Source organism: Lepidochelys kempii, chromosome 3, assembly GCF_965140285.1.
Source record: "Lepidochelys kempii isolate rLepKem1 chromosome 3, rLepKem1.hap1, whole genome shotgun sequence".
Lineage (NCBI taxonomy): Eukaryota > Metazoa > Chordata > Testudines > Cheloniidae > Lepidochelys > Lepidochelys kempii.
In genome coordinates, this window is record NC_136382.1 from 96739758 (window position 1) to 96883936 (window position 144179).

General features: G+C 42.4%; 2 protein-coding genes across 9 annotated transcripts; one reads left to right on the forward strand and one right to left on the reverse strand.

Annotated features, from left to right (window-relative positions):
- Positions 1-493: 493 nt before the first annotated feature.
- On the forward strand, positions 494-86318 carry TPD52L1 (TPD52 like 1). Of its 7 annotated transcripts, XM_073337210.2 has the most exons (9): positions 494-673; positions 26643-26758; positions 36889-37037; positions 37646-37696; positions 64658-64759; positions 73763-73777; positions 76466-76504; positions 78990-79050; positions 84845-86318. In XM_073337210.2, the coding sequence occupies exons 1-9, from the start codon at positions 565-567 to the stop codon at positions 84977-84979; spliced, it is 777 nt and encodes a 258-aa protein (XP_073193311.2). In that variant the 5' UTR covers positions 494-564; the 3' UTR covers positions 84980-86318. The 7 variants fall into 7 exon arrangements, with proteins under 7 accessions (XP_073193311.2, XP_073193312.2, XP_073193313.2 ...); XM_073337211.2 differs by lacking the exon at positions 73763-73777 and having other exon boundaries at positions 84845-86317; XM_073337212.2 differs by lacking the exon at positions 37646-37696 and having other exon boundaries at positions 84845-86315.
- On the reverse strand, positions 30525-105310 carry HDDC2 (HD domain containing 2). Of its 2 annotated transcripts, XM_073337218.2 has the most exons (8): positions 104916-105310; positions 101711-101832; positions 97119-97221; positions 95125-95193; positions 91028-91166; positions 89338-89418; positions 33871-34032; positions 30525-32901 (listed from the first exon to the last, which is right to left on the reverse strand). In XM_073337218.2, exons 1-7 carry the CDS (start codon positions 104985-104987, stop codon positions 34004-34006), a joined length of 615 nt encoding a protein of 204 aa, XP_073193319.1. In that variant the 5' UTR covers positions 104988-105310; the 3' UTR covers positions 30525-32901; positions 33871-34003. The 2 variants fall into 2 exon arrangements, with proteins under 2 accessions (XP_073193319.1, XP_073193320.1); XM_073337219.2 differs by lacking the exons at positions 30525-32901; positions 33871-34032 and having other exon boundaries at positions 86600-89418; positions 104916-105308.
- Positions 105311-144179: the final 38869 nt, after the last annotated feature.

Genomic DNA, 144179 nt, shown 5'->3' on the forward strand with positions numbered 1-144179 from the left:
CAGCCATTTTAGGTGTTGCGTGTAACAATAATAAATAGATAGAAATCCTACCGGAGTGATTTATAAATTGATAATATCTCTTTAGCACAGCCAGTGTCATTAAACAAAGACATGTCCTTTACGTGTCTTAAAATAGATTGAGAAAGCAGCTGAAACGCCAGCTCTTACTCCCTGCACAGGTCCCTTGTCAGCAGATTTGCTCTGTAAGAGGACATCGGGGTGGTTTCCCGATAGCAGACTTCTGTCCAGGAACTCGCTGTTCATCTTGTGCTGCTGGTGGTTTTTTAATCCCAGCCTGGGGATTCCGTGGCTTCCCGGCTGTTTCCACTCAAGGCCGGAGTGACACCCGCATGGTGCAAGCACCTGTGGGGAGCGGACGGCGGAGAGGCCGATCGGCCGGCGCCAGGTGAGCAGCATGAGTGTAGCGCGCCGCCCCCGGCCGGCTCTGGCCGCTAGGGGGCGTGGGGCTGCGGCTTCCGGACTCCAGGGCGGTCGGGCGGGGGAAGCGGTAACCAGGGGCCACTTGCGGCGGTGACCGCAGCCGCGCTGCGCCTTTTCCTCTGGATGCCGGGCGGCGCGGGTGGGTGCCAGGCGGCGGCTCCTTCTCAACCTCGACCCCGACCCCGACCCGGCCTTACCGTCCCCTGGACAATGGAGGCGCAGCAGGCACAAGGTTGGTCCCTGGGAGGGCGGCGGAGTCCGCGGGAGGCTGGAGCTTTGGGGGTTGTTCTTGGGAGTCGCTTTGTATTTTGCTCTCTTCGCTTTTCCCTTCTGGTGCAGCAGGTCCCGGCTCCAGAGGGGGGAAATTTCATTCCCTTGGCCCCAGGGACGTGCAGCTCCGCCTTGGGGGCTCTTTTTGAGCAAGCGATGCTCCTTAAACTACGGAGATGATGCAGCCTCTCTGTCCCCACCCCTGCAAACAAACCCCCTTCCTGCAAGTAAATCAACTTTGGGTGAGCACCTGAGGGCTAGGAGAGGTTATTTCTGGTGTGTTTGTTTCTCCCTTTTCTTGGGGGAGAGGGTCCTCGTCGTGCCCCCCCTTAGCCCAATGCTACAGGTTAGATGAAGAAATAGATTTGGGTTGGTTTAAAACCGAATTGGAGAGAGTTAGGAAACCAGGGAAATGAGACTCTCCTAAAGCACTGGCTCTGCTCCCTCTCTTCACAGTGTTAAAGACCTTTCTGTACAAGAAATGTTTTTTGTTTGTTCTTCCTTTCTGGCTATAGTTTGCTGGGGTCTGCATTAACCTATACTGTACTAAATATATCAGAACATGCTATTTACCTTGCTCTGCAGCTTCCAGACCATTGTGTGGCTTCCTTTATTCCTTCCCCCAATCCATTTCACAAATCATTTGTACTTCAGTCTGTCTTTTATTAATCTGTTCACTGGAACTTTAAAGGTAAATAAAAGCCTATTGGTTACAATACAAAGCACACCCCCATTTTCTATGTTTGGGGGATGGTGAATGAAGCCCATTTTGTTGAATAACTAAAGACTTTATTTACCTCTTAGAGTTTAAACAGTTCTCAAAGTAAATTGTGGGCTTTTGTGTCACTAATGACATGCTTGTCTGCCTTGTTTACAAGTGGGGGGAGGGGGGATATTGTATTCTCTCTCAAAGGTTTTGTAGGGATTGCTGTGTAACAGGATCCAAAATGTAGAGGGTGTCCTGATAGCTCCTTGAAAAAAATCTCCCTCCCCGTCTTCATGTGTCCTGATTCCAGATCTGTTTCTTCTGGGATCACCATTTTACAGCCTTGCCACTCTAATTTCTGCTTTTCCTCTCACTTCTTCTATGCATCACCCATAGCTACAGTAAATGTAGTACAGCAACATATTAACAGAGACCTTTTTTAAAAAGCAAAGCACTATGTTTATTTAAAACATTATATATAAAAAATACTCAGTTTAAACTAGAGCCTTCTGGTTCAGTGTTCACTTCTTTTTGAGCTTTCTTCACATAGAGGAATTATAATCCTGGTCTTGTGATACTGCCAATGCGTGTGAGAGTTGCACACAATAGGCCAGATCATGCGACCAGTTTTTAAACCGATCTCAATTGAGGTCAGTGGGGAGTTCTGTTTAAAAACTGATTGCATAATATGTCCCAAGATATTTTTGTTAGGTTTTTCTTTACACAGTTTTAGTTAATGTTAGTTACAATACTACCAGTAAGATTATTTATTATTTATTTTTTAATTATCTCAGGGTCCAGTTATAGAAAGTATAATTTACACTGGATGAAATTCACCACTGTGAAGAAAGCCAGTTTATTTTGAAGGCTTATGCAGGATTTAAAAGGTGCCTGGGGTCAGCATAAGGCCTTCTTCACAGGGATACATTTCACTAATCTTTCTAAAAAGAAAAGGAGTACTTGTGGCATAATTAAGGTGGGCCATTTCCAGCACAAATCCAGGTTCTCTCACATCCCCCCCACCCCCATACACACACAAACTCACTCTCCTGCTGGTAATAGCTCATCCAAACTGACCACTCTGAGAGTTTGGATGAGCTATTACCAGCAGGAGAGTGAGTTTGTGTATGTATGGGGGTGGGGGGATGTGAGAGAACCTGGATTTGTGCTGGAAATGGCCCACCTTAATTATGCACATTGTAGGGAGAATGGTCACTTTGGATGAGCTATTACCAGCAGGATAGTGAGTTTGTGTGTGTGGTTTTTGGGAGGGGGGTGAGAGAACCTGGATTTGTGCAGGAAATGGCCCAACTTGATTATCATGCACATTGTGTAGAGAGTTGTCACTTTGGATGGGCTATCACCAGCAGGAGAGTGAATTTGTGTGGAGGGTGAGAAAACCTGGATTTGTGCTGGAAATGGCCCACCTGATGATCACTTTAGATAAGCTATTACCAGCAGGACAGTGGGGTGGGAGGAGGTATTTTTTCATATTCTCTGTGTATAAATAAAGTCTGCTGCAGTTTCCACGGCATGCATCCGATGAAGTGAGCTGTAGCTCACGAAAGCTCATGCTCAAATAAATTGGTTAGTCTCTAAGGTGCCACAAGTACTCCTTTTCTTTTTGCGAATACAGACTAACACGGTTGTTACTCTGAAACTAATCTTTCTAACTCCCATTGGCTTTTATGGGAGTTGTGGAATCTCAGCATGTGGCGGGACAGGGCTCTTAAAACACAAGGGGGAGTATTATCGTTCCACTGAGGGTGGCATGTTTAGAAAACACAATTTAATGGGGATGGACAGAGAAATGGAAGGCTGAAATTTACTGAAGTAAATATAGGCCGCATTCATACTTACCAGAATTGTGTTAAACAGGTGCCCCAAAGGAAGGCAAAATGTTGGTTGTGAACCGGATTGTATGTATTTTCTTGGAGTAACACAATGGGGAATTTGGCCTTTGTTTAGTTTTTAAAGAAAAAGGTAAAATGTCATTGTCGTTAGACGTTCAGTGCCTGCTGAGGAGCAGGGATTCTGAAGTAAAAGCATGTTCTGTAGGCTGCTATTACAGAAGCTATTGACAAAATTAATGGATTTATATAGCTCAGCTCCTGGACTTTTCTAATGCTCTACATTGAGGCTGCAGTGTAATGTGGTTTATTTTGGATCCCTGTTTCCTAAATTTATCTTTTCAAATGCCATGATAGGTGATCCTGTTCTTCAAAGAGTTTGATATGACAACATTGCTTAGTCTTTTTCTGCTTTGTAGGATTTGTGTAAACTGTCATGTTCCAATTTGTCACTTACAAATATTTTCTCTGTAATTAATAAGACTATGTTAATGGGACAGTTCAAAAAGTCAGTGCAATAATATGTATTGCTAAAGTATATTTCACTTAGCAGCTCTTCATAGCATTCCCCCTGCTGCCATTGCTGCCCCAGAAGAGACTGTCCTTGTCAAACTGGTCTTTTACTATGCCTTAGTAGTGTGTGTTGGGTACAGAGATTAAATTAAGCCACTTCATGTTGCTTAGTTTTGTTCTGTTCATGATTCGTTTTTAGCCCTGAGGTTGTCTGGGTCTTAGTGCCCAGATAAATTTTATATTCTGGTTATGAAAAAGGTACTGCAGTTAATCAGAAAACAAACAGGTGTGGGATGCCCCAAGGTTTCACCCATTTCTTTTTAGGTTACGTTTTCCCACTGTTTTCTCATTTGTATCTTGTGTCTCATTCTCCCTCAGGACAGTGTTCACGGTGTAGAGGGAAAAAAAAATCTTCCAGTGATGTTAACGTGCAAATAGATCCCATGCTAAATCTTCATGGCACTTTTATATCTGTAAATCTTTTATTCTGAGACCTCTGACTGACCTAACTTTTAACCCTTATTACTGCAGTTATAGTCTTCAGTCTAATCAGCAGCAGAGCGTACTGAACCTCCATGCTTTTAGCACAGTGGGATTCAATTAAAGACACTTAAATACTGAAAACTGAATATTTTTTGTCATATTATCTTCTGCAGTTTTTCAGAACATTGCTACTACTTTGTTACCTGCTATAGCTGTTTACTTTGAAAAATCCATTGAGTTCAAAGTATCTGATTAATCAGATCAACATGCACTGCTGGTGGGGACTGCATTCCCACTGAAAGGAAGGTAAATGCTAAAAATTTGCAAGCACTCACAAATGCCCCATTATTTAACAACTTTCAGGAAATTAAATGACTTTTTGCCTGTTTCAAAAATGTCTTTCTACACAATCTAGTTCTTTGTGCCGTTTTATGTTGCCACAGTGTGGAGTGACATAAATCAGTAAAATGTGCAATAAGTCAAGAAATACATACATGCCCCCCTGACACACACATGTATATTAAAATAAAATGTAGCAGAGAAAAGGGAGTTGGCCACCATCTTCAGTCTATCTGCAAATCGGCATGTGCTATGATTTGTAGACTCTCTGAATTAAATCAGACTTTTGATGGGCTCTGTGAATTTTCATGAAACTTCAAAAAGCCCTTTTATTAATTATTTGCATTGTGGTAGTTCCTGGTGGCCTCAGCTAAGCTCAGGACTCCATTTCGTTAGGCACTGTATGAACACATACATCAGTAAGAGACCGTCTGTGCCCCAAAGACCTTACAAACTAAATCCCTAATCCCATGTTTATCTTTAAGCACTAGAGAAGTACCATTGACTTAACTTTAAGCACATGAGTAATCTCATTTAAGCGCACAAAAGCATTTGCAAGGCCAAGACAAGATAATGGGAGGGAGGGATGGGAGAAATTATTATTAAAATACATAATTAGATCCTTACTTTCAATTTAAGGAATATTAATTAATAAGAGCCCATATAAAATTAGAAAGGGATGCAGGTTTATTCAAATAATAAACATCATGAAATACAAACCGTTCTTCTCCCAATCTTTGAGCCTCTGTCTGCTTTAATCTTTCATCACTGGCAGTCTGAATAAGCATAGGGCTGATGCTGGGAACCTCCCATTCAGTAATGGCAATGCTAAGTGCTGAAAATACCGTAGAATGCTTAATACCTATTTTCCAAATAGTCTGGCTTCAGAAATAAGCATATTTTCAGAGATCGAGGCGTCTGAGGAGAGGGACTTGTGTCTGGAGGGTCAGGCCTGCTTAGCCATCTACAGTTCCCATCATACAACACGAATCTTATTGTTTTGTTCCGACCCAGTTCACCTTCCCATCCTAAATCTCCTGAAATTACATTGTCCCATGAATCCCTTCTGTCCCTTTCCTAAACTGAGCAGCCTACTTTGCCTTCTGTCCTACCTTCTAACATGGCTTGTGCATAGCCTTCTACCTCTACCGTCCTCTTTTGATTTCTTCTCTAATGGGACTTTGTTTCTAGTTCAGCTGTCTGCAATTTGATGCCTTCTGGCATTGCATATGCCCCAGAATCTTTTGCACAGGCTGCTGTTGCACTTCCATGTAACCACCTTGGCAACTGATGCAAAAGATTTTGGGGTACATAGAGATACTAGACAGGAAACAAGAAAGCTCCTTCATAACACAAGCTGGATAAGAGCAAGGAAAAATGGCACTAACTACAGTGAGGTGCTACCAACACTTTAAAGAGGGTTTTCCTTTAATATTTGCCAACTCAGCTGGTGGTACGTGTGACATCCCCTGGGCAGAAGACTCCTCTACCCCAGTTGTTCTCTGTGTTCTCCCCACAACACACACACACATCAATTCCATTCTCTCCCCACCCACATCCCATCAATCCAGTATTCTTTTCCCACCCTCAAATGCATTGGTCCTTCCACCCTACCTCTCTAGGCCCATCATGCTTCTTGTCCACCCTAACATCTCATGGAGGTTCTAGGTGGCTCCCCTGACCTGGCATCTCTCTTCCTTACAGCAGTGGTGGTGTCCTGTAGCCTCTGGTAGGCAAGGCAGCCGTCTCTCAGCTCCCGCCTGTGGGGTGGGTATGCAATGAAGAGTGGGTCCCATTTGGTGGTGGTTTTGAATGTCTATTCAAAAATGTTCTCTTTAGTTCCTGAGGTGGATGGGATTCCTGGTCAGTGGAGTGGCAGGTTGGCTTGCCGCCTCCTTCCTCCACCTCACATCTGGAGTGACTGACAGGAAAAAAGGTGAGGACTAACTACATTGTCTCACTGCTGTACTCCTAGCAGTGATGGTGGGCTTTTGAAGGGAGTACCTCTTGCAGAGCTGTTGTGGCTTCAACACTAGTAGGTACACCCTGGCTATGGCTATGAGGGGTCTAAGCCAGCTGCTGTTCCTGTTTCCTAAAGGGGGCTGGAAACTTTAACAAGCAGAGTTGGCCTTAGCATTTTTAAGTGGCCTGCAAAAGTTTTTTGCTGCCCCAAATATAATCTACCTTGTGGACCATGACCACCCTATTAGGAACAGGGCCTGCCTGAGGAGCATGAGAGGGCTAGTGAAATCCATCTTTGAGAGACACCCCAACCTTTACAGATGTGTGTTATATAAAGTGTGTGTAGTGCGTGAGAGAGAGAGGATAGTGTAGAGTATCTAGCTTCCCCACCCAGCCTCCTGATGCAGAAGGGCAGCCACCAGTTACTTGTTCCTTTTAACCTGAGTGAGTGGCATACATTCCTGAGGCTACTTTCATAAGGAAGAAGGCTAGGTATACAGGGGTTTTTGTCTGGTTTTAATGAATGCTGAGATTTCTCTTTATGGGGCTCAGAAGTCAGCTCTGTTAACCTTGGGCATGCATGACCTACTGTGAGCTCTCTCCAGCTTCTCATTGCCTAGGCAGGGAAGAAAGCAGGAGAGGGGGAACTGCAAAAGGTCCTCCAGATGGTGGGAGAATTAGCATATTTTCCCCTAAAACTGGATGTCTTGGCTGCTGTATTAATAACATCACATGAAGATGGGGTGAGGTGAAATCGGTGGGGCTGTGATTTATAAGAATTGAATTTAAAATATTTATCAAGGTGGCCTAGAGCCTGAGAGAGCTGTTCTTTTATCTTTTAACCTTTTTGTACAACTCAGAAGAAAAAATAGAACTAGAACAAAATACCAGTGATTATCCTTGGATTTTAAGCAAATAAACGTCAATAAACCAAATGCAGTACTTTTCTTGCAAGCTTTTGAACCTGTGCAGCTTTTCAGCATGGCTAAGGTACTTGTCACAGAAGTAAGTCCAATTGTCTGAGGCTGAAGAAATTTGAGTGGGGTAATGCTAATCCTGGGCAATGAGAATATAATCTGGTTGGATACCAGATATAAACAGACTTCCCCCATCTTAAATAGATTGCCAGTTATACAAGACTTTGCAACTTTGCCAATTTTATAAACAAAGATGATGATGGAGAGAAACAGAATGTGCTCATAAATGCTGGCTGTAATTGTTCTCTGCTATTTTATTATTACTTTACATTGGAAATACTTTTCATAAGAGCTCTTTCTGGGGAGGCAGTGCAAATATGGGTGCTCAATGTAGTTTAGTAGGGTATCAAGAAAGGTTTCTATTAATGTGCCTCCCAAATCAATAAAGTATAGAAATGTTAGCACTTGGTGTTCTGAGGAATTTTGTTTCAGGCCACCTCCTGCTTAAAGGTTGATTACAACAGAGCAGGCTTGGTACTAGAATGCAAAGCAGTAGAAATATGTGGCTATGTTGTAGATGGTAGTATTTAGGAATTTGGATGCTTGTTGTTTAGCAGCATTCTTGAAGGTAGAGTATTCTAGGAATCTTGGTTTAGAAAGAGCATATTCAATTTTCTATTTCAAAAAGTGCCTGAATGGAAAATTAGATCTTTCTGATTTAACAGATATACTCTATGCAGTAATATAGTAAAGGGACTTGATCTGGGTAAGCTAGTTTTATTTGACTTTATTTAAATGTCACAGTGAAAAAACCCAGTACAGTATACATGTAACAGATTAAATTAAAAGTAAATATTTCTTTTGTTACACTGTGCCTCTCTAAAAGTGGGCTCTTTGTTCAAAGAACTTTTTAATGTATCTGGCACTGGAATGGGAGCCAAAAGGCCTGGGTTTTAATAGTAGATCAGTTACTGACCTTAGATATGACTGCAGGCAAGTCATTTTGATACTTAATCATCTTCATAAAGCCATTTGAGTTCTATGGGTGAAAAGCAGAACATAGTGATGAAGTATTATTATTGCAATTACATTTTTATATCCAAGATACAGTTACATGTCACTGGGGATGTGACCAAGGTGTGACAGTCTCTGTCTCAGATCCAAAATCTTTCTCATTTTCTCCTTGTCTTTCTTGTATGTTAGAAGAACATTAGTACCCTCCCCCCCACACACACACCAAGCTTCTATACTGATCAAAAGTAAGTATTGAGCCCCACTGCTTCCAAACTCCCATACCAGCAAGTTCAGCACGTAGGCAAGGTACGAGAGAGCATGGTTTTAAGTGTGGTGATCATCATGATAAGCTCTTAGGATCAGATTTGCCTGCACCCCTGCTTGTCACCTTTGCATATACACATAGTGCTCCTAGAAATCAATTTTTGAAGGTTACTTTCGTATACTTTTGTTTTTTTATATAAAATGTGGTTGTTCCAGTAAAAGGGAGTGATGTCTATCATGTATTCTTTTTTATTTGTAATATGACAGAATTAAGGAACCCCAGTCATGGACCAGGACCCCACTGTGCTAGGCACTGTACAAACGTAAAACAAAAAGATGGCCCTTGCAGCAAAGAGCTTACACAGATTTTACCTAGATTGTATGTTCTTTAGTTAGTTAAGAAAAACCTCAGATTTCTTTCACTGTACAAAAAAGGCAAACTTTAGTGAAGGAGTGCCTACTCTCTTTCACATCTCTCAGAGGACCAGGAGTAGCATTATTAACTTTAGCCAGGGCGCTGGGTTCAAGAAGTGGAGGTAACACTGCCGTGGATCAAGTTGACTGTTCTGAAGGAAAGAAGACTGATATGAAAAATAACTTGAGCTTATTTATTTTTAATAAGCTTGTCTTACTACCACCCCTGACATGTTTTGTTATGCCAATATTTTTGTTGTCCACCAAATAATCATCAGTGTTCATACAGGTAAACACTGCCCATACATATTGTATTGGCTGTCTACTAGAAAGCGATCTCCAGTTGAATCACCACGAAATTGGTCAAAAGTATGATTTTGAATTTGGGTTTCGGTAGTCACTTATGAGTGGTGGGTGAAGCGACTTACCCCTCTGTTTCTACCACAGATGCTTCCACGTTCATTCTGTCAGGAAAAGCTAGTGACATTTCCATCTTTGGATCCTCAATGGAATTGTCCTGTAAGTTGTAAGAGGACTAGAAGTCACCTCAGGCTAGAGTGGCCTCTGTTTCAGCATGACTGCTTCGCCCTTAATGACTGCTCACACCTCCAACAGGTATCTCCATGCTTTGATATACTCCTGTATAACTTCCTTGGAATAATTACTGTAATCTTTTACTGGATGAATTTGGTAATAATTGGCCATGCTGTCGTTGAGGCAAATACTGTAAGTACTTGTTTCATTCCTGATTCATGTTTCACACATTGTATTCACCTTTCTTAACTCCTTCTCACTGACCTAAACCAAGACACTCTGCAAAAGGCCTGTCAGTTGTAGCCATCCCCAGGAGCTCTGCACTATTTAATTGGCATTTATAGGCTATTTTCTGGTAGTTTCAAAACTCTTTGTGCGTGTTCTTTCTGTACATGGTGGATAAGTGCAAAAATTTCATTAAAGGGTGATCAGGGTAATTTGGGAATTTTCAACAAATTGTATAAATATCTGTCTCATAGGCCTCTGAGACGAATATTATCTGTATATTTTGTGTTCAGAGGGGCAATCACAGCAGGCTCTCAGTGCTTTGAGCAGAAAACATAGTGTATGTCTACACTTTAATGCAAGGTGTGATTGCAGCTCGGGTAGACCTACCCATGCTAGCTTTGTTCACACTAGCATGACTAAAAATATCAGTGCAGGTGTAGTGGCATGAGCTTCAGCGCGGGCTGTACAGGCATGCCGGGAACCAAGAGTGTCTACTGGCATTGCTGAAGCCTGTGCTACTACAACTACTGTTATTTTTAGGTATGTTTATCTGAGTTGAAAACATACCTTGGATTGCACTATAGGCAGATGGTAGAAGTTATGGTAGCAGGGAAGAATCAAAGGCATAACCAGGAGGACTGGTATGCCATGTAATGAAACTACCAAATTGTTGCTTTGTGCTGTGCATGATGGATGTTAGTATTTGTGATTGAGGGCACATAGAAAAAGTGAAACATCTGGCATAGTGGAGTAAATGCAGATGATGAAGGAAGGGAACTTAAGCAGAGAAAAAGAAAGGTGATAGTGAAGGACTTGTTTCTTAGAAATATACACTTGCTAGCGTGAGAGGTGATCTTAACTATCAATATAATGCAACTTTTCTACATAGTCTACATTTTTTCTTTTTACTGAATTTCAAAACAATTTGCAGGGTTAAATAACACCATTGCAGAGTTAGGTAATAAATTGTATCAGCTGGGAACTGAAATTAAGAGGTTATAGACAAAGGAGAAAAATCACATTTTTTTTACCTGAGTTTTGAAATGACTTAAGAGCATAAGAATGGCCATACGGGGTCAGAGCAATGTTCCATCTAGCCCAGTATCCTGTCTTCTGACAGCGGCCAATACCAGGTGCTTCAGAGGGAATAAACAGAACCGGTGGTCATAGTGATCCATCCTGTTGTCGACTCCCAGCTTCTGGCTAACAGGCTAGTGACACTCGGAGCATAGGGTTGCATCCCTAACCATTCTGGCTAATAGCCATTGATGAACCTATCCTCCATTAACCTATCTAGTTCTTTTTTTTTTTTATCCCTGTTATAGTTTTGACTTTCACAACATCCCCTGACAATGAGTGAGTTCTACAGGTTAACTGCATGTTGTGTGAAGAAGTACTTCCTTTTGTTTCTTTTAACCCTGCTGCCTATTAATTTCATTGGGTGACCCCCGCCCCCCCCCCCGTCCTTGTGTTATCTGAAGGAGTATATAACATTTTCTTATTCACTTTCTCTGCACCAGATTTTATAGACCTCTATTGTATCCCCTCTTAGTCATCTCTTTTCCAAGTTGAAAAGTGCCAGTATTTTTAATCTCTCATACCGAAACTGTTCCATATCTCTAATCACCTTTGTTGTACTTCTCTGTACCTTTATCAATTCTAATGTATTTTTTTTGAGATGGGGCAACCAGATCTGCATGCAGTATTCAAAATGTGGGTGTACCAGGGATTTATATAGTGGCCTTATATTTTCTGTCGTCTTATCTATCTCTTTCCTGATGGTTCCTAACATTCTGATAGCTTTTTTGACTGACTGCTGCTGCACACTGAGCAAATGTTTTCAGAGAAATATCCACAATTACTCCAAGATCTTTCTTGAGCGGTAACAGCTAATTCAGACCCCATCATTTTATTTGAAGAGTTGGGATTATGTTTTCCCATGTGCATTACTTTGAATTTTATCAACATTGAATTTCATCTGGCATTTTGTTGCCCAGTCACCAGTTTTGTGTTTTTTTTGAGATCCCTTTGTAGCTCTTTGCAGTCTGCTTTGGACTTAACTATCTTGTGTAGTTTAGTATCACTTGAAAATGTTACCACTTTACTGTTTATCCCTTTTTCCAGATCATTTATAAATATGTTGAATAGGAGTTGTCCAAAAAAAAAAAAAAAAAAAGCTGATTTGCAGAGAGCAAATCAATCTTGTAGCAAAATGACACCTATTTTCTCATCTCCCATCATTCAGCCAGGACTCTGTTTTTTCTCTGTTACTGGCTATAGAAAAGAAAATGCCCCTTCCATTTGTGACACATTTTTTCTTTCCATGACCCCTTAGGAAGTTGTGAAGAATGATTAATAAATAGCAAAATGAATGGTACAATACTGTTATTACTTTCACTATTGATATAATGGAAAGAAACCTCTGCTGGCTTTGAACTGTTACATTTCACAATTGTATTATCATATCTACAACTTAAAAATCAAAGCCATCTTTGTTCCCTCAGGCAGCCAAGAGTATTCTACTGTGCAGAGAGAGCTAGACGTGATTGCGTAAGATGTTAACGGCCATACATGACTAATATGTACACTGGATATTTCAGAAAATGATTTTGGTTGGAGGGTTAGATCTTGTGTTGAAGTCTGGTAATTGTTTTTCATTGGTAATATGTGCTCTTTACAGCAGCTGGAATTGTGCTACTTTTACCCACTGAACTGTCGCTTGATTTATCTGTGGCAAGACGGGAAAACTCTTTCAGAGTGCATATCACATCTTAGCATAGAGGTCATGTCATGGAGTATGTTCTGTCATTGGTTGTTGCACAAGCTACCTTCTATTAGGGATGGAATAACAGCCCTCTGGCATCTGCAGCAATTCCTTCTACAGGAAAACAATATTAGGAAAGTATTTTAATGTATTTTTAGCTTCTTTTAATGTGACTTTGTAGCTGAAAACAAAGACCAGTGCTTACATACTGTGACCAGCAAGTTGGCCAGGGACTACAAACAAGTGTTCCACAAACCGTAATTTGAGAATCGCTAAACAATGATATTTCTAAGGCTATTTCCAAATTAGGGCTAGATTGTGCTGCTTAGGAACAGCCTAGATAAGGGGCTGTAAAGAGTACTAGGAGGCATGTTCTGCCTTGAGAAGATAGAATGCCTCCTGGAGCACTGAGCGCACAGAGGCTATGCTCCCAATACTAGCCCCTATGCAACTAGCCAGTGCAAGGAAGAAATTAAAGCACTGGTCCCACCCAACCCCCACCAGTCCCTGCCTTCCTCAGAAGGCTGAAGCTCTAATTCTGCTTGGTCCTTGCAAGGAGTGAAGAAAAGGCTTCTTGTATATTTTCTCCTATGTGCACCCATGTACAAGCCAGGAGGAACCTGGCTTTTGATTTTTCATCCCCTACACTTGCCTCCACCTCTGCCTTCTTTCTTCCTTCAGTTCTGTAAGCAGGTCTAGCCAAGCCACAAAACAGCATTGGCTTCAAGCTTGGAGGAGGTGAGGAAAAATAAGGCAGTACTATCCACAGGAGAAGGGACAAGTTCTAGGATGTTCTTCAGAATCAAGCATCCTAGGTCCATATGGTTAGGACCATGCACAGAAGGGAAGTCAGTCTGTGTGTGTGTGTGTGTGTGTCTGTGTCTCTCACAGAAATTGTGTGGTCCACATGGACTAGAATGAGCAATGACTCTCTTCCTGCTTGGATCCTCCTGGTGTAATTTAAGGAATGAAAAAATAAGAGCAGTGGTAATTGCTGCAATTTGAACTGGATTTTATGACCACTTTTTAATTTTTATTGCAAGCATTTCAGATGTCCCTTTCCTGGCATTGTGTGTTGATGATGAGAAAAAGAATATGAATGACACTAATGCAGTATTATAATCTGGACAGCTCCAGTGTTCTTAATTACAGTTCCTGAAATCTGAATGCTTAATTAGTCTTTTCCCCCTGCTTAGTTTCCTAACAGAAAAAGAAATATAAATGTTTGCCTTTTAGACATTAGGTGTGGTGTAGTGTCTCTTTCATTAAAGTGCTCAGGGAAACAGAAGATGTAGCTAATCAATATTTGATGCTGTTGTCTCTGTTTTTTATCTTTAAAATGTAACTGAGTTTGAACAATTTGAAGGTAAAACTTGACTGGAAACGTATTTTGGCTGATAATTCCAGCATGTATACTTGCAATTATAACATTTAACCTGACCATTCCCATTCGGATGAGTAGAGGGGTTTCCAAGACCATCTACAGGGAAAAGAGGCAGCAAATACCCAATTACATCATTCCAGCAGTCATAGCAGGATACTATTAAAAACAATTGTATACAATTGTCAGTTTCTTAGAGGCAGCAGAAGTAGAAATTCTGCATAAAAACTGATACTTCTCCTAGGTGACAGAATTGAATTCCAACAGTAAGAGTGTAACATGAATAAACGAATAAAGCCTTGTCTACACTAGAAAGAGTTTACTGAAACAGCTATACTGGCACTTCCTCCTAGTGGAGATGCAGTTTGTAGTGGGAAAAATTCTTTTGGACTTTTGCCAGTTGAGCCAGTTCCCTGGGTGAAGTAGGCTACATTGGTGGTAGAACTGCATCCAGACTGGGGCATTTGCTGGCACAGCTATGTCTGGGAGGGAGTGATTTTTTTTTTTCCAAATGCCTAGCCATGGCTCGGCTAGCAACACTTTTTAGGTGTAGACCAGGCGAAGTTTCAAACTTAAACTGGAGGCTAAGGGATTTTAAAACAACTGTTTGTGGTGGACTGGATCATGTCTGACCCTGCGCCACAGAATTCCCAGAGGGCCATAGAGGCTGATCCCATGACTCTATTCAGTGCAAGGCTGATTGCCATGGAAGCCAAAAGATAACAAATGTAAAAAGAACGAGGAGTCCTTGTGGCACCTTAGAGACTAACAGATTTATTTGGGCATAAGCTTTTGTGGGCTAAAACCCACTTCATCAGATGTATGGAGTGGAAAATACAGTAGAGGTATAAATACACAACATATGAAAAGATGGGAGTTGCCTTACCAAGTGGGGGGGAGGGGTCAGTGCTAATGAGCCAATTCAATTAAGGTGGAAGTGGGCTATTCTCAACTGTTGCCAAGAAGGGAGGAAAAATCACTTTTGTAGTGCTAATGAGTTCAATGTAATCAAGGTGGCCCATTTCAAGAAGGTGTGAGTATCAGCAGGAGGGGAATTAGTTTTTTGTAGTGACCCATCCACTCCCAGTTTTTATTCAGGCCTAATTTGATGGTGTCCAATTTGCAAATTAGTTCCAGTTCTTCAGTTTCTCGCTGGAGTCTGATTTTGAAATTTTTTTTGTTGTTGAAGAATTGCCACTTTTAAGTCTGTTTTTGAGTGTCCAGGGAGATTGACGTGTTCTAGTACTGGTTTTTGAATGTTCTAATTCTTGATGTCAAACTTGTGTCCATTTATTCTTTTGCGTAGAAACTGTCCGGTTTGGCCAATGTACATGGCAGAGGGGCATTGCTGGCACATGATGGCATATATCACATTGGTAGATGTGCAGGAAGTCACAAGCAATGTAAAAAGGGAAGTCACAAGCATAAGTTGCATAAATGATTGAGTTCTCAGTCCATTTCCTGCTGTATAATTAAATGTGGGATTATAAAAATCCCACATAAAAGCTTCATTAATTTAAAGTTCAGATTAAGTGCTATTCACACCACAGGCCAAGTCCTTGTGTCCAGCTGAGAGAGGTTGGTACAAGATCGGAGAAGGGAAACAAAGGTAGATCAGTTATCTGTCCACTGCCCCAGTCCTGACGCTGATGGTTTCCTACAGACTGTTTCAGTGGCTGAGGATTGCCAGAATACCAGGTACGTGCTTCTCCTTGCCCCTGGTTTGCCTCTCAACGTGCCCCCTAGAGCAGGAAGTTGAGTGGGTGCAAGACCAGGCTAGAATGAATGCAGAGCTCTGGAAAGCAGGGGCAGTGACTCCAGTGGAACTCCCAGTAGCAGACTGCAGCCAGCAGAGCCCTGAAAAGCTGGGCTTACCCCTGCAGGGTATGTATAGTCCAGAGTTGCCTGTGCCCTTTGCTCCATTAGGGCAGCTGAAAAAGGGACTGGGGAGTGGCATCCATTTCTCTCTCTTCCAAGCTATGGTTACATAGACTGACGCTTACCTTGCCATCCAAGTCAAAATCACGTACACTATAACAGAATCATTCTTGCTGACCATCACCTAAAAAGCCTTTAATTCTCACACATTCTTAACTTGACGTGGAAGGATTTCATTTCCCTGAAAAGGCTGACTCTGAGCACTACAATAAAATACACACTTTGAAAATTCAGAATTTAGACTTTTTTTCTTATCTACCTTTTAACCCTCTAGACTTTCTCCACAGCTGTTAGGCTCTTTGGTAAGTCCTTCTTAGTTTGCCGTATTGTCTAGACAGAATATAAATTATGCTCTATCACATCACTCTGGTGTAGCCTGCTGTACGTGTTGCATGCAACCACCACAAGCAACTGTATGAATTTAAAAAGCCAGTAGCCTCACTACACATGCACAAAAGCTGATTTGTAAACTTTAACCTTATTGTGTTTGTTGTTCTACCCAAAGAATTAGGCTATGATACAGATGGTACATACACATTCACTGGATGAAATCTTACTCTAGTGAAGTCAACGGGAGTTTTGCAATTGACTTCAGTGTGGCCAGGATTTTACCCACAGAATTCACTTTAAATAAATAAATAAAAAAAAGCAGCAGCCAGCTCACTTGAACTGTATTGTACATGTAATAGTGCTGCTGAAGTGAACAGAACTACTCGCATGTCCTGATCTGAAGCCTGTAGTAGTAAAATAGTCTCTCAATTCACTTCTTTGGGATTTAGTTCAAGCCCACTGGGTGTGTTTCTTTAATAAAAAAAAAAAAAAAAAATCAAGCACACGCATAGATCTTTGCAGAATTTGGGCCAAAATTGTATAAATATTTGATTTTTTAAGAGTAAATACTCTGTGCCATGATTAAGTTTGAAGAGATTTTGTTGTTTTTGCAGAGTTATCTACTGTTGACATCTCAGTGCATTAACAAGAAAGGGGGAGGGGGGGAAATCCACCCACCACAACTAATATGTCACTAACTACAGTATAATGGCATGACTTGCACAGCTGTAGTAAAATGTAACATAACATGATTATTGTGAAGATTTAAGGCTGAATGAATTCCAATACTGGCAGTAGTCAGCAAGTTATGCATGCTGTTTTTAATATTCAGTGACCAGAGATTATGATAGGAGATCTCGTAAATTAACAAATAAACAGTACAGAAAATGAATAAAGTAAAGTATGCAAGTAAATATTTTGTTGGACTACAGGAGAATTTTTCTATGGATTTCCTACTTTTAACTCTACAGGTATTATTGTCTGTAGTGCATTATTACCAGGTCACTGTACGTGACATGGCTTGATATGGAGTACTCTGCAAAATGAAATTTAAAAGAATGTCTCACTGCACACTGATTTAAAAAAAAATACAGCCAGTAACCTCCAGATACCTGGATGAAGGTTGTACAGCCTACGACAGGACCAGTGAAGCATCATACTTTTTGGATAATTAAAACTCCAGAATACATAACCTTGTTGTTTTAGAGTAACAGCCGTGTTAGTCTGTATTCGCAAAAAGAAAAGGAGTACTTGTGGCACCTTAGAGACTAACCAATTTATTTGAGCATGAGCTTTCGTGAGCTACAGCTCATGCTCAAATAAATTGGTTAGTCTCTAAGGTGCCACAAGTACTCCTTTTCTTGTTGTTTTAGTTAAATAAAACCATTTAAATGTCTGTCTGGTGGTGGTTTCCTCCTAATACAGCATGGCAAGAAAATCCTCCAAATATTAATGATTAACCTGTTGAATTGGAGATAGTTCACCTCCCAATGACTTCATAAATATCTGCTTCAATTACCTTTGGTAAATGAAATAATCAAACAATTATTCATTTTCTGATATAGCTGTAAACCTAATCTGAAAAGTTTTTTTCAAAATCACTTTAAAAATTTATAGTGTGTACCTTCTAAAAATGAAACCTACATCTGAGTTGTGCATAATATGTATTAAGGTTATAACAACCAACAAGAATGCACTTTTGTGTAGAAATCCATGATTAAATTGAGTCTTCCTGACTAGTAATTTTAAATCAAATCCACCCTGCAATTAACCCTCCAGAATTGACTCTAATCAGAGACTAAGGCAGAGAACAGACTTGCTAGCCACTCTCTCAGCTACCTTTACACCAGACTTTGAAATAACCAACACCAACAAAACCATGTCTTCCCAAGAGTCAAAACTTACTCACATACAAGCAAAATAACTTGGAAGACTGTCTGTAACAGCACCATTTGGGTGATGCCTGCCCATGCACTATTATCCACTGCATAGAACAAAAAGAAAAGGAGTACTTGTGGCACCTTAGAGACTAACCAATTTATTTAATCTCTAAGGTGCCGCAAGTACTCCTTTTCTTTTTGCGAATACAGACTAACACGGCTGTTACGCTGAAACCAGTCGTCATGCATAGAACACCGGACACTCACTTCATGATTTAGCAGATTCTATGCTTTTTTCCAGGCCATTTTCAGACTTCAGGCTAGGAAGTGGGTAATTATCCTCTAGCCGTAGAGTTGGACTGACTTTCAGAATTTGAAATCAGTCAAATGTACAGGTGCCAGAATCCTAATATGGTCAATTGTTTAATGTCTTTAATTTTGTGCACATTCGGTTAAAACTGGTTCCATTTTGCTGCATGTAAAACCAATCAGTAATTTGGTAATGAGGTAAAATACATATCTGTTTGTTCATTTCATCTGAAAAACTAATTTAGTAATTCTGAAATGTCTCATATTTGTAAACTTTGTGCCTGGGATATATTGGAAAACAGGGCATGAAATGAATTTAAGGCATAAATATCACAATCTATTTAAAAGGCATAATTTCAATTCACAGTCTCTCATTCTTTCATTAAACTCTAGGGGAAATGCAGCTTATTGACTCATGCTAAAATTTCATCTGGTCTTTTAATTTATTTAGGGCTGTATTCTACCACTTTATCTCATACTGAGTAGTTGCATACTCTGCATATAGCTCTACTGAAATGAAGGGAGGTATTCCTAGAGTAAGATATTACTGGATGTGAGAAAGGGGCAGAGTAAGATGCTGTTGAACTCCTAATGGTTTATCTTGTAAATAAGTGTAGCTTTTATAAAAATTATCACACATAAATTGCATAGACAGCCCATTGTGGAAAACAATCCTGGTTTCCTCAAGGGATATTTTAATAGCCAAATAATATTTATGTAAATAAAAATTGACAGTCAATCAAAAACTAGGCAAAATATGTGTTTTGCTCTAGCAAATAAAAGGCCATGTATTCCAATAGCAAAGGCCCTGTACTTGGAAAGATTAGTCCCAGAAAACAAAAAACAGTATCATCCCAGTTGAATCATAGAATATCAGGGTTGGAAGGGACCTCAGGAGGTCATCTAGTCCAACCCCCTGCTCAAAGCAGGACCAATCCCCAACTAAATCATCCCAGCCAGGGCTTTGTCAAGCCTGACCTTAAAAATATCTAAGGAAGGAGATTCCACCACCTCACTAGGTAACGCATTCCAGTGTTTCACCACCCTCCTAATGAAAAAGTTTTTCCTAATATCCAACCTAAACCTCCCCCACTGCAACTTGAGACCATTACTCCTTGTTCTGTCATCAGCTACCATTGAGAACAGTCTAGATCCATCCTCTTTGGAACCCCCTTTCAGGTAATTGAAAGCAGCTATCAAATCCCCCTTCATTCTTCTCTTCCACACACTAAACAATTCCAGTTCCCTCAGCCTCTCCTCATAAGTCATGTGTTCCAGTCCCCTAATCATTTTTGCTGGATGTTTTCCAATTTTTCCACATCCTTCTTGTAGTGTGGGGCCCAAAACTGGACACAGTACTCCAGATGAGGCCTCACCAATGTTGAATAGAGGGGAACGATCATGTCCCTCGATTTGCTGGCAATGCCCCTATGTATACATCCCAAAATGCCATTGGCCTTCTTGGCAACAAGGGCACACTGTTGACTCATATCCAGCTTCTCATCCACTGTAATCCCTAGGTCCTTTTCTGCAGAACTGCTGCCGAGCCATTCGGTCCCTAGTCTGTAGCGGTGCATGGGGTTCTTCCATCCTAAGTGCAGGACTCTGCACTTGTCCTTCTTGAACCTCATCAGATTTCTTTTGGCCCAGTCCTCCAATTTGTCTAGGTCCCTCTGTATCCTATCCCTACCCTCCAACGTATCTACCTCTCCTCCCAGTTTAGTGTCATCTGCAAACTTGCTGAGGGTGCAATCCACACCATCCTCCAGATCATTTATGAAGATATTGAACAAAACCGGCCCGAGGACCGACCCTTGGGGCACTCCACTTGATATCGGCTGCTAACTAGACATGGAGCCATTGATCACTACCCATTGAGCCCGACAATCTAGCCAACTTTCTATCCACCTTATAGTCCATTCATCCAGCCCATACTTCTTTAACTTGCTGGCAAGAATACTGTGGGAGACAGTGTCAAAAGCTTTGCTAAAGTCAAGGAACAACACGTCTTCCGCTTTCCCCTCATCCACAGAGCCAGTTATCTCGTCATAGAAGGCAATTAGATTAGTCAGGCATGACTTGCCCTTGGTGAATCCATGCTGACTGTTCCTGATCACTTTCCTCTCCTCTAAGTACTTCAGTGCTTCTCCTCTAAGTTGGCTTTAATTGTTGTGATGAGGTGTAACACAAGAAGTGGTTTCTCTGGTAATTGGGCTTAAAGTACAAGGGCTGAATAATTTTTTTTAATTTTATTATTATTATTTATTAAAGGCTGAGGCCTAAATTCCACAGGGGAAAAAGATGTACCTTTGCACACCTTTGTTTACCTGCTCCATTACAGCAGGTGCATGTAAGAACTAAGTATTTGTGCTCGCATATGTGTAAATGTCTGTGTACGTATTTAATTTTGCAATTAGGGTACATGGTTTCAGTAAAGAAATGCACTCTTTGAAGTGCAAAAATGCACAACCATTTTCTGTGCATAGACCTCAGGTCTTCCACATAAAAGTCCTGGATCTTAGCTGCCTAGATCTGGTGATTTGGGCACAGTGGAGCTTTCAGTGCTCTCACCCTAGCTTAATTTACAGTACTGTAACATGGTGACAAATTCTAGGGCCCTTTCACTGAAAACATGTGGGATGGGGGAAAGGAAGTGAGGCAGGAGAAGATCTGATGAGGAACTTGCATGCAGGGGGAGAACTGGGACTGGCAGGTCAAAGAGACTGGAGCAAGGAGCTGAGTGTGAGTTTGGAACTGAGAGCCTATGAGAATGGAGAATATGGGAGGGTTATGGTGGCGGATTGAGTGGAAGCCATGGTGGCAGAGAGAGACAAATTGGATGAGGATCACAGGCAGCCTCAATTCTGGCATTTCATAACTTTGAGTGCTGAACTTTGCCATCTTAATCTTTTTACATAAGTGTGTGTGTGTGTAACAAATAGATATACAATGTTCATTCATGTTTGGTTGATATGATTTGTAGCTACCAATCTGCTCACTTGCTTCCATTCAACTATCTTTGTTATTGGGGCATTTCCTGTTATGCTACTAAATTCTGTGACATCATCCCTCTAGAGCATGAGCTATGTAAATCTCATCCAACATTAAATGCTGTTTCAAATAGGAAGCTAGTTGGTTCTCTCTTCATCCTTCTCTTACCTTCTTTTCTCGCTTCCCTCTGGATGCTGTATCTTAGATCAGGGGCCAGATCAGACTCTGGCTGCCCCAGAGTTCATTTTACTCTGCTCAAACTGTGCTGAATTCTGCTCAGCCATAGCTCTGTCTTTGTGGCAGCTGAGTGATGCACACTGTAAAGTATCTTTTGTCTAGGCTATAGCTGACCCAGAGATTTGATTTTTGGTCAGAAGTTACATTGGATACATGCGGCTGTGGATTGGAAGGACACTGTGTTTATCCAGGCTTCCAAGTCTAAAGTAGAAATTTACGGTAGTGGTTGTTTTGACATACTGGTTGATGATGGAGTATTCGAAGGACAAAGCCGAGACCCTTAAACAGTCTTTTTATTTTTTTTTTCTGCTGGAGTCTAACTTATTATTTCTTTTTCTAAAGCACATACTGGAGCTATGAAAAAGCTGTTAGTAAGACTGTTTAAAATCTCAGAATAAACTGGAAACAATAATTGGCTCTTCTGGCTAATAAAAATAATTTGGAAATTTATTTTCTTGCAGTTTGTGTGAAATATATTTTTTTGTTTTGTCAGGGCTTTAAAAATCCATATACCTAGCTTTTCCAAGCAAGCTGGCATGATGTTGTTTCTAAATGATCAATTTCTGCACAATTTAAGCTTTTATTTTTATTAAAAAGTTTCTGATCCTTATGGTTGCAAAGGTAAGCTTCCAACATGAATCAACACAGTGGTCTGTACCTGAGGGTGCCACCAGACAGGTCAGTGCTTCTCTTGCAATTCATTGCTTTGCCAAGCAGCACCAGAGTGAAGTTGTCAAAACTATGGTCCAGTTTACTTTTGCTATTCAGAACCCTGTGAACTGCAGTGTGAAATTGATAAGAAGCAGTTTTGTTAAACTTTGCTATACAACACACAAATGCCAGGCCCCCTAGGCAATGCACAGGGAAGGAGAGGCTGGGCAAGGAGGAGTCTGGTAAAGTTCCACGTTCTCTTTGCAACCAATAGGAAGCATCCACCAGTTATTTAAGCCACCAAATTCCTTGAGACAGTCACTGGATGCCGTTTTTTTGTAAAACTCTTTCCTGTTGGTGCTTATCGAATAAGACATGATGCCGCTGATCTTCAGCGCACCTGAGCATAAGAGACAAATCATGGCCCTGATCCTGGGAGCAGTTAAGCATGCACTTAAACACCATGAGTACTGTCATTGGTTTCATAGCATCTCCGGGTTGGAAGGGACCTCAGGAGGTCATCTAGTCCAACCCCCTGCTCAAAGCAGGACCAATCCCCAATGTTTGCCCCCGATCCCTAAATGGCTTCAAGGATTGAATTCACAACCCTGGGTTTAGCAGGCCAATGCTCAAACCACTGAGCTATCCCTCCCCCACAATGGGACTACAGGTAGTAAGATTAAGCATGTGCATCAGTGTTTGTATGATCAGGGCTTAAGTGTGACAGCACAGTGAATTAAGCTATCAAGAATAATCACAAGTATACTCTGCTCCAAGCTTCTGGACTATTCCACTCCCCATACCTGTTGCTTGTACTTCAGACTTACCAGCATTCTGAAACCTCCATATCGCATCATCTTAGGGCTTATCTTCACTGTTAAAAAAGCAGTGATGTTTACCTCAGAGTAAATAACCCATGTGAGCTCTCCTGAGGTAATGACACAGTGAAGACAAGGCACTTTAGTTTCACCATCAGGTAAATCTCAGATGGGGATCCAGAATCATAGAAATGTAGGGCTAGAAGGGACAGTTACTTCCAGTGCAATTCATATAACGCTCCCGTTCCCCATTTTGTAGTTGTATATTTGATATTTTTCCTTTCCTAAGTATAGAACTTTGTATTTGTCTTTATTGAATTTCATTTTGTTAATTTCAGACCAATTAGTAAAGATGGTTTTGAATTCTAATCTTGTCCTCCAAAATGTTTGCAACCCCTCCCAGCTTGGTGTCATCTGCAAATTTATAAGCATACTCTCCTCTCCATTATCTGTGATTGATTAATGAAAATTATTCATCCCCTGTGGGAATCCACTAGATATGTCTTCTCATTGTGACCGCAAACCATTGATAACTACTCTTTCAGTATGGTCTTTGAACAGGTTGTACACCCACCTATATAGTAATCTCATCTAGACCACATTTTCCTAGTTTGTTTGAGACTGTCATGTGGGACTGTGTTAAAAACCTTACATCTTGATTTTTAGTATCACATCTACTGCTTTCTCCCCCCCCCCATCCCTAGTAACTTTTGGCCAGTATAGGACTGCGCATGATAAGTTTACCTCATGGTAAAACTAAAATGCTTTGTCTTTACTATATTTTTATCTTGGAATAGCTCATGTGCATAAGTCAGCTGAGGTAAAAACCGCACCTTTTTAAACAGTGAAGTCAAACCCAGAGGTACACTTTCCATAGTAGTAGTACTCAGTGTGACGTTGCATCCCATAATGCTTCATGGAAATATGCTTATGAATGTAAATATGACAAAACTGGAATGTTTTCTTCTACATATGCCATGTAACATATCTCTGCAAAGGTTATGATCTACTGAATATATTCATCCTATTTGTATGCATGTATCATTTTTGTATTCGAAGTTATGAATATTGGCAATGTACTTGTTTGATTTTAAGTAGCCTTAGTAAGGCATTTGGGCAGCTTCTTTAGAAAGGAATTTGCAAATTAAGTGCCCAATCAAGAAACACTTAATGGACAATGGATCTTGGAAGGCTCCAGTCCACATAAGAAGTCTACCTGAGGATGTTCAAGGTAGCAAGTGAACAATGGCTTCTACTTGTAAGTTCTGAGTCATGCATGGACATGTGTGTGACTTGCCTGTGTGACTCTAAAACTCCATCTTGTAGCTGGGATTCTACATGGGGAGAAGGGAGGGGTGTCCACTCACAAGAGAGTCTATTTAAACCCCTGCGAGACCCTTCCATTTTGTCTTCAGCTGGCTCAAGAGAGTGTCTCTCCACCCCCAAAGGATACCTGAAAGAAACTGGAACAAAAAACAGTAACCATGGGGGTGTGAGTGATTGCTGGACCCAGATTAGAAGGAGGCTAGTCTGTAAAAGAGAGGCTTATTGGAACATCTCGGAGGGTGAGATTTTATCTGTATTCAGCTTCTTACTGTTTTAGGCATGGGCTTTCATGTTTTATTTTATTTTGCTTGGTAATTCACTTTGTTCTGTCTGTTATTGCTTGGAACCACTTAAATCCTACTTTTGTCTTTAATAAAATCACTTTTTACTTATCAATTAACCCAGAGAATGTATTAATACCTTGGGGGGAGGGGGCGTCAAACAGCTGTGCATATCTCTCTGTCAGTGTTATAGAGAGTGAACAATTTGAGTTTACCCTGTATAAGCTTTATGCAGGGTAAAACAGATTTATTTGGGGTTTGGACCCCGTTGGGAGTTGGGCATCTGAGTGTTGGAGACAGGAACACTTCTTAAGCTGTTTTCCATTAAGCCAGCAGCTTGTGGACATTGTTCAGACCAGGGTCTGTGTTTGTAGCTGGCAAGCGTGTCTGGCACAACCCAAGCTGGCAGGGAAAGCAGGGGCAGTAGTAGTCCTAGCTCATCAGTTGGCAGCCCCAAGGGGGTTTCTGTGATCCAACCCGTCACACTCAGTTAATAGTGAGAGGTTCTGAAACACCTCGAACAAGACACACATGGAAAAATATAAAGTGTATATTGATCTACTGTATGACAGTGCTATACTGACCAGCAGTTATATTGTCATCCTTGTTGTGGACATCACACAGCAGTGATCCATATTTATTTTTTTAATTTGAAGAAAAAACTAGGTTTTTTTCATGTTCTTTTCTTCTATACTGTATCATGCAGTAGTGTTGTATGCTGCATCCAGTGATGATTGATTTCTTGATCTTGTTGGTGCCTTCATGTCAATATTGTACAAAAAATACAATAAAATACTATTTTTCTCCATGTCCATCAAGGTTGGTGCAAGAAGTAATCCGCTTAGTTTCAGCAAGGGAGATCTAGGTTGGTGTAATGAGGTGTGTAAGCCTCACACTAGGACTGAAGGGGTTAAAGAACAATTTTGGGCCCAGCCACATCTGCAGCGCATGCTCCAGGTGGAAATGGAGCTTAAAAGGAAGCCAGACAGCTCAGAAAGGGGCTGACAAGGCAGAGAGAAGGACCTGTCCTGGGTGCTCCTGTGAAAGGATGCTGGAGCAGCTCCTCTGGGAAAAGAGGAACCTACCTGGTAGGCCCAGACAGACTAAAGATGCAGTCAGTACCTTTTTTTTTTTTCCCAGTTTTGCTACAGACTATAAAGCTTGGACTATAGCATGGGAGGTAGTAAGTGTCCCAGAGATGGCAATCATAAGGCACTCGTGGGTGCCTGGCCTTTGGTAACCCTCATGGGGTCTGGAGCTGTAGCCCGGTGGAGTGGGAGGGCCTAGGCTCCTCTACCAATTCCCTGCTTCATTTAAAAAAAATGACTCCCTAACCACTAGGTAATGCATCCATCAAGCTCCAGTCATCACAGTTGGATCTTAGGAAAAGCTTTATAACGAAAAGGATAGTTAAGCACTGGAACAGTACTTAAGAAGTGGAATCCCCATCATTAGAGGTTTTTAAGAACAGGTTAGACAAACACCAGTCACGGATGGCCTAGGTATACTTAACCCTGGCTCAGGCAGGGAGATGGACTCAATGACCTCTTGAGGTCCTTTCCAGCCCTGCATTTCTATGATTCTGTGATTATCTATCATTTGCAATAGGTTTATAAAAGCAAAAAAAAAGAGGAATCCAAATGGGATGTATTAGAAAGACCTGGATAACTCTAGTGCATGTAACAAAAGTTAGCCTTTATTTAGGTTTCGTACAGTTGGCCACCTTCTGCCCCCTCCCCATCACCACTCAGTGAAATGTATTGTAAGAGTTTTGTTGACAGTTACTTTCTTATTTTCAAAGGTCTGCTGGAAACACAGCCATTGCACGAGACAGATGAAGAAACAGTCACTGATATTGATTTCACAAGCATTATTTCTGAAGAAGAGAAAGAAGAGTTAAAGATTGAGCTAGCCAAGGTAATGCTTTTGATCCCCTGGATATTAACTTCCAAATTCCAGAGGTATAAATATTATTAGCAGGATAAAGTGCAGATGTCACAAGTACATTATGTTTCCTTTAATTCTAGACTAGTGCAAGATGATTCATTCTGTTGATTATTTTTGGAAAACTAATAATCTATTAGTAAAGATAAAGGCAGAGGTAAAATTAGTGGGTGTGCTATTTTAACAAATGAGCCATGTGTCATTAGTCTTAAATTTGCAGCACATATAATGAAAGACCCCTGAAAGAACCCATATTCTTTCAAGACCATGGATTTGTGGCATGATGTTTTGTCAAGTGCCTCCTGAGAGCCCCTCATGGCTTGGAATTGGCTCTGTGGCTCCCTGCCTCGGATTCCCCTCTTCCAGGCTCCCCGATACACCACAACTCATGCACAAAAGGCTTTCATAAGTCCAGTAACAATCACTCTTATTGAAGTATGGTGTGTTTTAAAACAAAGTTCCAAAACAAACATCAAAGGTCTTCCATCCTCCTACCCATTAAAGCTGGGCCCAACTCCTCCTCCCTGAGGTATTGGCTTGTTCTCTGTTCACAGGAGAAGACCTAAGGCCTGGCCTGGCTTGCCTTCTTTGCCACTCCCCAAATGGAAGAGACAACTTTCAGCTGGGTCTTTCTACCCAGCCATGACTCCCTTCCTGAGGGACCACTGCAAGAGAGTCTCTTTTCCTGCTGGTCCACTCTGCAGTGCCTCACTTTAGCTGTTCACAAGCTTCTGTTTTTCTAACCCTCAGAAACCCTGGTTTAGTCACATGACTGCCTGTCAAGTGACTTGACTCATTCATTCTTTCCACCTGGGGAGGCAAATCAGCTGTGTCACAGGTGGGCTGAGATCTCTCTCTCTAGAAGGGCCAGCCAGCCTATGACACACTTACTGAAAAGAACTGATTACATGATTCTTAGAGAAAACGCCACTGATAGTGGTTGCAACATCATAACACAACTTCTTACAGTACTGCGAAGAGAATTTACAAAAAAATAAATCCCAGATGGCTGAAGGAAGTTGCGGGAGCTTGAACTGGATGAAATTACATGGCACTATTGATTTAGTTTTGGTGAGATTAGGAAGAGAGTCAACATCAGGCTTAAATCCAGTCCGAGTGCAGTCTTCCCCCATGGTGTCTGCTGTATGATACAGAAGAAATAGATGAGGTTCAGGGGCAGCCAATTAGAAGCATAGAAAAACCTTCATATGGAGCCAGATTGAAAGAATTGGAATTGTTTACTTTAGAGAAGACAAATGAGGGATTGTGAGAAAAGTATTCACAGTAAGGAAGGGTAAAGAGAAGGTAGATTGCGAACTTCTATTCACTTTCTCATAATACTATAAGAAAGGGGCAATCAGTGAAACCAGAAGGTGGGAAATTCAAAACCACTAAAAGTTCCAATTCTAAGGATTTTAATAAGCCAAACGTTTGGGAAGGGACAAAAACCTTCAAGCTTCAGTGCATGAGTAGACACTAACAGTTGGCAGGGTCATAGGAAAGTTTTTCTGTCATTGAACCATCTTCTGGAGCATCTGGTACTGACAACAATGGGAGGCTGATACAGGACTAGATGATGTAATTCAAAGGACAATTATTAGCAGAGACTAGACTTTCTCCACTATGCAGTAAAAATATTTAAATTGCAGTTAATAGTCATAAGAACAGCCATACAGGGTCAGCCCGGTGGTCCATCTAACCCAGTATCCTGTCTTCTGACCGTAGCCAATGCCAGGTGCTTCAGAGGGAATGAACAGAACAGGGCAATTCTCAAATGATCCATTCCCTGCCATCCTGCCCCAGCTTTCTGGCAATTGGTGGTTTAGAGACACCCTGAGCATGGGGTTCCATTCCTAACCATCTTGGCTAATAGCCATTGATTGTCCTATCCTCCATGACCTTATTTGATTTTTGAACTTAGCCACTGAGAATTTTGTTTGTTTTTTCATTCTGTACTCTGACTTGTGATTTCCTGGAGGAGTAAAAGCCAACTGTTTGTTTCTGCCCAGTTGGGCTTTTAAGGCTGTGGGAAGATCTAATGTCTCAAAAATGTTAGGTACATCTTGCTTCTATAGTGCATTTGTACACCTGTAAATAATAGGAAGGAAGCTTACGTATGACTATTAATTATATTTATATATCCGGCTCAGGACATGCAGATGGGGTAGGAGTTATTTCATGTTTAAAGAAAATGTGTGTAAGCTTGCATATTGTAGCTCTTGGATTCATTGATTTGCATGCTTTCCTGGCCAAACAGACTGAAAGAGAGAGAAGGAGGAAAATAAAGAAAACTCCTTATAGTTATCTGAGAATGATGAGTTCCCCAAGAGTCTCATCCTATGAGGTCCTGAGCACCCTTCACTCATTGATGTCAGCAGGAATTGAGGGCACTTGGAACCCACCACACGGGATGAGACCCTTAATTCAAGTATACAAAGACAAACTGAAAGTTGTTCTGTTGTCACTAGAATTACAGTATCTAGGTCGCTGGGCTCATAAGACTGTTTTAAATTGCTCATGGCATTCCAGTGGCATGTAATTATGTTCAAAGGGAAAATGCTTGAGCATTGCATTTAGAAAAAGTCTGGAGAATTTGGGGGAGGTTCTAAGACTAAAATTAAGATCAAGTTTCCTGGAAGAGATTTTTTTTCTAGGGGCTTGTCTATGCTGGCACTTCAGAGCGCTGCAAGTTTCAGAGCTGTCAAGGGCGAGTGTAGATAGTGCACCAGCACTGGGAACCATGCCCCTCATCGAGGTGGGTTCTTTTTTTTTTTTTTTTAAGAGCGCTGGGAGAGCTCTCTAAAACAGTGCCACAACAGCGCTTTAACGTTGCCAATGAAGACGTGCCCTAAGGCACACAAGCTTTTAGACTCCCAACTCCCATTGAAAGTAACTTCAGTTACTTACAATGGGAGTTGGATGCAGCTGCCATTTCTGCCTTTGCCAGTCTCCCCTCTCTGCTTTAGCTTCACGTTCCTGTAGAGCTCTCTTCCACCTTACCTCCACCCTCCTCTCCACCAGTAATGCTAATCTTGACACACAAGCCCAACGGTACACGTCTTTCACAGTTATCTCTGTGCTTTATGCCACATTCTCCTTGTACATGAGGGGTTCTCCCTGTGTCCGTCAGTAAGGACACCTAGCCTCTTCTTCAAATCCTTCCTCAGGGCCCACTTCTTTCTTGAAGCCTACAAGAGATCAGTTAATAGAATGGGTGTCTTTCAGGTATGCTTGATGTGTATTTATTTAAAAAAACAAAATAAGATATGTAATGTGTGTATGCATATATCCGATTATATAAAATGTGTTGTCTTTTTTCTTTTTTTTTTTTTAATTCCCCCTTGCCTTGTATGTTGCTGGTCTTGGGGATGGATCACACACACCCACTACTTGGTGTGCTTTTCATCATACTTACCACGTTGCTTGTGTAGCGCCCCCTCTCCACCCGGTTACCTTCTTTAATGCCAATCTGCGTACAGGTTTTGATGGACAGGTCTGGGTTCTTCTGGATCCTGCCACCCACTCAGCAGGGTGTATCTTCTTTATTTTTTCCTATGAATTTATTTGGTGGTGCCTCCACCCCCCTCGTTCCTTCCTGGCAGGGTCACCAGGGCAGCTTGGGAGGAAAATTCTAACCACAGGGTAATCCCCACTTACTTGCCAGATAGTTGGAGACTTCCAAGAAAGAACACAAACACATACAATATATTCAACACAATAATTATATTAAACAGGAGACACACACAACCGGGTAAAACACTATATTTAGTTCATCGGTGCCCACGCTGTTAATACCTGTGACTTTCCCCAGTCACGTGACTTGATGTAGCAAATGTAAGATTAGTGTCCCGTTGGTATGCGTACTTTGTTGGAGCCCTTGATGACTTATGACCACAAAATTCTTCTCTGCAGTGGTTTAGCAGTGTGGCTGACTGGGTTCAGTAAAGCCCAAAGCACTCACAAGTGGGAGAAGGTGGTAAATCCTTCCACAGGTTTAATATGCAGCAGGTTATAAAATCACAAAACCCTTACTCCCTGGCTTGGGGACACAGTTCAGGGAGTTGGGGGGGGTCCCCAAAACAAATTCCCTGACTAAAAGGTGGTGCACTCTCAAACTCCATGAATGATCCTCAGGTTCAGAGGTGACTCTGGACTCCTCAGTCACAGCAGAGGGGCTGATCTCTGCTGGCAGGGATTCTCTTCAGGCAGGAATCAGGTTACTTTGGTCCCAGGATTTCCCCTCACCACAAAGGGGTGCAGGGCTCAAGGTGCAGATTACACAACTGTACTAAAATCCAAATTGTAATCTACTAGCCCAGCATACACGTACGTGTGTGTGTGTGTGTGTGTATGTGTATATATATATATATATATACACATACATACACAGAGAGAGAGAGCAGGCAGCAGCCCTGAACTAGCTGCCAGAGCAGAGCTGACTATGTGGTGACTGGTCTCACCTAGGGAGCTGGAGGGCAAAATCAGCCTGGCCGGGGAAGTTTCCCAGCAAAACTCTATGAACTAGGAATCATCAGGATAGAAGAACCAAAGCCCAGCTGAGGAAATCTTGCTTTCAGGTCCCTAGAGGCCAGTTCTCAGGGGGAACCCTGCATGCAGGCCTGGGACTTATCAGCTCCCCACACAGCAAGTCCTGCACTTGCCCCGGCTGGCTCCAGACTGACTCGAAAATGGCTTCTCCCCTTTCCTGAACTCCCTGGGAGGGGCATCTCACGCCCTATTGGTTGCCAGGCAGACTCTGAGTTTGCCTTGGCTCCCCCTCCCTACCAGGGACAGTGTGCCTCTCCCTGAGCTGCCAGCAGACACAGCCCCAGGAATTTGGGTAATCTCTTTGTGGGTTACACTTGTATGTTGTATTTCTCCTTTTGTCTGTTTTAGATGGTAAGGTTTCCAGGGCATGGAGTGTCTCTTACTTTGCATTTGTGCATTGGCTAGCACAGTGGGGCCCTGATCCTAACTGAGGCCTTCAGGCATTTCTATAGTGCACATAAAAATGATTTTCAGATTGTTACAGGAATATACAGTGAAAATGTACCACAGGGCCACTTCACATCCCAAAATTATAGCAGACCTGCCCTAAAATTTCACATGGGATCAGGAGTTTCTGTCAGAACGTGGTTTTTGAAGGAAGTTCAGTTATGTACGTCACAAGGAGTCTGAGTTTCAGAAAAAATGTGGACACTTAGGGCCTCTTTCTGCAAAAAAGTATGCACATGTGTAATCTTACTTGCATGAGTGCTCCTACTGAAGTCAGTAGGAAAGCTAATAGACTATTCAGGGGTAACATAATTTTGGTGGTCATCAGCTTCCTCTGATGGTTATGTGAGTCTCCTAAGTAACAACAGGGGAGAGAAAAAATAAGATAAATGTGATTCTATAACCCACAAAAATGATCAGGGGGACTTTGTCTCCTCTCTCTCTGTGGTCCTGACCTAGCACACACTTCTGCACATGCTTAATTAGAAATCCCTAAGCCTTTCAGCAAGTTACTTACAAGTCCCCAGTCATGGTGGTGGTATCTGAGCAACTATCTGAAACTGTTTAACTTTTTTTTTAAACTGTTGAGATTTCAAGTCGATGGTTTCCTTTAAGAATGGATGTTTTAAAAAACATTCTGCTTTCCTCTAATAGAGTGCATAATGTTGTCCGTGTTTCAACAGAATGCAAAGGGTTAGTGCTTACATAGAGCCTTGAAGACTTAGTTATCTCTCTAACGGAACAAATGGAAAGTAATTTTAATCAAAAAGACTTTGAATGTTCCCACAGACAGGTATGTAATGATCAATTGGTGTTAGTCCGTATGGTAAGCATTAATGTTTAAGTATCTGTAAGTAATATAAGATACTGGTTTTGGCTTAACCTTAAACTGTTTAATAGTGTTAGTGGGGTGAACTGATGCACCCGGAGTTTTGATTTTGGGTGGCAAGTAATTGAATTCTAACATTCAACATCCAATCAATACATACATAATCCAATTAGTTTTAAACCAGAATGGTTTATTTTCTTCTTTCTAGAAACACTTGCTCAGTTACTCCTTCACAGAACCTGGTTTCTTCCCTAGTGGTGCTGATTCTTTGCGATGTTTCATTTTGCTGTTTCTGCAATGGCAAGAGGAAGGAATTCTTAAATTAGTTATTTACGATCCAGTGCCCACTAAATTTACTGGAAAAATGAAAAGTTATTCTGGATCATGCAGATTATAACACTTCGTTGCATCTATGGGTGAAATCCTGCCTGTTGAAGTCAGCAGGAGATTTTGCATTGACTTCAATAGGGTAGGATTTCACCCCATGTGCCTAGAATTTCTGATTAATTCCCAAGCTTCTTGAATAACTTAGATCCCATGTAATGGCAAATGAGAAACTGAGAGGGTGGGGATTAAAGAGTGAGATTTTTTTAAAAGACCAGTGAACCTTTGGTCTATTTTCAGAGTAAGAGAATGCATTAGTGTGCAAGATAAAAACAGCTCTGGGATCAGTAGTATGAAACCAGACTTGGAAGTCACTGCTTTATTCACTAGTGCTTGCCTCATTCTTTGCAGTTTAGAGGGTTAAATCGTACAATGTCCAATAGGATCAAGGGGATTCCAGAACACTTAGATAGGGTTCCCAGATGTCCGGTTTTCAACCAGAAAGTCAGGTTGAAAAGGGAACCTGGCAGAATCTGGTCTGATATACTAACCGGACACTAAAAGTCCAGTTACTGCAGGGCTGTGGGGCAGGGGAGTGGCAGCCTGTTGCCCACCCTGAAGTGGTGGCTCCTGTGGCATACATGCACAAGCTCAGGCCGCAAGCAGCTCCTTTGAGGAGTGTGGGGGTCCATGGTGAGCAGGGTGAGGGACTCCCAGTGTGTTACCGTGGTTCTAAACATCCAAAGCTCTTGGTAACGATTACTCTTGGTAAGGCAGTGGCAGGAAATAAATCAGTGGAGACAGGCCGTCTGATAGGTGGTTGGCATGAACAGTCCACCACAAGAGTGCTTTCACTTAAAGCTCCACTTTATTTAGTCTCAAGCGCTTAGACACGTCCGCAACAGGTTAGTAAAATGCCCCCAAAATCAATAATTACCAAAGTCTGGAGCAGTCTTCGAGTGGTACAACAACAGCTGTCCAATTGGCCTGTCACTCAGTTGCCACTCAGGACCCTACGATATGTCCACGAAGTGTTTCTGAAGAGTCCAACTACCCCATACTTTCTCTCCTTATTTATTCGAGGTTGTGTAACAATAACCTGTCAATCAAAAAAAGAACTTGTTAAGCAAGCAATTTCAAAGGTTAAGCAAGAAGCTTTTCTTAAACCATCAATTAGATGTGGTGTGTGTTTTGGTTTTGTTAGAGCCCGCATGGTTTGAGGGCCCTCACAAACACATCCCACAGGGCAGATATGGATAAGCTTCCTGTTTTTCTAAAACACATACCTCAGCAATTTCAGATCTTATCAGGAAGGACAGAGGGTCAAATGGCCCCTGCCCCCAGCTGCTTGCTTAGTTATGCTAAGGCCGTTGCAGTGGCTTACTGATTTAGCTGCTTTTGGCAATAAGTATGATAATGCATATCCCAGTTATTGGTAGTGGTCCTGCATGTAGCTCATCCACCAAGATCTTCCCGTAAAAGCAGGCATGGAATGTTCCCCAGGAGGGAAGGAACGTGAGCTGTCCCACCAGCTGGTTCTTCCCCCAGCCACTCTCTCAGGCAGCTCCAGGGCAGAGAGGGCTCGAGCGGGTGGGGAAGGGGGCTGCTGGGCAGACAGCGCCGAGGGAAGCGGGGGCTGCTGGGCAGACAGCGCCGAGGGAAGCGGGGGCTGCTGGGCAGACAGCGCCGAGGGAAGCGGGGGCTGCTGGGCAGACAGCGCCGAGGGAAGCGGGGGCTGCTGGGCAGACAGCGCCGAGGGAAGCGGGGGCTGCTGGGCGAGAGGGCCGTGCCCTAGCTCACCAGTGGGGCTGCCTGGCTACTCCTGTGCAGCCGCAGCACTCTTCTGACCTGCACTGCCAGGTGCCAACTCCAGCTCCAGCATGCCAAGTCCCTTGGGGCTGTTCAGGCTGGAGTTGAGGGGAGAAAGCAGTGAGGGAGGCAGGAGAGGAGTGAGCAGAGCCTTGGGGAAGAAGTGGAGCAGGGGCAGGGCCTTGAGGGAAGGGATAGGTTGGGGGTCTAATTTTCAGACATTAGAAAGTTGGCCATCCTACACATAGATATCTATAAATAGGATACACAGGAAAAAACAAAACCGTTTTAATGGAAATTCTAATTGTGTTGTCAAGAATAACTATATTTGTCCTTCACCTTCACCACGACTGCAACTTAATTATTACATGGGGCTGCTTGTTCTGTGGGGTAGAGATTTTAAGCCCTATGCGGACTAATGGCATAGAAGATTGAATAAATGGTGAACTGTTTCTAGTTGTCCTCTCCTTAGCCAAATGTCCTATTCGTATGCTAGGTAACCCCATTATTTTGTATAAAATGAAGTCTGAAAAATTGTGTTTGAAAAGATGTCTGCCAGAGTACGAACAGTAGCACCATAGATTGCTTTGGACTGAACATATTCTTTAGAACTTACTCATGCACAAGTTGGTTAGTTCAAGGTCAGTTCTTAGTTTCCTTTTTTCTCCCCTTAACTAAAATGTTACTAAAGATTAGATGGCAGATTACAGGGCAGTGTCTGTCTGCTTGTTTTGTGTCTATGCAAGGAGTCCCACTGACTTTTCCCCCACAAGTAAAACTTAGTCTGTAGTTATCAAGTCCAAAAACTTTTCAGAAATAGAAGACTAAAGGCATAGGCCTTGATTCTCTGTTCCTCCACTCCCAAGCTGGGTGTGGACAAGCAAAGTGATTTTAAGACACCTTTTTGCCTTTGGTATTCTCAGGTCTTCAGGGCTGCTGCTCTAGCTTTTATGCTTGGATTGCCCATGGATCCCTATAGCCAATGGGATAGCCAGAGTAGAGAGGGCTCTTCAACCACTCCCTTTCTCCCGGCGAGTCCATATACCAGGGGATGTGAGGGAGATGGTATAGCTCTGCTCCGCCTCCTTTTATTATAAAGCAGGAATTTCTTCTTTGCCAGGAAAATTCCTGGTGAGCCCTTCAACTCTCTCTAGTCAGCCCCTTTGGCTGCTGGAGTGACATTAAGGGGCTGCCGTGAAGCGGAGAACCAGGCCGATAATGTGTAGCCTGGTCTTCAGCACTATGTTTTTCTAGGCTCTATAGCTGGTACCTTAAATGTAGTGAAGTGTTTTTCTCTAGAAATGTCTCCTTCCCCTTTATCTTGGGATGGGTTGATAAATTACAGGCCAGATTGTTACTAGCCCTGAGGACGTGGCTAGGCTGGGCAAGGAGGTTTATGGCAATGCACACCAAACCCCTTAGGCAAGGGCCAGTTTCAATAGCAGTCCCTGTATCCACGCTATAAGAGTCTCTGTTGTACTCTGACTCATACTTGGCCACCCTTGGTAACATCTTATACTTTAAAAATATATATTTTTATTATTTCAACCATATAAAACAGCAACAGAGATTAAAAGTCTCCCACAGAAAAAGCATAATGGCTTTTGAAAAACAATGTTCTTTATTTAAAACCTATTAAGCTGGGGAGCGGTATGTGTATTTTATATGCTCCGAGACAGGAGGGCTGTGATACTTTTTAAGCGGCAGCTGTAAATAGGAAATGCAAAGCTCACGCATTCAAAGGAAGGTGGCTGTGTTACATGGTCTTCCCCTGCTCCTACCCATTCCCATTTTCTGTGTGAATCAAGTGCTTGTGTCATGTAAAGACTGGTGATGCCCCCAAGCAGATTTTGCTGCACAGTTGCTTCCCAATGGTGAGAGAACTCTCCCCTTTACTAGGTGTATGTGAGGAGTGTGGGGCCATACATTTAAGGAGATGTGCATTTTGACCAGAATTGTAATAATGGATGTGGTAGTCCGGGTAGCTTCCCAGGGACCAGCAAAATTGCTTTAATCCCCTTTCCCCCACATATGCCTCACTGTCAAATACAGATTCATGTGAACCTCAGTCGAGATTTTTAACTCTGACCATGTGATACTTATTTATCTTTCCATGACTAGCTAACTTTTTTTTTATTCTATTCAGCTAGAGGATGAAATTTCAACTTTACGGCAAGTGTTAGCAGCCAAAGAAAAGCACCTGGCAGAAATAAAACAAAAGCTTGGTATCAACCTGATGAATGAGCTGAAACAGAACTTTAGCAAAAGCTGGCACGACATGCAGACAACTTCTGCGTGAGTACAAAACCTGTACAAATTCATTCTTCTCCACTAAGTAGCATATTATTGTACTTTGTATTTTGGGGCCTCGTACAGTGCTATCTGCTGAAAAATGTGGCCAAACTTGAGCAAGCTGCAGGAATTGACATGGCAGGTTCTTCAAAGCACTTAAGTGGTTCAAAAAAATCCTATGATGACGATGACAAAAATCCTACAGTACCCCACCAAATGCTGCCCATATCACACGAACCCCAGATTAGTGGGAGAATATTTTTGATCTGATGGCATTATATTTGTTTTCCTACTTAGCTTTTTTCTGTGTATCAAAACAGCAGCAGCAACAAGAAACATACTTCTGCTTGAATTAAAAAAATTACTTCCAGTGCTCACAGAACTATTATGTATGACTCCATATGGGCATTTTCTACAGTTTTTCATAGTTTACTTCAGTAACTGAAATCGGGCAATAGTCATAGGAGAAACAGTGCTGTGTCTAGTGGTTAGAACAGAGGGACTTAACTTCATGATTTCTGACTTTATTTAGAGCTTTGCTATTGGCTTGAAGTTTGAGCTTAGTTAAATCACTTTGTGTGTCGGCTTTTGTTTACCTGTGTGTAATATAGATATCAAGAATACTTACCTAGTTTCCAAGAATGTGGAGAAGCTCAATTTAGGTGAGATCCATGAATTAAAGGTACTGTAGAAATGCAGGGTATTGGTATACCACTTGCAATGTATAAATGATGGTAATTTAAATTCAAGTGTTAACAAACCAGCTCAGTAAAAGTCTGTCTGTAAATCTTTTAAAAAGCAAACCAATGATACTGTAGAACCCTCATGGTCTAGCTCGTTGTTGTCTGCCAAAAGGGTGTGTTTGAAAAAAGGGGTTGCTTGTTTTTAGGGTGGGGATTTTTTTTGTTTGTGCTGCCGGGTAAAACTAACGTAGGCCTTGCATGGGGAAAGGAGTTACTGATGCATGTAAAGAAAACAGTGATAAGACCTACCCTGAGTCCGCCACAAAATGTAGAGACCTAGGGCAGGAGCAGCACTCTGACTGAATAACTTTTTATGTAGAGGTAAAAGCTGACTGGGAGAAATGGAATTTCAACAAAACAAGAGACAGACAAAACAACAAGCTCTAAAACTGGGAGAAGGCCTACAGTCGTTATTGAGGTGCAGGTCTCAGCTCCATAGTTAAGGTTGAGTTTTTCACTTTGAGTGGGAATTCAACATCAATATTTATGAACACATTGTATCTTCCCTAAAATTACAGCACTTGAGTACTGAATGAATAATAAATAAAAAGGAAAATCTAGTGTAGATGTCCCCAAACCGTTGGGTGCGCCCTGGTAGGGGGGCACAGAGGAACGATCCGGGGGTCATGGCCAGGGCCTGGGCCAGCTCTCACGGGGAGTGGGACAGGAACACCACCCAGCTCCGCTGCTGGCTCCTGCCCCGGCTGCCAGCCCCTTCTCCCAGGGCCCTGGCCAAATCTCTGATCTCAGCCCTGTCCCGAGCTCCAGCTGGGGCCCCAGCCTTTACCCCCTCTGCACCCCCCATTCCTGGACCCGGCTCTGGGAGTGGGGGGGGGGGGCGGAGACAGGGCTAAAGGGGGGGGTAGGAGGTAAAAAGTTTGGGGACCACTGATCTAGTGTAACTGTGGAAGTTCTCTGTCAAAGCTGTTTTGTGATAGAAAATTGTTGTTTTGGCAAAATTATTTTTTAAAAAAGCAAAAACAAAAATTGTGTTTTCCATGTAAAGGTTTGGCTTTGTGTGCGTTTTTAATAAATGCAAACACTCCAAAACATGGAAGATGTAGTTCAGCCAGGCCTAATGAAAGAATGGGGACATGAGGCACCAGAACTAAAACTTCAGTGAGGCAGCCTGGCAAAATTTCTAAATCAAACTTGTCAGTTTTAAGCTTCTATAGACGGGGCACATAAGCAGGATGATTTGCATGAGACCTGATCATCAGGACAGTCATTACAATTAAAAATTAAGAGCGGTAAGGAAGAGTTTCCAAAGCACAAAGGGCAGTTTAGGCACCTATCTCCCACTGAAAGTTAACTGGAGATGGGTAATAAATTCCCATTTGTGCCTCCCCGTAAAGCATCCAGATCTGCAAAGTGCTAAACAGCCTGGACTTCTGTTGGTTTCAGTGGGAATTCACATTGAAGGATCTCTCCCGGCAAAAATTTGGTGGTAGAAGATGACCGTAGGTTGAATAAATATTCTAATAACAATTAGGATGACCAGATGTCCCGATTTTTGGGTGTTTTTCTTATATAGGCTCTTATTACCTCCCACCCCCACTCTTATCCCGATTTTTCACACTTGCTGTCTGGTCCAGGGCTGCCCAGAGGATTCAGGGGGCCTTTAATTAAGTGCCTTTTTAATTTTTACTCACCCAGCAGCACTCCAGGTCTTCGGCGGCATTTCGGCGGTGGGTCCTTCACTTGCTCCGGGTCTGTTTGGCGGCTCTGAAGGACCTGCCGCCGAAGACCTGGAGCACCGCCGGGTGAGTAAAAGTGCCGCAGCGGGTGGCGCCTTTTTTGTGATCGCTTCCCCTGTTCGCTCAACCTGGCTACGCCATTGGCCCTTCCATAAAAAAAGTTGGAAAACTATATACTCGTGGGGGCCCCTGTGGAGCCCAGGGCCTGGGGCAAATTACCCCACTTGCTCTCCCCCCCCCCACCCCGGGCAGCCCTGGTCTGGTCACCCTAATAACATTATTAATTCAGTGTGGTAGCATGGAGTCAGTGCCTCACCCACAAAGTTTCCTTGTTTATATTTGCCTTCATCCTTATTAAATCAGGAGCCAATTAAAGAACCAAGGCCAAAATATTTGGGTGCCCAAATTTAGGCTTGTAAATCCATACTTAGATATCTTAATTAAAATACCCTGATGTTCAAGCCGAGATTAATGGGATTTGTAGACGCTCAGCATTTCCAGAAATAAGGCTCCTTTTTTAATGTTGGGAGATTTTCAAAAGCGTGAAGAAAAATGCACCCAACCCATCATTGATTTTTAGGAAAGAGCCTAAATGGGCTCCTAGAAATGGGGGGTACCCAAAAATTAGTGGTAACTTGAGCACCTAACTGCTATTTGTGCCTTTTGAAAATCTGCTTGCTGCCTAACTGTAGATATAGGCCCTAACTGTAGGCATCTAGATTTGAAAACATTTTAGATCTTCACCAGCTTCGTTGAAGTGTTACTGATAGTGCCAGAAATGTCACCTTCAAAGGATTCTGTCCAGCAGAAAATGTCCATGGCTTTTCTTCCATACTGTGGAAGACCATAAATATGGGCTACATGGACTAATGTTTCCTATGGATTCAAGCTGCCTGCAAGGTCGCCACATAGCTCTGGGACAGTAGCACACACAGAGCTAAATTCTGCCCTCTGTGCACACAGGCAACTCCCATTAATTCCAGCGGGATGCTATATTTACAACAATAGCTCTGGCATTTTGCAGCGAAGTAGCTTTCAAAAGGAAAACCCGGAAGGCTATTCAAATCTTTCAGCCGTGAATGCAAAATACCTTCTGTTTGAACTAACTTATTTACTTTTTCCCTTTCTGGGCACCACACTTCAGGAAAGGTGGACAAATTGGAGAAAGCCCAGAGGAGAGCAACAAAAATGAATTCAAGGTCTAGATCTATGAGGAAAGATTGAAAAACTTGGGTTTATTTAGTTTGGAGAAGGAAGACTGAAGGGGGATATGAGAAGTCTTCAAGTATGTGTAAGGTTGGTACAAAGAGGAAGGTGGTGATAAAGGCTATGTTTTAGTCATGGGTATTTTTAGTAAAAGTCATGGATAGGTCACAGGCTGTAAACAAAAATTCATTGTCCATGACTTTTACTAAAAATACTCTCCCTGACTAAAACTTGGGCAGGGCGCCACAGGTGCTGGGCAATGTTCCCTCTAATTTTTAACAGGCTGTGTGTGCAAAAAATTTCTTCTGTGCTGCTGGTGAAGTGTGTAAAGAAACAAACAAACAAAAAAACCAAACAAATAAACAAAAGAAAAACCACACACACAAAAAAAAGCCGCCACCGAAGCTGGAGCGCGCATGGTGTTTCGCCATGTGCGTGGGGTTTAATATCAGTGTGCGCGCGCACAGCTTAGAGGGAACAGTGGTGCTGGGGGAGGTTGCCTGGGACCTCCACTGGTACTGGTGGCGGGGAGTGGCTGGGCCACACCACTGGTACTGGGGGAGGGAGAGTTGGCGGGGCTTCTTACCCAGCTCCGTGTCCCTGCAGCTCCGAGGCAGGGGCCAGGGCAGGGGCTCCACTGCTCCTGCCACAAGCGCTGGCTGCTGCAGCTTCATTGGCCCAGAACCACAGCCAATGGGAGCTGTAGGGGCGGGACCTGCGGGCGCGGGCAGCGTGTGGTGCGGACACCCTTCCGCTGCAGAGGTGCCATGCCAGGTGGGAGCCAGGGAGTCCCCCACCCTGAGGTAAGCACCCCCCCCACACTCCCCAACCCCCTGCCCCTAGCCCTGAGCCCCCTCCTACACACCCAAACTGCTGCTGCTGGCCCAGGGGCTGCCCAGCTGGGGCAGCCCCTGAGCTGGCACCAGCCACTACGGAGGTCACAGAAAGTCACGGAATCAGTGACCGCCGTGACCAACTACTTGCAGCTTTAGTGATTTGTTCTCCTTGGAGTCTGGTGGCACCTTAAAGACTAATAGATTTATTTGGGCATGTCATAAATATAAAGGGAAGGGTAACCTCCTTTCTGTATACAGAACTATAAAATCCCTCCTGGTCAGAGGCAAAACCCTTTCACCTGTAAAGGGTTAAGAAGCTAGGATAACCTCGCTGGCACCTGACCAAAATGACCAATGAGGAGACAAGTTGCTTTCAAAGCTGGAGGGGCGGGGGGAAACAAAGGGTCTGTGTGCGTCTGTGTGATGCTTTTGCTGGGACCAGAGCAGGAATGCAGGTCAGAACTCCTGTAAAGAGTTAGTAAGCAATCTAGTTAGATTTGCATTAGATTCTGTTTTGTTTAAATGGCTGATGAAATAAGTTGTGCTGAATGGGATGTATATTCCTGTTTTTATGTCTTTTTGTAACTTAAGGTTTTGTCTAGAGGGATTCTCTGTGTTTTGAATCTGACTACTCTTTAAGGTATTTCCCTTCCTGATTTTACAGAAGTTTCTTTTATTTTAATTTCTCTTTTAAGAACCTGATTGCTTTTTCATTGCCCTTAAGATCCAAGGGTTTGGGTCTGTGTTCACCTATGCAAATTGGTGAGGATTTTTATCAAGCCTTCCCCAGGAAAGAGGGTGTAGTGCTTGGGGGGATATTTTGAAGGGGGGGAGGGAGGGGGAGAAGTCTCCAAGTGGGCTCTTTCCCTGTTCTTTGTTTAACACGCTTGGTGGTGGCAGCATAAGGTCCAAGGACAAAAAGGTAAAAGTTTGTACCTTGGGGAAGTTTTAACCTAAGCTGGTAAGAATAAGCTTAGGGGGTCTTTCATGCCGGTCCCCACATCTGTACTCTAGAGTTCAGAGTTCCTTCCCCCACTCTGATGCATCTGAAGTGTTTTTTTACCCACGAAAGCTTACGCCCTAATAAATGTTAGTCTTTAAGGTGTCACCGGACCCTTGTTCTTTTCGGGGATACAGACTAACACGGCTACCCCCTGATACTTTGTTCTCCGTATCCACTGAGGACAAGACAAGAAACAATGGGCTTAAATTGCAGCAAGATTTAGGTTAGACATTAGGAAAAACTTCCTCACTGTAAACACTGGTTAAGCACTGAAACAAATCACCTAGGGAGGTTGTGAAATGTGTCACTGGAAGTTTTAAAACAACCGGTTAGACTGGGGTGGTCTGTCAGGGATGGTCTAGATCAGTGTTTCTCACTGTGGCTGCATGTGGATTTTTTGTGTGGCCACGACAGCCTCCAAAGCATAGGTGGATATTGGGCGAAGGGGCAAAGCAGTGCCCCTCCCTGCAGCACCTCGCTGTTGCTCCTTAATAGCTGTTACTAAGGACAGAAAGCTGCGCCACACAGGTGTTTCTGCTGGTACTACCAGCAGAGATTGGCGCCCTGCATTGGGCAGCTTCCTTGGGGGCTCTGGGCAGTGCTTCTGGAGACGTGGGGCTGGTGTGAGTGGTGCCAGAGGCAGCTCTTGTCTGTGAAGGTAGCTGTGGCCTTTGGTCACTTCGGTGCTCCTTTGGGCAGTTCCCCCGCTCCCATCTGGCCAGAGCACAGGGAACCTGGGATTCTGCAGGCAGCCAGTGAGTTCCCAACTCATCTTTCCTGGGGCTGTGTCTTGCTGACTGGCTGCAGAAGGCAGGGACAGACGGAAAGAGGTCAGCATTTCCCCCTCCTGGGGCCACACTCGCTGTTTATAGTTGCTGTTTAGAGTTGCAAGCAGTTGAGTGGCCTCCGCATGCTGCAGGGTTTGGCAGCTCCCGGGCAGAGTGAGGGGCTCCTGCTCCATTTCATGTGCTGAGCACAAGAATAGGAGCAAATTCCAGGTAGAACTGTTGTACAGACATCCCCATTTTACTAAAAAAGCAAAAGAAACAATAACAAAACAGACAATGTGCAAAGCACCTTATTGGTGTTTCTATGATGTTGAGGTCCAGTAAAGAATAGAGATGACTGTACATAGGGTTTTGGGGTTTTTTTTGCAGACTCCATAATAAAAAATAATGTAAATAAATTACAGTGATTTGGATGTGTTTATGTGCACAATTATTTTTCTCCTAAAGTTAAGTATTTTCGGAAAAATTGTCAGCAAGAGTTGGTGGCTGCACTCTGAGTCCATCAAAAATTTTGTTGTGAGAAACTCTGGTCTAGATAATCCTTAGTCCTGCCTCAGTGCAGGGGTCTGGACCAGATGGACCAGGAAGGTCCCTTCCAGTTTCTATGATTTCTGTCATGACTAGAATTATTTCAAATCTGTTCATAATCAATTTTCTTGTTCATTCTTTTCCTCTGTTGTTCTACAATGGGTTGATTTTAGCATAACCTACATGTCTGGGGAGGTGAGCTTTATTTTCACAGGCCTTTTTGCCTATATAAAACATCTGATGAAGTGAGCTGTAGCTCACGAAAGCTTATGCTCAAATAAATTTGTTAGTCTCTAAAGTGCCACAAGTACTCTTTTCTTCCTAAAGAATAGTTAATCAACTTCATTCATTTCATATTTGTGGTGGTGAGGAGGCATTCAGATAGAAAGATGATTTTCCTGAGCTCAGATTTGCAGTGAATAGAGATTGCCAGGAATTTGGTTAGCTTAGAGCAGTATGTGCGATTATTTTTTTGTTTAAGTATAAATAATTGCACTTTTTAATGAAGCAGGACAATGTTGGTGGGTTTTAAAGGCAAAGCTAACAATTTTGGATTAAGGTATAATTTTTTTTATTTACAATGTTCCACTGATAATTTTTAAAATTATTTTCCTAATTAGTATTTTGCTACCCAGGAAAGGGGCTTATGTAATCTGAATTCTTGCTTGGTTATAGGTATTTGCTTTGCATTTGGGTGGGTGAACTTCTTTTGCTTTCATGTTTTGAAATGAATTTTTTGCAGTTCCCAGTATACGATACTAAGCAATAAGAAACACACACTGATCATTTCCATATTGTAACATAAGTCATGCAATGAAACAGTCTGACCTGTACCCCATCGTGGCGGAGCGAGTGTAACATCTGAAGTAGGGGATTGCTCGTTGGAGCTATGCCATCAGCGATGAAGGCTTGTCCGAAATATCGCCTTGGGCATTATGCAAGGTGGATAGATCCAACATGAACCCTGAAAATGCACATGCTGCGAAGATGCAGGACAGAACTGCACCTAGCTACCCAAGTGAAGGAAATTGCTGAGAAAGACTCAACAGCTCGCATTGCATAGCATGAAGGCATTACTGTTAGACCAAGAAAAGGGTCACATTACTGTGCCTCCGTCTCATCGCAGTGGGAAGAGGTGGGGTGTGTGTGTGTGTGTGTGTGTGTATGTATATATATATATATTTTTTTTTTTTTTGGGGTGGTGGGGGAGAACAATAATTTGCTCTTGCTTTTGATTATGAATAACTTAGCACTCAGCACCAGGGTTAAAGCCCCTGCTTTATTCTCAGCTGTAGATGCCTTGCCAGTGCCCATGTCTTCTCGTTTACTTATTGCACGTCTTAAACGTTGGCACAGTTACCTCACTGTCATAGTAGTCTGTGTGCTGATAGAGGAATCTGTTGATTCAGTTGAAGATCATTTTTACGATCAATTGGAACATCTAGTATGCACAGTCCCTCCACATGACAATCTTGTGATCCTGGGTCACCTAAACATACATACTGGCCCCCTGTGAATGGGTTTTGAACAGGTCATTGGTCATTATGGTTCAAGCACACTCAATGGTAACTCTTGCCACTTGCTCACATTCTGCGCCTCCTAGAATCTTTCCCTTCTTGAGTCATGGTTCAAGTGGCGACGCATATGCCAGATGTCATGGATCTCTCATGATGGCATCACTCAGGAGCTGGACCACATCAACACATGGGACAGACGTCTCTTCGCCTCCTGTAGAGTATATCGTGGTGCGGAATGTGCTGAGGACACAATCACCACCTAGTGGTTGCCAATATGGTGTTTGACGCTCTGATGAGCAGGTAAACCCTCGGAGGAGGAGGATGAAGAGGAGGTTTGACATTGACACGCTAAGTGCCAGGTTTAGTCAACAGGTTTTATATTGACGTTGGCAATAGATTCTCAGCACTAGCCAACTTGCCGGACGACATGGAGGTTGCCTGGTCACTGTTCTCTTCTATTTCCTACCAATCTGCTGAGCAGACTATTGGCTGTAGGCATTCAACATGTTGACCATGGCTATCAGAGGAGGTCTTCCAGATAATTAAATTGAAGGCCACAGCTTGCCATAGTGATAAGTGCGCTCGTAACCAGCTGAAGTGAAAATTTAGCACCCTGGCACTCTGTGATCGCAAGGCATATTATAATCAAGTGGTGGGCGATGTTGAATTTGGCTCAGCCAGGGGCGACTTGAAGCCAGCATTCCACGCCATTCGCAATATCAGCAGTCAAGAGGTAGTTGCTACAAACAGCATCCTGAACGGCAGCCAAGGCCATCCATGTAAATCAATGATGACATCCTCTCATGCTGGGTGGAACATTATCACAGTGCCCTGAACCACCCTCTGGCTGGTGCTTGCTCAGAGCAGCCCACTGCAGTTCCAGACCCAGACATTTGTACTGATGCACCAACATTAGATGAAGAGTGTCATCTATAAACTGAAAGATGATCGTGAAGCCGGTGCTGATCGCATCCCCTCAGAGCTGCTAAAATGTGCTATTGACCCTATAGCAGAATCGCATCTGGCCATCTTTTATCTGGTATGGAGAACAGGAACCTTGCCAGCCATCTGAAAGGACGGTATTGTGATCTCACTCTGAGGCAAAGGACCGCACAGTGAATGTAAGAGCTACAGGCTGATCACCTTGCTGTCTGTTCCAGGGAAGGTGTTTACGCATGTTCTGCTGGCACGTTTGGAGCCTCTGCTACATTGGAAGAATTGCCCCCAACAGTCGGGCTTTACGAGGAACAGGTCCATGCCATTTTGGTCCTCCGCTTGTTGTCGGAGATACACCATGAGTTCAGGAAGGCCCTGCACGTAGCATACATTGATCTTAAGGCTACATTTGATTCAGTTGACTGTGTTGTACTATGGAAGGCCTTAAAGGGCATAGGTGTCCCTACCACTCTGCTGGACTTGATTAGAGAGCTACATAATGGAACCACGGCCCATTTACATCTGGGGAATCGGATGTCAGAACCTTTTTAAAATCAGTATCTGGTGTCAGGCAGGGCTGTATCTTGGCCCTGCGCTCTTTTGTCAGGCAATAGATTTCATAATGCAGCATTCAGTCAGGTCCTAGGCATCTCAGACCTTGACTACGCTGATGATGATCTTCTAGTACAGAACCCCGACAGGTTTCATGAGGCACTCCAGAAAATGGAGGAGGAGTGGGCTAAGATTGGCCTCCATGTTTTACGGTCAAAGACAAAGCTGCAAAATCTATTCACCCATGACTCCAATCTCTTTGAATAATGAAACTGTCAAAGCAGTCTCCAGCTTTTGCTATTTGGGTTCTATACTCACCAGTTCCTCCAACTCTCACACGGAGGTTCTCCATTGGATTGGCATTGCAACATCTGCCATGGGTCGTTTACAATGAATATGGAACCAACATCATCTCAGCATGACAACCAAGTTCAGGATCTATTTGAGCTGTATCCTCCCTATACTGTTGTATGGCTGCAAAACATGGACACTACGCCACTCAGACTGGGCAAAGTTGGAGGCTTTCCACCCAAAATGCCAACATCATACATTGGGCATAAAGTGGAATGACTTAATCTGTAATGCAGGTGTTTATGGCTGCTCCAGTCTACCGACTACTAGGGCCATTGTCTGCAGATGGCGCCTTACTTTTTCTGACATGTTGCAAGAATGCCACAAGACGTGCCAGCAAACGCCATTCTCTGGGTGGCTTGTAACATCCCAGGATAAAATTCCACCAATCGAGGGGTGGAGGTGTCCCAGAGGCAGACCACCTGTTATATGGGTTCATCAAGTCTGTTCCGATGTTGGACTCTGAGGCCATCAAGCCTTCACAGTTGTGCAGAAATGGACCAAATGGTGAACGATCACTACGGCCAACTGTCTGGCTAAGCGTTGAAGAGAGAGAAGAAAAACAGCTCTAAAGAGTTCAGTGCTTGCTGGTGTTGTTTCTTCCATTAAATTTCATATGATGAAAACTACAGATGTCAGGTTAATTTATCCTGCTATGCCTGTGAACACCAATCTCTCTCATGAAGCACTGAATATATCTCAAAAAGATTCCTAGGTCTCTGGTCCACACTTTATCCTCACCGTGGTCATCCAGTCAGAGGTAACTTTGCCTGCAGTTTTGCCCATCAGTGCCCTTCTGGGACTTTCTGGTAGCAGCAGCAGCAGGACACTCCAGCATCTTGGGTAGCAATAGCATCGGGACTAGTAAATTACCAGGGAATAATTTCTTATACCCAAACTTTTCCTAATGATGATGTGGTGGTAGCTTCTTTCATGTCACAGTGTAGTCTGATGGCTCCCAAGGAACACCCCAGTTTTACTCCGTCTTATGATGCCTCCAATTGTCACAGAACCTCCTTTTACCTAAACCGCTCATCAAATCAGCTCCTCTTAAATGGACAGCAAGTCAACCCATAGGTCATGTAGCAAAACATGTATGGAGATTCATAGAGAATATTGGTGATTTATTGCATTTTATGAAACTGAAATAAAAAGCAGTAATACTGTTTTAAAAGCCCAAGTCAGTGATTATAAACTAAATTATTAAATAATGAATTATTTAAAATGTCACCGTAGAATCCCAGCTTCATCTTGACTCCTCCCCTTAACCACTAAAAGACAATTTACAGTATGTATTTCTCATTGCAAGTACAGAAAACTACAGAAAATGACTTTTAGAGAAGGGTTTTGAAAGACAAGTTCTTTAGGAAGTGACTGAAAGTTACACGCCTATTCTCTTGCAGATGCCTCATAACCTTTCTTCATGTTTTATTGCTTTTGACTAGAGTTAGCAAGTGAAATGGGATCCCGCTCCCTCTCCCTCCCCCTCCCCCCGTGCCCTCCCATGGAAATTTTCAACTTTTTGGCAGAAATTAAAAAACCAAAATATTTTTGCCTGAAAACTGAAACATTTAGATTCATTAATGCAGCTGTGGTGTCTTTTGGGAGTTGTATTTCAGGTACCTCATGCTCCCATTCTCCTCTATAAGCAAGGCTCCCTGACTGGACTTTATCTCCCATGATGCACCATAGTCTGCCATTGTGGCAAGGGAACTTTGATTGCATCATGGGAGATGTTGCCTGGCTGAGGACAACAGACCATAGAGAAGACATGAGTAAACAGAAGTACAATGCCCATGAGGCACCATGGGTGAGCTATCCAAATCAAAATATTTCAGTTTTCAGGCATTTTGGGTGTTTGTGGAAAATTTCAGTTTTTTATATAGAGAGCCAACTTTAAAAAAAAAATTATAGTTAATACCCAGTTTTCTGTCAAAAATGGTTTCAATGGAAAATTTTCCACCAGCCCTACTTTTGAATGAGAAACACAGAGCTGCTTTCACCATTCCTTCTGTTCCTATATTTCCCCCGGTTAGTTGTACCAAAACAATTAGGGGCATAGCTATGAATGTCAATAACTTAAGCTTTGGAAAATATGGCTCGTAGCATGGACAGGATCTGTGGCTTGAATACTGAGCCAGGATGCTATTTAATAGCAAATACTGCTATATAGCATTTCCATATGCGCATCTATATGCCATTCCCCTACATTGGACCTCACAAGGAAAAAACAATTTCTCAGGATATTTCACTATTCAGAATGAGGACTGCTTAGTGCAGCTGAGGATGGAAAGCGTAAAGAGTCTTGCTATGATCTACAATGGCTGTCAATGCCAAGGGGCTGTTATAGTAACAACAAAGCACAGAAAAGCTTTGGCCATGTCCCTTTTGGGTTGACACCTCCTGAGATTCAGAAAAACCAGCCACTGGCCAGCTCCAGCCCCAAACAACCTAGGGGAAGGAGAGTTGAAATCATTCTGCAACCCTGTGCCAGGGCACAAGACTGTACCGACAGCCACTCAACAGGCTTGTATAAGTCACAACAGGCTTGTATGGGTTAGACCTACTGCATCTATGTCCATATGAGTTCTGTGGTCTGCCATAATAGTCTCTGCTTCAGCCTTTCTAAGGCTGGCACTGAGACCTCTGACAGCACAGTCCAGGGAAGTCTGCCTACTGTCCCCGCCCAGAAGCCTCTGCCTTCCCCACCCTTCTCCTTAGCTTATCTTCCTGGCTGGTCAGCCTCGCCCTCAGGTGATGCGTCCGTCCAACTTCCTGGCCAGTCCCCAGTGCCAAGAAGCACTGCCGTGGTTTTGGCAGGTGAGGGCTCAGAATTCACACAGCATGGGACCTGGGTACTGGCTGGGCCATGGTGTGCTCCCAGGTGTCAGACATGCAGCCAGTAGTTAAGATCACCATGTGTGTGGCTGCATGTGTGCAGCGCAAAAAAAAAAAGTGGCATATTGCATCTTTTGACTGGTGACTGGCAAGGCAGTAGAAAAACTGGCCAGATGGCAACTTTAGGATACTTATGAGGGCAACTTTAGAGTTGGTGTTAGGAGCAGCTATCTTGGCTTGACATCACCAGAGGATACCCCTACTCAGGAGTGATCCTCTGAGGGCTGGATCCACCAGTGTAGGGCTGCTTTGTGCTCGTGTGGATCTGCCAGAGTGCCACCCAGGATTGGCCCCCTTGGTTTTGCCTTCCAAGAATTCCTGTATTTCTTCTCTCAGCAGGGGCAGGGTTTTCACGTCTTGCGAAAGTGGCGAGAGGTGAAGGGATTACCCCCCTCCAAACCCAGAGTTACCCAAGATGTGCACACATCTCAGCAGATCTACCACAATCAAGGAACTGTGCTCACCACCTTTAGCTAACTGTTGCCATAGCCAACATGGTTCCAATAGGAGACATGGTGCCAAGGCCTCACTCAAATGCTAACTGTCCTTTGAAACCTCAGGGGGTGTTGCATGTGCAAAGGATGACTTAACTGTCTTTCTGAAGGAACTTATGCCACTTACTTGTGAGTTGGGCAGGGATTAGAGAATCCAACAGACGCCTCTGGCCCTTACCCCCACCTGCAGAGATGGAACAAGGATACCTCCCCAAAACCCTACTGAGAATCCATGTGGACAAGGTCTCCTCTGCTCACAGGGAACTTCAGGAGAATTCTCAATAATCCTGTGGGTGAGTCAGACCTTACTACTTGTGGGAACCTTTATTTCGTTGTGCAGATTTCCACCAGTTAACGTGAAAACATAAGGACACGGTGTTGTGTGCATTTGTAGGATTTAAAATCTGCAATACATGGAGTCCTTATTAATATGACAAGTAACTATACAGTAATATGAGATAATATGTATGTATTACTCATATAATATGAGTAATATGAGATAGAATTCTGATACTCTAGAACAGTCAGCCATAATTTATGGGCAATTGTAGTCCTGCTGTGGAATTTTGAGAATGCAGTGTTCTGAATTCCCACACAGGACTAATAACAAGCAGAAGTAATGATTAGAATGGAAATGTGGGTGTAACTGTAGCACCCTCGTGGCCAAGATGGAGTCTGCTCTGCAGACAGCTCCGGCCAAGAGAGGACGCGCGCAGGAATGCAGCAGGAAAAATTCCTTCCACCACAGGGGCACCTGTTCCAAAGCCCACAGAGTGAACAGACTTACCCACAGGGTAAGTACAGTGGATATAACAAAGGGAGATGTTTATTTACAGAGAGATGAGAGGAGAAAAACAACAAGGGGAAATGTAGGGGGAGCGGTAGAACAGGGCTGTATCCAAACCAAGGCCCCACAGGCCCAGTGGTAGCACAGTTTGAAAGAGCAGACACTGAGCAATGTCTGCACACAGAGTTCAGGAGTCCTGAGCAAAGTTCAAGTGCAGTGGTGAGTCTTGGGTGCTCCTGGTCATCTTCAGCGCCAGTGAACTTTCCCCAACAAACCCCTCCGGTGCCGTCTTCTGCTGCTCTCTGCAAAGCCACACAGAGCGACAACCTCCCCACTTAACTAACTAGCAGCTTTCCTCCTTATTCCCAGTGCAGAGTCACAAGCCCCAGTACTCACAGCCCCATGCAGTTCTGAGCAGCAGTGATGCTGGGTCCAGCTCAGCCTGTCCTTCTCGGGCAATTCCTCCCTGGCACAGTGCTCCCCCTGGCTCCTGTCCAGGGGTGTCCCTGATCGGCCACCCTGTCCTTCCCAGGCTTCAGGCAGGTTCTCTCTCCTTCACTTTGTCCCGGGCCTCCCGGCTGCAGCCCCAAGTTTCCCTCCTTTCTCTCTGCTCCCACTTCCCAATAGGAAAAAGATTTAAAGGGGCTATGCTCTCTAAACCCCAAGGGGTTACATGGGAATTTTTGCTAGCTATGTGTCACTGCTTTTAGAAGTGTTCTTTAAAATTTGCAAGTAAATATAGTGCTCTTAAAAGTGATGGAATAACAATATTGGTTTCACCAGCACGAATCCCACTCTAAAGCCCAGTACGGTCATGGGTGTCCTCCTACTGACTTCAGTGAGCTCTGCATCAGGCCCATAATGCAGACAGCTGCTGTTCATACCTTTCTGTAAGCTACTTTCTGCCATCCTTATTCACAACACAACAGGTCCTTACTTAAGAAGTAGTCATCTTGAAATCAGAAGGGACTACTCATGGAGCAAGGCACTATTCAGCATGAGTGAGGGTGGCAGTATCTGCCCCTATATTTCTATTCCTCTTTAGCTTCACTTCTGTCATGATTTGCCTCCCCCTTTCTATTCTAGTCAGTCTTGAATAGTATCTGAGAGTTGTGCCAAATATGATGAAGCACAAACGGGGATGCGAATGAGATCACCAAAGGCATTTAAACTTACTTGTTACTTCAGGTCAAAATCAATCGCAAGCATAAACTCACTCTAACCCCTTTTAAAATGATGTTCACAGTATGGAGTATAGATCCTGGATCAGATTCTGCTCTGTTACTCCTGTTCAATCCTGTTGAAGTCTGCAAGGTTGCACAGGTCCGACAGCAGATCACGTCCTTTTGTGACTTTTGTTCAAAGAAATCTTAATCACAGCACTCGACTTTTTTTGTACATTACCCACATTCTCTTTCTGGTGTGTCTCACTGCAAGTCTGACTAGATATAAGTTGTGCCTTGATGGCCAACTGCGTCTTCCAATTGTTTTCCCAAAACATTTCACAGTTTTAAATATGACAGGACAGTGGACAGTATTACATATAACAGTCAGTATTAATGTCTCAGTGGACCCTTCTTGATCCTGTAGATTCTCTCCCCACCCTCCCTCCTGCTCTGAGTGGAGATCCAGACAGATGTAATAGGTGAAATCTTGGTCATTTAAGTCAATGGCAAAACTGTTTTGACTTCAGTGAGGCTGGAATTTCATTCAGTGACTTCAGTGTAGTCATGGAGCCAAGGCAGGAGACCCAAGAGGCAGCGCAGAGTGCTGTATGCACAGTACTAGCCTTTGGCAGATCTCCCAGGATCTGCAGGTTTTGTGGGCAGAGCCCTCTGCCCATTTTACAGGGGACAAGGGAAAGGAACTGTACCAAGAGAACATCACAGGGTGTCTGTACTGTTCGCTTTAATGTAACTTGCTCAGAGTTGTAAGGCCATGGCGGTACGCACTTCGTCTGGGCAAGCCAGCCAAGGAATTACCCAGGGTTCTGGGAAGTCTTGTACAGACCACACTGAAGCACGCGCTGCTGCAGCTTCACTGATCCGCCACCTAAGCCAGGAAGACAAAGCAAGCTTGGAGATGTGTGCCTGAGCTTCAGTCACACTCGGTTGCTGTATGCACACCTCATACATAAGTCTCCAGACCCTCTGGCCTGCTCTTTAGATTTCTCCATGGGTGAGGGCAAACTGGGGCATAATTCCTTGGAATTATTTGAGGTGGTATTCTCCCTTCAGAGTGCCCGTGTAATTTCTATTTGTCTTAATATATTTGGAGAGAGGCTACATTGTTAACAAAAATCCTGTCAGGCATAACTTTGGCGGGGGGGGTGTTTGTTTTGTTCCAAATTACAGTTGAAGGACTATATTCTGACCTGGTACAAATGGATTAATTCAATTGATGCTATAAATTTGACCTTTGATAGTGTTGATCCAAATTATAAATCCCTGAAAATAAAGGTTTATCCTGAAAGTGCTGATACACCTTTAACTAGAGCAGTGCCAGTGAATGCTGATAAAAGGGTTTTCCTTTTCTTTAAATATAGATTTTTTTTTTTTAATTAATCCCTGATGGGATGCTTCTGGGTGTCATTTTAGTGAGCTGGCCATCACTGGAGACAATTACAATGCTATATTAGGCAAAATAGTTACATTTTGGCTTCACTGCTACTGTAAATGCTATAATAGGTTTCAGGTAGGAAGAGGAGAGAAAGCTGCAACTGCTGTCACACAATTGCAGAGTCGGAATTAAGTTCAGGTCACTGATAAACCTTTGTGCTTATCTGCATGGATGAGATGGCAAGATACAAGCTCAGCCACTGACATTCTTAAGAACATGTTCTTAACTGTGGATTATTAGAATAGACTACTCTTGCAACATATATCATTTACATGCATTTTAAAGCTCAAATTAAATGTTAGTTAATGCTCTAGTCAGCCCTCAGCTTTCACATGAAATCCCCAGCAAAATATCTATAAAGTCAAGTGTTTTCCAGAAATGCAGCTGCTTTACATTCATTCTAGAACATTTCATTCTTCAGCTGACTAATGCTTTAAACAGAAAAAGAAGCAAGCTCTGTAAGACGTGGCTTCTGCCACCAGGCTCTGTTCTTGTATGGTTTTGTTGTTTGTTTGAGTCATCTTGCATCTCATGAAAGCTTTATCATGGAGGAGAGCTCCTAATGGATTATTCTTTGCCAGAAAAGACCGAAACAGAACAACATTGAATGTCGTTAGCAAAATGAAGGTACATTAATTTACAGTATATGTTGTCATACACTTTACTGAAGCTGATTTTAAAATATTATACACTATTATTCATAGTTTCATAGAATTTAATGCCAGAAGGAACCATTAGCTCATTAAGCCTTCATAACCCAGGCCATTAATTTCACTCAGTTACCCCTGTACAGTAAATTGGGTTAGACTAAGCATTTCAGTCTTCAGGAGACCGAACTGTTGTGTGCCACAGGAAGAGAACAGGAGAGACCAAGGTGTTACCAATTCCTGAGGCACTTGTAATGGCAGGGACTTGATATGATGAGATGTATATCTTGTTGGATTGTGACCACTGAACCATGCAATTTCAGATCATTCTGTAACAGTAAGCTGTTTTCTTTATTTACAGTCCCACCAATCTTTGTGTCACCTGCCAACTTTATCAACAAAGATTTCATCTATATCATTGATTTAAAAAAAAAAATTGAATGGCATTGGACAAAGAACCAATCCTGGGAGACCCATTAGAAACAGCCACACTCACTGTATTTGAGATGTGTCAATGAGCCAATTCTTAATCTAACTAATATGTTGTTAGTTCTATAGAATGCAAGTTTTTAAATCAAAATGTCATATCAAATACATGACTTGCCATATGAGATAGAAATAATATATTGATATCCTTTTTCTACTGGCTTATGTTTGAGTCTACAAAGGAAGGTCAAACTTCATTTGACAGTTGAGCAATTCCTTCCTGACATGAGATCAGCTGGTACCTTGAAGCATGAGATTTGATTATCTAGTTTTATTCTGTGTAATTGCAAATGTTGGTCATTTAAGTATCCAGTTACAGTATCTAACTTGATGACCTCATAAATATGTGCAGCCTAACAATACATTGTGTGAAGCAGTATTTTTTGCTGATTACATATTGTGTGAAGCAATATTTCCCTTTATTTGGTTGAATTAAGTCTGCCATAAAAATCAGCAGTAGTGCCTTGTTCTCATCATTCAAGACAATGCAAATAGGCGAGAAGGATTACATAACGTTCAAGCTTGTTAGGTGGTGATATGATCAAAATATACTGTAAGTCTACTTTACGTATGGAGGATATCTTAGCTCCCTGGGAGGTAAGTTTATCCAGCACCACAGTGGCACAATAATTCATGAAGTTTATTTTACTGTACATAGTTTGTGGAAAAAATCATCTAACTACATGGTGCATGTCTGCTGTAAGATTGCCTCCAATAATATCATCATGAAGGTTATTGGAATCACTAAGTACTATCTCCTGCAGAGAAAAATGAGCTGAGAATTTCATTTAAAAAAGAAGTTTTAAACTAAATTGCTACAGCTGAAGGTAACAAAGTAACAAAAGGTAAATACTAGAAATACTCAGATTGAGGCAGTTCAGTTTAAATTACAGATTAATCTTGGTAGTGGTTCATGTACCATATTTGCTCAGGTGTCAAATTCTATTTAACCCTTTTTTGGATAAAGCAAGCAGAGTGAAAAATGGACAATCTAAAAAAAACAAAAACAAAAAAAACCCACCTCCCCCTCCCCGACATGCATCCCCTCTTCCCTCTCCTCTGATACCATGAAATAAATGTAGATGCCTTAAATACAGGAGGCCTGATTTTTATAATTGAATGTAATTCAGGAGTAATTCTATTGAAATCAGTGTCTGATTCTCCTCTTACATAGGCTAGTGTAAATCTGGAGTAACTATTAAACTCAGTGGGTTTACATCAGTGTGAGCATGAAGAGAGGCCTAATAAATTTACCGTGTGAAACTAACACAAGTGAGTCAATGTTCTTGAATATCTTCACTCTAAATGCATCTTAGGCTTCTCAATCTGAAGACTCAGGGTCATTTGGCCCTGTTTCAGCCAGCTGTTGACCATTTAAGACCTTATCATTTATGTTCACGGATCCCATGATGTCAGTGCTTACCAAGTAATTATAAATAATGGTCGCTTGAAGGCCAATAGTGAAAAGCTGTTATAGATCACATGACTCAGCAGATATGAGCATTCGGCAGTCCGAGGAGGTAATTAATAAACACTGTCTATACTACACTTTTTTTCTCAGAGCAAATTTGAATTCGCCTTAGTAGTTCTTAACCTGAATACTGAATTTCATTGCTACCCTTAGAGGCTTCTGAAAATCATTTAAATTGTGGAGCGTATTTAAAAAAAACAGCAAGTAAGTATATGTTGCATGAGAATTTGAAAAGAGTTGGCTCATGCTATTAATGCTGATGAGATGTAATAATGTCCCCAGAAGTCAGAAACACTGCTAAAGAGGTCACCACTTACCAGTATCATTGACATGGTCTAAAAAGAAAGACTTTTATGCATATAAATATGAGGCGCCAAAAGCATCTGAACAAATAATGTTTAACAAATGCACGGTTAACATAAAATTCAGTAACCATGTATAGTGAGGCAAAACCACTAAACTGTGTGGACTTGTCATTTGTGAAAAATATTACATGCCTCCTAGTGATCTGAAAGGAGGATAAAAATCTGAGGGGAGAAAGCTTTGATTTCATCCCTGTGTTAGATTGACCCTGAAGTAATTTTAGCAGAGTCCAAGTTAAAGTTCCTGTCTCCATAATGGCCAATGTTGCCTGTTGTCTTGTTGATTTATTGTTTCGTTATTGTTCCCGTTAGTGTTTGACAGTTTCACAAAGCTTTCCTACTCCAGCCCTGCCATTTTTTCCACATCTGAGCTCAGCTTTCCAGAGAGTTGGTGGTGTCATTAGCTCAAAAAATACTATTTGTATAACCGTCTTAGATGGATTTAGTGTTATATAACATCTATAGTATTAGGAACACAAATTCTGCCTTCTTCCTAACAGAAACATTAGGAAGAACAGAGTACTTATGGGATCTACAAAAAGTTATATTCGTCAGACTGACAATCTGCCTTATTTCATCTAGTCCCTGGAATGAACGTGTGCTCTAAGCAAAGTAGTGTTTTATAGACACAAATGAGAGTTTGTCGTCTTCTATGTATTTATGTTTGTTAACTAAAGTGCTTTTCTGCTGGACACAGGCATTTGGGGATTATCCTTTTAACATTTCAGTGCCATGTGTAGAACTTGCAATACATACGTAGATAAGACACCTGGGTGGTTTGTGGCATAGAGCTGCTTATACTCATGTGAAAAAGAAAAGGCGTGTACTAGCTGTTTTGTTCAAATATTCAGCTCTAAATTATAACAGTGAGATTTTTTTTTTGAGTACAGTCACTCTCTCTGTTAAATAACACACTTGCTATTTCCTAGAGATTTCTTGCCTTGGCTTCCAGTTACATTAAACCCATAAATGAATTCCCTTGTGACATGCTCCTTATATGGCTATCAGGAAGTGTGGACCTTGTAATTATGCTCATCTGTATTATGGCCCTGATTTATTCAAGCATTCCTATTTAAGACAGCATGGAGCTTAGCATTGGAAAATGTAATCATTTAAGACCAAGGTAAGTTGATGGCAGAGAGAATGGAATTTATTTTACCTCTACTGAAAAGAGCCATCAAATTGCATGTTGCTTTTGGCTGGTCAGTTTGGGATAACCTCTAATCCCTAGAAATACAAATCAATTGTTGTGTGTGAATCTGACGAATTTGGGTTGTAGCCTCTGAATTTGTCTCTAATCAGCAGCATATTTATAAAATGTTATCAACTTTCCAGGGGCTTTTGCGGTGTATGTGATAGATCAGAAGTAGAGGTTAGAGCAGAGGTGGGCAAACTACGGCCCGCGGGCCGGATCCGGCCCAAGGGATTGCCCCCTGTGGTGCCGCAGGCCCCGCACCGCTCTCAGAAGTGGCAGGTACCACGTCCCTGCGCAGCCCCTGCGGGTGGGGGCGCAGAGAGCTCTGTGCGTTGCCCTTGCCTCCAGGCACACACACACACCCCCAGCTCCCATTGGTCGGGAACAGGGAACAGCGGCCAATGGGAGCTTCGGGGGAGGTACCTGGAGGAGTGCAAGGGCAGCTCGCGGAGGGGCTGCACAGGGATGTGGTTCCAGCCGCTTCCCAGAGTGGCACTGCGTGGGGCCAGGGCAGGCTTGCACATAGTCTGCCCTGGCCCCAGTGCATGCCGTTGCCACCCCGGAGCCACTTTTCACCCCTCCTGCGCCCCTACCCCCAACTCCTTGCCTGCACCCCAACTCCCTGCCCCGAGTCCCCTGCTGCACCCTGCACCCCTGTGCACCCCAACTCCCTTCCCTGAGCCCCCTCCTACACCCCGAACCCCTCCTCTGCCCCAATCCCTTGCCCTGAGCCCGTTCCTGCACACCACACCCCAACCCGCTGCCCCGGCCCTGCATACAATTTCCCCACCCAGATGTGGCCCTCGGCCCAAAAAAGTTTTCCCACCCCTGGGTTAGAGTGAATTCCATGTGGCAGGCAGGTGTGTTTTTGTTTTGAGGGTGGGGGGAGCATTAGATACATGTGATCCATTGCATTTGGTATTTATGTAGCAGGGGGGGAAACATACTGGTCACTCACAGCATCAACCTAGCACACAGTAGCAGTGCCTTGGAGAGGAAATTTAGATTTCTGTTGACTTTAACAGAGCCAAGATTTCAACCACAATGTGCAAAAATGCATTCTTTTGGGGTATATTTTGCTTCCACTGTGAAAGAATGAATCTTTCCATGATGCTAAAATGCTTATATTTGATTTTTTTAATAAAGACAATCCACATAGCTGTATGCTGAGAGCTGTAAAAAGTTATTTTAAGTCCCATCCTGCTCTCTTGCACTAGAGAACGTTCATTGATATCATTTGAATTACATAGGTATAAAGCTGGCATTAGTGATGGGAGAATCACTTTTAAAAAAATAAGGCAAATTAGAAAGAATAATAAAATAGCATCTCTCAATTTTAAACACATACTATCATTTAATGAGACCTGGGTGTTTTTGTAAAAGGTGCCAGATTGTCAGCGCTAAAGAATCGAACTTTCCAGTTATCTAAAGAAAAAATCTTGTCACAGGAAGCAGCAATTTTTATTTATTTATTTAGTAGTGCTGAGGAGCCCTAGTCATGGACAGGACCCCATTGTGCTAAGCGCTATACAAACCAGAACAAAGACAGTCCCAGCTCCCAAAGAGCTTACAAGCTAATGTGATGGGGCAAGGCCAGATGGCTATAGAAGAGTAGTGGGAGATAGATATATTAGCTCCAGGCTAAATAAATCCCTGGTACCAGGATAAGTGAAATGGCAGCTGCTCCAGATCAATTAAGACACCTGGGGCCAATTAACTTTCCAGAAGGCAGGGAGAATGCTTGGCTTCAGGTGTCCCAATCAACCTATCAGGGGCTGACTGAAACTAGTTAAAAGCCTCCCAGTTAGTCAGGTGGGTGTGCATGTCAGGAGCTGTGGGAGGAAGTTGTGCTGTTGGAGAGACTGAGTAGTACACACCATATCGGTCACAAGGAAGGAGGCCCTGAGGTAAGGGTGAAGTGGAGCTTGAGGAATTGAGAGCTGCTGTGGGGGAAGTAGCCCAGGGAATTGTACATGTCATGTTTCTAAAAGGTCAGCTACCATAGCTGATACTATTAGGGTCCCTGGGCTGGAGCCTGGAGTAGAGGGTGGGCCCGGGCTTCCCCCCCCCCCCACTTTGCCCCCTCATTAATCACTGAGACTGGGAGACAACAGAGACTGTGCAAGGAAGGATAACTTCTCACCTCCCTCGCTGGCTTATGATGAAAATGGCTCACTAGACTGTGACCCTTCTCTCTCTCTCTAGAGAGAAGGGTTACGTGGAGGGTCACAGTGAGCCTCTGAGGCTAGCAAAATCCGCCAGGAAATGCAGGACTCACGGAGGCAAGGACAGAGCTTTGTCACACTAAGTGGAGCTTCCTTACTTTGCTCCAGCAGTGTGCTAGAACCCCTGGCTTTGGCACCACCTAAGGGTAGTGGTCAGCACTGCTGACCAGGCTATTAAAAGTCCAGTTGGTGGTGCAGCGGGTCTAAGGCTGGCTGCCTGCCCGCCCTGGCTTTGCGTGGCTCCTGGAAGTGGTGACATGTCCTGGCGGCCCCAAGGTGCAGGGGTGGCCTAGGAGGCTCCGCATGCTGCCTGAGCGCCGGCTCTGAAGCTCCCATTGTCCGCGAACCACAGCCAATGGGAACTCTGGGGCCGGCGGCAGGGGGCAGGGTCTATGAAAAGGGGTGGGGCAAGGGTGTTCAGTTTTCTGCAATGAGAAAGTTGGCAACCCTGTTAAGATGAGGTTTCAGTCACCATGGTTATTCAGTCCTGCTCTCGTTGCTGGGGCACCCCCTTGTGGAGCCAGTTTTGATGGCATTCTGTGAGGTGAGCATCTGTCTGCTGTGAATTTGAATGAGACCTCCAACTTATTTGGCAGATGTTATCAATCAACTGTCAAAACCTTCTGTCACCAACTTGCAGTGGATTTGAATTGATGACCTGGAGGTTGAAAGGCCAGATACCAGGTCTGCTTAGCAAGCCTGGTTCCTGAATGTGCCTTTGAAAGATGACCTAAAAATGAGGGAAAACAATGGATTTGTATCCCCCCCCCCTTTTTTAAAGCTTCTTGGTTGTATACAGAAGGCCTAAAAGGTTTCTTCATGGTCCACCTTCACCCCCAAATTGTTTATCATGTTGAAAAGTAAAACATTGTCTACCTTTTTTCCCTGAAAGGCTTTCTAAACAGCTGGGGCTCTATCCAAAGCCCATTCAAGTTACTGGAAAGACCTTCCTTTGACTTCCATAGACTTTGGAGCAGGTCTGTGGAGAAGTGCTGGGAAGATTATGGTATTAGAGATACCAAGCAATTAAACATAATAAAATGTGAGGGGAAGTAGTTCTTGTTAAAAATGTTTAAAACTCTCTGGCTTTTGTATGTTTTTGGTAACACCCATTTTACTCCAATATCTAAATATGCAGCTGGGAGAAAAGATTGCTTTAAAGATTCAACATTCCCACCCGCCTCCTTTCAATACAGTGCTGAGAGAGCTCACAATACACATGTAAGACTCAAACCAAAAAATGTGACATTCTTGATATTTCTAAGGTGAAAAACAAGCAGGAGTGGGAAGGGGAGATGAGACCCTTTTAAAAACACACTAACTTTTGCGCCTTCTTTACATATCATTAAAAAACCCCAGAAAACCACCACCAGGCATAATCCCTGTTCTTTCCTTTGCAAGTCGCTCTTTTCTCCAGCACTTGCAGTCGTCATAGCAAAGTCACTTACTGAGAACAGGAGCAGAGCACTGAAGTTCTAGAACTGTCACCTGCTGAATCGTCTGGCAAACATTTGTCTTTGGGGGGACAGAGTATATATAACCAAAGTGTGTTCATTGGGAAAAAATGCAGTAATCAAGTTTGAGATTTTACCAGAGTAAGGAGCACGATTTGCCTGGCAATTCTTAATTCTGCTTCTTTTATCATTATATGCTATAAAAGACATAGCATGGAGGTAATGTGGGTAATATATATGACATACTATATGGTAAATGTGAATAAATTTTATTTTATTTTCTCTCTTTTGTCCCCATTGGCTCCCACCTGCCGAAGCTATATTATTTTCATATGTATAGGAAGTAAGACAACAATTTTCTGCTGAAGGAACTAGGCAATGAGGTTTCCCAACAGGTCTCCAGTGTATGGTTTTCTATGTTTTTTTCTGTTGCATGTGCTGAAAGGATAAATAAGACCAACAAAATAATGCTTTCATGTTCCTGTCCACCAACATAGACAGAGTATAAGGTAATTTATTGCAAGTGCTTTCATTTGTTGTTAGGTCATCATTCCTAATTTGGGGCTTATTTTGCTTCACTGAAAACGTCCTGTTATACCCTAGAGAGGGCGGCTTTAATGTGATCAGAACTTGTCTGCTCAGCAAAAGAATTGTCAGTGCAGAAAAGTGGAATGATGAACTGTTTCACAATTCGTAGGTTAAACAGCATTGAAAGGGAATGAAAGCATGACAAGTCAAAGCATGTCCTATAAATCAGCAGTATGTGAATTAAGACGATTGTGTCTGAACACACATGCCATACATTACATGAGTGATTTAAGAAAGATTTCAGAACTGCTTTGAATATGCATCTGCTGTCCAGATTACTTCAGGAGCCTTTTTTCATCTTACTAGCATTTTTATTTCCTTCAGTATCTAATGAATAAAACAAAGTGCAACGCAAAAGATTGGCATTACTTTACCTAATTGAAAAGATAAGTAAAACATTTTAGGGTGTGTTTTAAATAAATGTGTATATATACACACATATATAAAAGTCAAATATGAAGCTGTTATTTTGATAGTCCAATGATATAGAGTAGGACTGAGAGAATTAAGCTAATTTTCCGAAGCAATAAGTGTTTGTGCCTACTCCCATTGATGTCAATGATGTACTGCCATTTACTTTAGTGGAGCAGAATCAAGCCCTAAGTAAGCAACACTTGAATTAAAAAAGTAAGATGTAAGGATTAAATACCAGGTTACAAAATTAATAGTTGCAGATAACAAAAAAAAATTGCACAGACAATGACTGTGTATATGAGCAACTGAGGGGAGTTTTTATATAGAGAGTGTGTGTGTATATATAAAACTACACATGTATGGAGTGTGTGTGTGTGTACAGAGATAACAATAAATGTGCTGGTCATCACCCTGATTTTTACTGGCTATGACATACTTAATAAAGGCAAAGTACAAGCTCTTTGTGGCTAGGGACTGTATCTTCCTGTAAGTGTAGTGCCGACACACCTTATGTTTTCTATTGCAATATTAATAATATTGGTTGACATTTTTCAAAATTTGATTTTTCATAGGTTCGTATTTAGACCAAAAATGCAAGAAAAAGTGCTAAAATTTCAACTCAATTGTTTTTGTTACTTGATCAGCTCTGATGATGATGATGTGTCCAGGAATATAAATTATAAGTCAAGTTGTAGCAAAATTTACAACAGCTTTTGAGATTCCTTGCTTTTCCCATGCACTCAAACAGAAGATGTGTTTTGAGTCATACATTCATAGATATTAAGGTCAGACGGGACCATTATGATCATCTAGTCTGACCTCCTGCACAATGCAGACCACAGAATCTCACCCACCTACTCCTGCAATAAACCTCTCACCTATGTCTGAGCTACTGAAGTCCTCAAATTATGGTTTAAAGACTTCAAGGAGCAGAGAATCCTCCAGCAAGTGACCCGAGCCACATACTACAGGGGAAGGTGAAAAACCCCCAGGGCCTCTTCCAATCTGCCCTGGAGGAAAATTCCTTCCCGACCCCAAATATGGCGATCAGCTGAACCCTGAGCATTATGGGCAGTATTCACCAGCCAGATACCCAAGAAAGAATTCTCTGTAGTAACTCAAATCCCACTCCATCTAAATCCCATCACAGGCTATTGGGCCTATTTATCATGAATAGTTAAAGATCAATTAATTGCCAAAATCATGTTATCCCATCATACCATCTCCTCCGTAAATTTATCGAGTTTAATCTTAAAGCCAGATAGGTCTTTAGCCCCCACTGGTTCCCTTGGAAGGCTATTCCAGAACTCCTCTGATGGTTAGAAACCTACATTGTATCTTCAGACTTTTGCTGGGATGTATATCTGTACAATACTATATCAGCTGCTGCTGAGGGACAATTTCCCCCTCACTTTACAATGATGGATTTAGTGAAATAGTGTCTGATATTTCTATAAACTGTTTTGATCTTCATTATATTAAAATATATTCCAGAATTTAAGGTGTATAATGAATCACTGCATTTCACCTTTAAATGGATGGCACCAACCCACTTAAAGGATATGGTCTCTGAGGGGGGACCCAGGGAGGGATTCACTCCACTGGAGAGTAATATGGCCATATTAGGGCCAGCCTGCATTTGGAAAGCTGCGTAAGAATCATGCATTGCACACCTTAACCTGACAAACCATCTCCATTCTTAACCCTTCGTAGAAATGGTTTTCAAGTTTAGAAATATGGAGAATGAAAATGAATTGCAGCACAGATGAGCATCTGTTGTCTCTTTTTATATGACCAACTTACCACTATTTTGCTTTTATTTCTAGTTATAAGAAAACACACGAAACTCTGAGCCATGCAGGACAGAAGGCAACAGCAGCTATCAGCAATGTAGGAACAGCCATCAGCAAGAAATTTGGAGATATGAGGTACAGAAATTCACTTCTGATTTTATTTGCAGGGAGGGAGATAAAACACATGGCAGGTTTTTGTCTGCCTTTCTAAAATTAGGGTTTAAAGTATTACTACTGAGACTGCTTGTTGTGGTGATTTTTATACATTTTTCAGCCTAAAGGAAAAAATTGTGTATTAAAATGTATTTCTGTTATGAATCCTGGTAGAAAGAAAAGGTATTGCAACTTGGAATCCCTTCTAAATAACTTTGCAAACCTAGGGAGGTGTATAGATAAAAGTGGGGGGAAATGCAGCTAACTTTTCACTACTCTAATTTATTCACAAATGGGATTTTAGAGACAGACCTCTTTCTACGAACACAGGCCTCAGTCTGAACTATTCTTGGAAACATAAATTGAAAAGCATTTTGGGCACTTTCATCAGCTCACTCCAGAAATACAGTGGGTGTAATATAAAAAAATATGGAGCCTGCAGAGAGGTGAAGATACAAACCCTTTCTTCCACATGAGTCATGTTGACTTCAGTGGGACTCTTTGCAGGACACACACATGCACACAGATCTCTTTGCAAGGTCAAGACGTTAGCCTGAATTTAAAATTAAAGAATCCCAAATGTATCTGATATCTTGGGCCTTTCCAGAGCTAGAAGCAAGTACTGTTTGACCCATTGGGATTCTGGGAATCTTCCCTTTCCACTGATCTAAAACTCCTCTTTCTAGCCCTAAAGGGCAACAAGGCACCTAGTCTGACACTTGCCACTAGTGCGGAACCTCATATTGCCCATCTTGGTCCTCAGACCCGTTAAGAATTACTAGTGGTACCTTTGATTTTTAAAACAAAGAATATTAAAATACTGTTTGCTTATTATTTGTATTTCATTGGGCTTAATCAGTATATAAACCAGACTTTAATTTCAGGTTCACTTTCCAGTTTTCACATGCTAGCACAAGTCTGTAAAGTTTTGGTTGCAAACACTGCTGGGAGTGTTCAGATCCAAAGAAGTTTAATTGAAAATATAAATATTATGAAAATGTTAGGATCTGTGCTTTTTACCAGCAAAGTGTTGGGCTTTAGCTACCTGACAAGTGTATCTTTAAAAAGGTTAATTTCACTAGGATCTCTCAGAATAAAGGAACAAAGGAAGAAACTATAAACAATATGAAGTGTGTTTTTTTTAAAAAGGGTAGGCGCACAGAATTTCTCCTCCAGCATTTTTAGTTAATAGGCTTTTTGTAGTGATGTATTTTTCTGTATTGCAGACACTAAATTTCTTAACACTTTAGATTTGATGAGTCCTAGCACAAAAAGCCTTGTTCTGTCCTTTCAAAGGGAAAGTTAGTGGACTAACTCAAAAGAAATGTGTGAGCAAATCACATAATTGAGCAGAAAGGCTAAAGATCTGATAGCAACTCAGTTCACCAGCACTGAGATATTTACAGGGGGAAGAGCTCTGTAGAAGATACTCTTGTACTTTGAATCACTTGCTGTATATTAGTTGTAAAAGGTAGCACTATTGAAAACCCCAAAATAGATCTATTTTTAAAAATTGAATCACTATACAATGGGGAAATCAAGTCTGCAGTATATTTTTCTCAATTGCTGGTAGACTAGTGCAACCAGATTTCATGCTTAACTGCTCAAGGCTCCAGTCCTGCCATTGGATCCACATAGACGCTTAAACCCTCACAGATGCAATTACAGAATAAGAGCCACACAAATATTTTTGTGGTAATTGAGCAATGCATGACTAAAGCAAATATAGTTAAATTGCAGCATTAACCCAATTTACAGTATTTCAAATGCAGGCAGGTTTTGCTGTGAATGTTTTGTGTATAATTCTTTGCAGCCGAATAAGGAGTTTTATTTTTGTTTTTCTGCTACTTATTTGTTAAATTTGAAAGCTTGATAAATCCTGATACTCCCTTCTCAGCCCCCTCCCAGCACAGCAAGGCTTAGCAAGCACCAGAACCACTGCTGCTGTTCAGCATGAAGAGAGGAGAGGCCAGAGGCTGTGTAAGGGGAATCTGTACCCCTTGAGCTCTGCTTTGCTGTGGCTGGGGCTGTGGCATGTTAGGCTTATGGCCAGGGTCTGGGCACAACCTCCGAATAATGGACAAGCCCTTTGCACCTGTTATAATCCAGAACGTAGAACAGTGGTGTAGTGTGACTATGCCAGTCTCTGCACTGGCACCTGATCACAGGTAGGGAAGATTCCATCCACTCAGCACCTCCCAGTCAAAATCCCTGTCCTTGTGCTTTGCACTGGGTTTGAAGTTAGTCTCATAGGGGTAGAGTCTAGAGTACTGGAGATTCTACAGTAAAATGCAAGAATCTTGTCAGGTCTCAGCACCGTATGACTTTTCACACATTCTTCCCTCCTTGTCTCTCAAGTCACTGTTCTCCATGTGTGAATCTGGCTGAGTGAATCTGGCCTTCTGCACTACAGATACAAATGGCTAATGTTCACCCAGTAATTATCTCCACAGCCAGGGCTGACAGGGTTTGTCATGTGTGTTATCTTGAACTGTCCTGGCTTTGTTCACAATGCCTCATATTAGCAGAACATGCCTCCCATTGGTTTCCTGAGCCCAGTGTGGACTGATCATTTTGCATGGCATTGTCAGAAGCCCCCACCCACTCTTTTTTTTCCCCCTGAAGATGAAGGGTCCCAGTAGATAATCCAAAAGAATATTCCACCATGATTACCCCTGATGATATGGACAAAAAAAGTCACCTATCAAAAGTAGTGCAAATAGCATGTAAAGTGGAGCAAGGTCTGTGCTAGACTCTCCCCTAAGTCATGTTCCATTATTGTCCTCAAGAAGCTGAATTCTCAGAGAAAGCACTGGGAAGGACAGCATTATGTAGTATGTGGCATGTGTGGCAGGAAAAGGTGGAGTGGGGGTGGAGCAGCGGTGGAGCACCCATCTGGAAAAATATAAGTCAGCGCCTGTGTCCGTATGGTAGTACAAGGTCAGGAGTCCAATTGTTAAACCGCAGAAGAGTGGAGAAGCCATAGAATAACACAAACAGTAATGGACACCACCTCCCCAATGTGCAGGAGATCAGACTGTGTTAATAGTGCCTACTGCATAGATACATGGTAGGTAGGTGTCTCGCTACTATAAGAATCCTGTGGGCAGGTCCTGGTGTTGGCAGCTAAACCAGTGCTATAGAGTGATTGTTTACTAAATCCGTCAGCAAGAGACTCCAGAGCCCATACATTTGGTCAGGATATGTGACATTAATATCACATGCCAGTAACTCCCAGGCAGTCATGTTCAATAACACACCCAAATCCATGAGCTCAGCAGTGGTTGGTTTGTCATGTGTGTTATCTTTAACTGTCCTGGCTTCGTTCAGTGTGACAATGAATGACCTAGTCTTTAATTGTTCTGCCTATATTTCTAGCAATACTGGATTCTGTTGTGTGACTGCTGTATTGTACATGCAGTACATTCAGTGTTGTAAGGCATAGTGTGGCTGATTCCTGCTGCTGACCAACTCTATGTACTCTTTGTAGCATCTAGCCCCTGTGTCACTTAGCACTAGATTGTGCCATAAGGAAAAAGCCCATAGCAAGGGATAGCATGTAGTTCGACCACTCCAGGACCATGCCATCCCAATCCCCTTTGCTGTGAACTGGAGGAGTAGCAGATGCTGCTTCTCCCGGCACGCCCACACCCACAATATGGCTAGCCCATGTTCAGGAGCATAGGCATGCTTTTACTTCCCCTTTGTGCTGTGTCAGGGGTATGTAGTCCAAATTGCAATCTAGCCCTTAGTTTGTACACTAGCCATGGGTATGGACTGATGGGATGGTAGAGTCCGTCCTTTAAAATTTTGCATAAAGTGAAACAAGACATGTAGCCCAATAACATGCACTGAGCCACGTCCCTAATCATAAAGCCAGCAGAGATCATTTGAGAAGTCTGTGTTGTTAGTATATAGCAGACTGTTTCACCACAGGGTTTATTTTGGTTGTACAGAATTATTTAGAGTAATACATTGGATTTTTAAGACCACTGACAAGAAACTGGCATGTATTTCTCTTTTCCAGTTGAAAATTCATTAATTATAGAATGTAATATCCCAACTAATTGATTTGGGAGTTTACATCCTGCATCAGTGTGGAAGAATTATAGCCGTTTCTGGAGCAGTTTTCCTTTTCCTTTTTTTTTGGTTTTGGCAGAATTAATTTTCTTTTTTTAGCGTTTTAAAAATTATTACAATTCTCCCTTAGGATTAAGTTAGGGCCGCTTTGTGTTAGGTGTTGCACAAATGCCTAGAATAAACTGGCATTTCAGAAATAAGGAAAAAATGTGCAACTTTTTAAATCCTTAAAGAATGGTGAATGTTCATCTTCGTTCAAACACACCTGTTTCTATTCAGTCTGCCTTTAAACATCATAATCACTGTGTGTATGGGAGGTTCAACACTGAATAATAGTCCCTTACAATACAGGGAAAAAGTTCACTCAAATTGTCACAGTATTAAAAATGGCAATAAAAAAAAATGAAGGCAGGCAGGAATGTAAAGAGGGGAAAGAAGACGTATACTACTTTACATTTAGATGTGTGAACTTTTTATACTAAAAGCTCCAGGTACAGCTGATCAAAACCATTTCTGGTTGATAAGGTTTTCATAAGATAATAGGGTGTCATTGAAAAGGAAATTTTTCATTTTCCAGTTTATTTTATAAATGAAATATGTTGGGGGGGGGGGGGGATATTTATTTATTTATTTATTTTAATTTGTGGATTTTTTGTTGTTGTTTCAAAACTACAGGTTTTTCCCAATTTAATTGCCTTTTTCCAACTTTTGCCAGTTAGAAACCAGTCAAACTCAGGGGAAATCCACTATTTTGTTACTGTCCCCTAAATTTTGCCAGTTGGAAAGGAGTAAAATTGCTGATAATGTTACTTTTAAAAGCAAAAACTGTTTTTTCCACAATTTCCCCCACTGTCTTAGTGCTTCCAAGCCATTTCCAGCTGACAAACTATAACAAAGTGCAAAATGCATATAGTGGCAAAGTCCCCATGTTCTCTCGTTTTTCTTACTGTTTCCCAATTGAAAAAAGTTGGGAAACAATAAGAAAATTTAGGAAAGTGGGAACTGAAACAGTTTTCCATATTTTCTAAATTTCGTACAGGGAAAATTTTTAAAGGGGATTTTTGGAAGGAAAAAAATTTTTTTGAGGGGAAAAATCCTCACTTTTCAGCAGCTCTAGCTACAATTGACATCTCCCGATATGGATGATCAAAGTGAGGCACCTGCATCCATATTTAGGCTTTTAAATAAGTGGCCTGATTTTCAGAGGTACTGAACAGCTGAAACTCTCACTGACTTCAGTGGGAACTGTGGTTGCTCAGCATATCGGCTGAATTGGTGGGAGGGTGTTATCGTCTTCTACCGATACAGACCAGCAACATATTTGTATCCACCCTCTCCGAAGTAAGTGTAAAGCCTGGAGAAGGGTATCTCTGAAGCACAATGCCTCCTGAGACTGGAATGGTGTAATTTATGCATCACCCTTAGTCCAAGGCAGTGCTTAAATGCAGTCTACTAGCTGTAGACTCAATGCCATCCACAGCCTCAGAAACAACTCTGACATCATAATCAAAAAGGCTGACAAAGGAAGTGCTGTTGTCATCATGAATAGGTCAGAATATGAACAAGAGGCTGCTCGGCAGCTCTCCAACACCACTTTCTACAAGCCATTACCCTCTGATCCCACTGAGAGTTACCAAAAGCAACTACAGCATTTGCTCAAGAAATTCCCTGAAAAAGCACAAGATCAAATCCGCACAGACACACCCCTGGAACCCCGACCTGGGATATTCTATCTACTACCCAAGATCCATAAACCTGGAAATCCTGGGCACCCCATCATCTCAGGCATTGGCACCCTGACAGCAGGATTGTCTGGTTATGTAGACTCCCTCCTCAGGCCCTACGCTACCAGCACTCCCAGCTACCTTCGAGACACCACTGACTTCCTGAGGAAACTACAATCCATCGGTGATCTTCCTGATAACACCATCCTGGCCACTATGGATGTAGAAGCCCTCTACACCAACATTCCACACAAAGATGGACTACAAGCCGTCAAGAACACTATCCCCGATAATGTCACGGCTAACCTGGTGGCTGAACTTTGACTTTGTCCTTACCCATAACTATTTTACATTTGGGGACAATGTATACCTTCAGATCAGCGGCACTGCTATGGGTACCCGCATGGCCCCACAGTATGCCAACATTTTTATGGCTGATTTAGAACAACGCTTCCTCAGCTCTCGTCCCCTAACGCCCCTACTCTACTTGCACTATATTGATGACATCTTCATTATCTGGACCCATGGAAAAGAAGCCCTTGAGGAATTCCACCATGATTTCAACAATTTCCATCCCACCATCAACCTCAGCCTGGTCCAGTCCACACAAGAGATCCACTTTCTGGACACTACAGTGCTAATAAACGATGGTCACATAAACACCACCCTATACCGGAAACCTACTGACCACTATTCCTACCTACATGCCTCCAGCTTTCACCCCGACCACACCACACAATCCATCGTCTACAGCCAAGCTCTGCGATACAACCTCATTTGCTCCAACCCCTCAGACAGAGACAGACACCTACAAGATCTCTATCAAGCATTCTTACAACTATACGCACCTGCGGAAGTGAAGAAACAGATTGATAGAGCCAGAAGAGTTCCCAGAAGTCACCTACTACAGGACAGGCCTAACAAAGTAAATAACAGAATGCCACTAGCCGTCACCTTCAGCCCCCAACTAAAACCCCTCCAACGCATTATTAAGGATCTACAACCTATCCTGAAGGATGACCCAACACTCTCACAAAACTTGGGAGACAGGCCAGTCCTTGCCTACAGACAGGCCCCCAACCTGAAGCAAATACTCACCAGCAACCACATACCACACAACAAAACCACTAACCTAGGAACCTATCCTTGCAACAAAGCCCGTTGCCAACTGTGCCCACATATCTATTCAGGAGACACCATCACAGGGCCTAATAACATCAGCCACGCTATCAGAGGCTCGTTCACCTGCACATCCACCAATGTGATATATGCCATTATGTGCCAGCAATGCCCCTCTGCCATGTACATTGGTCAAACTGGACAGTCTCTACGTAAAAGAGTAAATGGACACAAATCAGATGTCAAGAATTATAACATTCATAAACCAGTCGGAGAACACTTCAATCTCTCTGGTCACGCGATTACAGACATGAAAGTTGCGATATTACTACAAAAAAACTTCAAATCCAGACTCCAGCGAGAAACTGCTGAATTGGAATTCATTTGCAAATTGCATACAATTAACTTAGGCTTGAATAGAGACTGGGAGTGGCTTAGTCATTATGTAAGGTAGCCTATTTCCCCTTATTTTTTCCTAACCCCCTCCCCCCCAATGTTCTTGTTTAAACCCTGGATTTGTGCTGGAAATGGCCCACCTTGATTATCATACACAATGTAAGGAGAGTGGTCACTTTGGATAAGCTATTACCAGCAGGAGAGTGGGGTGGGAGGAGGTATCTTTTCATGCTTTGTGTGTGTATATAATAAGATCTTCTACACTTTCCACAGTATGCATCCGATGAAGTGAGCTGTAGCTCACGAAAGCTTATGCTCAAATAAATTGGTTAGTCTCTAAGGTGCCACAAGTACTCCTTTTCTTTTTACTAGCTGTGTTTCAGGATGCTTAAGTTAAGTGCAAATGAGAGACACAATTATATATACTGCAAACTTTCTGTGGATAATAGTTTCTATAATATTAACCTCTTGGTGGAGTTTGTTTTATGATACAAAACTAGGTTATGTAAATCTCGACTGTCTCAGACAGGATCTCCTTGAAGTCTTTAAAACTCGAGCACTCAATCCCAGAAATTCTTCCCTTTGGTGCTAAGGGGTTAATTGGAATATCTGTGAATGTGTGTTGGTAGAGCTGATATTTGGATATCTTCCAGAACTTTCAGATAGTGAATGATACATCTAGGGAAGAGAGAGAGTCCCTAAAGGATACAAGGGCTTTGGGAAGGCGATCACTTAGTTGCTCTTTGCTTTGACTATCTGGAAAGTGGATAATCAAACACCTCCTTTGAGAAAATATAAAGGCTTTGATTCTGGAAGTCCCTGTGCAGCACACAACAAGGAGCACTAGGGTAACCTATGTGTAGTGACAAGAGTAAAGTTAAGCATTGGTCACAGCCCTCCATGCTGAATGAAGGCCCTTGCATACCTGTTTCCTTACTCTTATGAGGGCATGGTAAAAAAGGGCTGGGTTGTAGGAGGAGAATAAATATGAATGAGGAGACATGGCCCTAGATTCTCAGCTATGCCCCATATGCACAGGGCACAAGAGAGCCATATGTTGCTCCCCTGTCCTGGGACCAATTGTATGCCAGATCAGCTCCCAACAGTATTTAGGGCAGCTTCGTGGATTTAGAGACTGCAGATATATTCCTGTTTTCCTAAGCACTGTTCTGGCTGGTAGTTCTGAAAACACAAGCTTCTTAACATTAATGCTCATTATTATTATTTTACTATCCTTTAAAATTTCTTTTTTCTTCTCAGTAAAAATTATGTCCTATAACCCAGTCTTGTTGGCTGTAAGTGTGTTGTACTGTGCTGTCTCATTGAACCCAAGAAAGTCTGTTCAGACAATGATTTAAAATGAAGATGAAACAGTCCGAGCCAGCACAAGGTTTAGTGGACTAATGCTCTCAACTCTGGTACATGCCAAGTATTTGATTATGTAACACAGAGATAGGTGAAGTTTATTTAAAGAAGGTATATTTGAAGGACTTTCAACTGATCCACATTCTCCAAGTGTCAAGAAATGGATGCATATGACTCTTTTTCTCCCAAGGATTGTTTGGCATTTTAATGGGAGATTGTTTGGATTTTTTTTACCTATGTTTTGCTTCATAATATACCAACTCTTAACTCTTGCTCTTCTTTCTTTATGCTGTCCTCCTAGGTCACATTCGACTGGGTAAGATGTGTATTGCCCTTCATAAATACTGCCGCTGTCTTTGGTATGGCTTGTTTAACACTGTGCCCTCTTTCCTTTTTACATTATTATCCCAGATAAAAACATGTTCCAGATCAGCCACAACATCTTGATTTTTATAGTGTGATCAACCTAGTGGGTTTATGGCTGGAGTATGTGAAAAGACCTTCAGATTGGATTCAGAATGTTGTTTACACATTCTTGGATAGATTAGCCAGGGATCTCAAACTCAAATCACCACGAGGGCCACATGAAGACTAGTACATTGGCCCGAGGGCCACATCGCTGACACCTTCCATGAGGCCCTGCCTCTTCCCACCCCTTCCCCGCTCCTATTCCAACCCCTTCCCCAAATCCCCGCCCTGACCCTGCTTCTTCTCCACCTCCTCCCCTGAGCGCATTGTGTTCCCACTCCTCCCTATCCCTCCTGGAAAGTCCTAAGCCGTGCCAAACAGCTGTTTGGCGGCGGGCAAGTGCTGGGAGGTAGGTGGAGGAGCAGGGACATGGTGCGCTGTGGGGGGAGGGGAGCTTGGCGGCCGCAGGAAATAACTCCAGGGGGGAGAGTGGGGGTTGAGGGGAGCTTTGCGGGCCACAGAAAATAACTCTGGGGGGTGAGGGGAGCTTGGCAGGTCGCGCGTTTGAGACCCCTGGATTTGATTCAAAATTCACATAATGGAGTTCAAAACATTGTTTCTCTCAGGCAAATCCATTTACATACAGTTCTGTTATCTCAGCTGTCCCTTGTTGTTTGTAGAGGTTGGCGTATAAACAGCAAAAGCTCAGTACAAATTGTGTTTGGACAGCAGAGTTTTGTAACTATCATATCACTGATTAATTACCACCTTTTAAGTGAAACAATAATGCCCAAGTCCTGTCCTAAGATATACTGAGAAACTCCTGTTGCCTTCCACATGAGTCCTGAAGACACATTCAAGGGTAGAACATGGCCCTAACTAATAAAAATAAGCAGGTGCTGAGCCTGCAAAACACACACAATTGTGTTTAAGTTCAAAATGTTCAAAGGGCTTCCAGTAGAGTTGGGTTCCCTTTCACAGCAAATATCAAAATTTGGGGGCAGGGGGAGTGTTTCTGAATCAGACTGGAACCAAATATTGAAACCCTTTAGGAAACAGAATTACCATTCTCCACTGAACTCTGCTCAGCACCTAACGGGTTGAAGCTCCCACAGCTGTACAGGCCCCTTCTTAATAAACTCACTAGAGTTCTTTGGTGTCTCATGTAACGTTAACAGCTGCAACAGTCACCATTCTAGGCCAGAGCTTCTCTCATCCTATAAATTCAATAATTTGGAGTGGCACGAATACGCTCTCCTTATTTTTCTTTAAAGAAAATAAAATTGCATTGGTATGAGAAACTCAGCAAATTTTCTCCATACTCATGGCATCCATTACATGGCCCCTCCCAATGAATCCTGTTTTAATGTAATTTTGGATTAAATAATCTTTTTGTTTAGAGCTTATATTTGGTACATGTCTATGATAGTTGATGAGCAGCCTGCTCTAAATTATTCGGATAGGAAAGGAGCAGAAAACTGGAGCTATGTGGCACAAGAACAACATGGAAAATATGCTTGTTTCATTTAACCTGGATTGTTAATTGTTGCAGGCATTAGTAGGGGGTTCAGGAAAAGTGTATGTGATCCATTGCGTTTGTGGAATGCTTGGGCTGTAGGGTTTGTACTTTTTAAGGTTGAAAGCAGTGTGAAATAGTTGAATGTTAAAACCTTGTTTTGCGTTTATTACTGAATGGTTATTGGTGTATTGCAGTATGTTAGGGTTTTTAAACGATCTTAACTAGAAAATATACAATAGAGAACATACCTGCATTGGCAGGAAGATGGGTTCATATGCCCAAATAGATCTTTCCACGTCTAATTTTTTATTTTATGTCCGTGTGTGTGTGTGTGTGTGTGATTTCTCCCCCTCCACTTACAGCAGTTTCATAGATAGACTATGTAAGTGCATGTCCAATTTATAAGGAACATTATAATGTACAATTTATGTGACTGTTTTTGTGTTTTAATTGTTATAATCACTTTGGTTTATAAGGCTCAAATCCTGGTGCCACTTAAGGCAAAGCACCCATTGTAAGACCAGGATTTGGCTGTCAATCAATAGTGAAAGTAGCAATAAATGGATTTTTGGTATAGTACATACTCTTCCAGTATATGAAGTACTCCTAGCCTGCATATTTAAATGTAGTTGGGAGCCATTCTTAATTTCAAATAAGAGAGAGTTTTATGTTCACTCTTAAATCCTAGAATTTCATTTATTCACCACCTACGGAGTTCTTTACAGGCTTTACTCTTCACATGGACTAGAAAGGCACTTTCATACCCCTCTGCGTGATATTAGACTGCACATGCCTTGCTTTTGTGAACTGAAAAGGTTTGATTCCATTATTGGATTGTTAGCAGGAGATACTCTGTGCAGTTCTTCTGAGCCCTATTCAGCCTCTTGATCAGGTGCAGAGGTGGTGGTGCACAGATGTTCTGTGATCAAAGTGAGGAGAAGAGCTCTTTGCAGCAGGAGCTGAGTACCAGCGCTCTGAATTAATAAATTGCCGTGTAGACTGTGTGCTGATCATGTTGCAAACTGTTGCTTATAGTGCTGTCTTTTCTCTTTCCTCTCCCTTGCTTTCACATGGCAGTTACTCTATTCGCCATTCCATAAGTATGCCTGCTATGAGGTAATAATGTGCCAACATTATTTGTATACACTAAGCTGAAGTAAAACCATATATACTTTATTTGGGGATTTGCTTTTCTTGGTCCTGACCTTTCAGCTTTTACTTGCATAAGTAGGCTAGTTTAAATCAATGGGATTACTCATCTGAGTAAGGGCTGCAAGACTGGGCCCTTTGGTGGCTTTTAATTTATTAACTATTCAAGTACTGTACAGGCTGTTAGACAAATGAGAGGGAGCTGAGAAGAATTTGAAGAAGTGGATGTTTATAGATCCATATTATCGAATGTGAAATTTAAATATTTTCACTGCATCTAGGAACTGTGCTATCATGTCAATGGGAGCAGTATCTGGCCCTTTTCTTTCTAAGTATCTTTATTAGACAAATTTCAGTAAATAGAAATGAAAAAATAAACCTTAAGGACTAAATACCTGATCAGATATCTGCTTCAGTATTGTTTGGACTTACAGGGATCAATAGACCATGTCTCCTCTTCACTTGTTACAGTAAATGAAGAAGGGCAATATGTACCCAAAGGAAAGTAGTGATGCCAGAGGAGTCTGTTAGACAGTGGGTCATGATTAATAAATCAGAACACTGTAAATGGGTGGCTAAGTTGTAGAGTTAGGAGCAGAAAATGAGGGCACTAACTGTGCCATTCTCTTACTTCTCCAGGATTACATCTCCTGGCTCAGCTGTGAAGGCCAACATGTTTCTTCCCACTCCCCAGGCCTGCTTGCCTATACCCCACCTATCTGCATGGATAGGGAGTAGTAGCCCCAGGGATGTTGCTGTAACCATGATGGGAGTAGTCCAACTAGGAGATCAAGGGAGCACCTTAATCCCTCTGCTTGGGTGACTGTGATCCATGGTCTCACCCTAAGACAGAGCATATGCTTATCACATCTCTTACGCCCACAGCGTGATTGTGATCAATACATTTTTCTTTTCCGCTGGCAATATTAAAAATCAAAAGCATTTAAAAAAAAGCTATGTTCAGTTTTTGAATAAAATAGGCTGGCTGGCAAGAGGACTGTCACTTGTGCTGACTAAAAAATCAGACTCCTCATGTTCATTTTATTTCTTCTAAGGTATTTTCACACCCATGACTCTCACTCAAAGGGCTCATTTCTACCCTCTTTGGAGTCAGAGACAGAACATCAGTTGATTTGGTTAGGGGCCAAACTGGGTGTAGATAGATGCACACTAAGGGCTTACTGCCACTTAGGCACTTTAGGTGCCTAAATCCCAGAATCAGGCTCCATTGGGATTCAGAAACCTCCTGCTCAGCTGCTTCCAAACAATGCAAGTGTCTAAAACTGGTCAGCACCTACATGTTTGTTAAAAGTTCCATAGGCGCCGGTGTTTCTGTCTGTGTGCGTGCATGCATGCTGCAGCCGCATGCCATGTGTCCCGACGCCCTACCAGTGATGCACCGACCAAGGGGAAATAGGCATTCTTCTGCTAACGTGCCTGCAGGCCCTGATCTAGTGAGCAGGCTCAGCGCTCATCTACTGGACTGAGCCCCCACAAACGAACTTACACAAAAGTTATGAAGGAGGTTCTCCTTCTCTCTTCCCTCCAGCTTACTGCCAAAATGGCACAGGCGCCGAACACCAAGAGACAGTTGCCGCTGCGAATCACAAGCAGAAGGAGGAACTTTTCTGCAGCTGGAACTTAGGTGCCCCTTTTCTAGAGGGGGCAGGGTTTAGCACACACCTCGGTTTGGCATCTCCCATTGATTAGCTTAGTCAAGGAGCTCCCTAGCATGCTGGCTTTTGTGAACCCCATGAGGTGCCTGTCTGTTCTCATTCATTGTATTGGAAGCCAAGGAACCTAACCCAAGATTTGTGAATCCCAGTGATTTTCTAGATGCTTAAAAGTTAGGTGTGGCAATGTTCAGTGCTTCCATGCCTCAGCTTCTTTGTGTCTCTCTAGCCCCAAGGGCCTGATCTTGCGAAAGGCTGAGATCTCCAGTTTCCATTTGAAAGCAATGGGAATTGAAGGCGCTCAGCACTTTGAAGGATCAGGCACTAAATTACAATGATTTTAAAAAGTCATTTTCATTGAATTTCCTACTATTCACAGACAAGTTTATTTCAGGGGGACAAAACAAATGGCTAAAATCAAGGAAATGCAGAATTAAGGCCAGCAGTCCCTTGGATCTTAGGAGGATACTATAAATGTATCACAGCATAGAGTAGCTGTCATAGAATAGTAAATATTCAGTTTAAATTATTACACAGATTCTGCTCTTGCAAATTTGTAACTTAAAAAAATTCTCATCAGATTAGTGCAATTGGATTTGAATGACAGCAGCACAAGCATCTGCTAGTAGTACACTACTGATGTGTGGTTGCACACTGATAACCAGTCTTCGCTCTGTGCTGGGATCATTGTCTAGCAGAAATTGGGAAAATAAACCATGCCATTACTGTACACAGGTTCAGAACTGACACTTTTCTTTTTATCGTGTTTTTCCTCCTAGGAATTCTCCAACTTTCAAATCGTTTGAGGAGAAGGTTGAGACCACTATCACAAGCCTGAAGGTAATGATTAGGAGCCTGTGCTTGTTAAAATGACAGCTTAGTCATCACTGTCACTTGTGCCAAAGGCAGATTGGATTTCATCCTTCCATGAAGGATTTCATGGAGCTGTAGTGCAAGGAAAGAAAATGAAGGCAATATGCAGAGAAATATTCTTTCTTTGCTTCTGGAATGCCAAGTAACAAACTAAATTGTCTGTCCGCTTAAATAAACTGTCTCAACCAATGCCCCCATTGAAACAGGGAAGGTCAGGTGCTTAAATGGGGTGAACTGATGGATGGATCTATGCCGATTTACACCAGCGTTGGATCTGGCCCAGAGTTTTGAATGTCAAGTACTAACTTCCCAGCTAACGTCAGTCTTTTCTCTGGATTGCCTCAAAACTATGTAAAAGTCTGTACTGAAGGAAAAGTAAAGTATGACAACCTTGAGCTAGCCCAATGATTAACCCTTGAGAGATCAGACTTGAGGCAGTAGCACCTTTTAGTGTTACCACACGAACAGAGCAGAGCCGGGCACATTTGAAAGGCGCTAGCCTTTGCACCGTGCGGAGGGTGAGCAGAGAGGCCATCTTCCAAGCTGTCTCGTGCCTCTGATGACAATGTGTGCATAAAAAATGCTGCTTGGTTCAGTGTGGTGTAAAGATTCAGTAGGATCACAAAGTGCATTCTTTCTTTGTGCTGACTAAAGCTATATTCATCAACCTTCAGTCTTGAGACTAACTGAAAATGTTTGTTGCATGGGTGCCAGTGTCCCAGCCTCACTCCACAAGCGGGAAGCTAAGACGCATACAGTCAGCACTGGGAACTGAAGTCAGACCGCCAGGCTCCTAGGCCAGTGCCTTAAATATCCTCCCACCTCCTTCACTCCTACCACACTTTCACTTATCTCTCTATGCTCAACTGCCACAGTCACCCAAAAGAAACCCTTTTAAAATTGTACATTATGCATGAATGAGCTTGGAATTGCTGTCTAGTCGGGGCTGTGTGCGCATCCTGCTTAATCTTTATCCTCCCTGACCACATGCTTAATTTATAATGAAAGGCTCAAGCAATTAATTGCAGGGCCTCAAGTAATTTTTTTTACATTCATAGCTGATGCAGCAAGCCTAGAGGTGCCAGGGCTCAGCCCTGGCACAAATTAAGCACTGCTCCCAGCATACACACCTGTATAAGGAGGTGCAACCATCACATGGGCTCCCATGACCCCCAAAGGCCATAGCAGGATTCTCTGGGGTTTCCATTGTTCTCATGTCAGTCCCCCTTATCCATCGAGTGGGTTTTGTACATAATTATTTGCTTATAGTGAGGGTAGTTACTAGAGCTAGTGTTAGGCTTTTTAGTCCTGTTCGGTATTTATACTCCTTGTGAAGGCTTCACTAAGCCTTTCCTGCAATGTTGAGGGCCTACCTAAGATGGCCAAAGCCAAGTCTACTGGTTGAAAGCTGTGCACCTCCTGCTGCTCCATCACTGTCAAATGTACTCAGGGTCTGCTTCAGCAAGGGGCAAGTCCCCAGTCAGGGCCCAGTGTGTCAACTACACCAAATGAATGCAGGCAAGTCACCTCAGCTCACTTCTTAGAGGCCGTTCTGAAGGCATCAGCCTCTGACACTGATCTGCCTGCGGAACGGACCCTGAGATCCTGGTCTCATTCTGCTAAGTTTGGAACAAGTAGGCAAACAGGGTCTTAGCTAAATCATCCCATGTTATTGAGTGCTGAGGGTGCAAGTAAACCACCATCTAGGAGCTCTTCAGTCTCATAACTGAGGTCCTTAACCCCAGAGTCATGGGTAAGGGATCAGCTCCTATATCCAGAGAAACACTGAAGTCAATGCCAAGCCTTCATGGCAAACCTACTGCGACTTTCACGTACATTGTAACTCAGCATTGTTTTTCTCCCTTGGCACCAAGGAACAAGAGGAAAAAACAGTCATGATTTTTCAGCACCATGGTGATCAGGGAGGTTGATGGTGGTGATAGCTGTGGCCACTGTCTCAGTATCAAGTGCCTCTCTTCCCATACATCTTGCTGTCTCTAGCCTCCCTACCTCTTCAGATAAGGCTAAGGCTAAGGCCTGCAAGGGGCCAGAACTCCTCTACTTTCAACAGCAGCAGACTTTCCAGGGAGTGGGTCTGGAGGCGAGCAGAGGTCATTCTCCCATGAAGAGTGACCTAATGAGGTCTTGAGGAGGGGAGAACTTCCTTATAAGCCTTCCTGCAAAGAAAGGGGATGGAGGCATTTATTTTATTGTATTTTAAAAAGCAAACACTGGTCTCCAGCAGTCTGATGATGTCCTGTTGTAAGATTGCCAGAGCTGATGTTCCTTGGTGATCTCACTAAATCAAATGTTAATAACCTTGAAATTAGACTTTAGGCTGGACAAAGGGGCCTGAGAGTTATTGCCCAACTCTCCTTGAAAATCAATAGGGGCTGGGTATCTAACTCCCTGGAGTTCCTTTGAAAATCAACCACAATTTACAGATGAGACACAGCGGTGGGGGGAGGTTGGAGTTGCTAACACTTTGGAGGATAGAGTTAAAATTCAAAGAGATCTTGATAAATTGGAGATGTGGGCTATAGACAACAAAATGAAATTGAACAGACACAAATGTAAAGTGCTATACTTAAGGAAGAAAAATTAAATGTGCAAATACAGAATGGGGGATAATTGGCTTGGCAGCAGCACTGCTGAGAAGAATCTGGGAGTTGTGGGGGATCACAACCTCAACAATGCGATGCTGTTGCAAAAAAAGCAAATGAAGTTTTGGGTTGCATTAACCGAGGCATAGCGTGCAAACCACAGGAGGCGATAAAACCACTCTATGCCGCGCTGGTTAGGCCTCTGCTGGAGTACTGTGTCCAGTTTTGGTCACCAATGTGTAAAAAGGATGTAGAGAAACTGGAAAGGATCCAGAGGTGAGCCACAAAGATGATCAAAGGGATGGGAAATGCAGGCCATATGAGCAGAGGCTGAAGGAAATGAGTATGTTTAGTTTGGAAAAGAGGAGATTAAGGGGGGATATGACAGTGGTCATCAAATACTTGTAAGGCTGTCATTAAAAAAAAGAGAGAGAGAAAAATTGTTCTCTTGCCACAGTGGGCAGGACAAGAGGCAATGGGTTCAAATTACAGCACAGCAGATTTAGAGTAAATTTCAGGGAAAAACTTCCTAGCTGTAAGAACAGCAGGACAATGGAACAAACTGCCCAGGAAAGTCAGGGAATCTCCTTCACTGGATGTTTTCAAAAGGAGGCTGGATAGCCATCTGTCTTGGATGGTTTAGATGCACCAAATCCTGCATCTTGGCAGGGGGTTAGACTAGATGACACTTGTGGTCCTTTCTAAACCTATGGTTCTATGAACTACACACTGGATCTCAGCTAGGGGAATCCAGTAAAGCGGCTTTTATCTGTCACCTTAGTTCTGTGTTTTAGCTATTGTGGGCCAAAAAAAGAAAAAAATTGTAACTGGATTTAACAGCTGCGTTTTTAGGGTGTCCAAATTCAGGTGCCCCATTGTCTGAGTTGCTTTAAATTTTGCAGAAAACTGCTACATCAGTCCTAGATCTCAGGCCAACGTGACTTGTGGCTTTCACAAATGGGTCCAAAATAAGGCTTATAATGGAAAATCAGTTGCAGGCTTAATCATGGAGCAACTGCTGCCTGTTCATAACATGTCTCCATATCTATGGTCAGCCAATGTTGTTGTTTTTTTCTTAAAACATCATCTATTTCCATTTGCAAATATCAATAAAGAGGGAATGTTTTGTAAATGCTCCTAGAATTCATAGAGATTTTCCAGCTGTGGCCTGTATTGCTCTGGGCAAGGTACTTACAATCCTGTACCTTATTTTATAGCTCTCTCAAACTAGACAAGCTGATCCTGTTCATCATCATGTATCAGCAAATGAAACAAAGGATTACATGGGATTAACCCTTTGGAGACAAAGGACACAGAGTACATTTAATTATAATCATCTTCCTAAGCATTCACGTGGCTGAGTGTCTGGAAATGCTGTTTCAGCTGTAGAAAGGGGTAAAAATATCCCACTCTATCCACAGACCTAAATCCACTTGCAGAAGTGCTGCCCTGGCCACAACTCAGAACTAAGGGACACTTTCAGGTTAATTCAAGGCAGCAATTACTAGTTTAATTAAGTCTAAATCTGCTGTTTGTCCAGCGGAGGAGTAGTTAAAGAAAGCAAATGCTTGGCTGAGATGAGGGGACAAATGTGCTAGGGTTTGCCAAAGCTTTATTTACAGATTGAACATCCTAGCCTTTGCTAAAATCTTGTCAGGAAAATGCTGCTTCAAAGCAGTTTTATACATAGTTACTTATTTTTAGTTCTTACACTCACTGTTTCTCCATAATCCATGTCTCTGCAGACAGGTTGATGCTGTGCATTTCCCTCAGGTGCCTCATTCATGGGACTTACTTCAGAATTTATTCAGAAAGTAAATTTAAACAAACTTGGATCTGATTTTTTTAAAAGCCCTTAACACCGTTTTGTTTTCTCCAAAAAAAGAAAAGGAGTACTTGTGGCACCTTAGAGACTAACCAATTTATTTGAGCATGAGCTTTCGTGAGCTACAGCTCACTTCATCGGATGCATACCGTGGAAACTGCAGCAGACTTTATATACACACAGAGAATATGAAACAATACCTCCTCCCACCCCACTGTCCTGCTGGTAATAGCTTATCTAAAGTGATCATCAGGTTGGGCCATTTCCAGCACAAATCCAGGTTTTCTCACCCTCCACCCCCCACACAAATTCACTCTCCTGCTGGTGATAGCCCATCCAAAGTGACAACTCTTTACACAATGTGCATGATAATCAAGTTGGGCCATTTCCTGCACAAATCCAGGTTCTCTCACCCCCTCACCCCCCTCCCAAAAACCACACACACAAACTCACTATCCTGCTGGTAATAGCTCATCCAAAGTGACCACTCTCCCTACAATGTGCATGATAATCAAGGTGGGCCATTTCCAGCACAAATCCAGGTTTTCTCACACCCCCCCCCACCCCCATACACACACAAACTCACTCTTCTGCTGGTAATAGCTCATCCAAACTGACCACTCTCCAAGTTTAAATCCAAGTTAAACCAGAACATCTGGGGGGGGGGAGAGAGTAGGAAAAAACAAGGGGAAATAGGCTACCTTGCATAATGACTTAGCCACTCCCAGTCTCTATTTAAGCCTAAATTTCTCCAGTTATCAAATTGATTCTGTTGACTTCAATGGGTAACAACATCTACTCACTACTGCCCAATTCTGCCACCGTTACCTACATTGAATGGTACCTTATTTTGCAGAGAGAGCCGTTGCTTTAATAACACAGTGAGCTGCAACTCAACATATTAAAGGGAGGAAGAATCTAGTCCTACTGAGAAATACAATAAACAAAACATACTCATTAAAACAACGACATACACCCCTATGCTAAGGCTGAAATTTTCAAAGCACCTAAATGATTTGGATGCTCAGTTCCCATTTAATGTAATGGGCACTTAATTTCCAAATACCAGAGGCAGCTTTGAAGAACTCAGCCTTGATATTTAAAATGTTGTTTTTAAAAAAACAAAAGTATCAAAAGCTCTGAACACAAGCCCCATTGTATGCTTTGAAGTGCTACCTACTCTGCAGGGTATGAGAACATACACTTCCTCTATCTCCATAGAAAAGTAAGTCAAATTCCTTTTAAAACAAAACATTCAGTGTGTGAGGGGAGGGGAAATAAGCAGAATGGAATGAGAAAAAAATCACTGTTTTCTTCACTTGCCATATTTCAGACAAAGGTTGGAGGGACAAGCCACAGTGGGGGGAGTTTTGAAGAAGTTCTCAGTTCTACTGCCCACGCCAGCACTCGGGGCTCTATCACAGGCACTCCGCTTCCTGAGAACGACGAGGAGGAACTTCAGTGTTAGACTGTAGCCCCTTGTGGCCAGCTGTATCCTACCTGGTGAGACTTAGCCCCATAGTTTTTTCTATGCTTCCTTTCTACAGCCAGCTTGAGACATATGGCTTTGTAACCTCTTGAAAACGGCCTTACCCATGTGATACTGTGGTCATTCTTCCAAATGTATTGGTATTTTTACCATTAAGCATTTTTATACTCCATAGAAATTGCACACACCATCATTTCTTAATGTTCCAATTTCTATAATGTAACCAAACAGTTCTTGCTTTATGGTATTTTTCTCTCCACACCTCTGGTCCAGTTGTTAATTTCTTTGATTATTTATTTATTTAATTAAAGGACTGAATGTGTTTTTAGTATGCATGTTTCCACTGATGATGTAACCCCTCTCAGTGACACAACAGACAGATGGGTCTAGGACTGTGTAAGGATTTCTGTTGCCAGCAATAGCCTGTCCACCAAATTATACTATGCTCTTTACTGAGAAGAATACAAACATGACCTGAGCTGCTTAAGGAGTCAAACAGAATCATTTCTTGTTATACTGGAGCCTCTATTCCTTTTTCACTTCCGCAGTCTGTCTTTGAATTTCCTCTCCTAAAGAGGAACCCAATTATTCAGATGCAGACTAAGTTGATCACAGTTACTGTCCCAGAGCAGGAAACGCTACAGTTGAAAAACATGTTCTGTTACTTGCTGTTTGATAAGACTTTTGATGCTGGGAACCAATTTCAGTATTAAACCAAAAACACAAACTACCTGTTTGCCTCCATACCATCTCACTGGATGAGTATGTGCTTCAGACTAGTCCAAATTATCCTGGGTTACTGAACTTCAGGGCATAATTCAGATCCTTGAATGTTAATTGCTTAATCTCCAAGAAACCTCTTGGATTAGATGCAGCATGATTTGTTGCATTATTTTAAGAGAAGGAACAGTAAGGTTATTATAGTATTGTCTGCCAGCCAGCCATTGGTGGCAGCAAAAGAAAACTTTGTCTAATCTGCAGCCTGGTTCCCCAGACTGAGATGAGCACAAGCCTATCAAGTATGAACATGAATGTGGGGGAGGGGAGGGAGGAATTTAGCCTGCTTTTAAAATAGGCCTCTTTAATTTCATCATACTGCAAAGCTTCAAATCAACTTTAGCCATTCTGTATCCTAGGCTTTGCTAAAAGCTTGTCAGGAAAATCCTGTATCAAAATGGTTTTTACAGGTGTTCTGTTTTTTTTGTTATGTTTTTAATTTCTTACACTTAAAATTCTCCCATGTGACAAGTTGATTCTGAATGCATCTCAAATGCCTCTTTAATGTGATTTAATTTGCTTTTTGTGTAACACATTAAAAAAATTTTGTGACAAATTGCAAGTTTCTGTTGCAGCATTAATTTTTATTTTAAAAAAAGTTCTAGTTTGTGTAAATGAGTTTTTAAAATGTGTGTCTGCCTTGTGTGTTTTTATTAGCAAGATGCCCCTTGTAATAGTTTTGTTCTAATAAGATGTTACAATGGAAATACAAAAAAAAAAGTTGCAGACAGATGGTTTGGGCCAGCCACACAGTTTATAATATCTATCTGAAATGGGTTTATTTTTCCCCCATCATCGATAGTTAGAAACATATAAACCTGATAATAAAATTCATGCTTTATTATAGCCATTTCAAATAGGACTGTACCTGCTACCTGCACAGTGTGCAAGAGTTCTAGAATGGCATTTTTATACCCAAAAATTTTGTGGATTTTCAACAGCATATTTAAAAACATCTCCCCAGCCTCTTTTCCTAACTATTAACAAAGAGTGGTAGCCAACTGAGACATCCCTATGGTATTGTCTACCCCAAGCATTCCAGAAATTAAAAGCAAAAAATAACCCACCAGATTTAAAAAAATGAAATTCTTTAAATCCATTTGGATTTAATTATTTTACTTCCTCATTTTTCAACTTCAGGATTCACATGTTCAAGCCTTCCCCTCCAACTATGAGTGCTTGAAATCAGATTCTGGTGTATTCTCATGACTCTAGGGTCTGGACTGTAAGAGAGAGTCACAAGATTTGCAGTGCAACAGTAAGTAGAAGACAGGGTCACATTGCTGTAGGCCTTCAGGCTGGAGTTAAGTTCGTTCTTCTAATTCAGTGTATTTATGACAGTAATACATCTTTGGGAAAGAAGGAAAAAATACCCCTAGCTTCCTAATTATTGTTAGGAACTGTTACAAAGGTAGACTCCTCTTTTGCTAGACTCTGAGATATCTGTGGCTGGAATCAGAATTCCTTCAGACTTACCCTGGATAGTTAGTTAGGCTACATTTGGGGTGGGGGAGGGAGGGATTGTTGCTGCTGATTGGCTACAAAGTGTGCACCCACCTTATCTAGTCTTAAAACTTCCTATTGTTTTCATTGGTTCCTCTCCAAACCCGCTTGTTTGTTTCATCCACTTACATCTTTTCTTTTAGACAGCAAGCTCTTTGGCAGAAGGAACTGCTGCCATTCACTAGTAAAATAGGCTCCAACCTGGTGGAGCCCCCTAGGCACTCCCACACTAGAAATGATTAATCAAGTTAAACTCATCAAAAATATTTAGCATGATGAATGTATTTGGCCTAAAAATTTTCCATGCACAGTCTCAGACCAAAGTTTTGAGGGCTTCAGAAACTGAGCAAAGCCACAGGAGAAGGCAGAGTACACTTTGCCAGCTCTGTTAAAAAAAAAAAAAATTCTTGAATAGGCCACAGCCAAAAAAAAGTCATATGGGGCCTTATCCCCCCGTATAGTGGTTCTGATTATGCTGGCCTCACTAAGTGCACACCAAAGATAGAAGCGTGCATGGACCAACCTATTATATGTACACCTATACCATCCCCAGCACTGGCCAGAAGGCTCAAGGAATACATCCAGTCAAAATTCACAACCCTTTCAGTAGACTGTGCAGGGGCACCAGTCAACCTTACGTGTTTTGTGGCTGTTAACTTTTTCTTAACTTACTCTCAGCAGAATGGGTACCACTGAATATATAACAAAGTGACTGTATTGCAGCCGTACCATGCTAAACAAGGAAATTATGACTTTGTTTCTAAGATAACAAGTAGTGGTTATTAAGAATGTTTTGTACAATAGCACCAAACAGTTATATAGCCTAAATTGGCCTATACCCTTACATTAGCTACATACTATAATCCTCTTCTCTAATGCTGAAGTATTATAGGATAGAGTAAACTTTGGCTTAAGTAGGTAGAAAAGTTGTCAGGGTCAGGACATATGATCATTTTACCATAGGAACAAGTAGGGAGTTATTCTCACAGACCAGTACTGGAATATCCCAAGGGAATAGGACAAGACATATGATTGCTCTATGCTAGTACAAACCCAGGTGGTGCCATCATGCCCTTTGGTATCTGGAATGCATGTGGCCAGAGCTAAGGGGTACACCATGGTACTGGAAAAACAAGGTAGAAAGCAGCTTGGTTAAATCTAGTTTTAGATGACCTTTTTACTTGTAAATAATGTATAAAAAGATAGCATTTGGAGTGTAACTTTGGGAGCACACGTGTAAGGTAAATGTAACAATGCCACATAAGATGGCTTCTTGGAGACTGGTATCATGTGGAACCTTTTTCCATAAACCGGACTAACACTGGTTATTTGATCTCTTGAGGATACAGTAGAACCTCCAAGTTACGGACACCTTGGGAATAAAGGGTGTTCATAGCTCTGGCTCCAGCAGTTCACACTCCAGGCCAGGTTCCAGAGGCAGCGTCTTGTCCAGGCCAGCTTGTCCCCCTCCCGACTGGGGGTGGGGAGGAAAGGATGCTGGTGAAAGCAGCATAGACCCCAATGTTGCTTCTGCTCCAGCTGCCTTGGGCTGGCAGCAGGGGCTCACAGCTTTGCCTGCACATCTCAACTCCTACCTGGGAGTAGGTGCCCCACACATAGGGGTGGGGACAGGCAGCCCAGATGTGCCTACCTTTAAGATGCAATATGGGCACAGTACCATATTTGCCTTTTTTTTTTGGTCTCAAGTGGTGTCTGGTTGACCAGTCAGTCCATAACTCTGGTGTTCTACTGTATTTCATGATGAACCAAAACTGAATCAAGCAATTGACTAAACAGGTTGCATCAAATTAAAAAAAAGATACAGGATGCCAAACATAAAGATAAAAAAAAGATACAGGATGTATAAATAGGGCTATGATATCAAATGTAAAATTTATCCTATTTTGCTTATCTAGATTTTTCCATAGATTCCAAGCAATTAATGGAAAGAAAAAAAACTGTAAAAAACTTAGTGATGCTGTAGCAGCAAAACACTAGAAGGAGTAAAATAAATTTTAGTTACAGAAGTTTTAAAATGCCTCAAGAGGGTGGCTCACTTGTTGTAGCAGCTATTTTTGCATTTCTTTCCATATTAATGGACGACACAAGTTGGACTACTTCTGGGTGATTAAATTTTCCTGTAAAACGAAAGAAGAGAAACAATTCATTATCATGCTTTTCCCTTTACGTAACAGATTATACTGTTTCTCCAGGCACAAACTATTATATCACAAAAGAAACAATTAGTACATATGTTCTCCCTTTAATTGTGAACACTATCTATGATGTTTCAGGAATAACTATAGAAGAGCAACTGTTCAACAGTTCATCCAAGTATTTCCCCAGAGTATGTCCTGTTCCATACACTATTTGGAGGGAGGAAGAGTCTGAATATGAAAAATTCATGCTATGGACCCTGATTCAGATCGTATTTAAACTTAAGGCTCATGTTTACATCTCCCTGCAGTCAATGGGCATTCGTTCCATCTTATCCTTTGGATTTGGAACTCGTGCTACTGGACAAGCGTGTCCAGTTCTGGTGCTCACGGTTCAAGAAGATAAACTGGAGAGAGTTGAGAGAAAAACCGCAACAACAATTAACGGATTGGAAAACATGCCTTACAGTGAGAGGCTCAATCTGTTTAGTTTAACAAAGAGAAGGTTAAGGGGTCACTTGGTCATCTGTAAGTACCGATATAGGGAGCAAATGGTATAACAAGATGCAATGGTTAGAAGTTTAAACTAGATCAAGTCAGACTAGAAATAAAGCATAATTTACGAACACCGAGGGTAATCAATCACTGGAACAATTACCAGGGGTAATATTACCCTTCTTGCCCTAGAACCTATGAATCGTGATGGCATAAGTACATGATTTCTTTTCTGAACTGGAGCTATAATGACATGTAAAAGTGTAAAACAGGCATGTTTCATGGTATGTTATGCAGGCCAGTTGCCAAGAAAACTCATTGCATACAGACTTTCTGAAGCTTCCCTGGCAGGAGAAAAAATTAAATCTTTGGGTAAAGGCTTGGCAGCAAAAGCTTAAATTAAAATTTGTCTGATGATTGGGCAGAATATTTGATTATAAGAATCTATTTCATTTCTGGAAAGAGAAACACCAGATCAAACTGCAGGTTCACTGAAATAGGTGGTGAGGGGTAGCATCTCCAGTTTCACAATATTGAGTTTGGAAGTAGGAACACTAGTAAGATCACAGCTAGGGATATAGTTACCACTTACACTTTCAAATATTTCATTCTGATGTTCCCCTTCTATATACTGATCCAATGGGAGTCTTTCCACTGACACTATATAGTGCCGTTTCTTTTATTCTTGTGTTCTTATTTTTCAAGACAAGTTGAGTTCTCTCTCTTTTTGAACACAGCCCTTCATTACTGTTAAACTCTGTATATAAAATTATCTATTTTCCCTTATCTTGCAGAGATTAAGTAAAATGAACAATAGTAAATACTATAGAAGGGAACCAAACACAATACAAGCACATCTGAAGCAACCTGTTCACTAGGCTCGATTCTCATTTATATTAAGACTATTTCACACGCTCTTACAATGTAAAGAGCCTTTAAATGTGTCAATGTAGTTTATCCCCACTTTCAGGCCTCTTTACACTGACAGCAATGTAAAGGAGACTCAGACACCTATCTGCCACTTTAAATCCAAGAATCAGGCCCCACTGGTATTCAGACACTCCTCTCTCTTGTTTACAAAAATCAGATTTCATACCTGAAGTTGAATCATAAAAGTCCTGCAGTCTTCCAGGCATTTTTTCCAACTCTTCATACTCAGATGCTTGGAGTATCATCTCACACTGATCCAGCTCTTTTACAAATCTGGCTTCTGCTGTAGTCTGGTGTTCATATTCCTGAACAGATGTGCAATTAGAGAGATTTGATTTGCTATGCTGGAACACACAGTGCCAGAACTAAAAGCCTTTCTTAGACTTAGCATTTCTTCATCTGTATCACAGATATTCAAGAGTACAGTAGACCTCATGTCTTTTTAAGGCTCTGATTCAGCAAAACATTTCAGCACATGCTTAAGTTCCATGAGACTTTACACTTGTTTATGTGCTTTACTAAGTAGGGATATTATTATTCACATGCTGAAATGCTTTGCTGAATCTGAGCTCATATAAAGAAACCCCAAAATTTACAGATTCATTAAAAATCCTTGGGATGCAGGTTTCAGAGAGCTTCTGGAACGTTGAGAAAGTAATTCCATGCCTCCTCCACTTTCAGATCCTCGACTTCTTTAGTCCAGTCCACTTCCCTAACTAGTTCCCTTAATTTTTTGAAGTTTGCCCTTTTGAAATCAGGGACCCTAGTTGCAGACCTATTTTTGTTTATCCTTCCATTTAGTTTAAATTGAATTAGCTCAGGATCACTTAGACCAATATTATCCCCCACAACTAGTTCTCTACGAGGTTGAATCTAAAATGACATCACCTCTTGTTGGTTCAGTGATTATCTGGTGAAAAAATCTGTCAGTTATCACATGCAGGACAATATGGGCCCTACCATTATTAGTAGCACTTGCCCTCCAATCTATTGCTGGGAAATAAAGTCTCCTATAATTATAAAACTTCCAGTAGTATTTATTTAATTAAAACATTAGAGATCTCTATCCATATCCAAATCACATCTTGAGGGTCTGTAACATATCCAAAGCACTATCCTAGGGGAGCCTTTGGCAGCCTTCTTCCCCAGTGATTTTGACCCAAACAGACCCTTTTATCTATTCCATCACTTCTAATTTTTTTACAGTCTACCTCATCATTACACTCCACCACCTTTACTTCTGTCTTTCCTGGACAGCAAATACTCTTCAATAACTGTACTCCAGTCATTACTACTATTTCATCAGGTTTCTGTTATCCCTGTAATATCTGGGTCCACTTCCTGCACCAGTGGTTCTAGGTCCTCCATTTTGTTATCCAGCTCCTTGTATTTGTCACTGTTCTCAAAAGGTATTTTTTAAACCTGTCATTCCTTCTTGATCATTTTAGCTTATTCTCTCTCTTCCTATTTTTTTCCTTTTAAGTCCTTTGATTTACTTGCTATTTCCGCCCCCTCTCAATTGCGTGCAACAACTCCCACTGATTTTGATGAGAGCTGTGCACAAGTGAAAGCAGAATTTCACCTACTGACCAGAGAATAGGTGCCTATTTTGGCAGAGCCTTGAAACAAACAAAGAGGAAAGTGGGCTACTGTTGGAACTCTCAGCCCTTAAAATAGAACTTCTAGTTCCCATGATTTGGGAAGCATGAACACTGATTAATATACATCATTTCCTGCCTCTAACAAGATAATAGTAGAGCTGTCATGCCTAATGGCAAGATCCTAATTTGTAATTCCAGCACAGTTGTGTTCAGATAATGAACTTGTCATGCTTACCTGGATGTGTGACATATTGCTAAAAATCTGCACATTTATTATGTTCTTTGCTGTAGGTTCCAAATTCGGGGATCTGGATTTTGACGGCAGTGAAATACTAGTGTAAGAATCAATTTGAATTCAAATTACATTTTGAAATTTCAATTAAGCTTTAATTATTAGTTGATTTGAAGTCTTCATTTTAACATTTTTTTCAAAAGATTTTTTGAAGTCTAGGGCTTTTCTTCAATTTACATTTTAATTTAAAATGCTGTTCAACACTGCCTCTTATTTTCGTGAATCTGTTTAATCCTATTATTTTCATATTCTGCATTTTATCCATTCTGTTTGTCAGTAAAGTTCACATTTTTGTTTGGCAACGTCATAAATGATAACTTTATCATGGTCGGTAAAGAGGGAAGTAACTCAGTGTGCTAATGTCCTCATTTGCCTCCAGTGAGTTACGTTCACATCTTAAATTAGGTTACAAAGTGAAAACAGCTTTGGTGGTCTCTTTCTGGTACCCCTTTCTTCACACTTCAAAACCATCCACCCGGTTGGCACAAATGGAAACAAGCGACGGTCGGTTCAAGGACCAAACTAATGAGGATGTCACAAGTCAGGTACCAACCGTACTGTCAGAGCTGTGGGAGGATCTTCCACAGACCCTGTCCACCCTACCCCCAGCTCAAACCTGTGCTAATTCGTTCTCACTTTCCATAGGGAACATTGAAGTCCATGGTATTGCCTTTGTGTAATTGAGAGTAGCTTTTTGATTGAATATTTCAGAGATTTTTTTTTTTTTTTTTAAATAGAACTAGCTGCTTAACAGCAGTGAAGGCTAGGGTTTGTGTATATTTTCAGTGTGATACACTGACACGCCTATGCAAGAAACCTCATGCTGATTAAGTTACCCTGAAGGTAGAAACAAAAATAAATAATACAACTAACAATATGAACTAAAAAGTGTGCATATGAGAAATGATATTTAATGAGAAAGGTAAAAAGCTAATGTGTGCTGTAGTTAGGTTAGGTGGGGATGGGGAATCAGCTCCTGTACAAGTCGGGACAGGAGCCCAAGGCAAAAAAAAAGATGCGAGAAATCCCATGGTATAGTTTAACTCTTTCTGTAATGGCTTCCTGCCTCTCTGCTAGAGGAGCTTTCCAGTGAAAAAGGCTAAAGGAAAGGGCTAATTTTATGAATACTAACTACAGTTTTCCCAGATTCACTATTTTAACTTTGGAATGTAACTTTAAAAATCCAGTTCTGCTGTCACTTAAACCAACACAACTCAATTAAAGTCAATGGAGATATAACTGCGGGCAGAATTTGTCTTCAAATATCTGGAAACCTATTTAAATACAATCCAAGTGGAACAGGTAAGAATGTCAGTATTAAATGCAGCCTCAGGTTACAGAGGTCAAGGCTTCACAGCTACCTGCTTACAATAAAATACACAAAAGCAGAAAATTGGTGAGGGAAAGTTACTATATAACGGAAACATATGTTGGCGGAAATATATCATTATTATTTTTATTTTTTTTAAAACACAAATTTTTGGAGAAAGCAGCCTAATGTTTCCTGACTTGCAGATAATACAAGATCTTAGCCAAATAGCAAGAGGTCTCTTTGCAAGATCACAATATCCTAGCAGATCACCTCTGTATGTATAACAGATTCTCTAGTACAGTGGTTCCCAAACTTGTTCCGCCGCTTGTGCAGGGAAAGCCCCTGGCAGGCCGAGGGACGTACTGGCTGCTGCTTCCAGCGGCTCCCATTGGCCTGCAGTAGCAAACTGCAGCCACTGGGTGCTGCGATTGGCCGAAGCTGCGGACACCGCAGGTAAACAAACGGGCCCGGCTTGCCAGGGGCTTTCCCTCCACAAGCGGCGGAACAAGTCTGGGAACAACTGCTCTAGCATAAAGATAAGATATTTTCAGGTCAACATGATCATTTTTCAATTTAATCCATAATTTTAATTTAATTCAAATATCACCTATTATTTCACTGTATTACTTCCCAATTCATATTTTCATTTAGTTGAAATTCTCATTTAAGACACTGTCAAAGATAAAACCATAGTCCTTTTCAAGATTATGTTGCTTATGGAACAGCACTGTCTGACCAGGTAAATATACATACTGGGACAAATCCCACCCTCAGTTATGTAAATCAATCCCTCAAATGCAGTGGGGCTACACAGGTATAAGAGCACAATTTGGGTCATTATACTGAATTATTTTGTTTTCTTTATGAAAAAGAGTTCAGAAAGTTGCTGCCATATAAACATACCCCCAAAGAAAAATTCCAAACCCATCTTGCTCTAAAGGTTTTAGAATAAAGATTATGAACTTCAGTAGGCACCAAATACCATGAATATAAGACAATCTGTTGGTCCTGTTGCAAGCAATAATGTGGAATAAATGCATCAAGTGATGTATACTTACTTCCCAAAGTTCATAGATTTCTTTTCTCAGATCTTCTGATAGCAGCTGTGTCAAATGTTTCATAGCTGCCTGAAAGACAGACTCCTGCTTTCATTTGACCATTATCTGAATATAATATCTTTCCCTTTGTTTTCCAGAAAACAATTTGTCCACCACCACCTTTGCATAAACACTGAATCATCTCTCGCTCCACAGCTGCACACGTACAGTACTAACTCCGCTGATGGAACAATAAAAGCAATGGGTACAAAATAATTTCTGCACACCAGACCTGCTCAATAAATTGTAGAGGACTAGCCCCAAGCAGCAGAAAATAATCTAAAGCACCATCCAATAACTGACTCCAGTAATCTAGAAATGACCTCTGAGCAAAATGAACAAACTCAGATGCTAGAGCACTGACCCCAGTTACCAGATACAGTTTAACACTGTTTTGATGCAATACCAAATTATTGGTATGAACAGCGGAATCCTCTTTGCATGTTGTTCCAACTAATCAATTTCATTCGAGTCCTACTCTGTTTCCCCAGTAATACTTAGGTCCTAATTGAAAACAAACAACCATAAAAGAAAGACCAAGTTTTATGCCAATATACAGTTACGTTGAAACTTGCCACTCAAGGTGTTATTTTATACAAAGATAGCACTTCAGAAGTATAACTATTTAGGGCTCAATCCTGCTCCCAAAGAAATCAATGACAAGACTCCTATTTGCTTTAATGGGACCAGGATGAGCAACAGGCACCTAGGGCCAGATTTTTATCGGTATTTGGTGTTCTAAAGATGCAGACAGCTTCCTAGGCCTTTTTGAAACTTCCATTAGGCACCTACCTGCCTCTTTAAGCACCTAAATGGCATTAAGAAGTCTGGCCCTTAGTGGAGAAACATTCCCAGCAGGCATTAGGGAAACCATTTTTTTTTTTTTTTTTAAAAAGCACACTCCAAACAGGTACACAGTAGAACAGAACAGTCAATGTTACAGTGAATAAAGATAGCATTTAAAGAACTCTGAACAGCCGTTTAATCTTTTAAGTCCAATCTTCTTTTCACCAGGAACATATTGCTAGAATTTTTTTTAAAAATCTAAGCATAAGAGTGGCAGAGAATTCACTGTAAGACTGTTTTTCTTTTAGACTCTTTAAACAACTTATTTGTCCATTGGAAAAGATTATCAAGTAAGGTGGTGCCCTCTAGCTGTAATTGTAGGAAAACTTTTCTTTTAGCTTTAAATAACACAGAGAGCCAGAACTGACAAAACTGTGATTAATGGATATGTTTGTGGCCATTATTAAAGTCAAAGATTATGTACTCAGACAGTTGCATTTGTTTGTCAGGCTCACTGATTACCTGCCACACAGGGGTACGATAAGAATAATCAGGTAAAGTGTGTATGATACTTTGGAAGTGTCTAGTGCAAGGGTTCTCAAACTGGGGGTTGTGACCCTCAGGGGATCACAAGGCAGTTACATGGGGGTCATGAGCTGTCAGCTCTGAGGGGCTGACAGCCCCGATCCCCCATTACATTAAATTACCCCCACCTCATTTTTAATTTATAAGGGGCAGTCACACTCAGAGGCTTGCTATGTGAAAGGGGTCACCAATACAAAAAGTTTGAAAACCACTGGTCTAGTGCCATGTGTCAAGTATTAACTATCTGTCCCTCTCTCTTCTGATCTGTACCTCTGCTCCCCAGAAAATAAGCATGGACATACACGAGCAACTTCACTAACATCTCAGACTACTGAAAATCCACTCAATTCATTTGGCAGGTGCCTAATGTTTGGGTTCTTTCAAAAAACTTCCTTTTTATTATCTTGCACTTTGTGGTGTTACTTAGACAAGTCAAATTAGCAGGCGTTTGTAGTGCTACTCCTTGGCATACATGCACAAATACATGTTCTGTATTTTGTTGTTTTGAGGGTCTCCCTAATAACTAGTTGTTCACCTCTACAAATAAAATGCAAAGCCTTTACAAAGTTCTACAGAGTACCAACCTCCTCTCGCTGATGTTTCTCCTCTTTGGAGATGTTATCTGCAGGTGCTATATCTCCAACAATGCATTCAGCCATATCATGAACCAGAGCTAGTCGTACACATCTGATAAGGAGAGAAACACTGCATGATCAGCCAATAAACTTTATAGTTACACTTTGTTTATTAATAAGCAGTATTGATAAACTCTCCCTTCTCCCTTGTATTTAATAGATCGGTATTAGTGAAATAATTTTCTATCCCATAGTATATTTGAATCCCAGTTGCTAGTTACTGTTATGTATGAAAAGATATTTGGATAGATATCCAAAACCAAAAAGCCTTGGGTTTTTTTTGTTTTTGTTTTTTTGGGGGGGAGGAGGGAGGAAGAAAGCAAAAGATACTAAGTGACAACAGTGTAGTTACCTAGCAGATCATTTACCAACTCCTACCACATAAAAGCTAAGGACATTATACACTACTCAGATGATAACAATGTTTGCATTTACTAAGTATAAAGATATATGGAGCCCTGACAAATTCAAAATGCCACCTGATAAAATACACATATATTATGTAGCTAAGTTAGCAACTCATGGTCGTGGCACAGCCCAGCTTTCTTTAACAGAGTGCAGTAAAAAGCATTAAAAGCAATCAGCAAGGTAAGTGCAAGTTGCAAGACTAGAACACAGATCTAGGGAACGCACTAGGGCTCACAGGCTTCCAGCCAAGTCAGTGAACCTCTCTGTGCCGTAGCAACCTCATCCAAAAAAATCTGGCTGTCAATGATGCTTTGTGCTCTGACCCTATCCTGTAGATCTCAAAGCACTTTACAATGGTGGGTAAGTATTACTAGTCTGATTTTTCAGTTGGCTTCAAGTTCATTCATTCCTCTGGCACAATGAAATAAGGGTGAAGCTTGTTCCTGCAGGAGACAGAGCTTCTCAGGGTCCAACCAAAGACTGCGGAATGAACTCCCCCAGAATCTAAGAATGATCACAAACCTCACCACCTTCCAGTCTACATGCAAGGCACATTTTTTCCCCACTTTGCCTTCTCTAGCATATACCTATAGTGGCAAGGGGTGGAGGAAGAGGAGGGGGAAAAATGTATATTTTATTTTTAAAAAACTCCAAAACAAAACACTCCACAGCACGGTCTTCCCCCCAGGGAAAGAATGAGAAGAAAAACGTGACCGATGTTAGTAACGTTGCTTAATGCACTGAGATACTACTGTGATGATCATGCTAATAGAACAGGGCAATTATCAAGTGCATCCAGTCCCAGCTTCTGGGAGTCAGAGGTTTAGGGAGACCCAGAGCATTGAGTTGCATCCCTGATGATCTTGGCTAAAAGCCATTGATGGACCTATCCTCCAGGAACTTATCTAATTCTTTGTTGAACCTAGTTATACTTTTGGCATTCAAAACATTCCCTGGCAATAAGTTCCACAGGCTGAGTGTGAGTTGTGCAAAGAAGTACTTTTTTATGTTTGTTTTAAATCTGCTGCGTATTAATTTCATTGGATGACCCCCCCTGGTTCTTGCGTTATGTGAAGGAGTAAATAAACCTTCTTTATTCACTTTCTCCACACTATTCATGGTTTTATAGACCACTATCACTCCCCTCTCCCCCTTAGTCATTTCTTTTGCCTGGTACTGAAATTAGGCTTACCAGCTTGTAATTACCAGCCAGGATCACCTCTGGAACCTTTTTTAATAATCAGTATGTATTTTAGGTATCCTCCAGTCATGTGGTACAGAGGCTGATTTAAGTGATGGGTTACATACCACAGTTAGTGATTCTGCAATTTCATATTGGGCTTTCTTCAGAACTCTTGGGTGAATATCATCTGGACCTGGTGACTTATTACAGTTTAATTTATGAATTTGTTCCAAAACCTCTTCTACTGACACCTCAATCTGGGACAGTCCTCAGACTTACCACCTAAAAAGAATGGCTCAGGAATGGCAATCTCCCTCACATCCTCTGCAGTGAAGATGAATGCAAAGAATTCATTTAGCTTCTCCCCAATGGCCTTGTCTTCCCTGAGTGCTCCTTTAGTACCCTCAATCATCCAGTGGCCCCACTGATTAAGTGCATCAAAAGCAGGAAGTCTGCCAGTCAAAAAAATGTTGCTAATAGTTTTTGTATCCTTAGCTAGTTGCTCTTCATATTTGTTTTGGCCCACCTAATTATACTTTTACACTTGACTTGCCAGAGTTTATGCTCCTTTTTATTTTCCTCAGTAGGATTTGACTTCCAGTTCTTAAAAGGTGTCTTTTGGTCTCACCACCTCTTTTACTCTTGTTGTTTCGCCATGGTTTTGGGGTTTTTTTGGCCTCTTGCTTTTTTGGGGCCTGGGAGGGGCAGGAGAAGAGAGGCGGGAAAATACATTTAGTTTGAGCCTCTATTATAGAATTTTTTAAAAGTTTCTATGCAGCTTGCAGGCATTTCACTCTTGTGACTGTTCCTTTAAATTACCATTTAAGTAGCTTCCTCATTTTTGTGTAGTTCCCCTTTTAGAAGTTAAATGCTACTGTGGTGGGTTTCTTTGGTACATCTCCCCTTCCCACCTCCCCACCCTAGAGTTGTTAAATTTAATTACATTATGGTCACTATTACTGCACATCTTGGACCAGATCCTATGCTCCACCTAGAACTAAATCAAGAATTGCCTCTCACCTTTTGGATTCTAGCACTAGCTGCTCCAAGAAGCAGTCATTATTTGTGTCTAGAAATTTCACCTGTGCATCCCACCCTGAGGTGACGACATGTTCCCAATCAATATGGGGATAGTTGAAATCCCCCATTATTGTCGCATTTTCTGTTTTTGTAGCCTCTCTAATCTCCCTGAGCATTTCACAATCACTATTACTACCCTGGTCAGGTGGTCAGTACAGCAGAACCTATAGTTACGAACACCTCAGGAATGGAGGTTGTTCATAACTCTGAACAAAACGTGGTTGTTCTTTCAAAAGTTTACAACTGAACACTGACTTAATACAACTTTGAAGCTTTACTTCAGAGGAAAAATGCTGCTTCCCTCCCCCCCCTTTTTTTTGTAGTTTATGTTTAACACAGTACTGTACTGTATCTGGGGTGGGGGGGGGGGTTCTGTTCTCTGCTGCTGCCTGATTGCATATTTCTGGTTCCCAATGAGGTGTGTGGTTGACTGGTCAGTTCATAACTCTGAAGTTCTACTGTAGTATATTCCCACTGCTATACTCTAATTATTCAAGCATGGAATGTCTATCCATAGAGATTCTATGGTACAGTTTGATTTACCCTTTTTTTTTTTTAAACTATATTTGACTCTATGCTTTCTTTCACATACAGTGCCACTCTCCCACCAGCACGACCTACTCTGCCATTCCTATATATTTTCTACCCTGGTATTACCACATCCTATTCCAGCAAGTTTCTGTGATGCCTATTATATCCATATCCTCATTTAATACCAGGCGCTCAGGTTCACCCATCTTACTATTTAGACTTCTAGAATTTGTATACAAGCACTTATAAAATTTGTCAATATTTAGTTGTCTGCCTCCATGTGATGTAATTGAATGGGACTTTTCCCTTTGTTTCTCTTCAGTTCCTATCTGTATTTTGTCAACTACTATCCTCTCCTCTTCACTAGGATGTGGAGTGTCCCCGTTAACAGAGTGTCTCCTAAGGGATGCCTCTGTCCACACGGTGTGTTCTTCTGCATCTGTCAGCTCTCCCCCAGCCCGTAAGAGAAAATCAAGAATCTGTTCCACCTCTGCCACAAACTGGCTATGGAACTTCTGCCATGTCATTCAACTCTCTGGGCCTGATTCTACAGTGCCTTGCACCTCAAAGTTATTGACACCTGTGCAAAGCAAGTCTAAAATGCTACTATTATGATGCTATTGTTTTAGAACCTTTTCAATCTCACTTCTCACTGATGTCAATAACTTCACAACAAATAAGGCAGTAGACAATCAGGCCCTGTGTTTCTGAGTTATGAAAGTAGCCATGCATGTTCTCTGCTAGGCCAATGGACCATTGTAGTGGACAGTGCAGGAGTCAGTGTCAGTAACATGATTTAAAGTGGTTTATACTTCCTGAAGCTTCATTAGAAAAGATGAGTTCCAAGTTATAGAAGTCTATTATCATCACTTCAGGAAGGTGACAAAGCAAATATGATACTGTACCATTCTTGACAGGTGATACAATGCTAATTATGTTTTCCTTTATACGCTAAATTAATTAAATTTTTTTTATTTCTCTCAAGTGTTAATAGAATCTCTATCAAAAGCTACATAAAATATGGATTTTGCTTCACCATGCACTTCAAACTCCTCTTTGAACGGGATTCTTCAGCCTTCTTATGTACATCTCTTGAGAGAAATCAAGCTGGAAGCTATTCTGTTTTAGCAGCCTGTCCAAGCCTCCACTTTTAGCTAATAAAACAATTCCTCAGTCCTCAACTCCAGAAGGCACATAGCAACTTGTGAAAGAATGGAAAAAAATATCAATTTTGATTCCCCCTACATATTCTAAAACTCCTTGCCAGGGTGTGATGAATATTTAGTTCTCAGTTCCCAAATCTCGAGACAGGCCTGATCATCACCATCAGTATTCTTACCTGTCTTTATTAAGTTGTTTATCTTCAGTTACCAAAGCCATGACTGCCATCCTGTACATATGATCCGATACACTCTCTGGTTTCTCTACATTCCTGTACACCCAGCCTGTTCGTGGTACTCTCTGCTTGGAGAAAGTTTTAACAATAATATAAAACATTTGAATAAATGTTCTGAAGAATTTAGCTTAAGAGATACCAATGGAAATTTGTTCCATTAAGGGTAACCATTTCCTTCTCATGCATAAATGAAGCCTCAATTTAATTGGGGATTGGTCCTGCTTTTGAGCAGGGGGTTGGACTAGATGACCTCCTGAGGTCCCTTCCAACCCTGATATTCTATGATTCTATGATTCAAGGTTAGTGAAAAAATAAATATTACAAAGCCAGAGTTAGTTTGAAAGTACAGATGATTGATCCTGTGACAAGAGTCTATTGCAATATACTACAGTCATAGCACACACCACCAGAAAATCTGTCCTTTTCAGCTTTCAGAGACCATTTCAGCTTGATTGCCCACACGCATTCAGTATAAATAAATAATATTCAGCATTTAAATAGCACTATACTTCTTCAAAGCATTGGTCACACATTAACTACTGTAATTAATCTTTATCTCTGCAATGTAGGTGTAATTTGTATTATCCCCATTTTACAGAGGTGGAAATTGATACTAGGGACAGTTAAAGTACTTGCTCAGAGGAACTAGAATTAGATGCAAGAGCTTCTGAGGTAAGCCCCAGGCTCAGTCAATGACATTTTTTGGATCAGCCTTCCATCCCTCAGCTGTCTGCCAACCTGCACCACTGGCAGTGTTTCTACTTCAAACGGTTTCTGCCAGGACCACTCTGTTCTCCACTGGGAGCAAAAATCTTTGGCTTTGGCTAAAAACATTAAAACAGGGACTAAAGAATTTTTCAATTGTTCTCATATCTTAACACAACCATGGTAGTTAAAGCCAAGTCCAGAGAAACGTGTGTGTGTAGCCATCTATAGGGACTTGAATCAAGGCTGTAGTCCTATAACCCCCTGAGGTATCACAAGACCAGTGGTACAGGCAACACAAATGAGTCAAGGAAACACAGGAGCAGCATATGCTTCAGGCAGGCTCAAGCAGGTAAACTCCTGCAGGAACAGAAGGTGAGCTGCTGCACTCAGCCTTCGCTGGAAGCTAACAAACTAACTTACAAAATAAGATACAGCAGCAGTGGGGTTCTCTAGCAGAATTTTCTCTAACAGATCACAGACTGAGTTAAGTTTCAGAGTAGCAGCGTCTTAGTCTCTATTCACAAAAAGAAAAGGAGGACTTGTTGCACCTTAGAGACTAACAAATTTATTTGAGCATAAGCTTTCATGAGCTACAGCTCACTTCATCGGATGCATTCAATGGAAAATACAGTGGGGAGATTTATATATACAGAGAACATGAAACAATGGTTGTTACCATACACACTGTAACGAGAGTGATCAGGTAAGGTGAGCTATTACCAGTGGGGGGGGGGGGTACGGGGGGTACCTTTTGTAGTGATAATCAAGGTGGGCCATTTCCAGCAGTTGACAAGAACGTCTGAGGAAAAGTGGGGAGTGGAAGGGGGGGGATAAACATGGGGAAATAGTTTTACTTTGTGTAATGACCCATCCACTCCCAGTCTCTATTCAAGCCTAAGTTAATTGTATCCAGTTTGCAAATTAATTCCAATTCAGCAGTCTCTCGTTGGAGTCTGTTTCTGAAGTTTTTTTGTCAAAGTATTGCCACTTATAGGTCTGTAATTGAGTGACCAGAGAGATTAAAGTGTTCTCCAACTGGTTTTTGAATGTTATAATTCTTGACGTCTGATTTGTGTCCATTTATTCTTTTACGTAGAGACTGTCCAGTTTGACCAATGTACATGGCAGAGGGGCATTGCTGGCACATATCACATTGGTAGATGTGCAGGTGAACGAGCCTCTGATATTGTGGCTGATGTGATTAGGCCCTATAATGGTGTCCCCTGCATAGATATGTTCCTGGGTTAGTGGTTCTCGTGTGTGGTTGCTTGTGAGTATTTGCTAACAGAACGCCACTAGCCATCACCTTCAGACCCCAACTAAAACCTCTCCAATGCATCATCAAGGATCTACAACCTATCCTGAAGGACGACCCATCACTCTCACAGATCTTGGGAGACAGGCCAGTCCTTGCTTACAGACAGCCCCCAACCTGAAGCAAATAATCACCGGCAACCACACACCACACAACAGAACCACTAACCCAGGAACCTATCCTTGCAAAAAAGCCTGTTGCCAACTGTGCCCACATATCTATTCAGGGGACACCATCACAGGGCCTAATCACATCAGCCACACTATCAGAGGCTCGTTCACCTGCACATCTACCAATGTGATATATGCCATCATGTGCCAGCAATGCCCCTCTGTCTCCCCCTCCCCCCCCCCTTGCTGGTAATAGCTCACCTTACCTGATCACTCTCATTACAGTGTGTATGGTAACACCCATTGTTTCATGTTCTCTGTGTATATAAATCCCCCCACTGTATTTTCCACTGAATGCATCCAATGAAGTGAGCTGTAACTCAGGAAAGCTTCTGCTCAAATAAATTTGTTAGTCTCTAAGGTGCCACAAGTCCTCCTTTTCTTTTTAGGCTGAGTTAAGTTTTTTATCCAGAGACTTGCACTGACATTTAGCTCCAGGGCTCTAGAGAAGACCCACCTACTGACGTTTAAAATGGGAGTCGATGGAGGAAGCGATGTGGACTCAAGTGTGATCCTGCAGCAAGGGGTCTATTAACTGACAAGGAAAGCAGGCACCAGGGTTTGGTAAACTGAGCACAAGGCTGGGAACCCAGAGCTCCCGATTTCTAGCCTCAGCTCTGCCCCCCACTCGCTTCTGGGGCTTTTGGCCCAGTCAGTTCCGCGCCCCCCTGGCGGGCAGCTCCGGAGCCCGGCCCCCGGCCCCGGCTTTGCTACAAGGGGGTGACAGCCCGCACCGCGCACACTGACTCCAGCGGGCACCTGGCGCGGCAGCGAGTCACGCAGCCAGTACCTGGCGGGCTGGGTTTGGTTTTCATCCCGCGCCCGGGTGGGTGGGCGGCTGGCTGAGCTAAACCTCGCCCCCGACCGGCCCCTTCCCGGCCCTTGGGCTTCCCGCCCCGTGGCCAGGGCCTGTCCTTGGCTCTTCACGGCCTCCCGTCGCCCTCAGCCCCATCACCTTGAGCTGCCCCACCAGCCTCAGGAACTGCAGCAGGCTCCCGGCGGCGCCGCCCAGCGGGGCCGCGGCCATGGGGCTGCCGGCGGAGCGGGCCGAGAAAGAAGCAGCGGGGCTCGCGGAGGCCGCCTCCCGGGGGCTGCTGCTGCTGCCGGGACCCGCCTCCCCGCGCTGCACAGCGGGGACCGAGCCCCGCCCCTGCCGCTTTGTTCCGGGCGAGCTGAAGCACCCGCCGGCGCCTTCTCCGCGCTCCCGCTGAAGGGCGCTTGGCCCAGCCGCCTCCTGCGGCGGGACCTTGCTGCCTTGAGTACCGAGGAGGGGAGCCCAGCAATGGCCGAGACGCGCCAAGCGCTCGTGCAGGGATGGGGCGGGCCGGTGAGCCTCCGGGCTCGCTCTCCCGGCCCTGAGAAGTGGCTGAGCACGTTTTGCCGGATCTGCCGGGAAAGCGAACAGCAAGGGGGGGAGGTTGTAGCCCTGACCAAAGCAGAACGTTGCAGAAAAGCTGCCAGGGTGTAATAACGGAGCGTTATCATGCAGCTCGGAGCAGTGGCGAATGGACTAAACTAAACCAAAGTGAACTGTCTCCAGAATGTAAGATTTCCTGAGCTACAGCTCACTTCATCGGATGCATTCAGTGGAATCCACTGAATGCATCCGATGAAGTGAGCTGTAGCTCACGAAATCTCATGCTCAAATAAATTGGTTAGTCTCTAAGGTGCCACAAGTCCTTTTCTTTTTGCGGATACAGACTAACACAGCTGCTACTCTGAAACCTGTCTCCAGAATACAATCCCTAGAAACCTGGGTAATAAGAGTCAGGCCAGATGACTGAAGAGAAAATGGTCAATCGGCTAGAAGCCATAGTCAGACCAGATCCTCATCTCTCACTGCAGAATGTCCAAGGATGGAGAACTGGGGACATACTTCTTACTTTGGCTGTGGTGTGAGGCCTGTGGAGAATGCTGCTTTGGAAATACTGTACAGTTTTGCCTTGGAAGTTTCAGCACCCTCTCTCTTGCTCATGGTTAATTAGTGAGTTAATTGCAACTAACTAGCTACTAATTACTTAGTGTGTGTTTGCTCTTAAAAAAAAGCTACAACATGAAGAAGCAGAGTAGACAAAAAAGGGCTGAGAAAATTAATTACATACATTGTTTTAATTTAATCAACCCCACCAGGCATTAATAGACAGAAATGCAGAGGTAGGGCTTAATTCATCTTTGTGCCAGTGAGGGTAATTACTGCATTGTTTCTTTAAGCCAGTCAGGATGCCCAGGCATTAAAATATTTAGGATTCTATGCATGTCAAGAGTTTTGGCTCAAACAGGATGTGGGGAAAAACTGGACTCTTCTCATGTATGGTTGCCCTACATTGTAGTGTTGGCACCAAGACTGGGGAGAAGCTCATGACAGTCTAGTATATGTCAGCATTAAGTGTGGGGTGTAATCCTCAAACTATAGTCCAGTGTTGGATACTTTAGGAGTGGCTATACAATTAATTGACTCTGGACTACATGATAAGTAGGCCTGCTGGGAGCCTGGCAGAAGACAAGTCCCTAAATAGGACTGCCAACATTGTATTTCCGAAATATGGGACAGACCTCAGATGTCCTGACGTGAGCCTCTGAAGGCAAGTCCCTTCTCCTCCCTCATCCTTCCTAAGGGTTCTCTCTCTCCAGCTCTAGGATCTGCAGTGAACCCAGGGCCTCAGGCACTGGGCTGGGTAGCCACTGCAGCTCCTGTTCAGTTCTGTACAGGTGCTGGGAGCGGAGCTGGAGGCTGCAGTTGCTAGTCTCTGCCGCAGTGCTGTCCATTGCTGGAGGATTAGGGGTTGAAAGAAGGTTGCAGACTGGAGGAAGGCAGCATCTGGAGGAGGCTTTGCAACAACCAGCAGGGATACCATTTCAGATTTCGGGGGGTGGGGGGCAGGGGCATTCAGTGGAGATCCAGGGATGAAGGGGCTGGTGGGCCAAATTGAGTGGAGTTGCAACCCTATGTGCCATCGTCAAGTTGCCAGCTAGCAGCACTTTGCAAAGTGTCGGACTGCTGCTCCATCCTGGATTTCAGCTGCCAGCTCGATGCTCCAGTACCAAAACACCCCTGGCTGAAATACGGGTGAAATGGCAGCCCATACTGATTTAGTAAGGGACAAGCAATTTTTTATTTAAACAAGGGACATCCCTTATAATACAGGACTGTTGGCAACCTGATATCTGGGCTGCAGGGAGACACCTATCTCTGCTTGTGATCCACAGCCAGGAGCCCCTCCCCTAGAGTCAGATGATTGCACCTAAGCCCTTGCAAGAAACAGCATAGGCACCTGCCCACTTCCACATAAAATGGCCAGGAGGAGGGGAGTTTAGCTCAATGGTTAGGGTAATTTTGTGTGGAGTTAGGCATGCTTTGAGCACTCCTACAGGATTTGGGCCCCGCAGACAAGCTGAACAGAGGAATTCCTATCTTCCCCTGCTTAGAGGGTCACGCTGGGGTTTAGGCAGGAGACAGGTGTCCGGATGCATACCCAGAGGCAGAAACTTAGGTGCCCAGGGACTTTTACAGTAACAATTTAGGCATGTACAGGGTCAGGTGGCAACTGAGCAGGGGTTTTGTAGATCACAGTGGTGACTAAAACTGGGACTTGGACATCTAAATCCCTTTGTAGATCTGATCCTATTGTTTTAACTAACTGGCTTTTGTCATTTGAGTTAAGGTTCCTTACTTACAATATGTATGCAAAAAATAAGAACTGTACTGTTATTCTGAGCATAAAAATGAAATATGTTGGAGTCCAGTACAGTTAAACGCTGGAGACACAAAATGAAAGGGGAAAATCTTTACATGTCAAAGAAAGAAGGAGCAGAGGTGGACAGCATCCAGGAAGCAGAGTGGGACTGAAGTTAGAGGTAGTATTGTTTGAAGCAAATTACTGGGGGACTATACAATAGACCACTAAATCAGAAAGGGCAAGTGGATGATTAAAACTGCCAGTATTGAGTGTAAGGTTCTCGGAGCTGGGACAATATCTCTTTACGTTCTTTGTACAGTGTCAAGCATCAAATACGCTGGCACCTAGTTAATAATAATAAAGGGAAAAGACAGTACTGATGGGGGAACTTAAAACAGTTTAGATAAAAAATTAGGACATAAAGGAAAAAAGTAAGTGAGCAAGTGCTCCTTGTTTGTTTCCTTACACTACATTCCTTACAGGCATCCTTTTTAGCACTTCTATAAACTGAAATAAATACACACAGTATTTTACTTCACACTCAATATGTTTTAAGCCCTCAGATTTCTTTGCTAAATTTCACATTGCTAATTAAAATGTCAGAAAATGATCTGCACGTGGCAATTTTTTTCAGAGTTTTAAAACAGAACACCACTAGCTTTCTGGAACAGTTTGATGAAGTTGGATCTGTTTTTTCTAAACATCCAGCCATCAACAGATGGCAAAGCATTTTTTTTTGCTTGCATATTTAAACAGCACTCCTAAATGAATTATAAAATCCAAGTTTTATTTTTTTTTTCAGAGTCAATCCTTTAAATGCTGTCACCAGGACTCCAGCAAGTAGAGGCCATGTGTCATAGACCCAAAGGCCATCATATTTGGCTTAATTTTCTGTAAACTTGTCAAGTACGTTCTGAATTCTAGGCTGTTATGAAGTGACATGGGAATTTAATAATATGAGGTTGGCCAGGATGAGGTGTCCCATTCAACCCTGTTTTATCTTTAAGGGTAGCTATTAACAGGACTGTCACTGCTGTGACCAATTTCTCTCATCACTTTACAGAAGGAGATAAATCCATTCCCTTTAAGCAGCAAAATCACTGATTTTTTTAAAAGTGTTTAATGAAACTAGTCTTTCAAAGTTTGTATCAATTAAAACACATATGCAACTTATGTGGGATAAAATTACCTTGAAAAGCATGTAAAAGAATTAATATTCTTTACAACTTGTATGTAAGCAAAATTCCATTCTTTATTTTGATCTGCTCTTTGCCAAATCACACAGATTTTAGCAAGTCTGTAACTTTATGCATGTGAGTAATTCCATTTAACTCAATGGGACTTCTCAGATGCTTAAAATTAAGCTCATATACTTAAGTCTTTGCAGCATCAGGACCTGTACTTGTATTCAGAGAAAGGCAATGTAGAATCTTTCCCCAGTAATCATTATCCTTTTGAAAATCCCCAGCTTCTTTTCTTTTTAAGCTACCCTTATTTAATTCTACAGGCCCTGAATTTGCCATGAAAAGCACTGACCTACGCTAATGCTGGGGCTAAGTTCCAGGAGGACTTGTGTTTCGGGGGATGAGTCTATACTAGACATTTTTTTCTTTAAAGTCCTCTTCATTGCTACCACTGCACGAATGGTAGTGATGATGAGAGCGCTAGTGTTGACTGTCCACTAGCACTTTAACTACTATGTCGTCTAAACCTGCTCAATCAGGATGACATGGTGGTTAAAATATCTGTGGTTATTAGCATCTTGACTACACTAGCCCTCAGGGGACTGGTACCAGCACCTGTGGGAAATATTAAGAAAAATATCTAGTGTAAAGAAGGCTGGGCAGGCACAACCTCTCTCCGAACTCCAGAGTGTGTAGTAGAGTGTACATGCTGCATTATCTACTGAGCACAGCATGCGCTCCTCTCTGCATGTGACAGCCCCCTATTCATGTGAAACCCAATTTCTGAGCTGGGTAACCCAACAACAGAAACACAGTCAGGGTTTCTGGTTTCTTGTGATTACTGTGCTACTTAATGCAGAAACCTTGACAGTGGACTTTAAAGCTTTCCCTACAGGCAGTCAAGATAATTGAAAGGTTTAAGGCTCATTCTTGTTTCTTTAATTCCATTTTTTTTTATTTTTTGCTTCTTCTTGAATAAAGAGAACATCAGATAAAGAAAATACCAAAATGCAATATTCAAGTTTTTAACCCAGTGCTTTGTGCTGAGGTAATTCCTGTTTAATGATGACAGATGGCGCTCTCTGCCAACAGATCTTTACTTCAGACACCTACTAGTTGTCAAAAGACTACCAGGCTTAAATCAATTTTTAATCCTTGTAACAAAATAGGTTTGGTGTATGCTTTACACATTTCAAACAATAACATGGAAGCCCAAAAGCCAGAAGCTAAAAACTCCTCGTTTACTGCAATTATGGATATATTTAACTGTTCGCTGATGAGATTCATGAAAAGGCATTTGGAATCATTTGTTGCCAGTTGACAGAAAGGGAGGTTATCTAGTTCGTTATATATCATGCTATGATGACATTTCATAGGCTTTAATAACCAGAGGCAATAGCCTCTCATCCTGCATTTTAAAAAGCATTGAAGAAGACACTCACCGCAGTCTTTTACTCCCCACAGTAGTGCTATGTTATTCCCTCTGTGAGGCAATCTCAGCAACAGTGCATAAGAGATTAATGCAAAATCTGATTATTCCAATAATCCCCAGGTGGAGACAGGCCAAGTAATATGGATACCAGGCCTTACACATATAAGTGATGTGGCTCTGGTCTCCCCCTATCCGCACCTTACTGCTAGTAGCATGGCTGGCCTTACATCTGTGGTGCTTCATGTATTGGCTCTTCCCTTTGAGGGCACTTCTGTATAACTCTGTTATGATGACTCCTCTGATGGGGGTGGAGGGTTGCACGGCAGGCAGGTAGGCAAAGTTACTGTTACTATGTGGAAAATATCCATGCCACATAAAACAGCTGCAGAGCATTAATGGTAATGCCTTTTGTGGATACCAGGCCAAGTTCAGTCTTGATATAGATGGGTGCAACTTCATTGACTTCCATGGAGTTTTGCCCATTAAAGCTAGGGCTGAAGATAGTCAAAGATCCTGTGCAGTGCTTCAGTACAGTCAAGCTGTATATAGGTGATATATACCATTTAGACCTGTGTAAGTATAAGTATTGCCAACATATGTACATGTATACATTCACATTCTGCCATATTAAAATGCATATTGCTTTCTTGTGGCCAGCATACCAAGCAATCAGTGACCTGCCCTCTCATTATTTACCAATCCCCCAATTTTTGTGTCATCTACAAAATCTATTAGGAGTGATTTTATATTTTCTTCCAAGTCATTAATAAAAATGATAAATAGCGTGTGGGCAAGAACTGATCCTTTCAAGACCACACAAGGAATGCACCCATTTCCATGGTGATTCCCCATTTACAATTACATTTTGAGACCTATCAGCCAGTTTTTAATCCATTTCATGTGTTTTTATATCTTTTCTAGTTTTTTAATCAAAATGAGATGCCAAGTCAAATGCCTTACAGAAGTCTAAGTATGTTACATCTGCACTAATATCAATCAAATTTTTATCAATCAAAACTTTATCAATCAAATTTATAATCTCATAAAAAATATATCAAGTTCGTTTGACAGGATCTATTTTCCATAAACCCATGTTGATTGGCATTAATTATATTGGCAGTCTTTAATTCTTTATTGAGTCCCATATCAGCCACTCCATTATCTTGCTCAGGATCGATGTCAGACTAACAGGCCTATAATTACCCGGGTCATCCCATTTTTTAAAATACTGACACAACATTAACTTTCTGGAACTTCCCTAGTCTTCCAAAATTTATTGAAAACCAACATTAGTATTCCAGCAAGCTCTACAGCCAGCTTTTAAAACTCTTGGATGCAAGTTGTCTGGACCTGCTGATTTAAAAATGCCTAATTTCTATAGCTGCTGTCAGGGGTGGCAGGTTTGTATAATTTTTGGTTGTGCCCAGAACAGATCCAAGGCCCACTCTCTCGCACCTCACCCCCATGAGAGGAGTTTGGGGTGTGGGAGGGGCTCAGGGCTAGGGCAGAGGGTTGGGGAGCAGGGTGGGGCCAGGGATGAGGAGTTTATGGTGGAGGAGGGGACTCAGGACTGGGGCAGGGGGTTGGGGTGTGGGGGGATGAGGGCTAGGGGTGTGGGCTGTGGGGCAGGGCCTGGGATGAGGAGTTTGTGGTGCAGGCAGGCTGCCCGGGGGCTGGGGCCAGAGAGGAGGACTCTCCCCAGCCCTCTCCCTGCTGGCAGCAGCAAGCTCTGGGGGAGGGGCCCTCCTCTCCTCCCCGGCAGCACACTCAGCCCACACCTCTGTCACTGCACGTGCTCCTACGGCACCTCTCAGGTCCAGGAAGCCCCCTCGCCTCCCCTGTGGTGGGTGCCCAGGGGGAGGGCTGCCATCACATGTGCGCCTCCTCCTTCCGCAGGCAGCGGCTCAGCGGCCGCCTCAGCCTGCTGCCAGCAGTGAGGGAGCACAGCGTGGAACGGCAGGGCAGCCAACCGCTGCCCAGGGCACAGGCAGGGATGCTCCGGGGAGGCGACCGGGGGCGGAAGGCGGGGCTGGGGGATGCTCTGGGGGAGATGAGCAGGGCGGCAGGAGGGGATGGGGGAGAGACCCGACCCCAAACATTGGTGGACCCAGGCCCCTGGGCCCTGAATGTTGCTGGACCATGGGCACCACGGGCCCATATAACTCGCCAACCCTGGCTGCTGTTTAACATCTTCCTGAGATCCTTGCCTGCATTTCAGACTTTCTGCATGTAGTGTTATTGTATCCAACAGTCATTTAGGAAACTGCATTACCTGCCGGTGACATAGTAACAGAAACATGCAAGATAATTAGCATGGAGCAAAGTGTCCTTCTGATCACTGCCACATGGAGGGGGAGAGGGGAGAATAGATGGGGTTTCTATCCCTCTGATTTTATCAGGACAGTTAAGGAGTAAGTTACCATGAACTATGAAAGAAAAAAAAAGTTGTCATTTCCTATGAATACATTGGAGTAACAGTGGAGTGGATAAAAGGTGAGGTTCTCAGAAGATCTTGAGAAAAGAGAACCCAAAACTCAAGAGCAAATCAATCCTACACGCTCAGAAAGTTTCTAATGTAAAAAGACAGCTGAATTAAAGGATTAGGTCACACTGCCTGATCAACATCATTTGATCTTCAGCTATTGAAAAAGTCCCATGCCTTTCTAAGCCACTGGGCTTCTCACAGGATGGAAACAAGCACACTTTAAATGAAACTACAAATCTGACAGAAGAAAACTGCTAAACTGAAAACAACTCTCCTTGCTTCAGTAATGATCAGTTTCTCTTTGCTATGAGAGGTTGCATCCAAATCATAACACAGAAGGCCTCTGCATTTTGATATGACAAATAGAGGTTACAAGCTGAATGGAAGCATCTCAAACGTCAATCTCTGCGAGGTTCACAATCTGTGAAGATTTTGTCTCTCTGCCTTATTTTTTTTAAAAGGTGACTTGCAAGGAAGGAAAATGTTTGCATGTGTGATTCCTTCTCTATGGTACAGAGGTGGCTAGATTTTTGCTTTCTCTGTATTTTATTGCTTGTTTTATTAAACACACAAAAAGATCTAGTCCTGTATGGGCCACAAGAATATGAAGCCTGGAGAACTAGTCCATTGGTAACCTTTGTTAAGAGAGTAAAAGTTGCGCAATTGAGAAGGAAGGAAGTTTGTGTCAATCAGGATAGGGTTTTTTTTGTTTGTTTGTTTGTTTTTAAATAATACCTAAATGTTAATTACAAGTTAACATTTTGAAAAAAGGAAGCCTTTGTTAGAGCTTCAACTCCATCATCCCTTCAGTTAAGTTTGGAAAATAAACATTCTATAGGCCTCCAAGTAAAACCAAGTGAGAACACACTTGCCATTATTGATTTTTCTAAGATAAAAACAAGCAGTAAGAAATCTTTAAAGGAAATTTAAGCCCTCCTTTACCTATGAACAACAACAAATCCTTTGCCAGGTCTCCTTGTGCAGTCTATAGTCCTTTCACCAGTTACATTTTAAAATGAGTTTAGAAGGAGCTTTTCAAAAGGCACAAATGGGAATTAAGTGCCCAACTGACACTGAAAGTCAATGAGACTTGGGCGCCTAACTGCACTTTGTACCTTTCAAAATCTCCCCTTTACTCCTGGTGAAATGTGCCAGTTTAGCAGCACTAGAAACTGAAGTTCTTTATCAACAGGAAAAAGCTCAATGCAGAAATGTACAAACCCCTTCCCCCCACCCACATGCCTGACATAGGGGTAGCTTCTATGACTTAAAAGTTAGTTCAGTCCCATTGCTTTGTTCAGTCCTTCATCTCTCTGCTAAGGCTGCCATTAACAGTGTCAACTGTGGTGGTAATGTGTGTATGGGTGTGTGTCGTATTTGTGCTGTCTCTTTTTTTAATGTGCACTTGCCCCCAATGAGCTGGAAAGAATCAAATTAATTTCATGTAGATCATCAGGTCACTTTCAGATAGTAGCAACTTCTAGTCACTACCAAGGTAACACAAATAATAAACAATAATAATAATAATGCCCTTTAAGTGCCTGTTCTAAAATATTCTGTTTGTTCCTCTATCCTGCCCCAATGTGTTCACAGAGTAATGCAAGTTAGCATTTCAGGTGAATTAACATCAATATGCCATATTATTTTCATAGTCTATTCTCACATTGTATAAGCCATGCAAACTATGGGCTATGATCTACCCACAGTCTTTGAGCACAACTCCCATTTATGTCAATAGGAATGCTACATATATTATTTGTCTTTAATACAAATATTAATGTAGTGCAGAGAGGCCTTGGTCAGAAACAGGGCCCCATTGTGCTTGGTGTGCCTGGGCCGCTCTTACCTGGGGCAGGCTCCAGCTTCCAGGCTGGCCGGGGCCTTTGGGGGAAGAGGAGGGGCAGGGGGCTGGGCCCTTGGCAAAAAGCGGATAGGACAAGCTAGGGTTGTTAGGTGTCCAGTCGGCAGCGCAGCAGAGCTAAGGCAGGTTCCCCTCAGCCCCAGCCCGGAGCCCCCTCCAGCACTCCAAATCCCCCATCCCTGGCCCCACAGTGGAGCCCTCACCCCCTGCACCCCAACCCCCTGCCCCAGCTCGGAGCCCCCTCCCACACCCTAAACCCCTCATTTCAGGCCCCGCCCCAGAATCCATACATCCAGCCCAGAGCCTGTACAGCCTCCCACACCCCAACCCCCTGCCTCAGCCCGGAGCCCCTTCCCCTACTCTGAATCCCTCGGCTCCACCCCCCCAGCCTGGAACACCCTCCTGCACCCCAAACCCCTCATACCTGGCCACACCTCAAAGCCTACACCCCCAGACAGAGTCCTCACCCCCTCCTGCATCCCAACCCACTGCCTCAGCCTGGAGCCCCCTCCCACACCCTGATCTCCTAATTTCTGACCCCACCCCAGAGCCTGCACCTCCAGCCAGAGCCCACACCCCTGCCCCCCTGACCCAGCCCAGTGAAAATGAGCGAGTGAGTGAGGGTGGGGAGAGCAAATGACAATGGGAGGGGGAATGGAGTGAGTGGGCGGGTAGGGCCTCAGAGAAGGAGCAGGGCTGGGGGGGCCTCTGAGGAGAGGCGGGGCGGGGCAAGGGTATTCAGTTTTGTGCAAGTAGAAAGTTGGCAACTCTAGGACAGGTCCGTCTACTTTCAAAAGTGGGAGGGCCATGGCCCTTTGCCCCGCCCCACATTTCAGCACCCCTGTGTGCCACTGTAAGGTCAGTAGTGTAGACGTAGTCTGAAACACTGAACTAATCATGCGGGGCCTATGTAGTAATTAGTTTTGCTGGCATTTAAGCCATACAGAGCTCAGTGTTAGGTCAAACAAAATTGTCGCACTATAACAACTTTTAAACAGTTGTTTCTGGCTCAATTAGTGCTGTATAATTCCTTAAGAAAAACATTTCTAAACTGACTCAAGTTGCAGTGGGGGAGGTTTAGATTGGATATTAGGAAAAACTTTTTCACTAAGAGGGTGGTGAAACACTGGAATGCGTTACCTAGGAAGGTGGTAGAATCTCCTTCCTTAGAGGTTTTTAAGGTCAGGCTTGACAAAGCCCTGGCTGGGATGATTTAACTGGGAATTGGTCCTGCTTCGAGCAGGGGGTTGGACTAGATGACCTTCTGGGGTCCCTTCCAACCCTGATATTCTACGATTCTATGATTCTATGACAGCTACAAAGAGAAACCCTGTATAGGATGTTTGGCTAATCCCATCCCTGTTGTCTGTTGGAGTTGGTGATTTTTGGTTTTCTTCTAACATTTCAGGGTGTAAAGTAACTGTTTAACTTCTCCATATTTTCAAACTTCAGTGCTCAAACTCCAAGGAAAACCCAAGGAGTTGCAGTAAGTAACTTCAAAGGAGAATTCCATGGTCTTTCAGGAAGTGGTTTTAGTGACTTAGGGCTGGTCTACACTAGAAGTACTGCTACTCCGATGCAGCTGCACCACTGTAATGCATCAGGTGAGATGCTCTATACCAATGGGAGAGCGCCTTTCTGTCAGCATAATTACTTCACCTTTTTGGGTGGTGGAACCTATGTCAGCAGGAGAGCATCTCCTGCTGACATAGCGCCGGTGTGGACAGTGCTTAGGTCGCTGTAACTTGCACTGCTCGGGGGGGGGTGTATTATTCACACCTTTGAGCGATGTAAATTAGATTGACTTAAGCTGTAGCTTAACCCTGCCCTCAGGAGGTAGCAGCTCTGCTGAGTTAATGTAGAACCAATGCCCATCATGGTGTTAGGGGGCACTGGGCTGCTAAATTGCCATCTTTAACTGAGACAGTGACCAATTGCGCTCACTGAAAAACCTGATGCTACAAATAGGGCTATGAAGCATAGTATGCTGTTCAATTTCAGGCAGGATGCCAGCACTTTGCTATCTAAAATATACACTGTACATTCAGTGGGTTACAGTATTAGTCAATTAGTGGGTTACTATTATTGACAGTGTCAGAGGATTCTGTAGACCCCCCTTCCGTCATTCTCTGCCTCCTCCCCAAAGTCTGGCACAGTGGCAGTTTTAGATATCTTGCTGGGCTGCCACTTTCAACTTTGTCTTTCACTTTAAAAAAAATTCTCCACTGCTCAATTTTGGTGACTGACATGGTGGTGGTAATTAATGTCAATAATCAGCAGGTGACAGCATTTCCAAAGCTGACACTTGATTAGAAAGTAAAGTATTAGTGATCTACAGAAGGCTGTAAAAACAAGCAAGAAACAACATGTATAAAAGGGACAATGCAGACCTGTTTGAACCTGTAAGGGAATAAAGCAGAACTGACAACAACCTACCATACTTATTTTTCCCAGTGAAAAAGCTTGTTGCACCCACTTAAATCAGGAGTCATTTAGACCGTTATATTTCATAGTCTTGGTTATTCTGAAACATCTATTGATCAGACTCTTCTCTCATATGGGTGTAAATCAGGAGTCATTCCACTGAAGTCAATGGAGTTACACAAGTACAAATGAGATAAGAATTAGACCATATCTCTTTACCTTTAGCAATATATGTCCTGATTTCCCTCTCACTCACACAGGGAGATCAGAGTATGGAACTGATTGATGCTGAGGAGTGGGGGAAGCACAGAATTGGTGGATTCAGATTTGTAGAAGGGGGACTATAGCACTGATGGAGATTTTTATTGAGGGTGGACTATGGGTGGGATTGGCTGAGGTGGGCAGAAAAGTATTTTATTCAAGAAATACTACATTTATTGCTGACTAGGCCAGTGCCAGTTTTTCAGGGAGTCTTAAAATTTTGGCAGCATATCACCGCCTACTACATCTTGACCATTTGCATGAGTATTTGGGGATATCCGGGTGTAGGTTGCACACCTTATTCTAGATATAGCTTTGTACGTATCTTTTGCCCTCACAACATTAACATCACTTAGAAGGTTACAGTATTAGTCGCTAGAAACTATTGGGGCCTTTTTGGTTCTAAGTCTCTCTTGTCATATACAAACCCTATATACATAAATGTAGATCTGTTAACATATACTTAAGATTTATGTGGTTTACTAATAAAATACGTGGCTTTCATCTCACCCTTTACCTGTTTAAGGGCATCAAGTCTTATGAGATTTGTTTGTTTCATCTATTTCCAGTGAATTTTTGCATAACTTACTTTGCTGAAGGTGGTTAGAAAATCCTTATTAATCTAACTCAATAGTACTAACCTGAGACTAGGCAAAAAAAGTGGGGGAAGACAATAAGCTTTTAGTTAACTTTCATTAGAATATATATTTCTTAATTTGATCCTTGGTGTTGCTTTTTGTAATAGAGCTGGGAGGCTTTATAGGTGCTATATAAAAATATGAATGATTGACTGACTGGTTGAAAGCCCTATAAAGATGTGAATATCCTTACCAAGCATGGAAACACCCCTGACTGCTGCCTCACTGAGGCTGCTGACCCTGCTTGTAAATCTTACTTGTAAGGTCATTTCCTTTCCTGATTAGATCAAAATAGTGGCACCAATGTGAATATGTCAACATGGAGATTTCCTACTGGGCTCATTTTCCTTTCAGTGATAAATGGATGTGTGGGCTTTTTTTTCAGTTGAGAAACAACTTTACTCACGTAGAAATATATCTCCAAGCTGCCAGAGGAGTATTCAGAATGATTTAACTTAACAGTTACAATCCATGGTAAGTATTGCATAGTCTTATATTAATGACTAACCAATTTATTTGAGCATGAGCTTTCGTGAGCTACAGCTCACTTCATCGGATGCATCATCTGATGAAGTGAGCTGTAGCTCACGAAAGCTCATGCTCAAATAAATTGGTTAGTCTCTAAGATGCCACAAGTACTCCTTTTCTTTTTGCGAATACAGACTAACACGGCTGTTACTCTGAAACCTCTTATATTAATGCACATCGGAGAGCAGCAAGAGTCCTTCTGATCAAGGTGGGATGCCTTTCTGGAAGCTATGCTTTAACCAAACACAAACACAGGTTATTGGGCTCACTACAGGGGTAACTGAGTAAAATGTAATGGCCTGTGGTTTACAGGACATCAGACTAGGTGACCTAATGGTCCCTTCTAGCCTTAAACTCTAAGACTCTACTTCATTTAGCATTTGACTTTGCAACCAATATATAGTACAAAGGGTATATAAAGACTTCATAGAAAAAGAACGGTCACCATAAAAATCAGTAATTACAAATCCCAGTCCAAGAAATGTATAAACAAAGGCCAGATTCACTGCTGACATGGGACCAATCCTGCAAAGTTCTCTGTGTCTACAGCTTGCAGTGGGAAGCTGAACACTCTTAGCACTGTCCAGAATCAGGCCCTTGTGTCCAATGTAAGTCAATGACTTCAGACAGCAGCTCAATAGTTCTGAAACTAACCAGAGCAACAAAATGGTTCCCAATCATTTCTTGATTGTTAAAAAAAAAAGGCAAGGAGTTCTGCTTAAAAGTTCATGGGACAACATGGCACAAGCATTTGAGGAACGGGGAGAAAAGTTTTCTTGTACTCATAGCCAGGGGCAACTACCAATATGGCTAGGAACTGCAGGTGCTGTGCTAGACTGCATCATTGTTGGTGTTAACCTCTTCTAATAAGGCAGGAATAAGCCAACTGCCTGGTGAAAGAGGGTGACACATGTCACACCTGTTTACAAGCTGACAGTTTCCACCTCAGCATGCTTTTCCTCTGGAGTCTCAGCAGGAATTGGGCTGAGTGAGACAGAATTTCTCTTGCAGTGTTAAACCATCTGAGAGTTCCCCTGTGCAAAGCGAATTCTCCATTCTCCAGCTATGGCTAGAATCAGACCACTTTTGGGTACGTCTACACTGCAGCTGGAAAGTGTAGTTTCCAGCTCAGGTGGACATACACATGCTAGTTCTGATTGAACTGGCATGCTAAAATTAGAAGTATAGCTGTGGGGGCATGAGTGGCGGGATTGGCTAGCCATTCTGAGTATATGCCTAGGGACTCAGATGGAATTTTATTCAGGGTCACTTGCCCATCCCACTGTTCACACCAAAATTCCACTTTTCTGCTTTAAGGATGTTAGCTCAACCAGTGCTTGTGTGGTTACATCAACTGAACTGGAAATTACCCATCCAGCTTATACCCTTAGTGGACCAGAAAATCTGGTCCAGATAATGTTGAAAGAAAGAAAATGGAGATAAAAGTAAAGAATGAATGTGTGAGATGGTATGAGAGAGACAGAAGGGAATGAAGTGGAAAAGGTATCATTTTTAGCCAAGATGAGCCAAGAAGGGTGGGTTTTGATTTGTACAAAATTTGAGAATCCAATTTTGGTTTTGCAAAACCTAAAAATATCATCTTCATATCTTCAAATTTCATTTTATCCAAATTGTTAGCATGTGACAAAGAAGGATAAGGAGGGAGCAGATGAAAGGAAATCAGTAAATACTAATAACAAAGGGCCGTACCTATATGACAATGAAAATAATAAATGTTTGAAACAAACCTCCTGAATTGTGTTCTTATATCTAAATTGTATTTCTTTGGCCAAGAGAATTCAGACAATGGAAGTGAAAAGGCACCAGCGAGAGTCTGTGGCGAAGCTTTGGGTGAGAATCTGCATGTTTGTTTTGTTCAATTCTCCTTTGTTAAACACACAGATAGACACAAACATTGAAGAGGAAGACAGATTTTTTAAAAAAAGTTATTTCAGGACAGTTATATTAGATCCGTATGTATGTGGACAGCAGTAACTCAGTCAATCACATTTAATTAACTTTAGTTCATTTGCATACTGTACTTATTCTATTGGTTGAAATGCTTGGCAACAGCTGTCTTGATTTCATATGCTCTAAAGAGTCATATTTGATTACTATGATATCAGGTCATGAATTATATCTCTCAGATAATATTATGGTCTTTTGTTACTATCTGCCAATGGGGTTTTTGTTACATATATGTTTCATGCCAGGATGTTATCAGGGGGCTGTAATTTGTATGGCCATACCACAGCCATGAAATATAGATATATGTATTTTGAGGTGTGAGGAAAATCCAAGACAGCTTATTCAGCATTCATCATCAGTAGAACTACAGTGTGCATGACAAACTCAAATAAGTGACTGACTGGAGTATAACTTCCAAGTAAGTTAATCAGCCAACAATGAGATGTCCTGAAATACAACTTTTAAAAATGTAAACTTGCCTCTCATTCTTCTGTTTTCACCATTCTTCCATAGCAAATAAGCTTACAAAAAAATCAGGGGAAATTTTGTGTAAGTTCAGACTAAAATCGGAAAAGGGCTTTAAGTGCTCTCTCCATGAGGCTCTGCTATCCAGGTAGATACCACTGGAACTCTGGGAGTAGCTTCCTAACCAGCTCCCCTAAAGATTCTCTCCCCTCCTAAGCCTTTATTAGGCCCACATTCCTTACCTATAACTGCCATCCAACTACTTAGGCAATTAACTATCACAGGTGGAACTGGGTTGGCTCATTCTTACTGGCTCATTCAGCCTGTCACATGTAGGCTGGGTGCTTGACTCCCGCAGGGGCCAGCCACACAGGATACTATCACTTAAACTTATTTCAGTTGAGTACAGAGATATGAGTAGGATGGGTGGAGAACATAGTCAGGATGCATGCACTCTGTAATGTTTATTTGGAAGTCTAGTGTATTAAAAATCAGACATTTATGCAGTTAATGTATTTTAAACTCTAGTCTAGTGGTGACGATGGGTAAATTGAACAAGATTTGTTTCACAAATTGTCTGGGAAAGGAAACAAAAACGAAAACTCCCTCGCCCACACTTCACCCCCCCACAGCCTTGTAGACCCTGCTTCTGCAAATACATGTAGTCAATGGGATTATGCACATGCTTAAGTAAGCACATGCATAACAATCGAAGGAATGAGGGCTTTAAAGACTACAAGTAGCAGCAACTCCTACTGTCATCCTTAAAAGGGGTCTCCACTACATCCCTACTCAGAAAAAAAAAGTTTCAGGATCAGATGAGATATAGTAAGATTTCAAACATTTTGACATTTTGTTTTTCTGACTCCATGTTCTTGGGTTATACGTAAAACTTTATGCAAGAATTTTCTGAAGAGCTTTCTTATACCGACATTCTTTACCGTTTCTTTGCAAGTGGATCATACATTTTCATTTGCTTTTAAAGCTAAGATATGCAGCCATATAAAACAGAAATTCCCAGAAATTTCAGAATATGGATTGTCTTTTGTAGCAGGTTTAAAGGGTAATTGTTTCATGTTGGAAATAAACTACAGTAATATCAACCAAAAATTCTTGCTGAACAGAAAGCTATTGATTTTCATAGATTCTAAGGCAGGAAGGGACCATTGTGATCATCTAGTGTGATCTCCCTGGATAACACAAGCCATAGAGTATCCCCAAAATAATTTCTAGAGCAGATCTTTTAGGAGAATCCACCATAAACCTTGGCAAATTGTTTCAATGCTTAATCACTCTCACTGTTAAAAATTTACACCTAATTTTAATTTATCTGCCTTTAAAACTAAGGTTCTTTACATGGAACAAGTATTCAGAGACCGAAAGAGACTTTGTTTTTCAAAATAATTTAAGCTCTCTATTATATTGATTGCCTTCCATTTCCCAGCCTTTGTTTGGTATTGTAATTTTAAATGTAAGTTTAAAATCATTGGACAGATTGCGTGGGCATATGTACACTTAGGAGTTGTGCTTTCTTGGTCACAAAATTTGGAGTGCTGCACATGTACCTTAGTGTGTGCCAGTTACATTTTATTCCAAAATAATATGTATTTTGTGGTTTTTGGTTTGGATGTCAGTGCATTTTGCAAAGGAATAAGAATACTGCATATCATCATGAGTATGGGCTGGGAGTACAGTGTTGGGACCTTTGAATGTGCTAAATTGCATTGCAAATATACAAAGACTCAAGAAAGCATTTCAAGACTGCTGGTATTCCATTGCAAGGCACTCCTTGATAAACTGCCATGCAAACATGTTTCATTACAGTGTACTGACAGGTCACTGTGGTGACATTAGGAAGATGATAGTAATGCTTGAAGAATGATCCAACATGAAAAATATTCATTGCTTGGTAGTTACTTGCAGGCAATTCCAAATAGTGTTACACAAGGGTCAAATTATAAAGCTTTTTCAGTGACATTCATAACTGTCTAAGATAATACAATTGGCTGACTTTTTGTCAACTAGTTACTATTAAATCCAAGATGTGATAAAGCCCACCACCTCTGACTCTCCGTAAACTAGCTTCGTTGTGTTACACTTTTCCAATAGGATAGACTTTTACAAACCATGTCAGTAAGATCCCTGCTGCCTAAAAGCAGAATATGCTCTCATTTTGAACAAGTGAAAATTTCAACCAAACCAAATATGACAATTTAAAGAATTGCAGATGGTTAGGAGGCTGGATAGTTCTGTTAGTCTAATTTAATTAACAAACAAAAGTCGTCTTCTGGTAGCTGACACCAGTTCAGACTTGCTAACTGAGGGATGGATTTTATTTTATTTTTTAAACTATGTCAGGCAGACAGAATTCATGGCTTAGTGTTTCGGGCCCTCCCTGGACTGAATTCTGGTTCTACTGATGGTAAGCATTTCATTTTACTAATTTTTAAAGGAGATTTTTATTGGAGAGCTTTAAATCAAAAACTGATTGTCCAAAGCAAGCACATAAAGCCATGATTCCGCTTGTTGGTTTTATAGAAGTTTTCTGTTCTTTGAGTTGTTTAAGGAACAAGTACTACCTCAGAGATGACTTAAACAATGGTGTCAATTACACTTTGCTAAAATTGTCTAATTTATTTTTGAAAGGGGCAGAAGAATGGGGTAGCAGGGAAAGAAACTAACAGGAAGGTGTAGGAAAGTGCAAGCTGAATCCCCACTGCACCCACCCACAGAAAACCTATTTTACACCCTCCTGTCAGCTGCTTTTCATGCTACCACCCTGCCCTTCTATCACCATTTATGTCCCTCCTGAATTTAGCCCCAAATATTTATGTTATGAATTCAGGTGACTTGGTGAATGAGAAGGAAACAATGGGGGAATCTTATGAAGAGTTATAGAATTGCAGCTCCAGTTCATCCTACTTTTAGCTTCATATTTGTGGCATGTCACATATGAGAGGGACAGTCTTTCTAAACAGATCGCCTTTTATATGGTGGTATATTCATAGCCGTAAATCATTCATTCAGATAGGGCTAATTGCTACCCCAGCTGTCTTCACCCTTGTGCTGTGTTGCAGGGAGCTCTTAGGAGCCCTGTGACAGTATTTTGCCACCACATAGAAGAGAAGGTTGGGATGATTTTGTGTCTGAGATGAACTGACCCATCTCTGCACACTGCTAAATAAAACTGAGTGAACACTACCATGTATTTTGCAAACATTAGTTGGAATTTTACTCTGCTCACATCACTTTTTTGTTTGCTTTGGCAAAATATTCTACCAAACCATTTGACTGGTTCACAAAAACAGCCCATATTAAGTGACTACTGGAAAATAAAGGTGGAAAGGGAAATTTGAATTAATCATTGCTAGTATTCACCCCGAAGCCTGGTTGTAAGTGTTATTCTTGTCCAGTCAGGGAACAGAAGCATACTCTGTGATCTATGTGTCAAATCATCAGTTCATATTTACAATATCAAATTTTCACAACTGCTCTTGAACAATCTACAGACCAAAAGTTATTTGTAGAAATGAGTCTGAATAATTTCAACTGATGAATATATTTGAGAAAATTGCAAACTCTTGTGGACAATTCACAAACACCAAAAGAGGCACCATGAATCAAATAAATTATTAATGGCAAATCATTTTCACTGCTCTCCTACTCAGTCTCGCTAGAAGTTATTTATCCTTGTGACTCATAAAAATACTTCTGAGGAGCATTTTTTCAGCCATGGAATAAACCATGTTGCACAAAATGTCATATTTTCAAAAATGTAACAAAGGAAAATTCTATGCCAGACTTTCCATAATGTCTGCAACCGCACTAGAATTTCACAAGTTGAACTCAGAACTATTAATATACTCCATGTATTTTTCAGAAATAAAGTATAAACATTTCCTGTAAAATGCTATGTAATATATTTGTTTGCCCAGTGGCACTGCCTTCTATTTTTCTTATAAGAAAATATTTGTTTAAATGGGAAAATAAATGAATAGATTCTCCAGTCTGTAATTCATCCTCTGCAAATGCATGCAGTTCTGTGAGCAGGGTTCTCTGACACACTAAAGGGAATGACATTTTTGTGGGAGCACATTGTTGCTTATGTTTGCGTATTAGAAGTGTGCCACTCATTTGTCCCATCTCAAAGAGACTTCAACTAATCTGAAATTTTTCAGACACTATTGCGTATTTCCTTTTTGTAGTAGGTGGGTAGATTTTATTGAAATAGCAATATTTTATCATTCATCTTTGAATTGTCCAGAGAATATTATATCTATTGGTGCTGATTTGACACAAATGTTAGTTACAGAGAGGGATCCTAGATGCTAATAGTAATTAATTGCCACAAACACTTCTATAGCATTACCCATACCTTTTGTGTGCCTTTGTGAAGCCTGCAGTGTGTCCAGATAAACTAATTAACACTTTTATACAACTGGAATTGATTCCCATTCATTATTCCTCCCTGTTTATCAGGCATTTTGCTTGGGAATTATGAATGCCTCATTGATTACCCAAACTCAATACCCCAGGGTTTCGTCTTTTGCCATTCAGAAGTGGCTTAATCAAAGTCAGACTGATGACATACTGCGCTGCCTTTGTAATGCTATACTTGTGAGACAAGCATCTGGGGCATTACAATATAGTACTTTTACATATATGAGTAATAATAAAAAAGGGGTTGGGTGGGAGCCATAGCCTTATATAAAAGATCAAATACTCCACAATATTAGAGTATCTGTAATAAGGGTGGAGTCCACAGAAATGATCTCAGGTCACTAGATTAGCTCAGATGACTGAAGGAAAAAATGTGAGTACAAGTGCCCTGTATATGGGTCCAAACTAGGAAATACAATGGAATCTGTAACATGATGTATTACAAGCAGCAAATTGGTGCAAACTTATCCTGTGACCTGGTTATCTACAGAAAGTCGGGACTCGATCCAGGAACTTTGATCTTCCTAGAAACAAGGGAATGCAGCATCACATACAGCTAATTTAGTAGAGTTCACCTAGAGTACAACTCAAGTCCTAACGTGGGCTTGACTGTGTGACCCCAGCTGCTGCGTGCAGAAAATCGCATGCCTTCCTAAGCTAGACTCCTTTATTCAGCTCATGAATTTTCTTTCTCAAGATGCAATTTTGGCCCTAGCAATTCTAGAAAGAAAGAAAGAAAGAAAGAAAGAAAGAAAGAAAGAAAGAAAGAAAGAAAGAAAGAAAGAAAGAAAGAAAGAAAGAAAGAAAGAAAGAAAAAGAAAGAAAGAACATTGTACTTTTCTGTCAAAAGAAAGACCCCACCTCCTTAACACAGTAGTTCTCTGTTTCAACAGATGTATTTGGAAATCTTTACAGCATTCCACTGGAACCAATGTAACTTTGATGCTTTATTTCTCTGAGGCACAGCAAGTATGGAACATATTATCTTACTGGGGAAAATCCTGACTTGTATTATTGCCTTGGCACTTTCCGCGTGGTCTTCATGCAGTGTATCCCAAAGTGCTTTACAGAGCAATAAATTATATTACCAACAGTCATTATGACCTCAGTAAGATCCACATACAGCCAAGAAGAGCTACATGTTACTATCAGTTAATTAGTGGTGGTATTCATTAAATGAGGCAGTGCAATCCAGGAAGCTGTCTTTTACTCTTTGTGAACAGTGTCATGGGATGGCACAAAAGCCATCCAAACTACTGGCAGCAGGCAGAAGGGAAGCTGAATATCTCAAAGAATTTGTTATTTTGGCACATGCTTATAGTACATGCATGTGCACACGTACATTCACCTACACACACTCAGACCCCCACACGCATTCTCTCTCTCACACATAGGGCTTGATTAGTCACTGCCTTGCACCCTGTAATTGATGCCTGCACAGCTTGAGTGTAAATCACCCATTGAGAGTGTTAGTGTGCTACCCCCCTTTTCACAAGTGTAAATAACTAGACAAGATGCAAGGTAGTGGAGAAATAGACCCATATCATGCAACACAAGCTGTACCTGAGAGGACAAGGCACTGACTTCCATTATATACTAGATTCTTGAGGAGTACATAATCCACAGCATGCAAAGGGAATTTTGCTGTTCTTTCTTTGTATACCCCATTGATCATGAATAGTATATGCCTTCAGGTTAGAGATACTCCAATCCTGAAAACAGAACTGTAACTGAAATGTATTAAAAGGGGTTTGGTTCTATACGAAGCTTTCACCGCAGTCAGTCTATGAGCCTGAATGCCATGTTTAGTTTCAGAACCTAGTATCACACACATTCAGATAATGCACTTCGGGATATCTCAACCTGACCTGGTGGCCTTGATCCTTCAGCTCTCTCTTAACCACCTTCTTACACTCCTATCCAGATCCTAGAATACCTTCTTATCGCCATTCAAAGTTCACATACTTATTACAGTAAGGGACTGGAACTTAGGGCGTGTGGCCTAGCAGTCACAGGTGGGCTGGGATACACCAGTCAAGCACAGCCATAAGGTGGCAGTCAGCGAGCAGGGATCAGCAGACAAGAGTCAGAGTCAGGCTGGGGTCAGAATCCAGAGGTAGTTACTAGGCTGGAATCAGGAGGCGAGAGGCAAGGTCAGAGTCAGACTGGGGTCAGAGACTGGAGATCAGAAAGCAAGGCAAGGGCTGGAGTCGCAACAAGCCGGAAGCCTGCATGGTTGCCCAGACAACTTCCTGGGCCATCCTCCAGGGTTAAACAGTAAGCATGGGCCAATCAAAAAGCTGCAGGATGCTGTCACTCTGGTCCCTTGGAGTGGTGCTTCCTGCAGTGCCTAATCTCCACACTAATATTAGATATAGCTCTGCATGGACTCCTCGTGGGAATGTGGAAACGTCAGCTGTCCCAGGCTCTGTAAACCCAGATTCTAGTCTCACGGATCCTTCCAACTACCCTCTCAGCTGCTTGAAACCCTCCTTATCCTCAAGTAGAGGACACCTATCTGATTTCTTCCTACTGCATTTTAAAGTTTAAGAAATGTCTAATACATTTCCTCTTTTCTAGCATTCTGCTCCATTTTGAATATTCTGGAAGTCACCTTCAGACTACTAGTTAGTGTTATCTCTATAGCACAGCACTGGGATTATGTCACAGCCTTCCTCTTTTCACTAGAGAACTTCAGATCTGAACTTCTTCAAAGCTCAGATGTTTGGCATCTGAGCTTTTGACTTGGGCCCCTCTCTATTTCTCACATCAGATCCCAGAAGGTGATAGAGGCTGTTCGCAGCACAGAAAGCCAGGCCTTCAGGATATAAATGACAAACAGTAAAAGAAAAGTCTTGGTACTTAATTTTTTTAACTGGCTTTTTTTTTTTAGGTGAATAGCATCACTTTTTCATTTTTACTCCAGCCACAAATTAAATGGTGCTCTCTTGGCTTTTGAAAATCTTGATGGGCAAAGTCACTCCGGGAGGCCAAGGTTAAACAATCCACTATCATGGCAAACTCTGACAAGTTCTTTTTGTCACTGCAAAGGACCAAAACTAGTATAAAGTGGATGAGGATATACATGCCGAGACATAACATTTGGCATTTTGCTGCTTTCCCTGCACAGTGGATATAAGAAAGGCCAGTTTAAAAACACATCTGGAAGTCACAGTGGGCTGCTGGGAGGTGGAGGGGTGAACAGAATAAACATTCTTGTTTCACCAAAGTAAGGCTGGACAGATCTGGTTTATTTTCAGGTCAAGATGCAACCTGCTCACTGCAGGCAGATGAGACTTGTTTCAGAGCATTCATCAAAGCATGGGCTGCATTCCATTTTGGTAACATGGCATCAGACTGCTCAGGATTACATTTTATACTGTTAGACACCTAACGCAAGGCCATCAAAGCTTTCAGCTCTCCTCAGTGTCCCCTCCCACACTACCACCTTAGGAGATATTTCTCTAGAGAGCCAGCAGCTCAGACTTGGTGTCTATCAGGAATGAATTGCTGTGCAAACTTCACAGGGCCCTTCCGTTGTCAAAACAATAATAGCTATAATTCTCTCTCTCTCTCTGTTTACAGGAAACAAGATCTTCCTTCCTGTCCTCTGCCTATAACAGAAGATCAGGCACTCTCTTGGTTTGTCTGACACAGCAGATGAGTAACAAAGGCCTCCGAGTTACTGCAGCTTTCTACGGAGCTGTTTTGGTGATAGATTATTTTTAGTCCATTTTGTTGCACACTGACAGTCACATCCCTTGCTTTCTCCCCTCTGTTTCTCTGTGTGTCTTTGTAACTCCTTCCTGCTACTGCGAGATGTGTGAACTATATATGGCCTGGGAAATCTGTGGCAGTTGCAGTATTTTTAAACTGTCCTGGCCTCCAGTTTGCACGCTGCTGTGACGCAGAGAAGTTAACGTTGCAGAGTTTCTCATGGGTATCCAGAGTGCCCAGCAGTAGTTCAGAATGGCTGGGTCGTGTGTATATTTTGCCCCTGACAATACAACCCTTGGGTCCTGATTTGACATCTTTAATCTTGGGAAGCAGCAAACCTTGTCTATGCACAGGTAAGGGTTTAAAGCAGGCTGTCGTCATGGTAGTGCTTCTGGATGTCAGCTGCAGGCCTGTGAAAAGCTGTAACTTTTCCATCTGGCCAGATGCTATGAACTAACCTGGCAGGCTGGTTACCGAAAAGATGTTCATGAACATTGTAGCATCTGTCATCCATCCTACTGCAAAAGCTGTATCTCAGATATAAGCCTTTGCTTGCTCCTCCTTAGGAGAAAGTATTACTTCAGCCTACTGCAGGGGATTAGAAGTCAGAACTGGGTTCTGTTCTCCAGTCATTAACCTACTGTGTCACTTTAGGCACATTTTGTAACCTTCTGTGCACCAGTGTCCCTATCTAAATTAGGATAATAAGACTTGCCCAGCGTGGCATAGTGCTTTGACATCCTTGGAGGAAAGGCAGTGGATGTATGTTCAAAAATTGGGGTTGGGATTTTGTGTGTGTGTTTTTATTAATGAAATGTATATGTAGTAATAGACATCCCTGTCCCACAGGTTTACTACCTCAACAGACCAGGCAGATGAGGGGTGTGTGGGGGAATAAAAGAGGAACAGAGAGGCAGGGAAGGGGATAAAATGCTAGTTTCCTGACCCCAGACAGTGCCCTCTTCACTGGACAGCACTGTGTCTCAAGAGTTAGAGCTGTAAGAATCGGAGGGGAAAAATCCCAGAAAATGGGTAAGGACAGCTTATCAATGTCAAAATACAAAGTGAGGCAAATAGGTCTGGTGGTTACAAGAGTCACATTTTCCCCACCTAACAGAACCTTGATATTGAAAAGAAAATATTTGGGCCCAGTCCCTGCAACCAACCCCATTTACACAACAGGGTCACAGTTTGGCTTTGTGACATACAGGATCAGAAGTGGCACCCTCAGAGAGGCCTTTCTGTATTTTCTAGTTGGGTAGAGAATGTAATATCTTACCATTTGGGGTGGGATAGGATGTGTTAAAATACTCTTTCCCCCTCCCCCGTTAAATATCACCTTCTAGGCAAATTCCTTCCTCCCTTCTTTTCATCACTAGTCCCCAGCTCTTACCTCTCTAGAACATTTGTCCTAAGTCTTGTCTTTGATTTGTCTTGTCATATTTAGTTTGTAAAGCCTTAAAGGGAAGAAATATGCTGTATCTGTCTTCTGTACAGTATATTTAGTCATAACTGCCTTCCATCTACACTATAAGATTGAGGAGACCTAGGTACGACAAAATTATCCCTTGACACAGTTAAAACACAGCACCCTCTTGTAGCATGGAAAGAACTTACGTTTATTTCAACCAGACCCTTGGACCGCACTACAGCCCTGTTTGGCCCAAGGCTGTAGCACAAACTGTATACATAGTTAAAACACGTGAGTCCTATCTGCTGTTCACCACAAGACAGAACTCTATTTTAACCATATCAGGGAACAATCATCTTGTAACTAGAGCTATGTGAATAACTGATTTTTTTGGTTCACAGTCTAATTCAGAAAAAAATGTTTTCTGTCTACCTAAAACTAAATTTTAAAAAAGTTTTTGTCAAACCAAAAAGGAAAAAATGTTTAAGGTCAAACAAAACATTTCATTTGAAACAAAGTGTTTCATTTTTGAAATTTAACTTTAATAAAATAAAAGCAAATTTTGAAATTAAAAGTGATTTCACATAGAACAAAATATTTCATTTAAAAATATGTTTGTGTTTTCAGTTTGTTTTATTGTTGTCTTTTGACCTAAACAACTTAGTGAAGTAAAACAAATTCACAACATGTTTTGGCTGATCCAAATCTACATTTATTTTATTTTATTTTATTTTGGGAGGTCTGAAAAAAGTTTCTGCCAAAAACTTCACCCAGACTTAGCTGTCACCCAATCTCCAACATGACAGGCCCTTGATATGGACTTACTCTTACATCTGCCTCTCTGGCATTAAACTATCACCTAGTGGGCCAGAATGACCTAACCACCACAGGAAAAAAAAAAGGGAAACAAAAATGGAGCCAGAAGAGGTATATAAAGTGTTATAAAGGGGTGTGTCAGAATTTAATTTATCATCATCTACACCAAAAAGCCTTTAGTCCCATTTCCCCATAGTCCTCATACATGTAAAACAAGCCTACAGTTTCCTGGGGAGGGAGGCCCCAGTCTGTATTCAACACCCGCCAGACTCAATACCCTTTTCCCAGCAGGTGTTTGTCTCGTATCTTGCCCCTTTCTAGAGCTGTTTTCCTTCTTAGGATCTATTTCAGCCTCGCAGTCTTCTAGAGTGCTACTTCAACCTTCTCTTTCTCCCCTTGCAATGATCTGGGTCTGGATTCCATAGGACCAGACTCCTCCCATTTCTGGCAGCCTCTGAGAGGACAGCTTATTTGGAGTCAGCTGATTTGATTTTTGTTGGTTTTCTCCCCTTTCCCCATGTGACAGTTCACTGTCATACTCACTCCACAGCCGGCCTTGGCCTTTGAAGATGGTGCTGCTATGGAGCGAAGGATCCCGTATGAATTTTATTTGTCACCCAGTTTTCTACTGAACCCACAAAAAATGCTGTTTTGAGAATCTTTCTGCTGGAAACTCCCTAACCAAGAGCATTCCTGAAGCCTTTTTTCTGAAAATGCTGTGAGAAAGGGCGGGAGCCTTTTGCATTGTTTTCAGTAGCAGCGTCATGAAAACCCATTTTCTCATGGTATTTTGCCTAAGAGAGCTTTCCAAAGGTCAAATATATGTCTAAGTCAACCATATCCCTATACGTTAAAAATTTCAGTGTATCAGATTGTTCTGTGTGTAGGTATAACTTCTCTCCTTCTGTTACTTTTGGATGCTCTCTCTTTTAATACTTTCGATATATTTAAAATCAAATGAAAGAACTCATTGGGTTAAGTGTGCTGTGCAATGTTGATTATACCACAGCAGAAGGACATGCTTTCCTTTTAGCATGTGACAGGCTTAAAAAAGAAAAGCTACCACTGCTATTGCTTCTCATGCTACACCTCATTAGTATGAGAGTAACGACACTGCTGAGAAAGCAGTTTGGGGCCTGATCCAAAACCTACTGAAGTGAAGTCAAAGGCCTATTTTACTTAAGGTGTCTGGTGCTAGCAGCATGCAAGTGAGAGTAATTTTGTCAAAGTCATACTTACAAGGCGATGCAGGTTTACACTCCCTTCCCTCGTCTTTAGAGCCTAAGCTACCATTTGAAAGAGCTCTCCATGCAACCCATTTTAGAGCGCCAGCACAACCCTGCACTAACCTGAGTCTGGCGTGGGAGGCTCATTGGCACAGGCTGCGTAGACATATCCTTAGAGGCCACCAAGCCTGACTTTAGCCACCTGAGAAGGTAAATAATGAACCCTGACTAAGTTATCTTGCTTCTGTTATGGAACTTACACGTAAAAACAAAACAAACAGACTATGCATTAACTGTATGCAGTGTTGTTGTAGCCATGTTGGTCCCAGGACATTAGTGAGGTAATATCTTTTGTTAGACCAACTTCTGTTGGTGAGAGTGACAAACTTAGAGTTCTGTGTAAGCTCATAAGCTTGTCTCTTTCACCAACAGAAGTTTGTCCAGTAAAAAATATTACCTCACTTACCTTGTCTCTCTATGCATTTACTGGGCACTCTACACATGGGTGTCCCATGACTAGTAGCCAGAGAAGTCTCAATGGCATCCATTATTCTTAAGCCATTTAATGCTGTTCTTTGTGAATCAGTATCCCCTGTTGCGATAATTGGGCCAATAAATTTACTCTAATTGTGAGCTCAACTATAAAAATAAGTGAAAGTTCATAAGATGTCACAATAACAAATGTTGAGGGGAAAAGATACGGAAAGGCTGAATTAGTCTAAACAATGGCCTACTGACATGACTCATGGACCATGTCAAGGCTGGACGTCATAAACAATAAGATATGGTTCCAGAAATTTATGGACTAAAATTGGTGTAGCAAATATTAGGCCTAACTGGTGGACAAAATAATGAGGGGATGAACTATGCCACCCACTTTTTCCTTTTGGGGGGTTCTTAAACATAGACTTTGAAAAAAAAACTCATCCCAACACATCTCAATGAATCTGAGTGCTCTTGTCTCATCCCAACTGATCTCATCTTCCCCAAGACAGAGGGAGCAGACCAAACTGAAGGATTTCCTTCCAGAGAGGAAGACCAACAGGCCTTGCTCGTGTTTAAGAACTTTGTTTTTCATCTGTAAGTCCCAAAAGTCATCATATCATTATGACATTCAGTCCTCAGCCCATCAGTGGGGATACCTAATTGCCAGCACCCCAGAGGCATGTAAGATCTTGTTGTCTCCCTTCCCTGTTGTTACTTTCTGTCCTTCTCACCTCTTTCTCTGCCTCTTGACACTTCATCGAATCCTGAAGTCTACTGTCCTGGATCAGCACAGAGAGATGAAATGTTTACAATCCTGCCCTGTCTAAGAAGAAATGACCCAACTGGATGACATCCCTGACTGGAATGTGAACAAGGGTCCAAGCAACAGCTGTCGTGGTTGATTTGCCAGCCAAAGAATCTATTTGCAATTGACCAGCCACCCAGCATTCCAAAAACATCCACAAAGGCTGTATTTCCCCCACCTTTTCTATCCTGTCTCTCCTTCACCTTGTTTCTGTTTATTAAAAACAGAAGAAGAGAATACCCTTCAACAGAGTAAAATTTACCCTTTCCTTTTCGTCAAAAAAGGTTGTTGACGAAAACAAGACACTATTTTTCCTCCAAAAGGATAGAGACTTTAATAGGTTTTGATTAAGTTTGTTTTGGATAACCACTCAATTTTGGTTTCAATATGAATGCTTATTTTAATTTCATGTTCTTATGTTTGCTCAATAAACTTTCAACTTTAAAATGAATGCTTTTCCATGATTGCTAAGGAACAGAGTAAACCAAGGCCTTTGTAGTATTCTGTCCCCCTCAACCTGTGTTTCGCTGTTCCAGTGTTGGACAGTTAAAGTATTATAAACTCTTTCACTCTTTTGGCTCTTGTGATCAATACCACACTGCTGTATCTACTTTTCTGCATAGGATTTCCAATTTTTAGTTATTCCTACAGATTGACTGTGACAGAGAACCTCTCCGGGCTGCCTGTGTCAGATGCAGCTGTAGGGAGGAGTGCCCTGCAATGTATACTCAGGGTGTACTTAATGTGGTCACTTTGGGGCTTTGTTTGTTCCAAGTAGATCTGCTACTGCACTTTCAATGGGGTTAAGAGAAGTCTACGGAGGTTTCTGGAGCTGTGGTGCATTCACAATTATTCTGTTATTGCTGATATTAGCCAGCTGGAAGTAACCATTAGAATTTTTATGAACTGGTCTGAAGAATTTATCCAGACTTATAATTACCTGATGACACATTCCCTAATGAGGAAAGCTCAGAAGCTGGCATTGATGCAGCAGCACAGCGGCAGCTAGGACTTGCATAAGGGTGAGGAATGGGCCATCTCTGCCTTATATTGGGATTGATGAAACAAGCTCAAGGTTCAACTTGTGTTTGCCAGAAAATCCCTCCCTAATGGAACTGAGCCTACATAAAATAAGGGGAGATTAGGCAACTCTAGGGTTATAGAGATGTTGGAAGAAAGTGGGTTTGTGCAGAAAGTAGAATTCTCAGGTATTACTTTTCGTTCTGGGTGACTAGGACTACCCACAGGAATAACTGTAGATAGCTGTAGAGTATAATCCACATGTTTGTTATTTTAACCTCTGCTCTTCTGTTTGTTTGCACCAATAAATCAACCCTTCACTTAAGAGAGAGAGTGTTGGACATCTGATTTTCCCTGGAACAACCCAACAACACACTGACCCTCCACAGCCCTGCCTGATATTTGAGCTGGGAAACATTTCTGAGTTTTCTTTAATTAAATCTCTGATTGGGATTTGTAGATTCATAAAGTCAGAGGCCAGAAGGGACCATTGGGATCAATTGGTCTGACCTTCTGTATAACACAGGCCATAGAACTTCCCCAAAGTCATTCCTAGAGAGTTTCTTTTAGAAAAACATCTGATCCTGATTAAAAAATTGTCAGTGATGGAGAATCCACCCTTGTTTAGTTGTTCCAATGGTTAATTCCTCTCACTGCTAAAGATTTCCAGTCTGATTTTGTCTATCTTCAACTTCCATCCATTGGATCATGTTATGCCTTTCTCTGCTAGATTGAGGAGCCTGTTGTTAAGTATTTGTTCCCCAGTCCCCATGACTGTCATCAAGTCACCCCTTAACCTTCTTTTTGTTGTTGCTCAAGCAAGAGAAAACAAACATTGTCCATGTCATAAAAATAAAGGGTAACCACCTTTCTGTATATAGTGCTATAAAATCCCTCCTGACCAGAGGCAAAACCCTTTCACCTGTAAAGGGTTAAGAAGCTAAGATAACCTCGCTGGCACCTGACCAAAATGACCAACGAGGAGACAAGATACTTTCAAAGCTGGAGGGGGGGAAACAAAGGGTCTGTCTGTCTGTGTGATACTTTTGCCGGGAACAGATCAGGAATGCAGACTCAGAACTTCTGTAAAGTTAGTAAGTAATCTAGCTAGAAACGCGTTAGATTTCCTTTTGTTTAATGGCTGGTAAAATACGCTGTGCTGAATGGAATGTATATTCCTGTGGTTGTGTCTTTTTGTAACTTAAGGTTTTGCTTAGAGGGATTCTCTATGTTTTGAATCTGATTACCCTGTAAGGTATTTACCATCCTGATTTTACAGAGGTGATTCTTTTACTTTTTCTTTAATTAAAATTCTTCTTTTAAGAACATGATTGCTTTTTCATTGTTCTTAAGATCCAAGGGTTTGGGTCTGTGTTCACCTGTACAAATTGGTGAGGATTTTTATCAAGCCTTCCCCAGGAAAGGGGGTGTAGGGCTTGGGGGGATATTTTGGGGGAAGACGTCTCCCAATGCATTCTTTCCCTGTTCTTTGTTTAACACGCTTGGTGGTGGCAGCATAGGGTTTAGGGACAAGGCAAAGTTTCTACCTTGGGGAAGTTTTTAACCTAAGCTGGTAAGAAAAAGCTTAGGGGGGTTTTCATGCAGGTCCCCACATCTATACCCTAGAGTTCAGAGTGGGGAAGGAACCTTGACAGTCCACTACCAGCATTAAGATTCCCTATGTATTTTCAGTGTAACCCAGGTGTCATAGAGAAAACTGTTCTGAATATAAGAAAAGGAGTACTTGTGGCACCTTAGAGACTAACCAATTTATTTGAGCATGAGCTTTTGTGAGCTACAGCTCACTTCATCGGATGCATACCGTGGAAACTGCAGCAGACTTTATATATACACAGAGAATATGAAACAGTGGGGTGGGAGGAGGTATTGTTTCATATTCTCTGTGTATATATAAAGTCTGCTGCAGTTTCCATGGTATGCATCCGATGAAGTGAGCTGTAGCTCACGAAAGCTCATGCTCAAATAAATTGGTTAGTCTCTAAGGTGCCACAAGTACTCCTTTTCTTTTTGCGAATACAGACTAACACGGCTGTTACTCTGAAACCTGCTCTGAATATAGCAATCATGACCTAATAAAATTTGTAACAAAAAGACAACAGTCAGTGATCTAACCCAGTAGCTATCTTTATACATCTTGCTTTCGTATTTGCTTGCAGAATTGACTTGTTTCCCGGAATTTGATATTCTAACTTGTGGTGGGTTTTTTTAAATACTTCCCCCAAGCTTCAGAAAAGACTTGGCACACAGTATATCACTCTATGAATAAATAAAGCATACATCCCTTTGTTTGTTTCTAAGGCAACAGGTAATAGATCCAGCACACTGGCATCCTCTCAGCTGCTTACACTCAGTGTCAGAGCATGCTGGTTGCCTGAGGGGGCTGGTGGGAGGCTGTCTGTCAGCATTGATCTTGTGGAAATGGTGTCAAACAAATAAGCCTGACTTTTGCGCCCATGTCAGCCCATTGTGTGTGGGTTGCCATTCAGACTGCTGAGTCCTCTGTTCCTGTTTGCTGTGTGAATGGAGGAAGGTTAGTGCCAGGGCTGGTGAAAGATGAGGCAAAGGCTGGATTAGAAGGGGAATTCAAGGGCTGAGGCAACTTTAAACAAGAGGACTGAAATAAATAGCTTCCTCCTTACAGGACTAGAGCTCGATCATGCAGGAAGAGGAACAAAATTATCATCTCAGGAAAGAGGAAACATTTTTAGCAGTTGCAAGTTTTACTAAAATAGATGAAAGGAAAGGCTTTTCACATCAGTTTCTACAGCCTCTGAATTCTCTCAGTCATCTTGCATAATTCTTGAAGTGAGATGGAAATGAAACTTAGAAGCTTAAGCAGAGTTAGAATCATAGAATCATAGAATATCAGGGTTGGAAGGGACCTCAGGAGGTCATCTAGTCCAACCTCCTGCTCAAAGCAGGGCCGATCCCCAATTAAATCATCTCAGCCAGGGCTTTGTCAAGCCTGACCTTAAAAACTTCTAAGGAAGGAGATTCCACCACCTCCCTAGGTAACGCATTCCACTGTTTCACCACCCTCCTAGTGAAAAAGTTTTTCCTAATATCCAACCTAAATCTCCCCCACTGCAACTTGAGACCATTACTCCTTGTTCTGTCATCTGCTACCACTGAGAACAGTCTAGATCCATCCTCTTTGGAACCCCCTTTCAGGTAGTTGAAAGCAGCTATCAAATCCCCCCTCATTCTTCTCTTCCGTAGACTAAACATCCCCAGTTCCCTCAGCCTCTCCTCATAAGTCATGTGTTCCAGACCCCTAATCATTTTTGTTGCCCTCCGCTGGACTCTTTCCAATTTTTTCACATTCTTCTTGTAGTGTGGGGCCCAAAACTGGACACAGTACTCCAGATGAGGCCTCACCAGTGTCAAATAGAGGGGAACGATCACGTCCCTTGATCTGCTGGCAATGCCCCTACTTATACATCCCAAAAAGCCATTGGCCTTCTTGGCAACAAGGGCACACTGTTGACTCATATCCAGCTTCTCATCCACTGTAACCCCTAGGTCCTTTTCTGCAGAACTGCTGCCTAGCCATTCGGTCCCTAGTCTGTAGCGGTGCATTGGATTCTACAGTCCTAAGTGCAGGACTCTGCACTTGTCCTTTTTGAACCTCATCAGATTTCTTTTGGCTCAATCCTCCAATTTGTCTCGGGCCCTCTGTATCCTATCCCTACCCTCCAGCGTATCTACCTCTCCTCCCAGTTTAGTGTCATCTGCAAATTTGCTGAGGGTGCAATCCACACCACCCTCCAGATCATTAATGAAGATATTTAACAAAACCGACCCCAGGACCGACTCTTGGGGCACTCCACTTGATACCGGCTGCCAACTAGACATGGAGCCATTGATCACTACCCGTTGAGCCCAACAATCTAGCCAGTTTTCTATCCACCTTATAGTCCATTCATCCAGCCCATACTTCTTTAACTTGCTGGCAAGAATACTGTGGGAGACAGTGTCAAAAGTTTTACTAAAGTCAAGGAACAACACGTCCACCGCTTTCCCTTCATCCACAGAACCAGTTATCTCGTCATAGAAGGCAATTAGATTAGTCAGGCATGACTTGCCCTTGGTGAATCCGTGCTGACTGTTCCTGATCACTTTCCTCTCCCCTAAGTGCTTCAGAATTGATTACTTGAGGACCTGCTCCATGATTTTCCAGGGACTGAGGTGTGGCTGACTGGCCTGTAGTTCCCAGGATCCTCCTTCTTCCCTTCCCTAGAGTTGCCTCATCAACACCTATTGGGAGGTTATTCCAGAACCATACCTCTCTGATGGTTAGACACTGTATTCTGAATTTGTTCATGGACAATTTATATCCATTTGGTCTTGTGCCAACACTGTCCTTTAGTTTAAATTGCTCTTCACCCATCTTGGTATTCCCCTCCTAATATTTATAGAGAGCAATCATATCCTCTCTCAGCCTTGTTTTTGCTAGAGTAAACAAGCAAAGCTCTTTTAGTGTCCTCATAATATAGGCCCTCCATTCCCCTGATCATCCTAGGGCCTCTTCTCTGCACTTGTTCCAGTTTAAATAATCTTTCCCGAACATGGATGACCAGAATTGTTCACAGTATTCTAAATGAGGTCTTACCACTGTTTTGTACAACGGCATTAATACTTCTCTATATCCACTGGGAATGCCTTTCCTGATATATCTAAGTCCTGGTCTCCCCTAGATGTTGAGGTCGAATTTAGCAGCATTAAATCAATTTAACCCTGCACCCATCCACACAACAAAGCCCTTTTTTTCGACTTAAAGGGCTCTTTAAATCGATTTCTTTACTCCACCCACAACAAGGGGATTAGTGCTGAAATCGGCCTTGCTGGGTCGAATTTGGGGTAGTGTGGACGCAATTCAACAGTATTGGCCGCCAGGAGCTATCCCAGAGTGCTCCATTGTGACTGCTCTGGACAGCACTCTCAACTCAGATGCACTGGCCAGGTAGACAGGAACAGGCCCTTGAGGAATTCCACCATGATTTCAACAATTTCCATCCCATCATCAACCTCAGCCTGGACCAGTCCACACAAGAGATCCACTTCCTGGACACTACGGTGCTAATAAGTGATGGTCACATAAACACCATCCTATACCAGAAACCTACTGACCGCTATGCTTACCTACATGCCTCCAGCTTTCATCCAGACCACACCACACGATCCATTGTCTACAGCCAAGCTCTACGATACAACCGCATGTGCTCCAACCCCTCAGACAGAGACAAACACCTACAAGATCTCTATCAAGCGATCTTACAACTACAGATACCCATCTGCTGAAGTGAAGAACCAGACTGACAGAGCCAGAAGAGTACCCAGAAGTTACCTACTACAGGACAGGCCCAACAAAGAAAATAACAGAACGCAACTAGCCATCACTTTCAGCCCCCAACTAAAACCTCTCCAACGCATCATCAAGGATCTACGACCTATCCTGAAGGACCACCTATCACTCTCACAGATCTTGGGAGACAGACCAGTCCTTGCTTACAGACAGCCCCCCAACCTGAAGCAAATACTCACCAGCAACTACACACCACACCGCAGAACCACTAACCCAGGAACCTACCCTTGCAACAAAGCCCGTTGCCAACTGTGTCCACATATCTATTCAGGGGACACCATCATAGGGCCTAGTCACATCAGCCACACTATCAGAGGCTCGTTCACCTGCACATCTACCAATGTGATATATGTCATCATGTGCCAGCAATGCCCCTCTGCCATGTACATTGGTCAAACTGGACAGTCTCTACGTAAAAGAATAGATGGACACAAATCAGACGTCAAGAATTATAACATTCAAAAACCAGTCGGAGAACACTTCAGTCTCTTTGGACACTCGATTACAGACCTAAAAATGGCAATTCTTCAACAAAAAAACTTCAAAAACAGACTCCAATGAGAGACTGCTGAATTGGAATTAATCTGCAAACTGGATACAATTAACTTAGGCTTGAATAAAGACTGGGAATGGATGGGTCATTACACAAAGTAAAACTATTTCCCCATGTTTATTTCCCCCTCTTTCCCCCCACTGTTCCTCAGACTTTCTTGTCAACTGCTGGAAATGGCCCACCTTGATTATCACTACAAAAGGTCCCCCACCCCCGGCTCTCCTGCTGGTAATAGCTCACCTTAAGTGATCACTCTGGTTACAGTGTGTATGGTAACACCCATTGTTTCATGTTCTCTGTGTATATAAATCTCCCCACTGTATTTTCCACTGAATGCATCTGATGAAGTGAGCTGTAGCTCACGAAAGCTTATGCTCAAATAAATTTGTTAGTCTCTAAGATGTCACAAGTCCTCCTTTTCTTTTTAAATACCACTGTCCCTTTTTTTTTCTCCACCAGCTGCATGTATTTCAAGGATCACTGGATCTTCTCCTTCCCAGAGGCTAGCAAAGATTAGAAGGCAAAAAAAATGCACTCGCAATGAAATGTTCTCTGACCTCATGCTGTCCTCCCACACTGACAGAGCACAGACGAATGCGTGAAGGCAGACAATGTCAGAGTGTAGGAAAGCACAAAATGACCAGGAGGAGAGGTGATGGGCTGGAGAGAGGGCTGAAGCTGATAGGTGCTGGCAGCGTGATGAGAGGAGGCAGGATTCAATTCTGAGGCTGCTGGAGGATCAAACTAATATGCTCCAGCATATGGTTGAGCTGCGGGAAAGGCAGCTGGAGAACAGTCTGCTGCTACACCCCTGTGTAACCAACTGCCCTCCTCCCCAAGTTCCATAGCCTCCTCACCCAGATGCCCAAGAACGCGGGGGGCGGGGGGCCCTCCAGCCTCCCAGCCACTCCACCCAAGAGGATTGCCCAAGCAACAGAAGGCTGGTATTCAATAAGTTTTAAAGTGCTGTGTGGCCTTGTCCTTCCCTCCTCCACCACCCCACATGGTGCTTCCCTCCTCCACCACCCCTCCTGAGCTACCTTGGCGGTTATCCCTTATTTGTGTGATGAATGAATAAAGAATGAATGAATGTGAAGCAACAATGACTTTATTGCCTCTGCAAGCGGTGACTGAAGGGGCGAGAGGAGGGTGGTTAGCTTACAGGGAAGTAGAGTGAACCAAGGTGGGGGGGGGTTCATCAAGGAGAAACAAAACAGAACTTTCACACTGTAGCCTGGCCAGTCATGAAACTGGTTTTCAAAGCTTCTCTTATGCACACCGCGCCCTCCTGTGCTCTTCTAATTGCCCTGGGTTCTGGCTGCATGTAATCAGCGGTCAGGTGATTTGCCTCAACCTCCGACCCCGCCATAAACATCTCCCCCTTATTCTCACAGATATTGTGGAGCGCACAGCAAGCAGTAATAACAATGGGAATATTGATTTCGCTGAGGTCTAACCGAGTCGGTAAACTGCACCAGCGTGCTTTTAAACATCCAAATGCACATTCTACCACCATTCTGAACTTGCTCAGCCTGTAGTTGAACAGCTCCTGACTACTGTCCAGGCTGCCTGTGTATGGCTTCATGAGCCATGGCATTAAGGGGTAGGCTGGGTCCCCAAGGATACATATAGGCATTTCAACATCCCCAACAGTTATTTTCTGGTCTGGGAAGAAAGTCCCTTCCTGCAGCTTTTGAAACAGACCAGAGTTCCTGAAGATGCGAGCGCCATGTACCTTTCCCAGCCATCCCACACTGATGTTGGTGAAACGTAACTTGAGATCCACCAGTGCTTGCAGCACTATTGAAAAGTACCCTCTTGCCAGCTTGGTGCTCCGGTGCCAAGATAGCAATATGGGTTCCGTCTATGGCCCCACCACAGTTAGGGAATCCCATTGCAGCAAAGCCATCCACTATGACCTGCACATTTCCCAGAGTCACTACCCTTGATATCAGCAGATCTTTGATTGCGTTGGCTACTTGGATCACAGCAGCCCCCACAGTAGATTTGCCCACTCCAAATTGGTTCCCGACTGACCAGGAGCTGTCTGGCGGTGCAAGCTTCCACAGGGCTATTGCCACTTGCTTCTCAACTGTGAGGGCTGCTCTCATCTTGGTATTCTGGTGCTTCAGGGCGGGGAAAGCAAGTCACAAAGTTCCATGAAAGTGCCCTTACGCATACGAAAGTTTTGCAGACACCGGGAATCGTACCAGACCTGCAACACTATGCGGTCCCACCAGTCTGTGCTTGTTTCCCGGGCCCAGAATCAGCGTTCCATGGCATGAACCTGTCCCATTAGCACCATGATGCCCACATTGCCAGGGCCTGTGCTTTGAGAGAAGTCTGTGTCCATGTCCTCATCACTCTCGTCACCACGCTGATGTCGCTTACTTGCCCGGTTTCGCTTTGGCAGGTTCTGATGCTGCATATACTTCTCAATAATGTGCGTGATGTTTAATGTGCTCCTAATTGCCAAAGTGATCTGAGCAGGTTCCATGCTTGCCGTGGTATGGTGTCTGCACAGAAAAAAGGCGCGGAACGATTGTCTGCCATTGCTCTGACGGAGGGAGGGGTGACTGATGACATGGCTTACAGGGTTGGCTTACAGGGAATTAAAATCAACAAAGGAGGTGGCTTTACATCAAGGAGAAAAAAAAACAACTGTCACACAGAATGGCCCCCTCAAGGATTGAACTCAAAACCCTGGGTTTAGCAGGCCAATGCTCAACCCACTGATCTATCCCTCCCCCCTGTATTCCAGGCAGGACTGAATCTCCATTAAACTTTTCAAGGTGCCCTGACAGACCTCACCAAAATGATTGTCGGCCGTTGATTTCACGGAGGGAGGGAGGTGGGAGCAAATGAATACAAAACAAATCTGGTCTATTTCTTGTTTTGATCCACTCCATTTATATTTTACATCTTTGGCTGGCAGCAGATGGTGCAGTAGGACTGCTAGCCATCCTCATCTCCTGGCTGCTCGGCAGAAGATGGCACAGGACTAAAGAGAATGACCTGGTCGAGTCACTCCTATTTTAGTCCCTGCACCCATGTCTGCCCAGGCGCTCCTGACCAACCTTACTGAGGCAGCCAAGAGCACCTCGGACATGATGATGATGGTTATCAGGCCTATTGCACGCACCACCTGCTGCCACAAGGCAACAAGCTGCTGCTGTGTAGCAATGCAGTACCGCATCTGCCAGCACCCAGGAGACATACAGTAACAGTGAGCTAAGCGGGCTCCATGCTTGCCATGGTATGGCGTCTGCACAGGTAACTCAGGAAAAAAAGCACGAAACAATTGTCTACCATTGCTTTCACAGAGGGAGGGAAGGAGGGAGGAGGACCTGACGACATGTACCCAGAACCACCCGTGACAATGTTTTTGCCCCATTACACATTGGGATCTCAACCCAGAATTCCAATGGGTGGCGGA

Bases quoted from the DNA above. Each gene is read 5' to 3' on its own strand.
- TPD52L1 (XM_073337210.2), top strand. From the start codon at position 565: ATGCCGGGCGGCGCGGGTGGGTGCCAGGCGGCGGCTCCTTCTCAACCT. The intron at 37,038-37,645 runs GTGAGTACAAAA...TGTGTAATATAG, and splicing joins GACATGCAGACAACTTCTGC to ATATCAAGAATACTTACCTA. The intron at 76,505-78,989 runs GTAATAATGTGC...TTTTCCTCCTAG, and splicing joins ATAAGTATGCCTGCTATGAG to GAATTCTCCAACTTTCAAAT.
- HDDC2 (XM_073337218.2), bottom strand. From the start codon at position 104,987: ATGGCCGCGGCCCCGCTGGGCGGCGCCGCCGGGAGCCTGCTGCAGTTC. The intron at 101,833-104,915 runs GTGATGGGGCTG...TTCTCCAAGCAG, and splicing joins GGCTGGTGGGGCAGCTCAAG to AGAGTACCACGAACAGGCTG. The intron at 89,419-91,027 runs GTATGAAATCTG...TTCGTTTTACAG, and splicing joins CTTTTATGATTCAACTTCAG to GAAAATTTAATCACCCAGAA.